We start from the raw sequence: 121,102 nt of genomic DNA, 5'->3' as shown, positions 1-121,102 counted from the left end.
TTATCAAGAAAATTGCATTGAAAAAACATGTCTGTGTAAAATATATAATACTTCATCCAGAGAATAGTAATATTTTTCTTAATTTGACTTTCTTTCAAAGACTTTTCATTTATTTATGTAGTTTTTACTAAATGTATAGCAGTTTCTACTAAATTGTAACTATGATTGTGTTCAGAATAGCATACTAATCCTATAACAGTATGTACAGTATGTATCCCAGAATGCATTGTGTTTGGCCTTCTATCTCCAGTGTAATGAATGAACCAATTGTGAATTTTAGCAATGCTTTCTTGCATAATTGCTTGTATTAAAAAAATTGGAAATGCAATATCAACCTGAGATGATAACTGGATGTTGAAATAAATATGCAACATAATGAAGCCACATGGCAACAGTGTAGAATAATGCAGCATGTAATGCATATTGGTAATGATACATACACTTTCACTGAATATTTTTAGGCCAATCTCCTATTGTTCTGTTAACCTTGAATATGATATCAGATATCAGCATATCCAGTGCACCTGTGATCTTGAAGTGCAGCAGATGTTTCTGTCGTGTCGGACTCTCTCTGGGTGGTTCACACAAATAAAGAAGCGGATTAGAAAGGAAGGGACTCAAGTGTCCTGGAATGAAGATGTGGATGTGAGATCACAGCCTGAAGCTGCAGGATCATCCGTCATGAGGTTTTGTTGGATTCCATGAATTAATTTATAGCGATTACTGAAGGTGTAGCTGCTCCAGTTTGCCAATGAGGATCATGTTATAGCTTCTGGGGTTTATTATTGAGAATGAAGTATCAAAACTACACAAATACAGACAAATACATGCATTGGGCTATGTGAGATGGTAAAGTATTCTGCTGACAGTTTGAAGAAACAGTGTCAAGTATTATTCCTGTAAATCTTTTTCTAGTCATTGGAAACTCTAGCATAACCTGGAGCTATAATAGGACAGAAATATATAAACAGATCTGATGAGATAACGTATTTTGATCTCTAAAAGAACAAAAATGCAGTAAAAATAAATATAATAACACAAAGTACATTGCTGAACCTAAAAACCATCCAAAAATCATCTTCTGACTTTTATTTAAAGGAGGTTTGGACAAATTATTGTTTTAGGTTAATAGGGATTTATTTTGTCATCTGACAGTAGTATCATTCATAAATAAAAATGATTACTCTGATAATAATAAGAATAAACATTATTAATACATATCTGATTGGAAGGAGTTCCTCTCATAATTATGGGTAAAAATGAGCATAAATATGATTAAATATTACCTGATCAAAGTATTAGATATAAATATGGATAATAGTGAGAATGCTCATTATTAATAAATAGGGTATTAATTCTGATATTTATGGATAATGAAGAGAAAAAATACTATTAAGCATTTATTTAGATAATTATATACAATACAACAAAAAGAATAAATATTAGTAATACATGTGTAATAATGAGAATAAATATTCTGATGTATTCTGATAATATTCTAATTCTGATGACTATTACTATGAATCATTATAATTATTTATTAATCATTCTTTTAGATCACTGTCTCACAGCTGTCCAATAACAATAATGATACCAATATCTGAATACATAACGGAAACAATTCATGGTTCGAAGTAATTCAGTATTTTTTTTCCAAGGCCTAATTCTGTCAGTAAACCCTGCAGAATAAAAGAGGTTATAATGTGGGTGAATCCTATAATGTTTCTCCATAGAGGAACAGACAGTCTTTCTATGGACACTGTGTTGTTTCCTGACACATGTGTTCCTGTAGGTCCTGTAATACAGGTTTCCTGGGAATGCTCGTCTTTCTATTTCGGTTTTTTTATTCATATTATTCTCCTACTGCTAGTTATTATCCATCAGGTTTCTATGCTGTGTTTGTTATTTAGCTCTTCTTCTGTTGTTTCTGGGAACACCTTAATCTTATGACTTATTTACTTAATTGTGTGATTTGTTTTGTGTCCCAAATGAATAGTTTGGGGGGAAAAGAAGAAGAAGAAGAAAAAAATTATTATTGTGCATGACATTCACTTCATCTTTACTTTACAAAACTGAAATCTAATGCTCTGGCATCATAATCAACAATAAACATACAATAAACAACTTTTGATTGTTAAAAATGTTCATGATCTTGCAGTGCATTAACTAATAAAACCTCATTGTAAAGTGATACCCTTTTATTATGCACCAAAAGGTCACTGTTTAGAAATAATAATAATAATAATAATAATAATAATAATAATAATAATAATAATAATAATAATAATAATAATAATAATAATAATAATAATAATAATAATAATAATAAAGATATAGTATTCTGGTGACCAAATTAATTTCAAATATTAGGAAAAATGCTAAAAGGCATTTTCTTTATTAAATATATATTAATTATAGATTAAAAGGTCAGTGTGGAGAACAAGCCCAAAAAACAGATAGTAATCAAATGATATTAAAAATATTAAGGAAAAGTGCAAAGCAGAATACTTTCTCTTATACCTATAGCAGAATACTAAGCATTTCAAAAGCTATAATATATATATGTATATTTGAAGATCATTTGGTCACCAGAAATGTTATATATATAATGATCTTAAAATATAATAAAAAAATGTGCAAAGCAGAAAATTCCTGATTTTATTATATAAATTATATATATATATTTATTATTGATTAAAATGTCAATGTTGAGATTATGACACAAAAATAAAGACTTCTAGTGGCCAAATTAATTTAAAATAAAAAGGGAAAACTGCAAGATAATGTTTTATAAATAATTTTATATATATTTATTATAGATTAAAATGTCAGTGCAACAAGAACAAGCCCAAACACAGAGGAAGGTTTGCAGATAACACCTTTAAAAAAAAATCAGGAAAGTTACACTAAATGATAAAGTATTGAATTATTATTAGTCATTTAAAAAAAGAAAAAGTGTTTTTTTTTCTAAAAAATATTTGCATAGATAAAACATCCCCTAATGTGACCAGTCACGCGGGTAAACTCGAGTGTTGTGCTGTCTGCAGGTGTCCAGCAGCGGGCGCTGTGTCCAGAGCCGCAGCCGGACATTGATGTGGTCACTGAAGCAACTGGTGCTTAAGACGCGTTCGCATCGACAACAGCAAACAACGAGTAATATCGCGCTGATGCGCTTTCATGAGGATTAATGCGAGGTTGAACGCGTCTTTCTGACGTGTCCAGTGGAACTGAGCAGTATATGAAGAACATCTTGAAGTTTCCGTGAGGAGGAAGGTCAGTGTTTACATCCCGCTCGTCTATTCTCTCATTAAAGTCTCTGTGGCGATAATGACACGCGTCCGAGAAGAGACTTTTACTGTAGTATGACACTTAAATGTTTTGTTTCAGGGACACACGATACATTGTATCGTCTTTGAGTACGTGTTTCATCGCGCTTTTGTATCTTTGTATCCTCGCGTTTGTGTCATTGTATCATTGTGGCTGTGTGTTACTGTATCGTTGTGTTTGTGCGTCGTAAACAATCAAACCAATGATATTTACCGCGTTTTCTCTGCAGATTTCTGAGGGACAGAGTGGTTTTGGTGTTTTCTGTGATGCATAGGTGAGATTCAGCATGCATGCTACATTCTCATGTTTAACATGTTTTGTTTTCTGTTAAAGGAAATGAATTGTTATTTGTTTTGGTAGCCTATATACCTTCATGACAGCCAGTCAAAAGTTTTGACACACTTGACTGACTGAATTAATTTTTTTCTCAAAAGCATTTAATATACAGGTTTATGCTTAAACATTTGAAATAGGTTTATAAACAAATACATTTTGCTGCAAATAAAAATAGTCTATGTTGTCATTTGCCTCACGTTTTTGATCACTATATCATTACCATGCTTACATTTGTGTTATTTTATAGAGTTTATTATTATTATAAAACGTTGAAATCAGTTATAACAGGGTGTGTTCAAACTTTTGACTGTCAGAGTTTTTATTGTTTATTTAGCGTTTAGTTTTGCTTGTTCAAACAAGGGCAGTATTGGTGCATTCTTCTTGTAAGTTGGTATTTAGCATTTGTGACTTGGGAAGTTGTGATGGCAACATCAGGAGCTGTCACTTTGGTCAGAGCGAGATGGAGATTTTTTTTCTTCAAAAACTTTTTTATGTCTTAAATTCATAAAAATACTTATGCATGTTTTAAAATATTTTTTTAAATCATTTTTTTAAACATTTATTTTAAATTAAAATGTTTCAGATTTTTAACATTTTATTTTTTAATTCAATATTCTATCGAAATCTGAAAAATATCTATAATTTTAATAATTGCATGAAATATACCGACAATAAATACGCTGCATCTATTTTCTGTGCAATATTTTCTTAAAGGGATAGTTCACCCAAAAATGAAAATTTGATGTTTATCTGGTTACGCCCAGGGCATCCAAGATGTAGGTGACTTTGTTTCTTCAGTAGAACACAAACAGAGGTTTTTAGCTCAAACCGTTGCAGTCTTTCAGTCTTATAATGTAAGTGGATGGGAATCACAGATAAAACATACAACAAAACAAAACAACAAAACAAAACAAAAAAACATACATGCCAGGCATGTGAGGCGCAGACTTATAAGTGCATTAGTGTCGCCTATCTCTCAAGTGGACCATTGACACTCCTAATTGAGATTGTAGATTGCTCATATTACCAGCAAACTTACACTCATTTACATCCTTCTCTTCGCTCTCTGAGGCAGAAGTCTCAAAACTCATCCTTTCTAATAGTCCTACTACTTGTCCGCTTGATCCTATTCCATCTCATTTCCTTCAAGCCATTTCTCCTGCAGTTGTACCTGCACTCACTCACATCATCAACACATCCCTCCACACTGGTGTTTTTCCCTCATCATTTAGACAGGCACGTATAACTCCACTACTTAAGAAACCCACCCTCAACCCATCTATTTTAGAGAACTACAGACCAGTTTCCCTTCTTCCTTTCATTGCAAAAACACTTGAACGAGCTGTGTTCAACCAAGTCTCTACATTTCTCACACACAACAACCTCCATGACAGCAACCAAGTGGACATTCACCTGAGACTGCCTTGCTCTCAGTTGTTGAAGCTCTAAGACTGGCAAGAGCAGAATCCAAATCTTCAGTACTTATTCTGCTTGATCTGTCCGCTGCTTTTGACACGGTTAACCACCAGATCCTCCTATCAACCCTACTGTCAAAAGGCATCTCAGGAACCACACTTCAATGGTTTGAGTCTTACCTATCAGAAAGGTCCTTCAAAGTATCTTGGAGAGGTGAGGTGTCCAAGTCACATCTAACTACTGGGGTGCCTCAGGGCTCAGTTCTTGGACCACTTCTCTTCTCTGTCTACATGGCATCATTAGGTTCTGTCTAGTGTTGTCAAAAGACCCAGTACTTCGGTACCAAGTCGGTACTAAAAAAATGTAAATGTGACGGTACCAGGTTTCTTTAAGTACCGGTAGTACCGAGACCCGGTTCAGCGCTATGATTTTCGCGAAGCAGAAAACGAGGACGGAATCTCAAAATCCAGTCATGAAAATGAATCTTACATTTTAATATGGATAGTCATAGAATTTGTCAAAGTTAGCATAAATTAATCAAATCAAATCTCCATATGGACCAGTATCTGTAAATGTTAAGCCGCAAATGTTGCTTGAAATATGAATCCGTGTTCTGCGCGTCTCTGTGTGAATTAATGAATGGCAGAGACGTGCGGGTTTGTTTACTACATAGACTGAAGCGCATGACGCTTGCATTAATTTCAGCATCTGAGCTTCAGAGTTCTCTCTCCATCAAGCGATCTTTTCAGTTTCTCACACATGCAAAAGAGAGAGAGAGCGAGAGTCTTACCACGCTGAATCGACACGCTATATGTAAACTATTCTTTATTGTCTTTTCCTGTAATGGAGTTCATTTAGAATTATTCATATTCATTTTTGAACAAGCAGAAGACATACCAGTTTCTCCGGTAGTGGGCGGAGCTAATGCGCAAATGGCAATATTATTGGCTGGCGCTGATTTTGTACCATCCCTGTTTTGATTTCAGCAAATAAGTTTGACCGAACGCAGACAACGTGATTAATATTCATGGACCCAGCAGCTTATCAATTCATAGTGCATTGTATATACATTAGTATGATAGTAGAATTAGTAGTAGTATTATCTTTTAATAATAATTAATATGAATACTAATTAATATGATCTATTACTATTTTTTTTTACAGAAACCATCAATGACCAAAAATGTCTTAAGCATCACCACCAGTCTTAAGTTCAGTTAAAATGACAAATATGCATTCATTAGGCCTAAAAGTATATTTTTACATAAAGGCATTCTGCTAGAAATATTACTATTATTTAGTAAAATGTATGTGATACTGCTACTACTGTTGAAAAAATGTATAAAACTTTATTTTTTAAAGAAATAAATCACAATATTTCTTCCATGTTTTAATTTTAATAGAAAATCCCCTTTATTTACCAGAAATAAAATGTGTTTAAATTTCATAAATTAAAAGACAAATTAAATTTGGGTGAAACTTGTTTTTACTGTTTTTCATAATTATATAACTTGTAGAAAAACTTTAAACACAATTGTAAATAAGTATAAAGAATGGCATTGGTTTTATTTTTAGTGCTAAAAAGTTTTTTTTTTTAATTAGCATATTTTTGCTTTGGTACCGAAATTGGTACCGAGAACCGTGGATTTTCACTGGTATCGGTACCGAATACTGAAATTTTGGTACCGTGACAACACTAGTTCTGTCATTCAGAAACATGGCTTTTCATACAACTGCTATTCTGATGACACTCAACTCTACCTCTCATTCCATCCTGATGATCCGACAGTTGCTATTTGCATCTCAGCTTGTCTCACAGACATTTCTTCCTGGATGATGGACCATCACCTTCAACTCAACCTTGCCAAGACAGAACTGCTTGTGATTCCTACCACTTTGCTAAAACTGTCCGATCCTGCAGATTTGCTTTATTCAACATCAAGAAGATCAAGCCTTTTCTTTCGGATCATGCTGCACAACTCCTTGTTCAAGCTCTTGTTCTGTCCAGGCTGGACTTTTGCAATGCCCTCTTGGCAGGTCTTCCAGCAAATTCTATCAAACCTTTACAATTAATTCAGAATGCGGCAGCAAGATTAATTTTTAATGAGCCAAAAAGAATACACATCACACCTCTGTCTATCAATTTGCACTGGCTTCCAATAGCTGCTCGCATAAAATTCAAGGCATTGATGTTTGCCTACAAAACCACCAATGGCTCTGCACCCATTTACCTAAATTTGTTACTTCAGACTTATGTGCCCTCTAGAAGCTTGCGTTCTGCAAGTGAACGTCGCTTGATTGTGCCATCCCAAAGAAGCACAAAGTCACTTTTATGGACTTTTAAATTAAATGTTCCCTCTTGGTGGCATGACCTCCCCAACTCAATCCGAGCAGCTGAGTCCTTAGCCATCTTTAAGAATCGGCTTAAAACACATCTCTTCCATCTTTATTTGACCCTCTAACTTTAACACTCACTATTCTAATTCTATTCTTTAAAAAAATCTAACTACCTTTCTAATCTTTTTGTATTCTATTTTCTTTTCATTTATTATGCAATTGTATGTTGTGTGTGTATGTGTAAAGATCTCTAACAGTAGCTTGCTCTATTCTTTTTTTTATTCTATCTGTTTTCTTTTTATGTATTATATTATTTAAAATCCCATGCTACGTGTTGCTACTTGTTATAGCACTTATATGTCATTGCTCTTTTTGTTGTTTTTGATTGCTTCCACTGTCCTCATCTGTAAGTCGCTTTGGATAAAAGCATCTGCTAAATGAATAAATGTAATGTTAATGTAAATGTAGATGGAGTGTCAACGGTCCATTTGAGAGTTAGGTGACACTAATGCACTTATAAGTCTGTGATCTGCCATAAAGTAAGAAGAAGAAGACACCTCGCGCACCTGCTGCTGAGAATTCGCACAAGAGGATAGACTGATCATTTTGTGTCTTTACAGATCAGTGTATCGTCATGAGCTGCAGGGTTTAATTTGGTTTTGTTTGTGAATGTTTTTTTTTGTTTGTTTTATTGTATGTTTGAGCCGTGATTCCCATCAACTTACATTATAAGACTGACAGACTGCAACAGTTTGAGTTAAAAATCTTGCTTTGTGTTCCACTGAAGAAAGAAAATCACCTACATCTTGGATGCCCTGGGGGTAAACAGATAAACATAAAATTTTTGGGTGAACTATCCCTATAGGACTGTAGAAAGACCGTCTATAAACAAATTATGAAATCCTGTTTCGGAAAAAGGCAATATATGGTCATTCTAGTTTATGTGTGATCTTTCTGACCTCTTGACTTGAATGCACTCTTGAGCTCTTTTTAAGTAGTAAAGTAGTGCATTACTTTTAAATTTACAATAAAATATTGTAAAGTTACTTCAAATAAGTAACGCCAATTAGGCTACTTTGTTGTCCCATTTATAGCCTGACAGCTCTCCTGTCCCCATGTTGAGAGAAATCAGGAGTAAGTGCAGAGGTGTAGTGTACGCTGTGCAAAAACATGATGTTACTGTAGTTCTAGAATAAACATGAACATGCATTTACTCATCTCACCTGCACAAACACAGATTCAGTATTCCTCAAAATCAATAAAAACTGTGAAAAGCAAACTCGGAGTATGATGTAATAATTAAATTTTAAATAACACAAATATCCTTTAAGTATCCAGTTTTATTAACCAATGACTTTGCTTCTAACCTTCGATGATCCAATTCAACCATATTAATCGATCTTATATAAACATTTGCTCAATTATTTTATTAGTGAAGAGCAGGGGCGGCGTTAGGGGTGGGCTAAGGGGGCTGGAGCCCGAATGTTTTCAGTAAAGCCCCGAATGTTTTTATTACCACCATGCCATCAATGTGTTTTCATGCCCAATAAAATAATTTATATTAGAATTTAAATAAATAAATAAATATCTCTCGACTCTCACGTCTACAGTGTCTGTAAATTTACGCGTTGTCATTCACACCCGACGAAAACCGCCCACTGAGTCTAGTGCTTCTGACTGACATGGAAACTGGCCAACCATCGATGAGCGTCTGTACGATCCAGCCAATGAAATTAGATCTTTTGGAGGCAGGCGGTTTGTTGGTGTGTAGTATTTTACTAGATCAAGTTATTTGAAAATTAAAATGGATATTTCAAAATTCTTCTTCAAAAAAAAAAAAAGGAAGTAAAACACCCCCAGCCAACACTTGAATGCCAAGACTTTTAATCATAGTATTATATTTCTTTTTTGGTTTTAAATTGTCTGATTTAACGTTAGATTTTGAACATCTAACAGTTAACGGTTGCACAGCACAGTCTTTAGGACACACACACACAGAGCGGTTATAATGTTTGCTTAGCACGATCTGTGGCAGACTTTTCGTGTCAGGGCAACAATTCAATAAACTAGATAATAAAAAAAGACATATTTCGCAAAGGAAATGGTTCTTGAGTAAATGATTCACTGACCAATTCATAAAAACAGTTGCTTACTTTTTTTCTGAATGAATCATCTGTCTTGAACGAATCCATTGATTAAATGACTGACCGACTCACTCATTAAGGCAGTGGCATACCGCCACCTAGTGGCAAAGTACCATTCAAAATTTTTTCATAATTTCATATTTCTGTATTCAAAATTTTATATTTTATAGGTTTTATGAGGTTATAGCCTCATAAGATTATTTATGCAATTTGTAAGTGCTGTGTAAGTGCTCCTTCAAAAATATAAGTGTATAGAGCCCTGCGTTTATAATTATACTTGGCTTTAAGTGTTTGTGTGTGTATTATGTATGTATAAAGTAAGAATAAGGTAGCATATAAAATGTAATATGTGCAGGAAGAATGGGTGAAGTTTTTTTTTTTTTTGTTATTATAGATTCTTTGTTCACCTTTTTTTATCTATTCTCACAAAAATCATGCCATTAAGTGAAGACTATTAAAACAATAATAGACCTGAGCTTGCTATTTTACCATGTCTTAGATGAGTCAGCAAGGAAAGAAGAGGCTTTAGAAGGTGAAAGTGAAAGTGAAGTGACATTCAGCCAAGTATGGTGACCCATACTCAGAATTTGTGCTCTGCATTTAACCCATCCGAAATGCACACACACAGAGCAGTGAACACACACACACACACTGTGAACACACACCCTGAGCAGTGGGCAGCCATTTATGCTGCGGCGCCCGGGGAGCAGTTGGGGGTTCGATGCCTTGCTCAAGGGCACCTAAGTCGTGGTATTGAAGGTGGAGAGAGAACTGTACATGCACTCCCCCCACCCACAATTCCTGCCAGCCCGGGACTCGAACTCACAACCTTTCGATTGGGAGTCCGACTCTCTAACCATTAGGCCACGACTTCCCTTAGGGATGATCTAGGAACACTGCAGTCAGGCCCAAAACACGTGAAGCTTCAGCAGTATCCCTTTACCCAATTTGGAACACAGCATGTCAGTGCACTGCTTAATATTTGCTTCTTATCCCTGTTCTACCAGGGCGAGTGTAGCCAGTCAGACTTGATTGGAAAAGAAAAGAAAACTGAGAAAAAAAAAAAAGTGAGATAGAGACACAACATCAGCATATGTGCCAGGATACAAGGGATACATTTTTTTTTATAAAATTTATAAAATCTTTTATAAAATCTTATAAAAGATTTTTGTTTTTATTGTTTTTGTATATTTTAAACAGGGTAAATCTTTCTGATTTATTAAAATAAAAAGTCACATACATGGATTTTTCTGGGCTAAGCCCCAGATCTCCACTCACCCTAGAACCGCCCCTGGTGAAGAGTATTGAGCTTGCTTCTACTGCGTTCTATATTTCACGCAATCCAGAATTACAGCAGAGCTGAAAAGTTAGTTTGAGCTGCTGCATGAACAGCTCTACTACAGACGTGAATTTACATTTCCTTCAGCCTGAAGTAGAAACTTAATTGTTTTTGACATTCGATGTGAAAAGGCTTTTACGTTTACAAAAAAGATAACTTTTCACATTAAAAACAAGCAAGCAAGCCCAGCCCAGTTAAGAAAAAGTAACACAAAATATCATAATACCTTACTTTACATAAAATGTAACAAAGTTTTAGGGAGTAGGGCAGTATTTGTGATGCATTACTTTTAAAAGTAACTTTCCCCAACACTGCAGAAAAGCTTTCTGAATCTTTCTGTCGCCATGCTGATAATCATCTTTCATCTCTGCTCTTTTCAGTTGGCATGTTGGATTGTGTGTGCATGCTGTCTGCTTTATAACGTCGTGATTTTCATCTCACCAGCATGCTACTTCTGTGTGTCCACCTTTAACTCCATCATGGACAAAAACTGTGATAACCCCCCGATTCTTTCCTCCAAGAAGCGCTGCAGCTGCAAGCGTGATTCTGGCTCCGATCCGTGGCGGGATGTGGAGCGTCTCCACGCGGTGTTAGAGGTGGAGCGCAGCCGCAACAAGCAGGCCCACCGGCGCTTCTCTCTGGAGCTGCGGAGGCAACGTGAGGAGGCTCGTGAGGAGCGGGAGCGAGCGCTGAGGGAGCTGACCTACCGACTCGAGCAGCAGAAGACCCTGGAGCTGCTGACGCAGCGGGAGGCTCTGGGCCGGGAGCGTGCGGCGGAGGTCCGGCGTCTGTTACACTGGCGGAGTCAGGAGTTAAAACATAGCGAGAACTTGACGCTCATGCAAACCCAAGAAGTGCATCGTCAGCTAGCGGATGAGATCACAGGTGGATCAACATTTCAAGGTCTCAAACCTGGATGTAAAGGCAACGGGGCAGCGTATCGCAAACTTGAGGAACTCTTAAAGACTCTGCTTGCTCAGTCAGATGGACGGCAGGTCGCGGTCCTTCAACGTCTCCAGCAGGAAGTGGAATTAGAGAAGAGCTACTTCCTGTGCCACCTATTGGAAGCCCATAGTGGGGCGTCCCGCTTCGTGAAACAATCCAGACCGAGGTCGAAGAGTTGTGTGCATCTGCTCGCGCAAGGCCTAAACCACCCGGAATCCTCTAAGGAAGGAAAACTCGCTCTATTCCGGTCTCGTTCGCTATCCCAGACGTCCCGAAGCAATTCTCCTCAACCTATGAAGAAGAAAAAGAAGCGGGATTGCGAAACATCTCCTCTCAGCTCATCTCCAACCGAGGATGGAGATCTTCTAGAGGATTTACCTGAGCCTTGTTCATCTGATAAGGCATTGGAGAAGTGCTCACCATCCAGATGCTCAGAGGACAATATGGATGATCTGGTAAGAACTTTGTGGATTTTTTTATGTTTTTTACTTCAGGATGCCTTGAATGTTCTAAGTTTTCAAGCTGGATTTCATGCATTGTATTCAGAAATGTGCCATAATTTGTTACGCAATGCCAAGATGGTTTGCATTTTCTGCATTGCGCTCAGTTTTATTTTTCACCTGCTGTCATAACAATAATTAATTCATTTAGGTCAGGGATTGAAAAGTCAGTATTTGCATACTTGTGTAGACTTTTCTGGGTTCACTTGCTTTGTTCCATGATAAACATGGGTTTTGTTCAATTAACCAAGCTTAAAATTTATCCAGCTAAAATTGATTGTTTTCTATTGTTTTGGTTTGGTTTTACACACAAACAAACATTCTCACTCTACCATTTAAAAGTTTGAGGTTGGTAATAGAGATTGATCGATATGGGTTTTTCTCTAGCCGATGCCGATGTTTAGAGGTCAAAGTCACCTTTATTTATATAGCGCTTTAAACAAAATACATTGTGTCAAAGCAACTGAACAACATTCATTAGGAAAACAGTGTCAATAATGCAAAATGATAGTTAAAGGCAGTTCATCATTGGATTCAGTTATGTCATCTCTGTTCAGTTAAATAATGTCTGTGCATTTATTTGCAATCAAGTCAACAAGGGCTGTAGCTATCGAATATTTTAGTAATCGAGTATTCTACCAAAAATTCCATCGATTAATCGAGTAATCGGATAAAATGCGTTTTTGCTTAATTAAAGTGCAATATTAATTATGCAAGAGAAAATAAGACTACTGGGTCTCTTAAAATGAACAACTTGGTTTCCTTTTTTAGAAAAATTATTATTATTTTTTTTTTAAATGCATACAATGCAATGCATACATCAAAAATAAACATTTAATTATTACCCATTGTTTCTCTGTCTGTACTTGTACTGTGAACAATGACAAGAAAGATGACAAATTAATTAAGTGCCATTCAGTTGGGGTTTTAAATAAAGCATTTTCTGAGATGCACATTAAACATTAAACACATAAAAAAATTATTTATCTTTTAATTATTGAAAATTAAGCAAACTTAACTTTTTGGTAAACAAAGGGGATTTACTATTAAAAATAAAACATGGAAGAAATGTTGTGAGATTAAACCTTAAAAAAAATTATGTTTGATTTTTTTTTTTGTAGTAGGATAATATATATTCTGCTGAACAATAGTAAAACATATCTGGCAAATACTTGTCTTTGAACCGGACTTTTATTTTGACGGGTTGACGTACCTTTACAGTTCTGTTGTGACGCTAGTTTTACTCAAATCAAACGGTCAAATGCTCATGAAGTGACTGTCAGAGCAGTTCTGAAGATGTTGTTCATGTGTTCACGTCCTTATTAGTGAGACAGCAGACGGAGCGTCACTCGCGCTTCAGTGTGTGTAAAGTCGCGCTTGTGCCCCATTCATTAACAGAGACACGCAGAACATGCAGGATTCATATTTAAATAGTCTGTTCCGGTTTAATATTTACAGATAATAGTCCATATCGTGATTTGGTGTAAGTGCAATGACCTATTTTTGATTAATTCATTCAAAATTTGGCAAAGTCCGTGCCATTCCGCGTTAAACTGTAAATTCCGTTTTTATGACTGGATCCCGCGATTCCCTCCGCGTTTTCTGCACCGCAGAAATCCTAGGGTCCTAGTTGTGGTATGCCAGCTCTCTTGCAATGGACATACGTTTGCCCGCGCCCTCAAATCAAAACACTGCTGACTCCTTGCAGTGTGCGATTTCAGACGCTGTGCTTGTGTCTCCTTCCGCTTTGTGGGTGACGAAAACGCCACATTAAAAAAAATAATTGCGAAAGAACCTGACGTGAGATTTAAAATAAATTAAAAGAGGCTTTGAAGCAGAGGAATTTGCCTCGATCATTTTTTGTAATCGAGTTACTCGAGCTACTCGAGGAATCGTTTCAGCCCTAAAGTCAATGATATCGCTGTAGATGAAGTGTCCCCAACTAAGCAAGCCAGAGGCGACAGCGGCAAGGAACCGAAACTCCATCGGTGACAGAATGGAGAAAAAAACCTTGGGAGAAACCAGGCTCAGTTGGGGGGCCAGTTCTCCTCTGACCAGACGAAACCAGTAGTTCAATTCCAGGCTGCAGCAAAGTCAGATTGTGCAGAAGAATCATCTGTTTCCTGTGGTCTTGTCCTGGTGCTCCGCTGAGACAAGGTCTTTACAGGGGATCTGTATCTGGGGCTCTAGTTGTCCTGGTCTCCGCTGTCTTTCAGGGATGTAGAGGTCCTTTCTAGGTGCTGATCCAGCATCTGGTCTGGATACGTACTGGATCCGGGTGACTGCAGTGACCCTCTGATCTGGACACAGACTGGATCTGGTGGCCACGGTGACCTCGGAACAAGAGAGAAACAGACAAATATTAGCGTAGATGCCATTCTTCTAATGATGTAGCAAGTACATAGGGTGTTATGGGAAGTGTTTCCGGTTCCAGTTTACCTAATTAATGCAGCCTAAAAATCCTTTAACGGATTTGGATAATAAAAGCATATTAGTATGTTATGTGTATGCCAGGTTAAAGAGATGGGTCTTTAATCTAGATTTAAACTGCAAGAGTGTGTCTGCCTCCCGAACAATGTTAGGTAGGTTATTCCAGAGTTTAGGTGCCAAATAGGAAAAGGATCTGCCACCCGCAGTTGATTTTGATATTCTAGGTATTATCAAATTGCCTGAGTTTTGAGAACGTAGCGGACGTAGAGGATTATAATGTAAAAGGAGCTCATTCAAATACTGAGGTGCTAAACCATTCAGGGCTTTATAAGTAATAAGCAATATTTTAAAATCTATATGATGCTTGATAGGGAGCCAATGCAGTGTTGACAGGACCGGGCTAATATGGTCATACTTCCTGGTTCTAGTAAGAACTCTTGCTGCTGCATTTTGGACTAGCTGTAGTTTGTTTACTAAGCGTGCAGAACAACCACCCAATAAAGCATTAGAATAATCTAACCTTGAGGTCATAAATGCATGGATTAACATTTCTGCATTTGACATTGAGAGCATAGGCCGTAATTTAGATATATTTTTGAGATGGAAAAATGCAGTTTTACAAATTCTAGAAATGTGGCTTTCTAAGGAAAGATTGCGATCAAATAGCACACCTAGGTTCCTAACTGATGACGACGAATTGACAGAGCAACCATGAAGTCTTAGACAGTGTTATTACAAGTGGAGTTTTTAGGTCCTATAATTAACACCTCTGTTTTTTCAGAATTTAGCAGTAAGAAATTACTCGTCATCCAGTTTTTTATATCGACTATGCAATCCATTAGTTTTTCAAATTGGTGTGTTTCACTGGGCTGCGAAGAAATATAGAGCTGAGTATCATCAGCATAACAGTGAAAGCTAACACCATGTTTCCTGATGATATCTCCCAAGGGTAACATATAAAGCGTGAAGAGTAGCGGCCCTAGTACTGAGCCTTGAGGTACTCCATACTGCACTTGTGATCGATAGGATACATCTTCATTCACTGCTACGAACTGATGGCGGTCATATAAGTACAATTTAAACCATGCTAATGCACTTCCACTGATGCCAACAAAGTGTTCAAGTCTATGCAAAAGAATGTTGTGGTCAATTGTGTCAAACGCAGCACTAAGATCCAATAAAACTAATAGAGAGATACACCCACGATCAGATGATAAGAGCAGATCATTTGTAACTCTAAGGAGAGCAGTCTCAGTACTATGATACGGTCTAAATCCTGACTGGAAATCCTCACATATACCATTTTTCTCTATGAAGGAATATAATTGTGAGGATACCACCTTTTCTAGTATCTTGGACAGAAAAGGGAGATTCGAGATTGGTCTATAATTAACTAGTTCTTTGGGGTCAAGTTGTGGTTTTTTGATGAGAGGCTTAATAACAGCCAGTTTGAAGGTTTTGGGGACATATCCTAATGACAATGAGGAATTAATAATAGTCAGAAGAGGATCTATGACTTTTGGAAGCACCTCTTTTAGGAGCTTAGATGGTATAGGGTCTAACATACATGTTGTTGGTTTAGATGATTTAACAAGTTTATACAATTCTTCCTCTCCTATAGTAGAGAATGAGTGGAACTGTTCCTCAGGGGGTCTATAGTGCACTGTCTGATGTGATACTGTAGCTGACGGCTGAATGGTTGCAATTTTATCTCTATTAGTATCGATTTTAGATGTAAAGTAGTTCATAAAGTCATTACTGCTGTGGTGTTGGGAAATGTCAACACTTGTTGAGGCTTTATTTTTCGTTAATTTAGCCACTGTATTGAATAAATACCTGGGGTTATGTTTGTTTTCTTCTAAAAGAGAAGAAAAGTAATCGGATCTAGCAGTTTTTAATGCTTTTCTGTAGGATATGTTACTTTCCCGCCAAGCAATACGAAATACCTCTAGTTGGAGGGTGTTTTGGTACCATTCTTTATTCATGGCTGTGTTTTTGGGCAGAATTGTGAGTGAGCCCACTCCCTTGGATGAGAAGCAACCCCACACATGAATGGTGTCAGGATGCTTTACTGTTGGCATGACACAGGACTGATGGTAGCGCTCACCTTTTCTTCTCCGGACAAGCCTTTTTCCAGATGCCCCAAACAATCGGAAAGGGGCTTCATCGGAGAATATGACTTTGCCCCAGTCCTCAGCAGTCCATTCACTATACTTTCTGCAGAAGATCAATCTGTCCCTGATGTTTTTTTTGGAGAGAAGTGGCTTTTCTTTGCTGCCCTTCTTGACACCAGGCCATCTTCCAAAAGTCTTGGCCTCACTGTGGGTGCAGATGCGCTCACACCTGCCGTCTGCCATTCCTGAGCAAGCTCTGCAGTGGTGGCACTCCGATCCCGCAGCTCAATCCTCTTTAGGAGACCATCCTGGTGCTTGCTGGACTTTCTTGGACGCCCTGAAGCCTTGTTTACAAGAATTGAACCTCTTTCCTTGAAGTTCTTGATGATCCTATAAATTGTTGATTTAGGTGCAATCTTAGTAGCCACAATATCCTTGCCTGTGAAGCCATTTTTATGCAACGCAATGATGGCTGCACGCGTTTCTTTGCAGGTCACCATGGTTAACAATGGAAGAACAATGATTTCAAGCATCACCCTTGTTTTAACATGTCAAGTCTGCCATTTTAACCCAATCAGCCTGACATAATGATCTCCAGCCTTGTGCTCGTCAACATTCTCACCTGAGTTAACAAGACGATTACTGAAATGATCTCAGCAGGTCCTTTAATGACAGCAATGAAATGCAGTGGAAAGGTTTTTTTGGGATTAAGTTAATTTTCATGGCAAAGAAGGACTATGCAAATTCATCTGATCACTCTTCATAACATTCTGGAGTATATGCTAATTGCTATTATAAAAACTTAAGCAGCAACCTTTCCAATTTCCAATTTTTATGTAATTCTCAAAACTTTTGGCCACGACTGTATATGTATATATATATATATATATATATATATATATATATATATATATTATAATTTTTTATTTTATTTTTTAAATGCATAGAATGCAATGCATGCATCAAAAATAAACAGTTAATTATTACCCATTGTTTCTCTGTCTGTACTTGTACTGTGAACAATGACAATAAAGTTGACAGATGAATTAAGTGCATTTAAGTGCCATTCAGGTGGGGTTTAAATAAAGCATTTTCTGAGATGCACATTAAACACATAAAACATTAATTTATCTTTTAATTATTGAAAATTAACTTAACTATTGGTAAACAAAGGGGATTTGACGCTAGTTTTGTGATGTGACGCTAGTTTTACTAAAATCAAACGGTCAGATGCTCATGAAGTGACTGTCAGAGCAGTTCTGGAGATGGTGTTCATGTGTTCACGTCCTTATTTAGAGAGACGACAGACTCTGAAATCACCGGAGCGTCACGCGCGCTTCCGTGTTTAAAGAATGAAGACGCGCTTCTGCTTCATTCATTAACAGTGACACGCAGAACATGCAGGATTCATATTTAAATAGACTGTAAATTCCGATTTTATGACTGGATTCCGTGATTCCCTTCACGTTTTCTGCATCGCAGAAATCATAGGACCCTAGTTGTGGTATGCAAGCTCTATCTTGCAATGGACACACGCCACAACGTTCTCTTTACGTTTGCCCGCGCCCTCAAACACTGCTGACTCTTTGCAGTATGATTTGCAGTATGATTTCAGACGCAGCGCTTGTGTCTCCTTCTGCTTTGTGGGTAACGTAAACGCTTTGTGTCACATTAAAAATCATTGCGAAAGAACCTGACGTGAGATTTAAAATAAATTAAAAGAGGCTTCGAGGCAGAGGAATTTGCCTCGATCATTTTTTGTAATCGAGTTACTCAAGGAATCGTTTCAGCCCTAATATGTATATATGTATATGTATATATATATATATATATATATATATATATATATATATATATATACTCCAAATGTTTGATGAGCTTGTATGGTTGTGTCGTTCTACAAAATTTTTACCAGCTTGCACATCTTGCAAAAAAAAAAAGCTTTAATTGATGCAGTTTGGATCTTGCTTGCAGAATCTGTAATTAGATCCAGCATATAAAGGCACCTGTTAAAAAGAATCACTTGACACATTTCGGCAGAGCTGCTGAATCTTTAACCTTCTTTAGATGTGATCGATTGTGACACTGAACATAAGTAATCAGTCAGGAAGTGTTCCCTAAACAGCCACGTCAACTTCACTGCATTCCAGCCGACATGCTACTTTTTAGTCACCAGATTATTTAACATTCCCCTTGGTCTTTAAAGAAGTAGTTCACCCAAATGATAATTAGCTGAAAATGTTCTCACCCTCAGGCCATACAAGATGTAGATGAGTTTGTTTCTTTATCAGATTTGGAGAAATGTATGCATTGCAATGCATGGCTTGCTCATCACTGGATGCTCTGTAGTGAATGGGTGTCGTCAGAATGAGAGTCCAAACAGCTGATAAAAACATCACAATAATCCACAGCACTCCAGTCCATCAGTTAATGTCTTGAGAATAGTCTTCAGAATATGTATATATAAAATAAAGTTTTATTGTCTAATGCAAACCATGAGGAGAGAGTGAGTGAATGTAGTCTGCTGGTGCTATGAATAATTCAGAAGTACTGAGAATAGCAGTCTGCTGCCACTGTGAATCCGCAGACTAAACTCAAACTGTGTTGTTCAGTCCTCAGAAGTGATGTTTATGTGCCCTGTGCTTGGAGAGAAACGGATAGTGGCTTAAAGTTGAACCTTTGGACATTGGCCTATAGTGTTTATGCACTGAACAGTTTTGTAAGGGCTCTTATGATGTTTAAGATCTGGATTATGGGAACTTGGTTCAATGAAAGCTACAATTCTTTCTGCATCTAATTCTCAGTTGGCTTGATAACCTCACTCACAGGCTATATAACTATGATTTAGCTCAATTTATTTGATTTCATCTTCTATAATGATGATTATGTGCACATTTCAGGCCTAGAGGTTTGATATCTTGTTACAGATGCACAGTCATATGAATCAGAAAGACATCTGTTTACCTGACAGTCCGTTTTTAATGAGACAATAGCTCTAATAAACCAAACTATAATTACTGTGTAAAAATATATAGTTTGAGTGCAATTTCAGTGTTTTAGTATAATTTGTATAGTATTGATTAATATTTTGAATTCATTTTTGTTTTTATTTTCAATTAAAGTTTTAGTAATTTAGTCAGTTTTATTAGTTTTATGTAATATTTCTAATTAGCTTTATTTCTGTTTGAGTATTAGTAATTTTATTACTTATTTAATGTCACTTAATTGACAAGGCATCATTTTTAATTTTCAGTTTAAATGTTTTTAAAGCTTTTTAGTTTTAATGTGTTTGCCTTAAATATTTGTTAAATATTAAGTTTTGGTAATGTAGAGAAATATTAAGGTGGGATCATAAAAAAAGAGCTGAGAACCCTGACTTATGGAAGTTTGTTTCCATAGGATAAAAGATAGTAATAAAAAAAAACGTAATTGTGACTTTCGCACAATTCAGACATTTGAGTTTATATCTCAAATTTCTGTCTGTTTTTCTGAATTGTAAGTCATAAACTCAGATTTGCAAGATATAAACTCAGAATTGTGAGATATAAAGCCAGATATGTGACAAATAAAGTCAGAATTGTGAGATATAACTTTGCAATACTTAAATTTTTTGTATTTTTATCCCATGTATTACGTGTATTGTATTTTTATCACGTGGTGGAAAAGTGCTTCCATACCTACTGCACTGCATCAGTTTATGAATTATTGTCTGTAAGAGTTTGGCCTGTTAAGCTTTCAGTGTTATATAAATATCTGATGTCCTCTGAAGGATGCTGGTTCCTGAGATTTGTAGGAAGAGCAAATCCATGTCAACCATGTTGTCCACTGACCTTTCTGACCTGGAAGCAGACTGCAGTGGCTCCAGTGAGGTGAAACAATAATGACTTACAGTAGGCTAGATATCTGCATGAAAACTGAGGTCAGAAAAGCTTTATTATTATCGTTCTGAGGTCTTTATAGCTTTAGTTTTTTTTAAGCTTTATGAGAAGGCTCTGCACAGATCAGACCACTAATTTCTGTTTTTAATATGTAGGTGACTTCATTTTAGTCCTTCAGTGTTTCTTGCAGTAAACATAATCAGCTACTAATGAATTCATTAAGATAATGTGTATATTCGTGGGAGTGAGCGATCGACTGAACGACTGTTTAAATGAGTTGGAAGTTTATAGTAGTTTAATTTGAAACCGTTAATGGTACGTCTGTCAGGGAATCTGAAAAGTGAAACACATTACAGGAGACTTGGTCTCAGTAATGTCTCTAATTATATACTGTCTACTGTTTAGAGAAATAGCATGTGAAGTAGCATGCAATAAGCATGATAAACCTTTGAAGCAGTAGTAGAGCTGAAACAACGAATCGATTTAATCGATAAAAATCGATTATTAAAATAGTTGTCAACTAATTTAGTCATCGATTCATTGCTAAATAACTTTTATTTGCCGTAAGCGGCTCATTTCGTGCATATTTCAAATCTGCGGTGACCAAAGTGTGGCAGTAATGAGCCACCGGAGGTTTTACTCAGCCAGTACAGCAGGAGAAGTAGCGAATAGCCAATAGCTGGCCTCGTTTTATGTCACGTGCTTCCGGAACGGCGTCTCTGCAGCATTTAGCGGGATGTGGGAGACTGGGAGTACTTTACTTTGAGCCTTCAAAAAAGAAGAGTAACCTGTAAACTCTGCACTACTGAACTGTTTAAGGGGACGTTCACATATCGCGTCTTTTGCGCGCTCAAGTTCGTTATTTCCAACACCGCACCGCATCGAGTTAAAAACATCTCAACTTTTCAGAATGCTGCAAGCGCATCGCGGGTCATGTGACAAGAACTAACCAATCAGCTTCATCCTTTCCCGTAACAACGTTAAAAGCTCAGTCAAGATGAAAGGAACAGCTGATCATAGTTGTATATGGATTTCCATTTTGAAATAAATTTAGTAGCAGAGCTACTGCAAGCGATTTTTTTGAGCTACAAATCCATTTATCCTTTGCTGAAATTTCCGCGTCTTCTAGGAGAGAGCACGTCATGGTTGCTTAGCAAAGGCAGACGCCTCAGGGGCGCTTCTGCCCGAGCGCTTTGGAAAGGAGGCGAAAGCGGCGCGCCTAGCGTTTTCCACTCGTTTTTAGGCACGATATGTGAACGGCCCCTAAGACTTTTATTTGTGCAGATTCTCCAGTACAATGTTGTTTGCAAATGTTTAGTCGTAAAAGCTGATAACATTGCTTTTTAACAGTTAACATTTAAAGCTTTACAAACATGTTCTGTGATCAGTTTGTCGTTTACCAGTTCAAAATTCAGTCGTGCAGCCTAATTATGACTGAATGAGAGAGGTAAATGTTTAAAGATATTTGAAATGCACTTTTTTTTCTAAGTATTCACTGCTCTTTTTCACACAGCAGGTTTTTTGTGTGTGACTGTCCAATTTTTTTTTTCTGGACAACCTTCTGATGGATTTTACTTTAAATTGTGAGTTCCATTCAGGTTTCATGCCACTGGCACTTTATTCGAAGGATTGTTTACAATTTCACAGCAAAAGCTATAAAGCTGTTTCCCAGTAAATAATAAAATACAATGCACTGCAATTTTATTCTGTTTTATCCTTATTCTTCGTGAAAATATGTTCTGAAAGATTCCTTAATAAGCTTTGTTCGGGATGTTAAACTACTTTAGGAGCTCTAAGGACTGCCATGGTGAAAACCTTATTTTAAATCTCCTTGTGAAATTTGCTAGAGTATGGGTCAGTGTTCTGATTGCAGAAGAGTTCGACAAAGGATTACTAACACAATAAAACAACTCCAGGTATATTTTTGATTAGGATATGACAGTGCAAAATGGTTAAAATCTCTTAAAAATCTATGCTGAAGGATAAAGACCATTTATTAATAATTTACTTGGGGAAAAAAATGGAAAAAACTAAAATATAAGTACATAAACCGATTAATCGATTAATCGTAAAAATAATCGACAGATTAATCGATTATCAAAATAATCGTTAGTTGCAGCCCTAAGCAGTAGCATGCTTCATGTTTGTCACTTGACCTCACAACATTGCATGATTAATCCAGAATTGTATCCATTTTTTATGGGAAAACAGCAAACAAATTATTGTCATAAGGTATAATTTCACATCTGGCTCATGAAAATGAAAGGTCGGGTTTAGTGAATGCAGTTGCTCATTTGAATATTTAATATTGTCGTAAAATATGCATGCATAGATTTAATTGTGCATGCTGTAATATTTTCAATATGCAATTGTGCATAAGTATGCGTACTGTATTCTGCTTCTATTAAAAGTAGTGGTGTGTTATTACACATAAGCTGTGTGTTTTGGTGTTATGAATCTCAGTGTGGATGACCAGATCAAAACAAACAACAATTCATGTGTGATTTGTGTCAGTTTAGCATTGTGTTCTTGCATTTAGCAGCTTGTGTATGTACACGTATTTGTTTTGAAACAGCAGCGTGAGTAATATCGTATGACACATTATGTTATAATCTGATATGTTTAAGAATGACTTTAAATAGCTTTGAACATAGTCTGGTATTATAGGTATGCAGTGCAGCTGGTGGGATGTAAGAAGCCACTGACATGTGGTATGTGTGTGTGTTTATTTTAAGAAATATACATTATTTTTCAAATATTTGGTAAGATTTGTAAAAAATATTTTGGAAATAAGTCTTTTCTGCACACTAAGGCTGCACAACTTTGATTAAAATACAGTGAAAACAGGAAAATTGTGAAAAATTATTACAGTTTCAAATGACTGTTTTCCATTTGAATATATTGTAATATATATATATATTGCTCAAGAAACATTTCTGATTATTATCAATGTTGAAATCAGTTGTGCTACTTCATATTTTTATGGAAACGATGATTCATTTTATTTTTCAAGATTCTTTGATGAATAGAAAGAGCAGCATTCATTTGAAATAGAAATCTTTTGTAACGTTACAAATGTCTTTACTGTCACTTTAAAAAAAATGAATGCATCCTTGCTGAATAAACATATTAATTTCTGTAGTTTGTATTAGATTCAGAAATATTTATCCTCTTCCTTGGTCCTTCACAGATCTCTTTGATACAAAATACATTTGATTAAATATTCACACATAGGTTACTGTTTAGTTAGGTTTGGAACCTATATATTTGTTATAAATATTTTTGGTCAGTATCACCCACCCCTACTTCCAACCACATACTATACATTTTGGTTGTCACTGAAATGTAATGACAAAGATTATTGTTTTGAGGTAGTGTGTTGCTTATGTTTTATTTTGAGCCAATAGAGTCGCTGGGGTCTGTTTTTGGCATAACTGGGTCACCCCCTCCTTTCCCTCCCAAAAACTGGTGCGAGGTTACACAGAGCAGCTCTGAATTATTGATATTAGCTTGAGATCAACCCAAAGAGCCGTGTGACAGCGACAGACACACGTTCATAACATGACATAGAGCATAGAGCATTCACGTGTCTCAAGCTTTTTCACGCTGGAGAAAATAAAAGCCACTGTGTGTCATGAAGACCTGCTTCTGAACTTCATGTCTCATGTGTGAGTCTTAGTTGTGTAGTTTTTGGTTTCATGAATTGGTTTCATGGAATCATCACTGGTTCATGAGATCTTACTCTGTTTTTGCCTCATTCTTTCTCATCTTTTTCTCCCCAGTGTAACATTGGGTCTTTTGAAGTAAAGTTTTAAGGATCCAAAAAAAAAAAAAGTGTATATACACAAACACGCACGCACGCATGCACGCACACACACAAACACACACACACTCATACGCACACACACACACACACACACACACACAGAGCTAAACATTAATAAAAACCTTATAGACATAAAAAAAATACAAAAGCCAATGCAAATGTCAAAAACACACAAAACAATTACTAAAACTTTTACTTAATGAAAACAGAAAATCTAAAAAAAAGCAAAAAAAAAAAAAACAGACCAAAATATTAATAAAAAAATATAGTAGTATCTCAATCATACTAAAGTAAGACATGTGTAATCTCATTTCTATTTATTTTCTTTTTCTTTTTTTCCTTCATTTTATTTAGTTTACAATTTTTATATACATGTACTATTTTATTTAACTCCTATTTATTATTTTGTTATATATATATATATGTCAATATCATATAAAAGTTGACTAAAATATATTTGTTAAATGTGTTTCAAAGCAGCTTTACAGAAGATCAATCAATGTCAATGTTTATGAAATCCCAATATCTTCATGCCTTCTTCACATTTTCTTCACATATTCTTCACAGCTGATTCTCAACATTTATCAGATTAGAGCTGGGGGATAATGTACATTATGTGATGACACAGGCAATCAAGCAGTTGAGATTAGTATATTGCCTTATGTGAGTGCAATGTAAGTATGTGGAATAAGTAGGATGTATTATATGTCCATATATTTTTATCTCTCTATAAGGTATACATGAGTCAGCTTATTCAGACTATTTGGCAAACATTCACTGCTGATCTCATTTTCCTCCCTGCTTAAGCCAAGACACTGATGATAAATTTCATTTATATATTGGAAAGAAAAGCAAAACGTCTGCTGCCTGTGCTTTTTCTCTTGGTATTGCATTGAAGATCTAAATTAGGATGAGTCCATCCTTCATGCTGTTCTGTTCTCTGAACTTCCAATTAGAAAAACTGTTTCAAAAACTTCAAAGAATAAATCTCATTCAGTTGGGACTTCTAAAGAATTCCCTCAATATTTTTTCATTGCATGAGTACGTCCCAAGCAGTTAAATCCATCTGAATAAAAACCCGTAGTAATTGATGAGGCAGCCGTGAGCACCGCAACCACCCCATGAAATTGTCTCTTTTTGTGAAGACCTCTGACGTCTAATGAGATGTTAATGGAGCGTGTTTTACCTCATACACACACACACGGGGGGTTTTCATCGGCCTGAGTTGGGTTCTCCTCCCTGCGAGGGTTACACTCTATCTCTGTGTGTGTTTGCTCAGTGGAGAGGCAATTAGCGCAGTGTTTTTCCATATGAGAGCGAGCCAGTTGAACTCCACAGAGGTGGATAGCATTGCAGGATAATTAAATTTAAAACCGCTGGGGTTTTCACTGCACTTTATCTGCTTCTGTATGTATTTGTCTGTCTGACATCAAATTGCATGACTTCCGTAATTATAATTATAGATTTTATTAATATTTTGAATCAGTTCAGTGTTTTCTGTGCTCATTTTAGTTTTAGTTAAATATAATTTAATTAAATATAAGTTTTACTATTTTGTTTGTGCTGATCTTCTTAGCTGGTAAAACATCTTTGTGTTGAATCACCCAATAATAAAATGTGACATTCTGTAGTTTTGTCTCATGTTCATCTTTTAATCATATTTACAGATTTCTTTACTCCACAGCAAACAGAACAGTTTTTTCTTTAATGTTCCAATACTTATGGAGGGCACTGTATATATATATATATATATTTACACACACATGGCTATATATAGCTTTTATTTCCATTTTAGTTATTTTAGTACTTAGTAAAAAAAAGTATACATAATGATGCTAATGCAACCTTTTTACACTGCAGTACTTCATTTTGTTCAGTCTGTGGTGTAAAGAGTTTGCACTAGCAATTAAAGAAAACTTAAGCAAAGCATGGTCAGGACAAAGTGTCTGAATAATGTTTGGTCTGTATTAAGAATTTGTGGGTATAATATGTCAGTTTTTTGGGGGTATTTTGCTATCCTCACTGACAAAAACGGTCACATTAGGTGATATGTTACCTTACATTAACTAACAATAAGCAGTACATTTGTTATAGTATTCATTAATCTTTGACAATAACATTTAACATTAACGTTTAATTTAAGATTTGGAAGACTTGCACTTGATAAATAGTTGACTGTAAGACCAGCAGCATGCATAGAGTAACCAGCGTCAGTGTTGATTTCAGTGACAGAATCACTAGTAATAATGCACTGTGGTTGTGTATTTCTCCTGTTTAATTCCACATTCCAGACACTGTACGTCATCACTACCATTGTCTCTCAATGCTAATATTGGAGAAAGCGCGTGTGGCCGTCCTTTGGTCCTTTCTGTTGAGCAGCGCTCCCTGTTTGATGATCAATAGGGCGACATCATTGCAGCGTCATCTCCATGGAAACCATCCTGCTCCGCCGCTGGGATTGGCTCCCTCCCAGAGCCTGCTTGAGTGTGATTGGAGAACCCCCCCCCCCCCCACTCTCTCTCTCCCTCGCTCACTCGCTTGCTCAACCACATGCTCTCCTCCTCTTCATCTTAATGTCGTTATCTTACCAAACACACATTTAGGCAGAGCACCGAGATCCAGCGTGACCGCTGAAGCATTACTGAAAACCAGGATCGCTTCTTCATGAACTGGCACATCCGAGCGGAGGAGATGATAAGGATGAGAGGACGGCGCAATGAGCCGAGTGCAAATCCAGTCGGTGGAGAGAGAGGAAATTAAGAGACCTGTTAGAAAATAAGACATCACCTTCTGCGTTGGCTTCAAACTGGTCTTTTTACAAACCGTTTGTCTCTGTTTCTCAGTCTATGAGTCTTTTGTATCAACAGCAGGAGGAGGTCGAGCAATATTTGGATGGGGACTAAACATAATCAGAGCTTCGTCTCTTGATCTAGGATTTCGTTTTGTACTGGAAATGCATTTTTTTTTACAAAACATTGACATTTCTGCGTTTTATATAATGGGGGTGTTATTTGGAGAGCGATGTACTTGAGCTTGTGGATGTCTCTTTTAAGAATTTAAACAGTTGTGCTGCATTTTCGCATTTTGAGTTGCATTAATGAATTGTTTTTGGTCATTGATAAGCGTCTTATTGCTGTGCATTTACAAGCTGGAGCAGAAGAGCTTTTCACTCTAGATGAAGCATTTCTTCAAAGATTGGAAGATTTAAAAAAGTGTTGTTTTTCCTCCATGTCTTTAGTTGCTAACATACCCTTCTCAAGACATCCTTGAAACCCATCTTTGCACTCATAAACAGAGTAATGTACGACTTGTGTACTAGGCCAGACCCCCCTGAACCAGCTCAGCACGGTTCACCCATGCCGGAGATGAGTAGTGGTGGACCCGAGTCTCCGGCTGGACCCGGGCATCCAAACAGAGCGAAGCCAGAGGAGAGAGCGCTAGCATCAGATGCACTGAGTGGGATGAACCTGGGATCCTCCAGCACAACTAATGGAAACGGGAGCGTGACGGTGCCATCCGCTGTTCTGTGCAAACGGCATCATTCTCTCTACGAAGGGCTTAACGGATGTGAGGCGGGAGGCTTCGGAAAGGTGTGTTTTGCTGGTAGAAAATATGCTTACTGTGTGCAGATTTTGAGGGTCTTTCTGTTATACAACCAGATGGATCCATTTGATATTACATCTATTCTTTTTTAGGCCATTCAGTCATTTTAACCCTTGATTAATGTCGTATTGCGTTACCTTGTTTCATATTTCACTCTGTTAATACTTTTATCCTTTTTTCAGCAATTAATCTTGGGTATTTAGTTTTAAGATTTCACATTGTGTGTCTGTAAACCCTGAGCTGGCATTCTTGACGTTGTGTATTTATAATGTTAATAAGTAATTGTGCAAGTATAATGTGCATTGATTATGCAGTATATTCGTTTATGTGGAAATGGCACAATTCAGATCTGAAATTGTGTCTGTGCGAGTCCTTTTAATGGTTTGCATGCATTTTTAACCAAAAGCTGAAACTCAATCCACTGTGTGAAAGTTTCTGCACTGAGCTCATGAATAATTAATGAGGAAAGTATCTATGCAGTTAATGATTGGTTGACTGTTCTGGAACTCTCTGTAGTGCGGCATTGTTTCACACTTTTTCCAAAGCAGTGTGAACCCACTTTTAACATTTAAAATGTGGCTTGACCCAGGGTTAAATCTATCCATTATTCAGGGTTAACACAGGTGTGAAAATCCCTGTAGTATTTCACCCGATTGTTCCTGTATTCATTTGCATTCATGTGTTAGAGTTCAAGGTCTAGTCGAATCAGAACACATCGTTTTGATGCATGCATCTTGTCTGCAATGTGTTTGACAGCAGCTAAAATCAGACGCAGTGACCTCAACCCATATTGCTGCTGCTGCAGACTCAATGTGGGACAGCGCAGGATTCACTTAATGCGGCATCATTGAAAATCAATAGCAGTGCTGTAGATTGTCTTGTTCCTGTTACTGACCTCAGTGATCATTCTGAAGGTGTGAACTTAAGCATGGCTTAAGTGACCTTGACCTGCACACGTGTGCTCTTTTTTCATGTAGGGCAACAACTTGTTAATCTAGTAGTGCTTAACTTGACTCTTTTAATAGAATAAAAGTAAGTATTGTGTTGTTTTTCCAGTAATAAGCAACAATTAGCAGTATAGCATGACAAAACATGACATCACTGATTTTTTGTCGCATTGGTATTTTGCACCGTATTGAGTGAGCTGAATAATTAAATGATTAATTTTATTGCATCGGTACATTAGGAAGATTCATGCACCAATTCAGTTAAAAAATGATTCACGCTTAGTATTAGAGCTGCAAATATTGTGAAAATATTTGAAAAGTGAAATACTTAAATTCTGGTATTTCAAGTTTATATGGTTACACTAAAAGCTTTTATAATGCATTATCTTATGAAAATGCATCATCATAAAGTGTGTTGTAATGCATTACATCTTTGCTTAAATAATTTTAACCAAATTAAAAATGCACAGTAATATTTGAAGGTGTTTTGATGCATCATATTTGCTAAAGGTCGAACAGTAAATAGATGAGTATTATAACTTGAATACAGTTATTCATGTGATCATAAAATGCATTGTAAGGTGCATTACAAGGCATAATTATTGAAACTGCTTCTATAATGCAATATATACAGTACAGACCAAAAGTTTGGAAACATTACTATTTTTAATGTTTTTGAAAGAGGTTTCTTCTGCTCATCAAGCCTGCATTTATTTGATCAAAAATACAGAAAAAAAATGTAATATTGTGATATATTATTACAACTTAAAATAATTGTTTTTAAATTAATTATACTTTAAATTATCATTTATTTCTGTGATGCAAAGCTGAATTTTTAGGATCATTATCACATGATCCTTTAGAAATCATTCTAATATGATGATTCATTATCAAAGTTGGAAACCGTGCTGCTGCTTAATATTTTTTCAGAACATGTGATACTTTTTTAGGATACTTTGATGAATAAAAAGTAAAAAAAAAAAAAAAAAGAAGCTATGTTTTTAAAATATAAATATTTTGTAATAACAATATACACTACTGGACAGTAATTTGGGGTCAGTAATTTGGGTAATTCTCTTTAAAAAAAAAAAAAAAAATCAATAAATAAAATCAATACTTTTATTCAGCAAGGATATGTTAAATTGATAAAAAGTGATAGTAAAGAAAATATATTTTTAGAATATATATTATTCAATTTTATTTTGAATAAATGCAGTTCTTTTTAACCTTTTATTGATCAAATATATTAGACAGCAGAACTGTTTCAACACTCATAATAAATCAGAATATTAAAATGATTTCTAAATGATCATGTGATAGACCGGATGTTACATGTGACACTGAAGGCTGGAGTAATGATGCTGAAAATTCAGCTTTGCATCACAGGAATAATTGTTTTTTTTAAAGTATATTCTAATAGAAAACTATTATTTTGAGTTGTAATAATATTTCACAATATTACAGTTTTTTCTGTATTTTTGATCAAATAAATGCAGGCTTGATGAGGAGAAGAAACTTCTTTCAAAAACATTAAAAATAGTAATGTTTCCAAACTTTTGGTCTGTACTGTATATATAAAGGCTGTATGTAATCTCATAAATGTATTTTCATATTTGCTCATATATTGTCCCATTGTAAAAATTACTTGATAGTTGTTTAACTACTTTTTTTTTTTTTTTTTTTTTTTTTTACAGTTTAAACATGGATGCACACACATTATGCAGGGTTATTGTTATTCAGCTGAAGTCATACCGATTGTTGTGAACATGTTTACAGTCTTTGCATTGGTGTCTTTTGTGTTTGCATGACAGTTGATCGAGTGTGCATTGAGTATTTAAATGTCTAAAAATGCGAAAATGTGCTCGCCCTCAGGTAATCCAAGATATAGATGAGTTTGTTTCTTGGCCGGATTTGGAGAAATGTAGCATCATATCATTTGCTCACCAATGGATGCTCTGCAGTGAATGATGGATTTGATTTGACTTTAAGATGGATTTGATTCTTACGAACATGCAGCTTTTGGCTTCACATGTTTTGGCTTCAGATGTTAATTGCTGGACTGGAGTGGTGTGGATTAATTGTGGATTATTATGACGTTTTTCTCAGATCCCGACCGAAATGGTTTTTTGGGGCTGATACCAAATCCGATATTAGGGAGTAAAAAAAAGGTTAATACCGATATATTGGCCGATATTCTTTGTGTATATTATAGTACATTACCTGTCAAAAGTTTGGACACTTTCCCATTTGTGTGTCCAAACCTTTGACTGTTACTATATATAGAATGCAGTATATACATAAATAGAATATTTATACATAAACACATTTCTTTTGATGATCAAAAACTTATAATGACGTGACAGAGATATGATAGGCAGGGTATTTAACAATTGAACAAAATTTAAAATGTACTATCCAAAATTAGTCTGACATCAGTGCACTGAACAGTAAATTTGAAGTTTATTCAACTTTAATTAAATTAAATTCTATTCAACTTTATTCCGTTGAAGTTTATTTCATTTAGGAACATTCATACACGGATTTGCACTACTGTCTTCACAGACGAAACTTACTAGAGAAGTGTGACATAATCTACACCTGTAAATAAATACAATTTAAATTCACCTTTAATGCCCTTTGAATGTAATGTGTTAGGGATGTTCATATTAACCGGTTAACCATTAACCGGCCGTTAAGAATTTTTACCAATTAATACAATCAGGTAAACGGTTTAAAAAGTCATTTATTTATGTATTTTCAGTAATTTATCAAAATATTTATAAAGGTTTGCTGCATGGTTAAAATATGCTATGCGTATAAATTATTATAATTTTTTTAGAGGGAGAGAAAAAAACAAGTCGCGTATAGGTCGCATTTAATTATTTGATCCCCCAAATTTGGTGCTGATCCATTGCACTTTATAGAGATATGGCCGTTCAAAGTTTTAGTGGTTTTCCATAGACTTAAGCTTTAAAGCGTTTCATCCAGGTCACCAGTAGCAAACAATGAAGCGAGACAAACTAAGTAATTACACCAATTCAAGCATTTTATCTGGATTATATGTTCTATATAAAAAAAAATCATATCGGCGGCATATTCACCGATACCGATATATCGGCGACAGGCTTGTATCGGCCAATAATATTGGCAAACCGATATATCGGTTGGGCTCTAGTTTTATTAGCTGTTTGGACTCTCATTCTGACTGCACCCTTTTACTGCAGAAAATCCATTGTAAGCAAGTGATGGAATGCTACATTTCTCCAAATCTGATGAAGAAACAATGTCATCTACATCTCAAATGGCCTGAGAGTGAGTATTTTTTCAGCAAATGTTCAACTATTGCTTCAAAACCAGTCACTAGTTATGTGAAAAATCAATGCAATAATACAACCAGACACTTTCTCTGTTCTTTGTTAGTGAATGCTTGTGCTGTGTTTTTGGTCAAGTTCTCAAAAGTCTGAAAGCTTAGTTTTTTTTCCTGTGCATTGAAAAAATTGTAAATGTTTCCAATCAAAGAAATAGTTCCCCAAATTTTTTCTCATTTACTTACCCTCATGTCTTTCCGAATAAAAACCATACAGTAAATAAAAATCATAAAAGCAGTCCAAGTCATATGCATTATTTTTATCATCCTTTTTGTGCCATTTGAAGCTTGACAGATGTGATTGATTTGCAGTGTCATTCTTCAAAAAACCTTTTGTTTTTTGTGTTCTGACAACATGACAGTGAGTAAATGAATTTTGGTTGAACTATTCCTTTAAAAGGCTACAAATTCTAAAGGCTGGAGCTCCAGGGCCAGAAATTGAGATGAGGGTTGAGAGGAAGATTGGGACCCTGAGAGGGAGGAGGGTGAGCTCTGTTAGAGGTGTTCCCATGGGAAGCTGGGATGGATGAATATAAAGATGGATTTTGGCTCATGCATGATTGAATTGCTGGCAGGGATGTGGTGTAGTGCCTTTATATCGTCCTGACCAATTCGTGATATGCACTCCAGCCCTGCGGGGGGCAAACACAGTTCAGACACTGTCTGGTATTTAAAAGGCCTTTCAGAGGACGTTCAAATTATCATCTTGTCTCAGTCTAGTTTGGATCTACACCAGCTATTTGATGCTGTGTTCTTTGTTATTCTATTGTGTACCTACTCATTTGGTGATGTTTTCTCTGTAGGGGTTTCCTTCAAATGTTAGTGTGCATGTTCTTCCTCGGTGGTATTGTAAAGTTTCTGACTGTATGCAAATAAGTTCAGAAATTTTTCATTTCACCTGGATTATTTGCATGTTCATGATTTAAGTCTTCATGTCGCATTTCTCTGCACATTGATAACAGACATCAGAACCAGTGTGTCTATTGTCCTTCTGTTGTGTTTTTGAATACATGTAAATACATATGTTTTATGCATGTTTTAAAGGCATCAGATTTCAACAACAAAAACATGTTTTCATCTAAAGCAATTTTCAGCAAAAGCATGCATTTGGCCCTGTTCTTTGCACAACAGTGTTGCATGACATTAGATGACCATGAGTATAGTAAACAGTTTTATGGTGGTTTTGCAGCTTTTTTTTTTTTTTTTGTCATTTTTGGAGCTCAACCATCTGGCTACTAACTGCTTTGTCATGCATTCTGCTTAACATATAGGCACAGAAATGTTAAATGTATAAACATATTGAAGAAAACATTGCGTTTTAGAACAGACTGCATTTAATCTACACTGAAATTCCAAGCAGATTCACTTTAACAAAAAATATATCCTACTTATGATTCAATCAAAGGTTGATTCATTGTTGTCATTGACTCGTTAAATATTATATTATGAGTTTATAGGAATGAAGATTCACTTCCTTGTCATGCTCAAATCACTTTTTGTTGAAAAAGCAGATCAACACTGATATTGTAAGAGTGCTTTCTGAATTCACATAGTTTTTCCAATATTTTCCAATATTCACATAGTTTTGCAAGTCGCTTTGCTAAATGCATGAATGTAAACCTTCTGAATTTTTTGCTGTAAAGTGTTAATGGGGAATCACAGAAAAAAAAAATCAATTGATGCAGGGAATGTAGTCTCTTGAATGTTTCTGACAGTATGAATAATCTCATCTTTTGTAGTGAAATGGAGTTTGCTGGTTATTTAAAAGCATTTTTAAGAGGGTTGCTATGATTTGATGTTATTATGAGGCTGTAAGAATATCTATTATTACGCCCCAGGACACGCATGAACAAAACACATATGTTTTCTCTCTCAACATGTTTTGTTTTGTCTTCAGACTATTAATCTTCCTTCTGCACAGATGGGGGGTCTCTGAGGAAATCCCCCTCTCCATGTTTGCTGTCTTCTCCTTTAAATCTCTCACTTTATTACATGCTGAGTCTGCTTTTCTCCTTTAGTCGCCCCATCCCTCACATCCTGTTTTATTCCTCTCACTTTTCTTCACTGGATCCATTTTGCTTTTGTTATTTTTGGTTGTGTCCCGTCTGTCATAGGCTGAATCAGTTTTTGGATGGGAGACAAAGCACTTATCAAATTGATTAGGTTGTAGTTAATTTAGCAGATCTAAAGTGAGTGCACTTATTTCAGATACAATACCACAAGAGTAATTTGAAGTTCAGTGAGTTATTCAAAGACGCATTGGTAGTTCAGGACTCTCTTCATATATAAATAAGAGACCATGTGATTTTTGTGGATTCCATTTCAGTTAGATTTTAGTAAGTGAAAGGCACATCTATTTAATTAAAATCATGAAACTTAATTTTTTTAGTGTATTAAAAGTTTAATATAAATTTAATTGTTAAGGCCCTATGAAATGGATACATTTTTTAAAATTTAATTACATTTTAATTATCAAAAAACATATCTAATCAATAAAATTCATAAATATCTAACAATTTAATAATTTATTCTACATTTTACAATAATTATTATTATAATTTTATAATAATTAATAAATAATAAATTTTTTATTTTTGAGGTTTTCTGGATTGATGATTTAAAACAAATGTCCTAAAAATCAGTGGTAATCAAATAAAGGCATAACAATTTAATTAAAAACATTAGCAATTTAATGAATCTTTTCAAATCTAATTATATGAAAATGTAACAATTCCTTTAATTAATTGGCAAAAAAGTGCTGCACAACAGATGCTTACTGTTAAAAACATTGAAGTAAAATTGTGATATTCCTTAAAAAATTTATTTTGAGAAGTGAATTCTTCTATACAATAGTAGTTCATTTAGTTAAACCGACTAGTTAATTAGCAACTTTATATAGTTAAACCGAACATTCATTTTGAAGGTTTGTAATGAAGAGCATAGTGAAATGTTTATGAAATGAATCTCAGTATTCATCATTCAAAATTTGACATTCCCTGACATCCACGTTATACAGAAAATTATTTTGTTTTAATGACTGGAATCTGCAAATTTTTTATTTATTTTTTCGCATCATGGAACTGAGTATCTGTCTGTAGAAGAGGGCTGTGTAGGGCATTTTCTCATGTTAAACGTATGCAAGATCAGACCAGGCATGAAACACACACTCTCACACATCTCACACACAGCACCTGTCAGACTGCCAAACACCCGCTGTCTTCACGGGGTGGCCAAGATGACACTTTAGCACAGTAATCTCTGACTGAGAGCAGATCTGACATCTACAGCCCCGTCTCACACTGCAGCCTCCACAGCGTCACACTTAAAACACATTTATCCTACACATTTGTAGAGTTTTTTGTTGTTGTTGTTTATGTGATTATTCAAGGTTTTTTGCATCAAACTCAGCCATACTTTAGTTCTTTATGATCTTTTTCCATCCTCATCCAAGCTGTTTTTGCTGCTGTACGTTCAAAGTGTGTGTGTGTGTGTGTGTGTAAACAATTCAGCCTGAATTTAGCACTGTAAGTCGCATTGGATAAAAGCTTCTGCTAAATATATATTTATACTTTGTTCTATTATTTATAAAACAAGATCTACTAGTAGCCAAGGAAATTTTTTTACATTTTTAGTATGTTAAAGTAGTAAAATAACTAAAACTAAATAAACTAGATTTATTAAGAATAAAAAAGACCAAAAGCGCACACACACAAAGAAAGCTAAAATATTAACTAAAATTATAATAATAAAAAAAAAAATCAGAATATTGACATAAACTTAACATAAAACATAAACATGCTATTTTTTTTCCATATTGCATGAATATGATGTCCTAAAAATAGGCTTTATTTTTTAAATATAAAATATTATTGTTTTGTTTAGTTTTAAAAGTAAAATATGACCTACGCATGTTCTTGACCGGTATTATTCAGTCACATAGTACACGCATATCTTTTATTTAATAAACACACAATCCTGTTTGCAATGATAAAAGCCTGTTATAACCTGTAACTCTGGCAAATCTCCGTTAGTGTCTTTTGCTGTCGTAAAAGATCAATAATATCAGAATGGAAAGAGCTCTTTGAGAACATAAGCATTAAGGTTATCTGATTAATAGCACTGAGCTTTAAGACACCTCTGGGAGACTGTGTGTGTGTGAGTGTGTGTGTGTATGTGTGTGAGTGAGTGAGTGAGTGAGTGAGGGGGTTTTGAAGGAGATTCGACCCCTTTATATATTGATCCTTTGTTTTCCTCCATACTGTGCTTTTCTGCTGGAGCTCTCGGAGAAGATTGATTTCAGTTTTTCCAAAACTAGTAGACGCTCCTTCAGTCTGACATGACAAGAAATAGTTTTTCTTTCGAAGAGCCCTTGAGTGATCTTGACAGCTGGGCGTTTTCAGCTCAGTTTAGAGCTTGAGAACAAACAATCACTGCAAATAGTCCTTTCCTTCTCCATTATCTTCATTTTTACCCTAGATGAGCTGTTTTCTCATGGATCAGGCTGAGTTTAGTTCAGGACAATGTCATCTGACATCTGAACAGGACGGTGGTTGGTAATGAGTCGTGTTTAAGGTCGTACTGAGTTTCTGCTCACATTATTATAGGCAGTTTCTTGCTATTTGGGTCTGTGCTGTGGGACGTTACATGACAGGAGATCCATTACACGGATATTTTAGGCTTGTGTCCTGGTTTTTAGCTAAAACTAATTGGCCTCAGTCTTTAAACCTGACTCTTTTAATGTGATGTAAAAAGTTGTGTAAAAAAAAAACATACTCTGTTACGACCGTAACCTCGGTTCCCTGAGATACGGAATGAGTACTGCGTATGGGGAAAAGCTCCTTTTTCCTCGATACTGAAGCCTTTAATCTGTAAACTTTTCTAAACCAATTACAGCGCTGCGTGAGCCTGTGGCAATGCTGCGCGCCAAAGCCCGCCAAAATCACATATGGCCGGCAGCCATATCACCCTGGCGCCCAAGACCGGTTTCCCACTGAAGCTAGTCAGGGCTGAGCCTGGTCAGTACCTGGATGGGAGACCTCCTGAGAAAACTAGGTTGCTGCTGGAAGAGGTGCTAGTGAGGCCAGCAGGGGGCGCTCACCCTGTGGTCTGTGTGGGTCCTAGCGCCCCAATATAGTGATGGGGACACTATACTGTCAACGAGCACCGTCCTTCGGATGAGACGTTAAACCGAGGTCCTGACTCTCTGTGTTCATTAAAAATCCCAGGATGTCTTTCGAAAAGAGTAGAGGTGTGACCTCGGCATCCTGGCTAAATTCGCCCATTGTCCTCTGACCATCATGGCCTCCTAACAAATCACCAACACGCTTGACCGATGCTAGAGCAAGTAGCAGAGCGGTTTTGAGCGTCAGGGGCCGAAGGTCAGCTGACCGCAGTGGCTCAAAGGGAGGTCCTTTGAGTGCTCCAAGGACCGTGAGAAGGTCCCAAGTGGGAATGGTGAGGGGACACGGGGGTTTCAATCGCCTAGAACCTCTCAGGAAACGCACAATGAGGCTGTTTCGACTCAAAAATTGGCCAGCGATAGGAGCATGAAACGCTGTGATGGCTGCTACCTACACCTTGAGCGTGGAAGGGGCGAGACCCTTGTCTAGACGCCCTGGAGAAATGACAGTATAAGAGATACGTCACACTTAACAGGGTCTTCTTCGTTTTCTGCTGAGCACCAGTCAACAAAGACTGACCATTTCTGGGCGTAGAGGCGTCTTGTAGACGGGGCTCTTGTCTGAGCAATGGTGTGTAGCACGTCCCTGGGGAGGCTTAGAGGCTCCCATCGAGGGACCATACGTGCAGAGCCCAGAGTTCTGGCTGTGGATGCCAGATTGTCCTGTTCGCCTGAGAGAGGAGGTCCCGCATCAGGGGGATCGGCCATGGGGCTTTCATGGATAGCCTGAATAGCTCCGAGGACCAAACTTGGCTCCTCCAGAGTGGGGCCACCAGGAGGACTCTGTGCCTGTCTTCCCTGACTGATGACCTGAGGGATCAGAGCGATAGGGAGAAAAGCGTAAAGAAGGAGGCTGGGCCAGTCGTGGGCCAGCGCATCTGTGTCCTTTGAAAAATAAGTTGGGCAATTAGAGTTGCTTTCTGAGGTGAAGAGGTCAACCTCTGCTTTCCCGAAAATCTCCCAGATTTTGAGAACCGTCTGGGGATGGAGCATCCACTCGTCCGAGGGGACATTGTTTCACGAAAGCATGTCTGCTTCCAGATTCGTCTTGCCAGGTATATGCGTCGCCTATAGCGATCGCAACCTGGGTAGTGACAATTCCAAGAGGCGCTTTGCCAGTGCGCAGAGGCGGCTGGATGAAAGGCCGCCTTGGTGTTTTATGTAGGACACCACTGTCATGCTGTCCGCCTGTAGGGGTACTCCACGACTGAACCAAACAGGGTAAGCTGGTTTATTGTTACATCTATGTCTGTGTGGTGTAGTGTTTTTTTTTTTTTTGTCATCAAGCTCTTCTGCTGCTTTTCTGCTGCAGTGAGGAAATGCATTGACCCAGTTCTCTAGCATGACAGTAGCGAGAAAAGTGGAGAGATGCTTCACACCTCCCTGCTTTCATCCAGGTATGTGTGTGTGTAATTTTCACTCTCTGGTTCTGCTGCGCTGTCAATCAGTGCTGTGTGCTGCTGCGAGTGTGTTCAGTCTGGCAGCAAGTCATGTCAATCAAACCTCAGTGGCTTCCACACACACACAAACCCAAAGGACTGCGGTTACCCCTGTTTCTGATCCCCCTCATAGAGGCTTTTGGGACTTTGGGAGCTGAACTGTCAAAGCAGATGTGAGTGTGACCCGAGCGATCACACCCGATGCTCTGATGTGCTTTGAAAGAACGCTTGTGAGCTGATTCTGACTGTAGACCAGTCCATCGCTGTCCCGTTTGGGAATGCACTGGATGACAAATAAAGGAAACATTTCCTTTGGATTGAAATGGAATTCAAATATCTCCTCCCAGAATGCTTTAAAAACACATTCAGAGCAAAACAAAGAGAATTCTGATGAACTAGACATGTCAAGAACCAGGGTTGATATAGTTAACTAAAACCGTAAAAACAGCTTGAATCAGAATAAACTTTAACGGAAATAAAATAAAATATGAAAAAAAGGCAATTTAACTACAATAATTACAACTGAAATAAAAATGTATAATAATAATAAAATAAAAACTATATTGAAATTTAAAAAGTAATGAAAGTTTGCTAAAACTTTAGCTCAAATTCAAATGAAATTCAAAATAAAATAAAACGATAATAAAAAAAAAACATTTAAATATTCAGAAATAATTAGTGATACTAAAAATATCATATATAATTTATTAATGTTTTGTTTAAAATATACAATTTTATATAATGGCTTATTTTATTCTATTATCTATTAGGGCTGCAACTAACGACTATTTTAATAGTCGACTAGTCACCGACTATTGAAACGATTAGTCGACTAATCGAATAATTATAAAAATTTTCTAAAATTTAGCATGAGATTGCTTTAATTCTGTGGAAAATGATAGTAAACACAAGAAAGAAGGGGGTACTTCAATGAAAAATGCATATTTTATTGAACTTTGCTGCTACATTCTACATTCTACATTTACATTTAGCTGACGCTTTTATCCAAAGCGACTTACAATTGCTATATATATATATATATATATATATATATAATATATATATATATATATATGTCAGAGGTCGCACGCCTCTGGAGCAACTAGGAGTTAAGTGTCTTGCTCAGGGACACATTGGTGTCTCACAGTGGATTCGAACCCGGGTCTCTCACACCAAAGGCATATGTCTTATCCACTGCGCCAACACCACCCCATGCTGCTGCTGATAGGCCGATTCATACTAAAAGTAAATAAAAATGCCCTGTCTAAAACCAATTAGGCACAGCGCTCGGCCAGTATAGACATAAATGCATAAATAAAGAAACTCTATCATTTTTATAAAGGACAGGCACATTTGTTTTATAAGAAAAAATAAATTAAAATCAAGTAAACATTTTCTTCCTGTAAACCAGGGGCAGGCACATTAGCAGCAATAAAACAGTAAACAAAAATATTAAGTGCATTTTGTGAGATACATTCAGTGGTCAATCTGTTGCAAAAGAACTTTACAACTCGTCTCAACATTATGAAATCTAACGATTTTAAAATAAGCTTTCAGAGTCGTCTGAATTTAAGTTGTAAACATGGACTGTGTGATACTACCTGGACACAAACCTGTCACATTTTTCTTTTATGTCAAAAATCATTAGGATAATGATATTAAGTAAAGATCATGTTCCATGAAGATATTTTGTAAATTTCCCATTTTAAATATATAAAACATTTATTTGTGTGAATGGATGCAGCACTATCTCGGCCAAATATTATCCTATCATAACAAACAATATATCAATGGAAAGATTATGTATTCAGCTTTCAGATGATGTATAAATCTCAATTTAAAAAAAATTACACATAAGACTGGTTTTGTGATCCAGGGTCACAAATGTACAATGTACATCCAAAACAAAACGTATTGGCTTCCATGTTATTTAAATCTTACCGAGGCGAGTCAAACTCCGTTTCATTCAACTGTCCGACGTGCTTTCTCTTTAAATGTTCATGCATCACCGAGGTGCTGCCGTGATACGCAAGGACTGCTTTGCAAACCATGCAGATAATCTTTTTATTCGCCGTATCCAGGCTAAAATGCTCCCAAACTTTAGATGTTTTGGTACGCGCAGCTGCTGCATTGGACGCCGCCATTTCTGTATGTTATCGCTCAGCAGAGAAGCTAATGCGCATGTGCGACTCTCGGCAGAGATTGTAATGAAGAGAGATGCCTCACTCGGTCGAAAAAAACATGTCTGGCGACAACTTCGACAATGAAATTCATTGTCGACTATTTCCATTATCGATTTTTGTCGACAACATCGACGAATCGTTGCAGCCCTATTATCTATTAATTAATCTATCTAACAGTTTAATTTCTTTATTTATTTGCATTATAGTAATTTTAATTTTAGGAGGAAAAGTCATGAATATCATTTCACAATGCAAAAAAATAATCATAACTATCCTAAAATAGCCCTCATTTTCTTTATGGAAAATATTGTGGTCACTCTGAGGCTCGCTTACATTTTTGGTTCAGTTCCAGTCATGATCCAATTATTACATTATGATGCATTGATGCATAAGTGTTGCTATGCGTATTGGATCATAACACAGGATAGTTACTGATATCCTAGTGTACACACACACACACACACACACACACACACACATACAGACACACACACACACACACACACTCATTATACAATATGAGCTCATCTCATTATTGTAAAATTCACATAGCTTAATACTTTTCACAAAAGATCAAAAGACTGGAAGCATTATTTATTTATTTGTGTGTCGCATCAGAATGCAGCTGTGTGAATATTAACGATGCCTCACTGTGCTGCCTCTCTTTCTCTCTTTTCTGTCATCCAGGCGGCTGAAATGTCTGACAAGATATTTTTGTTTGGTTGGCAACATCACATTTGATGGGTGGAAATGCTTTGAACAGCATGAGGGAATGAAATGACTCTGAGCTTATTAAGTGTGTGTGTGTGTGTGTGTGTGACAGCCATACTGTGAAAATTTCAGGTGATTCAGGTTTCTCTTAAAATTTGTGTAGTGTGTGTCATAGCAATGAAAACAATGAAAGCGTGTTATCCTCTATGGGATGAAAAAAGGTGAGATTTCTTTATCTCACAGCAACTTTTTCACTCGCAGTTCTTGTGAAATAATTCAGAATTAAAAGAAATCAAATCAGAATTGCAATTGTGAAGAAAAAAAAGTTGTATTACCTTTTTTATTTTTCATTTTGTGGCAAAAAAAAAGTTTTCATGGTGGTAAAAACAAAACAGAATTACAAGATGTAAACCGTTATACTCAGAATTCTGAGAAGTCTGAATTGTGAAATATCTAAGGTCAGAATTGCAAAATATAGGCCTAAAGTCAGAATTGCAAGGAAAAAGTCAGAATTACAATATAAAGTCAGAAAGAATTGTGAGATAAAAAGTTATAATTACCTTTTTTTTTTTTTTTTTTGCGTGATAAAGTCAGAATTGTATGAAAAAAAGGTGCAATTACCTTTTTCATCCCAAGGCCGAACAAAGCTTTTATTCCAAACAGATCCAAATAACTAGTTCTTTGTCACATTCTTTTTAAAGCATCCTTCAGAGCATCTTCACATATCCCAAAGATGCTGCTTCTTTTTCATTTTCTTTTGCATTAAATAACTGTTACCTAGTGGCAAGATTTAAAAAAGGCAGCATTACCTACAACATCTGCTTCAACAATGACTGAATAGCTGTTTGGCTGTTGTCTGACATTAATATGTTGTGCAGTCTAGATGATGTCAGCTTAAAGAAAATGAAGAAACTTGCACTAAAAATCATGATGACAGTGTGCACCTTTAGAATATCATGCACAAATATCATTCACAAAACATGTTCCTGGTTGTACTCTTCAGTTGCTCCACTGCACACCTCAGACCACTTCCTCATTACTGCTAACCTAGCACTTACTCCTGAAGTGCCTCACACTCCAACGCAGGTCACCTTTCGACGGAACCTACGCTCACTCTCTCCATCTCGCCTATCTTCTGTGGTTTCATCCTCACTTCCTGCACTCTCTCAGTTTTCAGCTCTGGACACGAACAGTGCTACGGAAACTCTTTGCTCCACTTTAACATCTTGCTTGGACAGCTTTTGCCCACTGTTGTCTAGACCAGCACGCACCGCCCCATCTGCCCCCTGGCTGTCCGAGGTTCTCCGTAAACATCGCTCTAAACTCAGAGCTGCAGAGAGGAAATGGGAGAAATCAAGAAACTCTACCGACCTCAGTGTCTATCAGTCTCTCCTCTCTTCCTTCTCTGCAAATGTCTTCACAGCTAAAACATCGTACTACCACAACAAAATTAACCGCTGTTGTGATGCTCGGACACTCTTCAAGACTTTCTCTTCTCTTCTTAATCCGCCGCCACCACCTCCTCCATCGACTCTTACAGCGGACGACTTTGCCGTTTTCTTCACAAATAAGACAAGAACCATCAGTGACCAATTCTCCACACCGCAGACTGAGGACAACTTCACAATGACCGATGCACACTGTTTCTCCTCCTTCTCCCCACTCTCAGAGATGGACGTTTCCAAACTTCTCCTGTCCAATCATCCTACTACTCGTCCACTTATTCCGATCCCCACTCACCTTCTTCAAGCGTTCTCTTCTTCAGTGATACCTTCGCTTACTCACATTATCAACTCCTCTCTTCACTCTGGAACATTTCCCTCAGCATTCAAGCAGGCTCAGGTAAGCCCACTGCTCAAGAAACCATCTCTAAATCCAGCGCTTCTTGAAAACTACAGACCGGTATCCCTTCTTCCATTCATTGCAAAGACACTTGAGCGAGCGGTGTTCAACCAGCTTTCTATGTTACTTGTACAGAACAACCTCCTTGACAGCAACCAATCTGGCTTCAAAAGTGGCCACTCAACTGAGACTGCTCTGCTCTCGGTTACTGAAGCCCTGCGACTGGCAAGAGCAGCTTCCAAATCCTCATTACTCATCTTACTGGACCTGTCTGCTGCTTTTGACACTGTTAATCACCAGATTCTCCTGTTCACCCTCAGAAAGATGGGCATCTCTGGAACCGCACTCCTGTGGGTTAAGTCCTACCTCTCTAACAGATCCTTCAGTGTGTCTTGGAGGGGTGATGTTTCAAAGCACACCACCTTGCTACTGGGGTTCCTCAAGTCTCAGTACTTGGACCACTTCTCTTCTCCATCTACATGACGTCATTAGGATCTGTCATTCAGAAGCATGACTTTTCTTATCACAGCTACGCTGATGACACCCAACTCTACTTCTTATTCCAGCCAGACGATCCGACGGTAGCTGCTCGCATTTCAGCCTGTCTGAGTGACATTTCTAGCTGGATGAATGACAATCACCTTCAGCTTAACCTTACGAAGACAGAACTCCTGGTGATTCCAGCTAACCCATTGCTTCATCACAACTTCTCTATACAGCCGGGGTTATCAACCATTACTCCTTCGAGGACAGCCAGAAACCTAGGAGTTGTGATGGAACATCAGTTAAGCCTCACAGACCACATTGCTACAACGACCCGGTCCTGCAGGTTTGCCTTATACAACATTAGGAAGATTAGACCCTTTCTGTCAGAGCAAGCCACCCAACTTCTTGTCCAAGCTCTTGTTCTCTACAGACAGTACTATTGTAATGCTCTCCTGGTGGGCCTTCCTGCATGTACTGTCAAGCCTCTGCAATTGATCCAGAATGCAGCAGCGAGGGTTGTCTTCAATGAGCCAAAAAAAGCTCACGTTACTCCTCTCCTCATCAGGTTACACTGGCTACCAGTAGCTGCTCGCATCAAATTCAAGGTACTGATGCTTGCCTACAAGACGACCACTGGCACGGCACCAACATACCTAAACTCACTGGTTAAATCTTATGTGCCCTCCAGAAGTTTGCGCTCTGCAAGTGAACAATGCCTTGTGGAGCCATCCCAAAGAGGTTCAAAATCACTCTCACGGACCTTTTCCTAGACTGTGGCCAGCTGGTGGAATGACCTCCCAATCTCAATTCGTACAGCTGAATCCTTACTCATTTTCAAGAAACATCTAAAGACTCATCTTTTTCGCCTGCACTTAACCAACTAATACTAGCACTTTTCCTTTTCTTGTCTTTTCATTTAAAAAAAAAAAACTTGGCTATGCGTTCTATACTAGACTAACTGAGACTTGTCATGGCGCTTGTATACTGTTGTTGTTCTCTTGTTGACCTGACTTCTTCTATTGTTCTCATTTGTAAGTCGCTTTGGATAAAAGCTTCTGCTAAATGATTAAATGTAAATGTAAATGTACTATACTAAACCCCCCCCCCCCCCCCCCCACACCCACACAAAATTGTAGTGGGCCTCGCACCCCCCTTGCGATGGCCTTGCCTGGACCATTCCTATAATTATATTCGTGGAAGGGGCGTGTCTTATGGTGTGGCTGTGAATGGGGCGTGTCGATGATGGATCAGCTGACCCTTTGTGTTTGTCACTCTCATTTACTTCATTCCTGAACTATGACCTTTACAGAAGCCTTCAGTATCCTTTCTAGACAGAAGACCTTGACCAGCACTCTTATTTTTATCTAACGATGAATAACATTAGGAAAACAGGCTCAGCGATAAATCAGCTCAGCTCAGGCTCAGCGTCCTTGGATAGTAATTCTGATATCTCGCTGACTTTCGTGTCAAGGTCTCGCAACAGCTGCCATGTCCTTGGGAGTGTTACAAATACTTCACAACCGTACTGTTATTTTTGTAATGTGTATTCGTGACATACTACATTTCCAAATATGAAATTACAGCCAATAAGGTTTGTGAGGCTTATATCAGTGTAATGTCTGATTGTTTGCTCATAAAGCAATTTTAGACCTTGTACATGGTCTACTTTTTTTTTTAAATAGCATTTTATACTTAAAGTACAGACAGTTTCCAAGCAGTTTATAGTAATAAACATGAAACTAAATGTTAATGTTTTAAAAAAAAAAATTATGAAACGGATTAAACTTCATCAATTAAGAATCTCTACAGAAGATACTAGTGTCATTATTCAGCTTGATTTAAATCAGTGTTGCATCAGCTCAGTTTAATAAGAGTGCCAGTGTTGCGAAGTTCATAAATTATGAAAAAACCTCAATTAAATTTAACGATAAAGTCATTTGACAGAAGACAATTATTCAGCTCATGTCAGTTTAGATTCAATTCAGTTTAATAACAGCACAATATACTATAATCATAAAATTCTTGACTCCTAATTAATATTCTAGTTAACAATTAGGCATTTTACAAAAAATAATAAAATGCGAAAACACAAATGACATATGAACCACAGTGCAATGTAGCACATGAAGTTAAATGCCTACTTTTTTTTTTATTCATAGGCTGTATGTAGTATATACCACACAAGTACATAAACAGGTGTGCTGGAGTCTTAAGGCTGATTTATACTTTTGCATTGGATTAATGCCTTAGCCTCTACGCCATAGGATGTTCGTCGGTTTTCATTTATACTTCTGCATCGTTGTCCGCTTCAACGTGCAGTATACATGCAAACCACTAGTCAGCAGTGTCCATGGGCATGTTGCTTGTGTAACCCGCAAACCACGGCAAAAGCTGAAGAAGAAGCATCTTGTCGGAGAAGCATCAGCCGTGATGGTGGCAAATATATATCAAAGAACAAATCAATTATTTAAAACTACAAAAAACAGATGACAACGGAACAACGGCATTCTTTCAATCCTTTCAATCTCCACAAGGACTTGCACCATGGTTTGTCGCAGACAACAAAGTGATGTAATGCTACAATTTATAATAAATGATAAGACGCTTGTTCTTTGCTTTTTTATTTTGTAACATTAAATTATATTAAAGTGCAAAACAAAGACATAACTCAAATACATATGGAGAGAGGGGTACTAGCAGACCAATCACAGCGCTTGCAGTCTGCGTAGATTTGACGTGCTGTGACATTTTTGGAGAGGTGCACGTCAGGCTACATCGCAGCCTGCATGTACTACTCACAACCTACGGCGTAGTTTTGATGCAGAAGTATAAATCAGCCTTTAATTTAACATCATAAGATGTCACTGGTCAGCTCCCTTGTGGCTAATTAAAGCTGATTGGTGGGTGATGGGGTGGAAGTTAATGAGGACTTGCATTGATCTGATCTGTTATAGCCGCAGTGAGATCAAGTGATGGGACTAGAGATCTTACCAGAGCAGACCAGAATCAGATCTGATGTATCGATTCATATATGTGACAATTAAAATCGGTTGAGATGCTAAACAAATTGCGATTCAGTTAGGGATAGTTTATATTGGGAACTTACTGTCTTTAAGAAAAGTTTAGATGGTATTTTATTATTTAATAATTTATAATTAATTTATTTAAGCATTTAACCATCTTTCTAAGACATATTATTGAGATATAGATGGATAACTGATTTTATATAAGTATCTGATACTGTTTTAAAAGATCTCATTGATTTACTTCACAGGCATAACCAGCTGCTACTTTGTTCTTTTTCTTATTTGTTATGGTTCATTGCTGACACTTTACAGCATCTTAGCAAATTTCCAGAGCTGTTTTTAAGAGAAAACCCCTCATGACTTTGTCTCATTCTGTCCCTCGCTCTCTGATGTGGCTCATTAGCGACTCGTTTAACCCCTCATCACTCCAGACTGTGCTGCTGGGACTCCCACAATGCATTAGTATTCTTTAAACATTGCATTGAGAGGGACACACATCTGTATTGACCGCGTTCACTGTGTTAACCCTCGTCCCGCTGGGATGTTTGGGTGACAGACACATGCAGGTAATCTCCAATAATCAACATCTCAGTGGGAATTTCACCAGTCAAAGACAGAGGAGGATGCAGATGGTCACTGATTAGGCTGGGATCATTTCTGATGACTCTGTTTAGTGCATTGGCGACAAAAATATCGGAGTACACCTTTGTCATGACTGTAATCCCTAGCAGAAATGTGTGTATGTTGTGAATATTAGTAAATGTTAGGGTTGCAAAGGGGTGGAATATTTTTTGGTAAAGTTCCTGAAACTTTCCCAAAATCCTGTAAAGTTTTCAGTTTTCACCTTTATTGCTACCCTATTATATGTATCTGTATATTGTACTTTTGTGTTTTTTTTGTTTTTTTTTGTAGTAAACATCACACACGTTGTTTGATGACAGAGTTTAATGTTCCATTTATAATTTAAGTATTTTTAATTTTAGTTTGATTTACTTTTGTGTTTTTTATTTTTATTTCTAATTACTAATTACCTGGAAAAACATAATTGTGTGTGTTTCACTGGTGTTAATATTGCCCTGCTGTAATGTTACTCTTGTTACACGCAACACTATTTATACACTTATACACTTATTTATCTAACACACATACTTAGTTTGCATTTCAAATTGGCACATAATACACCTGTACATAGAAAACTGTCTATTGTAATATTCCTGTTTATACAATTGTCAAGCTGGATATATTGTTATTCCCTATTTACTTGTTCTATTTATATTCTTTTATTATCTGTGCTTTTGTCTCGTCACTGTCATTCTGTTGCACTGTGGAAGCTTCTGTCATGAAAACGAGTTCCTCATATGTGTAAACACACCTGGCAATAAAGCACATTCTGACTCTGTTACAACAGTAGTACTGAATTAGAGGTTGAAAACACTGGTTAGAAACACAGTAATTCACTCCTGACATGATGAAAGAGCCATTGCGAGTTGCACCATGAAATGCATTTGAATTGAACCGATGAATTAATATACTGCTCTCTGATGTACATCAGCTGAAGAACACAACACATGCCTGTCTGCAGGGAAATAGAAATCACTTTCCCTTGTGTGTGTAATTAAAACTGGCAGTGGAATTTGAAGGCCTCTAGGCTTTTCTCTGTCTCTGTCTCTGTCTCTCTTTTCTGGTGAAGTCCTTTATACTGAGTCTATATTGTTCTTTTACCACTTGGAAAGCATCTACAACAATGCATTCTTATCTAGTTGTGCACATACAGCATCGATTTACTTAAAGTTGAAAATGACCAAAGACTCCAACTGTTTGCTAAATGGGAGAGAAATTTCCGACATATACCTTCTCCGGAATCTGTATCCATTTACTCGTCTGTTTGTATTGATATGCTTAAATGCAAGAGTTTTGTTAAATGATGATGGAGCGGACGGCGTGTTTTGACACTCTGTGGGTGTTTCAGACACGAGGTCAGCCAGATCCGCTGAGAGCTGATGACACCCCACTGTGTTAATGGAGCTGTTTCTGCATGTTTATTTTATTATGGTTCATTTGGGGTCTGCTGCATAAGCGTAATGCACTGAATGTGTGCCTGCACATATTGAGGATCCATGTGTATGTGGGAATCCTTGACTGGAAGGACTAGATCTTCTAGGGGAAGGCTGGCACTTTATGACTTTGATTAGAAACAAAAAAAGTATTTGGAAATCATACAAAGATACAAGACTTTGCTGAGGAAAAGAACTACAATCTCATAAAGCAGTACAGAAATATAAAATACAAACTAAATATAGAACTATTCATTTGAGATATTTACAAAATATCTAGGTACAGTATTTAAATTATAAATGGTTATATTTAATGTTTACAAGAAAGTCTTATTAAAAGAATTATGAGATAAAAAGATGCAATTAGATTTTAATGTCATCTCATGGCAGAAACCAGCTTCCGTAGTTTACTGATTGATTATAATGTGCAGTTTATATTAATGCACATTATATTTCTTAACATGATTGATTTCAGTTCTCTTTATAGTGAATTTCTGAGTGAATACAGTTAGGGCTGCCCCTTAACTATTTTTTTTATTTGTCTCATAGTTGTTTATTAATAAACGTGCAATTAGACGACCAATGCTTCAAATGAACCAGAAAACTCTTTGGTCGGGGCAGCCCTACATACAGTATGTGTGTGTCTCGATGCTTTAGGCCACTTCTATAAATATATCCCCCGTATCCTGCTGTGGAAGTGATATTATCCTCTCGATGTGAGGCGATGTCAGGCGTGGAGTTTGTAGTGCTGTATGAAACACATGATGAGATTAAGGGCTTATGTACGTTTGAAGCCGTCGGGGTCTGGGCTCTTTTGGGGGTGATGGGATTAGATGGAAAACACAACCCCCATTCTTAAACAAGAGTCCAGACACAATTACTGACCCGCTGTGAAATACATGCCATAATCTGAAGACTGCGTCATTTGCATGCTTGATATCTAACGCAGGAGCCACAGCTGCGCTCTGTAATTGTGTTGATGAAGCAGCAATTATTTGGAGTTAGTCGTTGGAGTTCTTGATTATGATGAAGTCTTGTGATTATGATTTTTGTCTGTGTGTGTTGAACATCTGTGAGAGTGTGTAGATGATGCGTATCCAAGAGGATAAATGACAGGGGTTTTGGTGTAGCAGAACTTATTTACGTCCCATCATTTCGATCTGAGAAGAGAGAGATTTCTATTTCAAATAAATGCCGTTATTCTGAATTTCACTGAAAAATGAAATGCATCACAGTTTCTGAAAAAATACGAAACAGCACAATTGCTTTCAACATTGATAATAATCAGAAATGTTTCTTGAGCAGTAAATCATCATATTTTCATGATTTCTGAAGATCATGTGACACTGAAGACTGGAGGAATGATGCTGAAAATACAGCGGAGCATCACAGAAATAAATAACGTTTTAAAATATTTTTATGTTTTACATTGTAATAATTTTAAATCAAATAAATGCAGCCGTTGTGTGCAAAATAAGACTTGTTATTAATATAAAAAAAGATAAATCTTACCAAACCCAAATGGTAGTGTATGGTGGTGAATGTATGAAAAAAAAATTTAAATATTTATTTTGTAGGTGAAGATGCGTTTTCCATGAGTCTACACCTTCTGCTCTTTTAAAATGTCAGGTCTAAATTGATTTGCCGTTCGGTTAATTTCTGCACTGAGCGCTTGGCTTGCTAAGGATTTATTACAGCAGCTGCAGATGCATAAATTCCCAGTTTGATGCTGCTAGTCAATAACTGAAACACTTTGTTAGCACCAAAGAGACATTTAGTCCCAAACGGCAGCTTATCATTGATGTGCTGTGGATGCCGAGATACAGAAACTAACTTCCCATGCAGAACAGAAGCTGCTGTTGGCTAATTCAATCCATAAATGTGAGCGAAGGAATGGTATTCGTCTTTCATTGGTTGTTTTGTTCATTCTAGCCACATGCAAACTACATATTTTTTTTATTGCATGAATGATTAGTCAACTAATCGCTCTTGTATATAAATCTACCAATGCATTTGTACGTGGACAGAATGCCTGCAAACTCTCATGTTCTTCTATAGATTCAAGTCAGAGATGAGTTTGACCTGCAGCGGAGGATTTCTGTGATGACTTATAAAAAATGTCCAGCTATACAGTGACAGCTGAGACCTTTTTTTAGTTTGTGTGTGTGTGTGTGTCAAAGCAGATAATGCACCTGAGGCCTTGTCCATTTTATCCTCTTCAATGCAAAGTGCCTGGAGCAGACAACAGTTAGAAGGCATGTGGGTTATGCCAGTGACAGATAGAAATGTTAGCGTGTGTGCTGTAAAAGATGGAGAAACCTGATGTGATTTTTAGTTTTGCTGATGTCTGCATACTTCCTCATGAAACCCCCAACACACACACACACACCCCAATCCATCACCGTCAGGTATCCGCGACAAATAACATGAGGGAAGCAAACGGCACTTAAGGGGCTCTCTTCATGACTTATATATGAGTTTGGGGGGTTGAGGCTCGTATTATCACCCTCACTGCTGCCATAACCTCTGCCTCAATATTGCACAGGTTTCATTTTGTTTTTATCTCTCTTTTCCAAAACATAGTGAACTATATATGCAGCATTTTAAGACAACATGTGCAAATAAATAGTTGTATTTCATCCAGTATCAAAAAACATTGATGGTAATGTACTATTTTACCCAATACTTGCATCCATGTGTGTTCTTTATTATGCATTTTACATTGCACTGTTAAATTCTTTATATATATATATATATATATATATATATATATATATATATATATATATATATATATATATATATACATATATATATAATTATTATTTTTTATTTTTATTTTTTATTATTAATTTTTTTTCCTGTGTAGTTTTATTTATTTCAGTTTGAGTTATTTTAGTGCATCCAGTTAAAATAAAAATGAGAAAAAATAGATTCCTGTGTGTGTGTGTGTGCGAGAGTGTGTGTCTGGCTTTGTTCAGATCCGCAGACAGACGTGAGCTAAATAAAGGTGCAGTTTCTACAAAGACTGTAGATTCACACTTGCAGTTTTTGTAAAGTAATCTTGAAGATGTGGATCATACACTAAAATCATCACATTGTTAATGAAGACAAAGTAAGAGTTTGTTCCTGTATGACTGACTGACCTCTGTAGGCCAAAACAGTTGTTTTCTTTCCAAAAGATGTTTTCCATACTGTAGAGTAACACGTAGAACTCAATGACTTTTATTCACTGCTCAAGTGTGGAAAATATGACGGCATGGCTCATTGTGTGGATGTAGGTCACAGGAAGCCAGTTATTATCCAGCTCCAAATACAGACTCACAGCTCTGACTCTGAGAGAACGAGCTCTGAATCAGGCAGCGAGGAAAAAACACCACTTAAACCTCTAAAACTTCAAGAACTTAAAGGACTGCGTTGAGGGGAGCTGAGCAGATACGCGTCTGTTTGAAGTCAGATGAAAGGCAGCACAGAATATTAATGCAGTCGTTTTTTACTCTAGGTTGCAAGCAGTGAATTTAGGATGATAGTAAGGAATACTTTTTAACTTAAAATTAGTTCTGGGTGTGTATTGGATTGCCAATAGTTGTTCATTTTATGTCACAGGCCTGAAAACATGGCGAAAGGCACTTGTTTATTTAAATTTTCAATATTTTATCTTCAATTGAAACAGCTGTTGTCAGCGACATATCAAAGATAAATATTTTATTTTATTTATTAATTTAGAATTGACAATTTGGTAATTTATGTTGACAATTTATGTCACAGACCAGCAAACATGGCAAACGTCACTTAGTTAGCCAACTTATTACATTTTCTGTTTAAAAAGAATATATATATTTTTTATTTATTTATTTATTTTTATTTATTTATTTTATTTTTATTTAAAAAAAAATGTTTAATTTATTATTATTATTTTTTTTTTTTATATATTTTTTGGATTGCCACTAATTGTTAATTTACATCACTGGCTGGCTAGCATGACAACACTAACCTGTTATAGGTTTGACCTTTAACATTGTGCTAAAGTTTTGAATGAAACCTTCACTGGAACAATCCCTGTCTGTGAGTTCCACAAATCAAACTATAAAATCACATAATAATGTGGCTTCCACTGGTGTTGTAAGCATTCGAGATAGCATGTAACTTTGCTGAACAGAATAGTTCTGAATTGCTAATTTATAAAAATCAGGTTACGCTTTGTGTTATGATTATTAAAGGAGAGAAAACACAAGAAGAGCAGGTTAAATGGAGAATTTAATTGATTTTATTTCTCATGACCCTGATTCTGTTGTGAGCTTTAGTTTCACTGTATCATCAGAGTGAATGACTAACAAGATGTGCTTATATTTCTATACAACACTGAAAGGTTTCCAACAGTTGTGGATGTTTCTGGAAGCTCTTTTTACACCAGGTGAAGGTTTCTCCTAAATTAAATTCTTCTCAGTCCAGACAGACACCATTTCTAAGACGATTATTGCGTAGTGCCAAAGGCTTTTCCCTGCTAGCGCTCCACTCAGGTCGGAAATCACATCTCGCACATCACATCCACTCCAGAGCCAGACGACGCAAGTCCAGATCCAATTTAGATGGTGAAATGAAATTTCCCTGCATTCCAAAGCATTCAGAGAGCGAGGATATGGAATTCTTAGTACAACAGGAATTCCCTTGAGGGAGAATTTTTGGAATAAAATTCCATGATGGTGGATCAAAACACGAGCAGCGTCTCATTGTTATGCAGATGTGGCGATTGTTCACAGAAGCAGGGATTTGCGCAGCAGATGCTAATATCCAATTCTAATTTATATTCTGACACTTTAGACAAATGCGTCCCGTTTTGTTTTTAACGGAAACAAATCACAGGATGTTTGATTGAATGAGGCGGGAGAAGGGATGAAAATAATGAGCTTTATTGTCTGGTTACTGGAGTATATTTTAGGACGCAGACACTCTTAATACAGCCGTACACAGCATCGTCTCTGAGCTATCAGTCATATATCAGTTTATTATTGAATGTTAGCTTAACTAAAGCTCTTTCTCGTGGAGTTAATGGCCCCCAGTGCTTATTTACTGAGCGACCTCTCGTACGCACACATGCGTTTAATGTCGCTCCAGCAGTCTTTAGCTAACGCACCTGACTGTGTTACTCATGGACCTGCAGAGATGTTGATGTTCAGTTATTTAACTCTGAGTATTTAATAATACACACTGAACTAAATCCAGCATGACCACATCTGATTGCATTTTATACTGTCGTCTCTTTGCATTGCTTCAAGAAAAAGGTCAGTAATTTTGTGTAGACGTTTCTGATTGTGAATGTCAAGCACCGTTTCGTCTGAAAGTTCTTGAAGTTTTCCCTGAAAATAAAAGCTTGATGGTTGAACGTTTGAAAAGATTGAATTTAAGAACAACAAAATAATTATTCTACTATTCTAATTTTACAATTGTACAGTAAAATTAAGTATTTTTTTATTTTTAGTATATTTTTCTACTTTTTTATTTTACAGGAAAATATTACAATTATAATTTCATATATATATATATACTACTACTACTACTAATTAATTAATATTATTGTAATATTTTTTATTATTATTATATTTTTCTTAAATAATTGATTTTCTATATTACAGTAAACTATTGCAATAGTAATATTTCATACTTTGTACTGAAAATAAATACAAGAGTTGTTGTTGTTTTATTTTTGTTATTATAAAATTATTACATTACAATATTACATTTGTATATCTTAAATTCTAATTTTTATTTTACAGTAAAATATTATTATAGTTCCGTTTTATAAATATAATTTATTATTATTAATAATAATAATAATAATAGTAAAATTATTAGTAGTTGTAGTAGTATCAATAATATTGTTTTGTATCATAAGTCGTATTGATATATATTAGCCAAACCTGGATTTGTTTTATCTGACTGCCAAAAGTCAAGTTGTTTTGACATAATTAGATAAAAAATAATAATAATATTTAATAAATTGAAAACTAAAACCTGGATGCCACTAATTGAGTTAATTCAGCATGCATAGTACTGTTTGAAACCTTCAACGCTGCATAGATTTTCACATACTAGTTTAAAAAATCAACGGGGTAACACTTTACTTAAAGTCTTTATAATGCATTATAAAAGTAGTTTTAATACATTAAGTATGCCTTGTTGTGCACCTTATAATGCATTGTACAATCTCATGAATAATTGTAACCACAGTTAATATAATATAACATTGTTACACTATGCAGCTGGACTCAAATGAAGGTCAACAATTCTGTGTTTTTCTGTCAATGTGGGGTGCTGTGTGTACATTTAATGAGGAAAAAAAATTAACTTAAATGATTTTAGCAAATGGCTGCAATATAACAAAGAGTGAAAAATTTAAGGGGGTCTGAATACTTTCCATACCCTCTGTAAAAGCAAAGGAAAGTGAGGAAAACTCAAACACACACACACTTTTATTATTGTGTTGTTCATAACAGCCAGTCTGCTCATGGTTTCTCGTCTCTGGGGGTTTGTTGATGGTAAAATGCTGATACCTGTGTTTTCGTTTGACCTGCGAGAGGCAGATTTGGTCATGTGCATCTTCACAGTAATTTAAGAAGGGAAGTGCACGCTTATTTTACAAGAACTATAGATACATTCATAAAAACAAAGCTTCTTTATAGGCCTCGATGGTTCTGTGAAGAACCTTTAAAGGTACAGGTTGTAGGACCTGCCACTAGAGGGCGCATTACCAAAACAGTAACAATTGCATGGTTTGATGACGCTAAGAAAGAGCGTGGAATGATGGGATTTGTTGTCTTCTACCCAACCCCTGACGGCCATCAATCAGACGATATGAAAACGATTACCACTTGTTCAACAAATATATACACTCGTGTACATTCAAACACGATAATTGGGCATACATAGCAAACGTGAGTTCAACGATTTGCGCGAGTAGATTACATACAAGGTCAATGTAAAGACGTGATCAGACTATGGATCAGACGCGTCCTCGCGCAGGTCTAAAGATGCGATGCCCCGCGTTTGGTGTGTATGCCCCATAATACTAATCTTGTTGATCGTTATAATAGCATACGTTTTCTTTAAGGATAACAGGACAACTCACCTGTCGAGTAAAACATAAGCGAGATCGCATCTCTTTCTAGTTGAAGTTTGTCGCAAAGCTCTCTCCATCGAGAAAATGCAACAGCGATAGTGATCTTCACTCTTTCTCTCCTCTTGTCCAAAACTCTTCTTGGGTCGTTTGGTTGGCCGGTACGCTTACGTTTTCGGGAGCTGTCCTGGTTGCCAGAACCAGCGGCAGATGGTAAACCATAAAATAAATAAGTAACACAATCCACCATAAAATGTGCAAGAAGAAATAAATAAGGAACTGCTTGAAGCAAGCTAGTGGTTTGCAGGACGCTAGACACTACTTCATTTGTCCAGGACACTGTTGTCATGTGGTTTCTACGTCAGTAAATGCGGTAACAAAGAGTAACTAACGTCATTGACAGGCGACTGCACTGCCCCGTGTCACTGTTTAGAATGGGGATTTTCTCATGATTTACAAGTAGTTGAAAACATTAGAGATATTGTTAGTAATCAGCTGGACAAAATATATAACGCTAGCCTAGTGGTTTTTGCATATTTTACTGCCAATATCTTACAAATTGTACCTTTAAAGGGGTAATCGGATGCAAAATTTTGCATTTAAAGGAACATGCAACAAAACGGATCGCTGTAAACAGAGCTGATTTTGACAAGGTAAAAACGGTGTTGTTTTACACTACCTTTGAGAAGTTTCAACCAAAGTATGTTATAGACTTTTCATGAAGACCTTAAATAATCATACCAACTTGTGGAAAATGGGCATCTTATGTACCCTTTGACATCCATAGAACCTTTTAGAACAAAGTGAGAAATGTTACTTTGGCAACTTACTGAATTAAAAAAAAAGGAAAAAAAAAAGTTAATTATTTTAATGAAAGTTTATTTTTCTGGTTTTATTTTTAGTTAACTATAATTAGCGCTTGCAAACAATTAGTCGCAATTAATTGCATCCAAAAGGAAAGTTTTTTTTGCATAATATATGTGTGTGTGTTCTGTGTATATTTATTATGTATATATAAATGCACACACATGCATGTATATATTTCAGAAACAAAGTTGTTAATATATTAAATATGTTTCTTTATAATATAAATTATATGAATATAAATAGATACATGTAAATATATACTTTCAAAATATATACTGTAAGTATGTGTATTTATATACATATTTATATACATATACATACTATATATACACAGAACACACACATATTATGCAAACAAAAACTTTTATTTTGTATGCAATAATCGTGATTAATCGTTTGACAGCACTAATCTGTAACCCTAGTCTCTGTTTTGTTACGTGACATTGTGAATTTTTCCTCATATTTTTGTTTTCTGGAGACAAAAATAGACTAGCTTATACTTCTGATAAGTTAGATGTCTAAAGATTCACAACAGATGTTTCTTTCATGTATTTTTTGTATCACTTTGATTTTCAATTTTTAAGAAGTTACAAATTAGCAGGTGCACCTGCCATCCTCGTTTGTATCTTTCTATTTATCTCTGCCTACCCATTTTTACTCCATTTCTTCAGCTTTCGAGTATGTGTTTGTGTGTGTCAGGATGTTTTTATGCTGCTCTGAAAATGATTAGACATGTCGTCTTGTCTGTCTGTCCATCTCTCACTCTAAAAATCCCACTCCAGTTCTAGACGTTGTGTCTATTCGAGTATTTCTGACATGTCACAGTTTGACTGTCGCATCAAAATCGATGCACTGACATATTCTGGACTTATCATTCGCTTCTCACTGCTGGAGTTTAACAGCACTGTAGAGTGACTTTTGAGTTTTTGAGTGATAATTCACCTGAAAATGAAAATCCTGCCATTATTTACTCACCCTCATGTATTCCCAACTTTATTTCAGTACTATGCAGTAAATTAAGAACAAACAATGCCTTTTTTTCAAACATATTGCTGCACAACAAATGTTTGACATTATAATTATTACTATTATTATTACTACTACCACTTTGAAAAGTTAAACCAAACTTTTTTTAAATAAATAGTTTTAAAGCTTCTCTGTGTAAGTGATACAGTGATAGATTTTCTCAAATGAAATCATGGGGCTCTAGCAAAGTTAAGTTGCAGTTTCATTTCTGTTTACATTAATGCATTTTAACTGCATTTTTATCTGAAGTTACTTGCAATAGAGGAGCGTAAGCAATTTGTCACAGAATTGACTCTTCATGCTCCAAAAAGGATGCAAAAGCAAAATGGAAGAAATGACATTAAGATAAAAAGTGAAAGTGAAGTGACATTCAGCCAAGTATGGTGACCCATACTCAGAATTTGTGCTCTGCATTTAACCCATCCGAAGTGCACACACACAGAGCAGTGAACACACACACACACACTGTGAGCACACACCCGGAGCAGTGGGCAGCCATTTATGCTGCGGCGCCCGGGGAGCAGTTGGGGGTTCGATGCCTTGCTCAAGGGCACCTCAGTCGTGGTATTGAAGGTGGGGAGAGAACTGTACATGCACTCCCCCCACCCACAATTCCTGCCGGCCCGGGACTCGAACCCACAACCTTTCGATTGGGAGTCGACTCTCTAACCATTAGGCCATGACTTCCCTAAAAATGAGTAAACGATGACAGAATTCAGGCAAACTATTCCTTTAACTCATTAAAAGTTTTAACAAACCAGTTTTGCGGACTTAAAGCATTTGTTCACTGCCTAATTTGTAGTATTTATGTACTGTTCTCCAGTTCAAAATTTATTCCACGCATTATAAATTAATTCCATTTATTCATCTTTTTTCTTTCAAGGTCAGTTAGTCACTGACAATATGGCACAATAACGAGCTCAGATTTACTCCGGCAGAGCTTTGTTAGATGGGCTTTTTTCTCTGTGCTGAATTCGGTCTGATTAATTGACTTCCCGTGGAGTTCTTGGCTGAAACAGCCCAATTTGTTAAAGGAGAGTCTTTGTGCTGGTAAAGCAGGGGCCGACACACTTTATAAAACAGCCCTGAAACATTTGTGTGCAGATGATTGTGTCGTCACTGATCTGAGAACAGCTCCACCTGTGTCTCTCCTCGCACGCAGGGGTCGCCACCTGCGTTTCATTCGTTATGTGTTTGTTAATGTTATTTCCCCGGAGTCACAAACTAGGTGGCCTTTAGCAGAAATGGCTGATGGAACGCTGGCTTAAAAGTGGCGTTGCCATGGAAACTGCCTCCAGACTTGTCACCGGGTCAGCATGTGTTTGAAAGCGGCACCCAGCCTTCAATTATTTCTGTTTGTATCTGCGTTGATTAGAGAGGAAGAGAGAGAGAGGCATGATGGGAACTCCAGCAGACAGTCTTTTCTCCGCCTGAATCTTCCCACACCTGCGGTCTGTTTGTCAAATGCGGTAAAAAAACAAACAAAAAAAACATGCAGTCCTCAGGAGCAGTTTAAAGGAATATTTCACACAAACAGAAGAATATGTTTCTAAACAACAACTGTTATATGTTTTAGAAACATTAAGTTTAAAATAAGTGAAGTTGAATTGAGTATTTCTGAAAAAAATTCTGAGAAAAACTTGGAATTGTGATTCCTAAACCCGCAGCTGCAAGTTACTAATTGCATCTGTAAGTCAGAATTGTGGGAAATGCACTTGCAATTTCAGATTTTTTTTTTATTATTGCAAGCTATACTACAATTGCAAGTTATTAATTGAGAGACGTCAACCTGCTAAGGAAAAAGGACAAAATTATGAAAAAAGTCTGAAATTGCGAGTTCACTTCTCTCTTTTTTCCTCAGAATTCTGACCTTGCAGAATCTGAATCTGAATCTCACAATTATTAACTTGCAATTGTTAGGTATATACAAATATACAAATTTTTATGAATCGAAATTGCCAGTTTACATCTAGGACTTCTTTAAATCAGAATTCTGAGTTTACATCTCACAATTAATAACGGAGACGCCATGTCGGTGACCAACGAAAATGGGATATCGTTTCGATAGACCAATCTACTTTGAGTGTAAACTAAACGAGCCAATGCACATTGGAATGCAATTATTGCATCCAGCTGCCGTTGATCATAGCGTGAGTATAAGAAGGCAGCAGGTGCAATGCATACCAGGTTTTTGCTTCGAAGCCGAGCCGGTGACCCGGCAGCTCAGCGGTGATACAGCAACCATGGCGAAGGGACGTGGCGTCTCCGTTCCCTCCATCAGGGAATGAGCAAATACACATATAGCACCCGTTTAGGTGTATATGGAAAAATTTGAGGTGATTAAAACCCTCTTGGGAAGGCAGAAGTCTGCCGGGGGAAACACAGGCTCTAAGGCTATACTGTGGACTATACACATACGAGTACCGCTTAGGTCTTAAAATGGAACCCAGCTTTCCATGGTTCTCACGGATTCATCATTCATCACGTCGGACATTCCGCCGCCATTCCACCGCAGGGTTATGGCATCCACAATCCAGTGGGCCATCCTCTACTTAGAGACCCATTCCCCTTCTGCCAGCCTCCGTAACAGACAAAGAGCTGGTCTGAGGTCCTGAGGCTTCGTGTCCGGTCTACGTAGCATCTCAATACTCGGACGGGACAGAGCTAAGCCAGGGCTGGGTCTGCCTCCTCCACGGGCAGCGCTTGCAGGTTCACCACTTGGTCTTTGAAGGGTGTAGTGGGAACCTTGAGCACGTAGCCGGGCCGGGGCTTCAGGATTACCTGGGAGTCAGCCAGCCCAAACTTTGACCAAAAATGCATGAAGGTCCCCTACCCTCTTGATGGAGGCCAGTGCAAGCAGGATCAGAGTTTTCAATGAGAGAAACTTTAGCTCAACTGAATGTAAAGGCTCAAATGGGCCCTGCTGTAGTGATTTAAGCACTAGAGTCAGGTCCCAAGAGGGTATAGAGGGGGGCCGGGAAGGATTTAACCTCCTGGCCCCTCAAAGGAACCTGACGATGAGGTCATGCCTATAGGGCTGGGTATTGTTCAAAATCTTTCGATCCGGTGCCAATTTCAGTACCTCAGTTTTGATACCGGTTCCTAACGATACTTTTTTCGATAGATTTTTCTATTTGGATAGGGGTGCGCCAGCAGACACCCAAAAAAGAGAAAACTTTTGCAACAACATGAACATATTATAAATAAATAAACAAATGATATTGTGTACAGGCTAATATTGAACGAACTAAAATGCAAAGGAATGTAAAAAAAACCTTTTTAGTGCAAAATCAAACTGTATTTGTGGGTAACTACTCAGCAGTTTTTCTTCAGAAAGATCAACATGTCTGCTTTTTCTGGAAACAGACCGGCTAATGGTTTCCCCAGCCGTAGAAAATGTACGCTCTGAGGGTGTCGATGAGACTTGGCCCAATCCCAATTCTACCCCTTAGCCCTTCCCCGTCTCGATTCTCTTTTGGTTGGAGGGGAAGGGGTAAGGGGAAGGGCCAGATAGCCCTTCAAACGAAGATTTTTCGAGACCACGCTTCAAACGAAGGGGTATGAATTATCTCTGCAACATGGCTGCCACAGCGAACAAAAAGACACATAAATGTAAGCTTTTTTGGCATAAATAAAGATTTTAATGAAAAGTAATCATTTGTTTTATGTTACATTCAATTGTGAGTTCATATTAATAATGGTCATGTTACTCAAAGTAATGTTTGCAAAAATTCGCTAATTTTAAATTTTGCTTACGTCATATCATTACAGACTGCATGATAGTGCCACAGCACATGTCTGATCAGGGCGATAACTGCCGTAGACATATCCCCCCAATAATTAGAAATCGCTAAACCATTTTTTTCAAATATTGCCTATTCGAGAGAGAGAGAGAGAGAAATGGAAGTTGCATGTATTCGCGGCTGTGCGTTTATCTTTATAGAGTGAGCTCACTCTTAACTAAAACTAGTTTACTTAAAAACAGTGATTGTATCCTCTCGTCGCTGGAAAATGTAGCGATTCAGTATTTAAACTGTATTTAATGAAAGTCGTGGGGCAGCGTTGACTAGTTTATTTTCTCCTGGATGTGTGAGCTGCGCGATTTCCGATATGTGTGTGTGTCAGTAAGCAGCTCATTAATAACAGAATTATAATTAAAGGCTCTAATGCACACCAGCACACCAGTATATATGTGTATTGTAAGAGCTAGACGACGAATGATGGTGTGTGACGTCATGGTAGTGGTGCCCCCACTTCACGCCGCCCACAGCGACGGCCCCCCTGAAGGTAGCGGAGCCTGGTTCGCAGCTCTGAGATGGTAATCTTCCCAAAATGAGAACATGACGCTTCCGCGAAAGCCACCTTAGTGTGCTTGACGCCCAGACACGTGAGGGAGCGATCATGACCATCACCCAGTGCCAGGTAGCGATCGCATGCAGAAACGCATAGGTGAAACGTCATCCTTAAAAGGTCGATCCGTCGTCTTTTATAAAGACACACCCGTGGAGCTCTTTTAGAGGAAATTTGCTCTTAGAAAATGCTCTTTTAGTGCTGAGGCGCACTGGGGAGATGCCCGCTTGCAACACGACAGGGAGTAGTGCAGCCTGAAGTGTGCAACCCACTCGACACTGGAACGACCGCCGCTGAAATGCCGTCTCACCAACACAGGAAGCTACCCAGAGCGTGCTGAACTCACAGTTCACCGTAGACACAGTTGAGGTAAGCAGAACGATAGTGTCACTCGACTTTGCAGCAAAACGCTGGTATGCATTGCACCTGCTGCCTTCTTATACTCACGCTGTGATCAGCGGCAGCTGGATGCAATAATTGCATGCCAATGTGCATTGGCTCGTCTAGTTTACTCTCGAAGTAGATTGGTCTATAGAAGCAACATCTCATTTTCCTCGGTCACCTATGTGGCGTCGAGAGTGACTGACTGAAAGGGAACTCGGAATTCTGAGAAAAAAGTGTAAACTGCACACTGAAAAATGTCTGAATTGTGAGATAAAAAGTTGTAATTTTATATATTTTTGTTATATAGGTTATTAGATTGTGATAGAAATGCCAATGCGGAATAAATAGAAGTATATACAGTACAGACCAAAAGTTTGGACACACCTTCTCATTCAAAGAGTTTTCTTTATTTTCATGACTATGAAAATTGTAGATTCACACTGAAGGCATCAAAACTATGAATTAACACATGTGGAATTATATATGGAATTATATACATAACAAAAACATGTGAAACAACTGAAAATATGTCATATTGTAGGTTCTTCAAAGTAGCCACCTTTTGCTCTGATTACTGCTTTGCACACTCTTGGCATTCTCTTGGTGAGCTTCAAGAGGTAGTCACCTGAAATGGTCTTCCAACAGTCTTGAAGGAGTTCCCAGAGAGATGCTTAGCACTTGTTGGCCCTTTTGCCTTCTGTCTGCGGTCCCCTGCACCCCTAAACCATCTGGATTGGGTTCAGGTCCGGTGACTGTGGAGGCCAGGTCATCTGGCGCAGCACCCCATCACTCTCCTTCTTGGTCAAATAGCCCTTGATGCCTTCAGTGTGACTCTACAATTTTCATAGTCATGAAAATAAAGAAAACTCTTTGAATGAGAAGGTGTGTCCAAACTTTTGGTCTGTACTGTATTAAAACTTGTGAAATTTAAATTATAAAAAACAATTAACGTATTTTGTGCACTATAAGGCACACTTAAAAGCCTTTAATTTTCTCAAAAAACGACCCTTATAATCCGGAGCGCCTTATATATGGATCAAGGCGCTCTGTCAAAATGTTGACATTCCCTTTAGCACAGCTCCATCTAGTGGATGCATAACACAAACCCAGTCAAACGTTTGACTGCAGTATCTTCTATTCTATGTGCCTTATAATCCGGTGCGCCCTATATATGAAAACAGTTCTAAAATAGGCCATTCATTGAAGGTGCGCTTTATAATCCGGTGCGCCTTATAGTGCGGAAAATATGGTATATAATAAAAATGATTAAAAAAATTATCATTATCTGATTTTAAAATAGTTATAAAATACATTTACATTTAGCTGACGCTTTTATCCAAAGTGATTTACAATTGCTGCGTATGTCAGAGGTCGCACGCCTCTGGAGCAACTAGGGGTTAAGTGTCTTGCTCAGGGACACATCAGTGTCTCACAGTGGATTTGAACCCTGGTCTCTCACACCAAAGGCATGCGTCTTATCCAATATATTATAATCCAAATAATGTTATCAATTTTAACAATCCGATTTTAATTTAATCCATTAAACATCACAGGGGATGTTAAGTAAACTATTTAATTTAAGAGAACGAATCCAACAGCATATGGTGTGTGTCATAGTTAACTGCTAATTAAGACATAAACAAAATATTCTCATTATTAATTGCTCCAACAGGTCGTCAAGAGATATTTACTGGGAAATATTAATGATAGAGTATAATAGTGAGAGTAAACTCCTGTGTGTCAAGAGTGTGTGTGTGTGTGTGTGTGTGTGTGTGAAAGAGAACGAGAGATGAATAAGGAATGATATATGAGATCCGAGTAAAATTAATGACACGCAGCTAATGAGTGTTTTCCTTCTCATTTGTGTCTCGTATAACCTGAAAATCTTGTCTAATGGAATGATATGCATTATAAATCATAAATCATTGTGTTTTAAGGGAATTCAGCATTAAATTAGCATTAAATTGACATTAAGAACTTATTCATTCTGATCCTAAAGTATACAAAAATATTGTTTTTTTTATTTTGCATAAAGGAAATAAAGCCTCTTTAATAACCATTAGCCTATTTTTTTGTTTTCATTTTACATTATTTTAGGACTACTAAGTGCATTTGCCTGATGCATAGACATTTTATTTATTCCCTTTTTTGTAACTCTCATTTCTCATTCTTTCTGAATGTGATTCTCATTAGATTAACATGACTTAAATATAGTGTTTTAGAATGAGTTGTCTTCAAAATAATGTCAAAATGCCGTTGGCTGATGCACATTATAAATCATAAACCACATTCAGTCTGATATTGTAGATGTGACAAAAATAAGAGATTATACTTTGCATAATGAAAATGAAGCCTCTTTTAATAACCATGAAAACTTTTTTGCCTTTTTGGAACTATTAAACACATTTCCCTAAAGTGTAGATGTTTTACTTATTTATTTTATCATTTGTAGTTTATTTATTTATTTGTTTTTTGTAATTCTCGCTCTTTCTTGATGTTATTCACATTAGATTGTCATTACTGTAATACAGTATCTTAGAATGAATTGTCATGGAAATAATGTCAAAATGCAAAAGCTTTCATTGTACTAAAATAAGCCTTATATTCATTCATCTCAAAAGTCATTTTTTTAGTTTTAGGGTGAAATATCTAGTCATTTTGTTGAGAATTCACTCAAGGAATGGACTTGCGTGAGTGTTTTCTCTGCTTGGAGCAGAAAGCCCATCTGTGCGCGGGGAACCCCTGTCGACTCCATTATGCTGCTAATGGAGGTTTGTGTTTTAATGGAGATGAGCTTTGCTCCAAGACCTTTCACATCTGAGATGCAGCTATTACTGTAGAGCAGTGCTACCCATCTATAATCAGGACAAAAGGATGGTCCTGCCGTAACGAGCAGGCATCAATCATCTCCCAACAGCCCCGGCGGGACACACGAGCGCTCGGATAAGAGTCACATGTAAGTGAACCGACCAATCACAGCGGATTCAGACAGAATCGCTTTCACACCTGATTGACAGCGCTCTTAAACATTACTTAAAGTGTGTTTAAGATAATGACAGACCTGTATGACTGCAGAACGACTCTCATGAATATTATAATTCAGCAGTGGTGGCTTTTATTGGGGTCTTGTATTGTTTCAAATTCATATTGTTATTTTTTTGTAATAAACCAAAAGAAGATGATTTTTATGGTGATTATTTATTTTGGGGTCACCTTTTATATGCCTTAAGAAGAAATTCAGTGCACTTTAAAGATTTTTTTTTGTTTTTGTTTTTTTTGCAGTGAAAATACATTAACTACAGCCATATGCAGACAAGTACAGTAGAAACAATTATATTGTGCAAAATTTCGATCATTTAAAATTATTTGGATATATTTAAACATTTAATTTATTCATGTGATGCAGTTTGTTCCTTTACAGTGTTTTGGAGCTGTAAGATAATAGGGCTGCACAATTGTTAAAAATAAAATTGATTTCATGAGAAAAATGTAATTAAAAAACATTAATTTAATTTAAATAAAATTTATTTATTTATTTATTTTTGATCTTAATAACAATAAACAGAGACAAATACCAGAACCACCTTGATCTAAGGAAAAATACAAAGAAAAAACAAATAAATAATTAAAGTAGTCAAAGTACAGTAAATTATTAGTGTTGTTGTTGTTGTTAAAAATAATAATTTTATTAATAATAATAATATATCTGATTTGTGCAGCCCTGCACAAATAATCAGAATAAAACCAAAATTGTGATTGATCAAATCACAAAGGCATTGACAAAAAAACAAACCAAAAAAAAAAAAAAAACCTGTAATTTTTTTTAACAAACAGAAACAAATACAAGAACTGCCTCGAGCTAGACTGAGGAGATAAAATACAAAATCAAATAATGAAATAAATATAAAAGATAATCATTTTTATTATCATTGTTGTTGTTAATAATAATAATAATAATTATAAAAATATCAATAAAAAAATAAAATTTAAAATATAATTGTAAAATACTGTTGTAACCTAACCCTAACCAATAACAACAACTATTATTATTATTATTATTAGCTATATTGCTTTATCATCATATAATCACAACATTTTGGCCAAATTGAGCAGTCCTTTTTACAAACCTGAATGTTAATTTGTAAATTGCACTTAATTGTAGTTTTTGTTAGAAAAAAAACCTAATATGTCCTGTTACTGTAACTAAAAGTAAGATTTAAGAGTAATTAATCCCCCCATCTGGTGTAGTAAACAGGTCATTCTTTCAAAGCAATTAAAATGATGATCCCAAACGCTGGATGCTGAGCACCTGTCCGCCTGGCATCTGGACGTCCTGGCAGCAGGCGAGTCTCGTTAGACGCAGAGTCTCTGACGTTTGGCAGGAGATTTGAGCAGGACCTGAGCTGTAGTCTGGTTTCGGTTCGGTCATTAGAGGAGAAAGAGAGTGCGGCAGATGCTCTTACTGAGTTCTCTCTCAGATGAACAGCATTTATTCCTGGATGGAGAACTGCATTGCTGTCTTATGCATGTTAATGTGTGTGAATTCACAGATCTGTGAGTGGACTGCTTCTAAATGACTTGCGTAGGCCTGCGTTGTGGATGAAGATGGCATCTTTTCTCAGTTTGTTTGTGGAGTCTGTCTCTTTGGCTCTAAATCTGATCATGCATATTGACTATAGAGTGATTGCATCCCAGTTGCACTCAGCAGACGTCTGGATTGGCATCTGTACAGTCAGAATGAGCAGCTTGTTTGTATTTCATCTGATGCAATAGTAACACCCAGTCGACACCAACAAAACAGTGTGTTGTGATTCAACTAAATCAGATCAACTGTGAAGCTGTGTGTATTGCCAAGGCATCAACATAGAGTGAAGTTGATTGGAGCATTGTAATTTTGATGCTCTGTGATGTGCCTTTTGCTTTCAGTGATGATAAAATAAGACTTATTTTATGAACTTATTTTAGTAATTATCCATTATCTCAGAAGTGGTTCTGCCTAGTGCGATTTTGTGTACGTGATATTTACACAATTTAAATTCAAAATATTGTGTATGTATTGTAATATTATTTTTATTTAAAGAAATCTCATCTGCTCACCAAGGTTGCATTTATTTGATCAAGAATATAGAAAAAAATATAAAATATTATTACAATTTTAAATAGCTGTTTTCTATTTTAATAAATTGTGAAATGCAATTTATTCCTGTGATGCTCCGCTGTATTTTCAGCATCATTCCTCCAGTCTTCAGTGTCCCATGATCTTCAGAAATCAGAATAATATGACGATTTACTGCTCAAAGACATTTCTGATTATTATCAATGTAAAAGAAGCAGTTATGCTGATGAATATTGTTGTGGAAACTGATACGTTTAAAAAAAAAAAAAAAAGGTCAAAAGAACAGCATTTATTTAAAATAGAAATCTTTTGTGACATTAGAAAACCATTATTTTAGATCACCTGAATGTGTCCTTGCTGAATCAAATTCTTTAACAGAAAGCATTGAATTGCATTGCATTGCTAAAATCATGGATGTTGTGTACAAGAAGAATCTCACATTGAGGCTGAACATGGCTGACTGTGTGGCTTTATATTCAGTGTAAACTCCCTCCACCCTGAAGGGACACTAGTTCCAGCTGGCGTGACATGCACTAAACACACACGCTCTGCTGAAATCAAAGCTGTCACCCTTCAGATTCGCCAGCGGCCGGATGGACACTCCTACAAGATACAGAAATAAAGAGCAAAGAGAGAGGAGCGCTGATGGAGCATCTCTGACGTTTGATGCTGAGCTTTTCAATTATTTATTGTTTGTTGGTGTTTTTTAATCATATTATGTAGTGGGTTATTCCTGCAATAACAGGGCTAGCCTTTGAACATAAACACTCCACTATTACTACAAGCCTGTTATCTTTACAGAAAACACACTCGGATTAAAAGTTAGTCATCCGATTGTACTGTGCATATAAAATGCACAGTATAAATGACACAGACGGGAGCGTGGCGTGATAAAAAATAACTCATGGTGCCATACAAACTTTTTATAAGCCCCACTTGTGATTATGAGCTCAACAATTTAGCAGCAATGCTGAAAACAGTAGTTGCATGTTAAAAAAAACATGCTAAAGTGCATTTTGCATAATAGATCCCCTTTGATACAAACAAACAACCTGTATGCAGGCCTTGAGTGGTTTATTAGTTTGTTTTTCTGTATTTTCTGCTTTTTGCAACACGGGAAGGATACCGTGTACACATTTCGGACATTTTGGTAAAATTTAGGATGATTTCACAAATCATATTTATTGGGTTCAAGCTGAAACCATTACCTAAAGACCATCATCGTGGCTGTCGTATTCTGATTTACCACAATTAAAGTAATTTTTCCACTTGGTTTGGTACCTAAAAACACCCCTTTAATACCTAAATCTACCGCCTTGGGTGGTTTATGATGTTATTTTGCTGTATTGTCTCCTCTTTTCTTCACAGGGTTTGTCTTCTGTATTTCTTTTCTCAGCTGTGACTGATGAATTAAGCTGGATGGGTTGAGTTGCTCTGACTCAGTCACGTGTGTCTGTCCTCCAGTTAGAAATCAGTTTAGAGATCTGAAACTGATCTTCTGCTGTGTTTTCTCTCCTCAGAATGGCAGGGACTATGGGTTCCTGGTGCGTCAGAACTCAGAGCTGCTGCGAGCGCTGGAGGAGATGGAGAAATCATGCAACGCTCTCAGAGAAGAGAACAAGATACTGGTGAGGCTTCATCAGCACACAGGACTGTTCAAACACCTCCACTCATCAGCCACATGTGTGGAATTTATTTGCAATTGTATTTTAAGTGATATTTTTTTGTCCAGTATATTCATTGAAAAATAGAATGTGTATTTTTAAACACATATAGTTTTTACTTTTGAACCGAAACTGTTTTTTTTTTTTTTTGAAACAAATGAAATATTTAAAACATTTAACATTTTGTTTAGTTCCACATAGGTACTACAATAACTAAAACGAAAATTAGACATTGATAAAAAAAAAACTATATACATTAAACAAAAAAATTACTAAAACAACTAAATTAATTACTTTAAAATACGTGAAAACAAAAAATTAATTTTGAATATAATTCAAAATTATAACAAAAGTTATAATAGTATATCAGTGATAAACTAACCTTATACGCCTAATAATGTAAATTTATGATTTCAATTTTCCTTAACATTTTCTATTCTTAAATATTTTCTCATTTACAAGCATTTATGGTCAAATCAATATTGCAAACAGAAAATCTATAAAAAAAAACATAATTTAAAATAATAGCTTAGACAATAATAGAATATCAGTGATACTTAAATAGCCCTTCCTTATAATGTTAAGCATAATTTAGTTTCGTAATTTCGTAAATCCGTTGTTTTACAATTTTTTTTTTTTTTTTTTGTGCAAATCAATGTTGCATGTGCTAGTATTTATTTATTTATTTGGAAAATAACATTGCAACACTTAATATTCATGTTTGGGTTTATTTTGTGGAAATGATTGGTTGGCTGCACATTTATACTTTATGTAGCAAATTTTATCTCAAAAGACCATGGAAAATTCTCTTAATATTAGCCCTTTACTTTTTTTTCTTATCATTTTTTATATTACATCACATTTTAGCTTGCTCGTGGCTCTCAAACTGTCCTGGTGTATATCCAGTTTTTAAATACACATTCTGCATTATTAGGCCTGAGTCTGTTGTTTATATTTCACTACTTTGAACATATTTAATGTTGCTTTCAGTCTCTCTTTATTCTCTAATACAAATTCTGTAATATTCATGTTCGGTCAGAGGAAGAGCAGTTCTCCAGAGACGGAGGAGAAAGTGAAGAGGTTGAGAAAGAGGAACACCGAACTCGCTGTCATCGCCAAACGTTTGGAGGAGAGAGCGCGGAAACTACAGGAAGCCAACCTAAAAGTGGTGCGTGCACAATTATAGACTTCATAAGTGACCCTGGAGCACAAACCCAGTCTTAAGTAGCACAGCTATATTTGTAGCAATAGCCAACAATACATTGCATGGATCAAACTTATCAATTTTTCTGTTATGCCAAAAATCATTCAGACAATAGGTAAATATCATGTTCCATGAAGATATTTAGTACATATTCTACCATAAACACGTATAAAGTTAATTTTAATTAGTAATATGCATTGCTAAGAACTTCATTTGGACAACTTTAAAAATTATTTTCTCAATATTTCGATTTTTTTGCACCATCAGATTCCAAATAGTTGTATCTCAGACAAATATTGTCCTCCTAACAAACCACACATCACTGGAGAGATGATTTATTCAGCTTTCAGATGATGTATAAATCTCAATTTAAAAAAATCAACCCTTATGACTGGTTCTGTGCTCTATGGCCACACATGATTTAGTGTCTAGAGTTGATGAGTTTTTGCATTTTAGGTAAAACACTTTACTTTTTTTCATGCATGGGTAAATTTTGAGGCTATGAGTACAGTCAATCGTTTAGGTTTTTCTTGTAAGTCTGATTATAAAGACATTAAATTGATTTTATACTTTTAATGCCATAAAAGATGGGTAAATAATAGCAAAATATGTTTTTAATGGAACTATTCATTACGTTCATTACTGGATTTTTGAATTTGGTATTATATGCCCTTTTGTCTTGCATCTTTTGAACTGAACAATACAATATAGAGCAGCTGACCTGACCGACCCGTCCAGTATTTACTAATGAAACACTCCTGGCTCATTCAGTGCTCTCTTTTGTTTGATTGAGCTTTTATTGACTTTTCTTGCTTTTGAATTTGTCCTGAATGACTGTGACTAGTTAAATACATTACAGATCTGTTCTTAAACAAGCTTCTGTTTTACAATGACTTTGAGCTTTGGTTGTATAGCAACAATACTGGTTACATAAGACAAGACAAAACTACACACAATACTGCAGTAGAGGGGTGAATGATGACGTGTGTGTGTGTGTGTGTGTGTGTGTGAGAGAGAGAGAGAGAGAGTTTGTGTTGTTTTAAATAATTCAGATATTAATATTATTAATATCAGATATTAATACACTTAGTGCAAGTCAGTTTTGTCTTTATTATATTATACTAAAGTTTCTCTTGTTTTATTGTTATTTATTTGCTGTTAAAAATACATTATTAATATTATCATAATTATTATCTTTATTAATTTGTTATTTCAGCTGAAGATATTGTGTTTATGTTTTTTAACTTTATATATAAAAAAAGGAAAAGTAATAAAATTACAATAAAATATAAAATAAATAAATGTGGAAACATTCCTCCCAAGTATTAAACTAAGAAACTAAAGATAAAGATAGCTATAACTAAAATTAATACTAAAATGATAACTCTTTTAGCATGCTCACCAAGTTTAAATGTTATAATGCTTTTATGATTTGAATTTTTGTTTTTGATTTTTTTTAATAATTGTATATATGTTTACCTGTGTTTCCAGTTCATTGTCCCCATTTTTACAATCAATGTTATGTTAAAGCTCTTTCTCTTTATATATTTTAATTTGCAATTCTATTTGAACCTTGTAGAAACCATAATAATAATAATAATAATTCTGACTTGCATAATTTTAGCTGTGTATTAATTATTATGAAATATTTATTTCAATAATATTATTAATTTCTAACTTATAATTTTAATTATTAACTTTAAGATTTAACAAAAACAACAACAAAAATTATTCTATATTATATAATAACAATGCAAAGAATAATAATATTATTTTAGGTTTAATAGTTTTAGCGGTCAAATTTTGTTTTTCTAAACTTTATATTCAATTAACGAAAGTTTGGAAATGTCCTATTGACTTAAAACCCATCAACAACAAAAATTATAAATACTTAAAACCTGTAACAATAGCAATAACTATATTATCATCCATAATAAAATGTTGTTATTGTTATAGTGGTGGTGGATTTCACTATTGTTGCCGAAGTACAGTGATTATTAAAACTTACCGTTTTTATCCTTAGTGTGAACGGGCCTTTAAATTGTTCGATCAGTGCTGACATCATTTGTGAAATTTAAATATTGAACAGTGATTGGTCATCATTCTTGCATTTATTGCAAGCACTGACGGTTTCCTGCAAATCCAAGAAAGGCATGTGATTGGCTGGTTTATCTGAAGGCGTGTCCACAGTGTCCTATCTGATTGGTGGAAAGCCGTGATTGACAGCTGGAGTAATTCATAACTCTGACAGTAGTTGTAGGTGATTTCTATATGAACTCCTGCTGTTTCCAGGTCAATACTCCGATGCCGGTGAGAGCGGGCGCTGTGGAGCAGTACAAGCGAGCGTTTGCCCGTCAGAGAGCCAGAGACCTGGCGCAGCACGCAGACACACTGCTGTGTAAAGACAAGCAGATCGCAGCGCTGCAGCAGGAGTGCAGACAGCTGGAGACACGGCTGGGACAGGGGACGGTACACACATACACACATCTCCTCACTGAAACCTTCAAGAATTGCAACAGAATCTGAATAGATGTGGGGCCGGTTGGATAAACTGTTTATAACAGTCTTAAAAAGTTCATTTATACAAATACAAATATGTAGATTTCAATCAGAATAGTGAGATGGATTATCTCTTGGCACCTGATAGTTTGTCAAACTAGTTCTTATGTATAGTATCTATGTTTAAGCAACTAGCTCCTGGTCTGTTGTTGTTCCTATTTTTTTTTTTATTCCAGTTCAGAATTTTTGTCCGCCATAGTCATATGTTTTATTTTATTTTTCATTTTGGCATTACATTTTTTTTATTGTGCATCAGAATCTCATATAGTTTATTTTATTAAGTTCGTAAAATATCTGACCAACTTGTTGACTGTAATATTTACTAAATGTATAACATGTTTTTTAATGCAGTTGCAGTTCCCTCATGCATTTTCCTTATTATGACTTCTGTGGCCATCTGCTGGGGATATCACATACTGCACATAATCGGCATTTACTGAACACATGCTTTTAATACATGGACATACATTTGAAGTCTAAACTTGGCACAGAAATTAATTTGTCACACTGCAGGACCGTTAATGTGAACTTCTCTTAAAGCTGTGAATGTGACTGAGATGATTGATCGTCTCTATCTCAGGGTCCTGTGGGAGTCGGTGAGTTCGAGCGTCTCCTGAAGGAGTCTCAGAAGGAGGTGCTGCGTCTGCAGAGACAGCTGTCGGTCACCTCCAGCAGAGACCAGAGCAGTGTGACCACAGAAAACCCTTCAGAGAGACAGGAGCGAGACAGCAGGGTGAGAGCCAAAACATGCACATGTTTCCCAACGCTGAGCAAAAGCATCAGCTCTCTGCTGCAACACAGGAATTGCTTATATTATACAACATATTATTTATTCCTTATTTAGCAAAAGAAGTGAATTATTCAAATGGACCAATGGCAGTGTTATTTTAGTATTATTGAGGTGTTTTTATTAATATTTAACAGTTTTGTTTTTATTTTAGTTTTTAGTTTTTAGTAATTTTGTTGTTTTTGAGTTGTTTTTTTTACAATGTCTATTTAGACTATTTTAGTTTTAGTTATTTTAGTACATCCAAGTTAAACTACATGAACATAAACAAAAACAAAAAACAATTTTGAAATAAAAATATAGCTATTTTTATTTACCGTATTTTCCGGACTATAAGTCGCACCCGAGTATAAGTCGCATCAGTCCAAAAATACGTCATGACGAGGAAATAAACATATATAAGTCGCACCGGAATATAAGTCGCATTTATTTAGAACCAAGAACCAAGAGAAAACATTACCGTGTCCAGCCGCTAGAGGGCGCTAAATGTTTTCATTGTAGACTACAGGAGCACTGAGCAGCATAGAGCGCCCTCTCGCAGCTGGAGACAGTAATGTTTTCTCTTAGTTCATTTCTCTTGGTTCATGTCAAATTAATTTTGATAAATAAGTCGCACCTGACTATAAGTCGCAGGACCAGCCAAACTATGAAAAAAAGTGCGACTTATATTCCGGAAAATACTGTATTTAAATACATATTTCCCCATTTATAGTTTTTTATTTCATCGTTTATTTTATTTCAAGATTTTTTTTAATGATTTTTATGGTTAATCCTTTTGGAAATATTTGTATAAACATTTGTAAATATTATTATTTTAAATTTGCATTTCTTGGTTTGCTTTTAAAGGAATTATTCTTTAATTTTGTGCATTTTATTTTAGAAAATGAGTTTCGTTTATTTTATTGCAATTAGTTTTAGTCAAAAGAGATATCATATAGTTTCCTTTTTTTATGGAGTGCAAAAAATTTCTGACTATTTGTACTTATTTGAAAATATAAAATATTTTCTGTACTGTTGCTCATGTTTCAGCTCTGTTACCTCTTCACACTTGATTTTTTTTCCCAACAAAGGTTTAATCAGCTGTATTTAATTTAATTTACATATTATTATTTTACACATGCTGTTTTTGATTTAAATTTAATGACACTTTTATGTAATTTTCTACAGTAGTTTGTCATTTTAGTGGTCTGTCATCTCGTGTCAAATCTGGGTCGTGATTTTTGTGAAGCAGAACCAGTAGAAAGCGCTGGTCTGCATCGCACTGACCAGTGTAGTGTAATCCTCTGTTGTAATGCTGTTATTGCTCGGCCGCTTCTCTGCGCTCTCAAGTGTCATTCATATAAAGGGATATCTAGAGGATTTTTCCTGAACCCAGACATATCCTCTGTGAAAGCGGACGGTCAGGAGTCGGATTATATTGTGTGTGTGTGTGTGTGTGTGTGTTATGATGTGTTCATGTGGGGTTTTTCAGGGCTTATTTTGTGTTTACACTCAAATGAATGTTGTTTTCTGCTCTTATGTAATGGACTACACCATAATCTGTAATACTAGCTAATGAACAACTCAGTGTACTGAAACCAGCTTGTGTGCGTGCGTGCGTGCGTGTGTGTGACTGAAAATGCTTTCCCATATACCAGTTTAATGCTCAACTCCTACTCAACCAGTGACTTGAGTTTGGGCTAGGACTGACATCTGTTTATGGGAGGAGCAGGTGCAGTAGACATGTTTCATTAGCAAAATCTATGACTGTTTATTCAGTTTTGGTTTTTCCAGTGTTGCAAAAATGATCACCTTTAAAGGAATAGTTCATCCAAAAATGGATGAAAATGTGCTCACCCTCAGGACATTCGAGATCAGATCAGATTTGGAGAAATGTAGCATTGCTTCAGTGTCTCATCAGTGCTCTGAAGTGAATGGGTGCCGTCAGAATGAGAGTCCAAACAGCTGATAAAAACATCACAATAATCCTCAGCACTCCAGTCCACCAGTTAATGTCTGGAGAAAACAAAAACTGAGTGTTTGGAAAAGACAAATCCATCATTATGATGTTTTTAACTTCAAAATGCTTCCATAATACATAAATAAATAATAATAGTAATAGTTTGTCTGGTCTGAATCAGGAGAGAAATCTGCATAGATCAAGCACTGTTTACAAGCCAAAACGGCTCTAAACAAACAATGGCAGGATGTGAGAGACAACAGCAGATATGGACTCATATTTTGGCCAGAAGCAATGATTTAAAGTGAATAAGTCTTTCTGATGGATTCGTTTCCTAAAAAAATACTTGTGGATTATTGTGATGTTTTTATCAGCTGTTTGGACTCTCATTCTGACGGCACCCATTCACTGCAGAGCATCCACTGATGAGACACTGATGCAATGCTACATTTCTCCAAATCTGATGAAGAAACAAACTCATCTACATCTTGCATGTCCTGACGGGGAGTAAATCTTCAGCAAAGTTTCGTTTTTGGGTGAACTATTCCTTTAAGTCTTAATCAGGTTGATTGCATCAGACTTTCTCATCAGTATGTACGTTGTGTGCATACTGTATGCGTGCGAAAGGCTTGAGGTTAGTTAATGAAATGGCCAAACTTTTGACAGCTAGTCTAGGTTGCACTCACTTTACTGACCATTTGAAGTTTAAATCTTAGCTGTCCTCGCTCTCTCTGTAAAGCCTGGATGAGAATGGCGGTACAGGGTAATCTGGTCATTCGTGACACACACACACACAGAAAGAAAGGGGCCATGTTGTGTGTGCTCTAATCCCCTTTGACAGCAGAATGGTACGGTCCTATAATCCTCTGGCTCTTGCCGTGGAAGCGTTGAGAGGGTTTTGGGTGGTAGGTACGACTTCAGCCTAAAGCGAACCAAAGATTCCCGCAGCCGTCCCAAACGCAGACACTTTGCTTTCCGTCAACTCACAGGACAGGGGTAGGTCACTTTTACCTGTCGTGACATGTTCAGACTTGGAGCTGTTGCAGAGAAGAATGCATCCTGTAGCGTGATCATTGCATGTAATGCCGTAATATGCATTTGTTATATGATTCTGAATAGTCTGCGTCTGTGTGTGTGTGTGTGTGTGTGTGCACGTGTGCCGTCAGCGCAGGAGTAATTATAACACTCACCTGTCCTCATCTGCAGACGAGCTCTGGCGTCTGATTACGGCTCTTCCAGCTTCTCAGAACTCACTTGCACAGTCGTGTCTTTGCATGCATGAAGTGTGTGCATAATTGTGCACGAAAGAATAGCTACAGAAGAAGCACTTTTTAGGCCTAGTTTGGATGATGCATAACTCAATTTGGTGTTTTACAACAATTCAGTTCAGCCAGACGTAACAATTTAAATATGCAAACAGATTGCAGTAGCAAAATGCATGAAGACAGTCAATGCATTTAATGCATGTGCTATAAAAGCAAACCAGTGCCAAGCAGGCCAATCCATTAAGGTGCTTTTTAAAGAAGTGATCTAGTTACCCGTTTCAGTAGTCCATGGGATTACAGCAATGTGCTTATAGTGAACAGAGGCCGACGTATTGGGTCGAACAGCCTTAACGCAAATAAAATAAAGCTTAAACCGTAGGTTCTGTTTCGGATCAGTTTATTTGACTGAGTTTTCAGTCTTAAAGGTGCGGATGAATAGGATGGTGAGCAAGTGTTAGCTTTAGCCGCCAGCAGGCCTGTGCATGAGGACTCAATATAAGGCAGTTTAACCCTTTATGTCTGTAATTTGAGGGTTAGTTTTCTATTTAATTTAGAATAAAGAAGAAAAGTTTGTCTGTGCAGATTGCATAAAATCAGAATGGGAGTTTTGTGCATGTTAGCTTTACAACTGTGTAAATGCATTATCACTGTTATATTTGATCACATTATCACAGTTCATGAGAATCGTTCAAACATCAGCTATTCAAGGAAAGATGCCACAAGCAGATCGTTGGTTAATTTTTATGCACTAGTCAAATGTAAAGCTATTTTGCTCCTGTAGCATGTCTTCTTTTAGACTAGTGAAAACAAAATGTCAAAAATATTCATTTAAGCGTTCATTTCATTACACTTGATCTTTTTGCATCTGTAGATTTCAGTTCCTTTATATCTTTTTAAAGGCCATGAGCTTTTCTCCACATCAGCAGCACTTACATATACCAGCTTTATTCCATCTATATATTATTCATATGTTGTTATACTGTATGTCATTCACCTGAAACATTTTCAACATTTTGTTTTTAAAAAGGAAATGGTATTGTTGAATCCCTAGTTTGGTTAAACACATTCTTCAAAATATCCTCTGCTGTTTTCATCCGAATCTATCAAGGTTTGGAACAACTTGAGGATGAGCAAATGATGACCTGTCCCTTAAACATGTGCTTTTGAACCTCCACCCAATATTCCCCAACTATTAAAACTGCAGTTGCATGTGTCTGACAGTTTAATTTAATTAGTGCACACACAAATCTGTCATTACACTTGACAAAACAAAAAAATAGCACTCACTGTACAAACATAGACTTTGCTTTCTTTATATTTTTTCATTGAACTAAATGGATCTGAATAGTGAAACTGTTGTTTTCCTAGAGCTGCCTTACAGCAGAAATCATATTTGATTCATAGTTGTTGTGTTTCACTGTGAAGCTGCTTTGAAATAATCTGTATTGTATAAAGCGCTATAGAAATAAAAGTGGCTTGACTATAAATAGTGATTATAAACGTTTCAGTCGACTTCATGACCTTCATCAGACATCAACATGATCTCATTAGGTTTATAAGGAATATTGGTAACACTTTACTTAAAGCCTTTATATACAATGCTTTAAAATTGTAATGCACCTTATGATGCATTGTATAATCTCATGAATAACTGTAACCACAGTTATAATACTTACCTATTCATTTTTACACTTTTAGAAATTGTAACACATTCTAACAGACCTTCAAATGCATTTTAATTTTGGTTACAGTTTGTATATATATATATATATAATGCATTACAACATGCTTCATGTAAAGCTTTAAATGTTACCAGAATAATAAAAATCCAATGTTCATTTCTTAAAAAAACATAAAGACAAGATTCCTGTCTGAATCTGAGCCATATAACAACTATTTGCTCAATTGTAAGTAAATTTTTTAGTCAGAAAAAAATACAAATATAATCCAGGTGCATCCACACAGTCACAGAAAATGACAGATTTTATGAAAAAGCAGAGTTAAAAAAATAATAAATTCACTCCTTTGCAGATTCTAAGTAAATAATACATTATTATGTTAAGTGCATTTAAGCTAAGATAACAAAAATAAAAAATTATAATAATTCCAAAAATATTCATTCTTATTTTGTGAAAAAAAAAAAAAAAAAATTTTATATTTCTGAACTCAGCACCTTCAATTTAGGTAATATGAGGCCATTTTTTTCAAAATCGACAGATTATTATTAATTGTTTAGTTTTTTTAAGCTCAATGGCTATAATAAGTAAAAGAACAATATTTAATTGCGAAAGAAACATGCATTTAAAACTTTAAGCCACTGGCTTGATTTAAATCGCTTGTACCATGGTAGGTTTTCTTTGAAAGGTTTGTGCTTTATTATTCAGCTTCTCTTTGGTGAGCACGAATGGGATTTGAACTTCCTGAAGCTGACTGCAGCTCTGAATCATTATAGTGTGATAAAATCACACTCACTAACAGAATAAACATTCCTCTCATTATGGATCTCTCTTGGTAGAGTATGACTTGTATAGCTGCTGAAGTTTGGTCTGTTGGCCAGATAGTGAGAGTGTGTGTGATGTTAATGAGTCTGTTACTGGGTCGTGGCTTTGGCTGCAGTGGAATAGTTCCACTTTGAGCATAAGTAGGTATGGTCACTAAAATTAGCCACTAAGGCATTTGACCCTTAACCTGCTGAGTAAAGACAAACTGTGACCAAATGTCAACTTCTCCCATGACTGGTACTTTCAACTAAACTATAGCTACATGGACTTTATGAATGCAATGACGGTAAAGTGTGGATCTTTTGATAACTGGTAATCGATAACAAGAAAAAAAAAGTTAAAGAAATGTAAAGTGTAAGTAATGTAAGTTAAAAGGATTGCATATCACATTTCATGTTGACTTTCAGACCATTAAGACTTATTTTCGTGGAGAATTTGACAACACATCCCTGAATTATTACAGAAATATGTACTGTAATGTGAAAAAATCTCATTGGTAGAAACCATTTTTTGAATTTCACTGAAATACAGATTTTTTGAATTTCAGAAAATACTGGTCAATTTCACACACAATAATAAAGAATTGGCAAATAGCGCACTGAATGTCTCTATTATGAGAATTGGAATTTTTTTTATTTAAAGAAATGCACTTAAATATTTTAATGCAAATTTGATTTTGTCTTTTTGAATGAAATATTTTTACATAGTAGTTTGTTGTCATTATCATATGGTAAAGCATTCGTAACCCTTTGGTTACAGTTTATAAGTGTTTGTTTTTTTCAGGTTGTGTTTGAAGCCCCGCCCACAGCAGTAGATGAGGCCCCTGTTAAGGGGGAGGAGACTCCTGCAGAGGGGGAGGAGTCAGAGACGCAAGTGAAGCCTGAACAGGGCACAGGCTCCACCCACCAGGAAGAGCAGACCACAGAAGAGCGTCTTCAGTTGCTGGTAAGAGTCACATGATCACAGATATATGTGTGTGTGTGTGTGTGTGTGTGTGTGTGTGTGTGTGTGTGTACATTCACACTGACACCAAATGCTCTTAAATATGCACATATTTTGCACTTTAAATAACAAACCACACTGAATTCATGGGAGCCTGGGACAAATTAATATGCACTGTGAAAAAAACATGTCATGAAAAACCTGGAAATATCAGGAAATTCAAAAAGTTTTGGGAGTCTTTAAAAATCTTTAAAAACCTATATAGTTGTAGAATTTTTCTAGTTTTGTTCAGCTGTAAAATATTCAGTTTTATATTGTAGAAATTGATATTTTCAGATTTTTTTTATTTGTCTTTCAAACTTGCAGTCTTTACTATTTAAATCATTATTATTTTTATTAATATTTGTTGTTTATTACATTACTATATTTATTATTTGTTACAAATGTATTTATTAAATATGTTCATTCTTGTTTGTTTTTTTGGCACTGTGACACATTGCTTATGGGGTGACAGTTAAGATGTTTTAAATGAATGTTTAAAATGGAAAATCCCTTAGTAGATATAGAATTTCTAGTGTTGTTCAGCTGTAAAAAATAAATAATATATAACCTCATGACTGCAAAAGTCATGAGGTTCTCTTTTCATTTGATTAATATATATCCATGTTTCTGATGTTTCTTCAGGAAAGTGAGTTGGGCAAGAAGAGGAAAGAATGTGAAGTTCTTGAGCATGAGGTGCGGAAGAGACAGAAACGATGTCTTGATTTGGTGAGTGTTTGCTCATATTTTAATGCTTACAGTGCATGTCTCCTGCATGTCAGGCTGAAAAACTGTGTGTGTGTGTGTGTGTGTGTTCACAGGAGAACCAGCTAGTGGACGAGCGCAGCAGAAATGAGCACTTAGTGGAGGAGGCAGAACTCCTCAGGAGAAAGGCTCAGCTGCTCGACCAGGTGAAACATTGTCAAATAAAAATAGATTAAATATTATTTAAAAGTGAAAATTTGCTGAAAATGTGCTCACCCTCAGGTCATCCAAGATCAGGATGAGTTTGCTTCTTTATCAGATTTGGAGAAATGTAGCATTGCATCACTTGCTCACCACAATGGATGCTCTGCAGTGAATGGGTGCCGTCAGAATGAGTCCAAACAGGCGATAAAAACATCACAATAATCCACAGCACTCCAGTCCATCAATGTCTTGTGAAACCAAAAGAAACAAATCCATCACGGAGATGTTTTTAACTTCAAGTCCTCTGTCCATAATATTGCTTTCTCCAGTGAAAAAGTAACCTGGTCTGAATCAGGAGAGAAATCTGCTGAGATCAAACACTGTTTACAGGCCAAAACAGCTCTAAACAAATATGTGGCTGGATTTTGATGTGAGAGACAACAGAAGATGCTCTTTTTCACCGTTTGAGGCACCATATTATGGATTACGGAGTGTGTTTAAGGTTAAAACATCTTAATGATGGGTTTGTTTCTTACAAACACTCAGTTTTGTCCTCTCAAGATGGAAACTGATGGACTGGAGTGCTGTGGATTATGGATGTTTTTATCAGCAGTTTGGTCCCTCATTCTGACGGCACCCATTCACTGCAGAGCATCCATTGATGAGACACTGATGGTGTTTTTCTGCTCCCTCTGGGGTTTAAAGGTCAGTGTAAACTCTGTGTTTCTGTAGTCGCAGGCTGAAAATGAGGAGCTGAAGCAACAGCTCTGTGTTTTGAACGCTCAGCATAGTTCAGTTCTGGAGGAGAACCAGCGACTCCGTGCAAAGCTGGAGAACCTAGAGCAGGTCCTAAAGGTGAAACACTCACGTTCAGTCCGTTTCTCAACATGTTCACATTGCATCCGGTGTGTAATTGGGTTGTGTGTGTGTGTGATGGCAGCACATGCGAGAGGTCGCCGAGCGCAGGCAGCAGCTGGAACTGGAGCATGAGCAGGCACTGGCTATCCTCAAGTTCAAACAGGATGAGATCAAGCGACTCCAGCGGGTCAGTTGCACACTGTTATTGTCATCGTAATTCTAATGGGAGTTTATATCGGAAGAAGTCTAATGTTGATGCTTCGTATTCCAGAATGCAAACTCTGATGATATGAAGACATAGGGTGTAATCAAGGGTTATGTGATGAATCAGAGTTAACAATGTCAACACGTCATGCCTAGCTAGAAGAGAATGTTATGGATTTGTATGAAAGTGTGGCATTGACATTATTAATAATCCTGGTATTGTAATATCAATATGTACTTTATGTTGTAGTTATTCAGTCTTTACATGCCTCTCACGGTCACAGCATCATAAACTGTGACAATTTTGTGTTACATTTTTATTACTTGCTAAAATTGTATTATCAAGTTTCAAATAATTATCGAATTATTATTTATATTGTTGGCTCTGTGACAAATTGCTTATGTTTGTCATTTGGCACTTTAGATAAAAACATCTGCTAAATGAATACATGTAAATGTATCATTTAATTTATTTTTTATTTTTTATTTTTTTATTATTATCAAACAATTTTACTAATTTATTGATGACTCTGTGACAAATTGCTTATTTCCCTCATTAATTCATTTAGATATTATTACATGTTAAAGGTATAATTTAAATTATTATTTGTCATTTATTAATTTATTTACTAACCTATTTTTTTTTTTTAATGAAATGTTTTAATTATTTTTTATAGTTGGCTCTGTGATGAATTGTTTACGTTTCTCATTTGTAGCTTTAAATATAAGCTCCTGATGAATTAATACATGTAAAAAAGGATAATTTAAATGAATATTATTGATCTTTTATTTTTATTAACTTTATTAAAATAAAATAAAATATTTCTTGTTTATTAAGCTTTTATTTCATTTTTGAAATATTATTATTCATTGTTGGCTAAATGAATAAATGTAAATTTATAATTAAAATTATTATTTCTTTTTTATTAAATTCTTATTACTTAATTTACTGAAATTCTGTTTATTAAATATTTTATTCATTATTTATTGTTGGCTTAAATTAATTGATTCTCTTCCTCTGAACATGTGAATTGCCATTATAAGAAATGTATTAATTATATTTGTCAGCACTTTTGTGACAACATGCATGTCTTGCACAGCTGAACTGATGAATCAGATATTTATATGTGAGATCTTGTGCTTCCACAGGCTCAGTTATTTGCTAAAAGGGAACATGAAGGTGTCGTGCAGATGCTGGAGGTGAGTTTTACATCTCATTGTTTTTGATATGATAGTTTCTTGTTAAATTAACCATTTAAATGGCATTAACTAAAGAGCTGTGACGAGTGGATGATAGAAAATGTCAGTGTTCATGATGCTTGGGGTTTTAATCCCTGTATATTTGTGTGTTGTTTAACTGAGTCGTGTCTTTCTCAGGATCTGGTGCAGCTCGTATTGCACAGAGAGCTGGTAGAGTACAGCGTGTGCACTTCCTGTTTGATGTGTCGCATTTCCTGTTTCTCTCTCTATCACCGATGATTGTATGTGCAACCTGCAGAGGGCTCTGTTTACCTACTAGTCCAATTGTGATTTCTTTTTAAGTACTTTGAATTGTTTTACATACAATATTGGCAAAACATCCATTTAAATTTTAATAAAATGAAAGAATTGTAAAATAAATAAACAATATGCAACCGATTAAAATGCAATAAAATTAAATATTAATTCAACAAGTTGGGAATGAACATTTAGAGTGCTTAGAGAGCTCTTGAATGTGGTGTTCAAAGCAGTAATTTGCTTTATTTTATCCAAAGTAACTCATATTGCATTTGACCTTTACATGATATCAGTATCAATGGGAAGCAAACCCTTGATCTTGAGCGTGTGAAGCCCAGATTTCTTGCTTGACTGTCCTTGCAATTATCTAGAAAATAAAATACAGTATGAAGCATTTCACTTTTGTACCTCCGAACTGAAAAATAACTTGATACTCTCAGTTTTGGTGCAGTTTGAGTCTTGGTGTTTTAGATGCATTCTACAGTGATGCGGTTCAACAGGTCCTGGACTGCAGCGTTTAATCATCTAATCTAATATCTACTCGGACTGTTTTTGAAATGCATGATGTTTCCTCTCTCTCTTTCTGTCCTATACTTTGTGTTTTGTGGCCACTAACCAGAATACACTGGACTGCATGCAGGTATCAGACCCGCTCAAAACACATGCATGTGACCAAACCACCCCTCCCACACACACTTTTTTCTTTCTTTCTTTTTTTGCTTTAGTTTCTAGAGCTTGTGTGTGTGTGTGTGTGTGTGTGTGTGTGTGTGTGTGGTTTGTGCAAGCTGTTTTAGGTTTTCTCAACTAGACAAGGTTTTAGCACTCAAGTGCAACACTCCTAAAAGTGTAGTTTTATTAGTTGGTGCTGATCAGCTTTTTGTGTTGCAATATGCAAATTAATTGTGCTGACTATTTTCTTGTCTTAAAGTTAAGTGCGACACTTAAAGTTTGAATGTGACAAATAGACTTTTGAGGTACGACTTTTACAGGAAACTCTTTATTTTTAGAGTTTGAGCATTGACTGAACAAGTGACAGTTAACGTGTGTGTGTGTGTATGTGTGTGTGTGTGGGTGTGTGTGTGTGTGTGTGTGTGTGAGAGAGAGAGAGAGAGAGAGAGAGCCTTGTGCTCTGTGTGCCAGGAAACTGAACCACAGAGCCGGAAGTGAAACTAGCTCACCGTACTCTCACAAGCACTTGAATGTTTAATGCTTTTACTACATGTTTGTGTTTTACACTCAGCAAAATGACTTTAGCCCCTTTCCTTTTTTCCTGTTTACCTCCTCATTGCTTTATTTATGAAGCTTTATTGTGTTGCAAGATGCTATTTTATAAAAGACTGTGCGTATATCATGTGGTGATTATAGCAGACTCAGTGTGTTGATGTAGTTATCTAGAAAAACTACACACCAGGTTTTTATGATTTTTTTTCAGTAACTCAAATCTTTACATGTAAGAACTATTAAAATAGCCTGTGTATATAATTAGCACTTATTGTTTGTGATTTGAACAAACTCTAAACAATAAGGAATAAACTTCAGTGAGTAATTTAATTTAATTTATATTAACCCTCAAAATTACGATTTTCATCTGTTGATGATAAATTATATATGCACACATACATACATGCATACATATATATATATATATATATATATATATATATATACTTGTGTGTATATGTATATATCTTGCAAAATGCTTTTTTACAAAGACTTTGCATGTTTCATGTAATTACAGCTGACATAATGTATTAATATTGTTATCTAAACCCTAGGTTTTTATGATTTTCTAGGTTTTAAGTTTTATTAACACAAATATTAACATATGTAAGAACCATTCAAATTACTGAAAATTATTCCAAACAGCCATATATTTTAAGGAGGGATGTGCTGTTTCTGATCAGACTTAAGATTTTAATAATACATTTAAATAAAAAGTTTATAAACTTTTGCCATCTTGCAATGATGCTTTTCATAAAAAATATATATATATATACAACATGAACAGTCTTATATATAAAGATCATTAATTTTATATATGTAGTATTAATATGGTTATCTAGAAAACTTACACACCAGGTTTTTATGATTTTAACTTTCAATAACACAGACAATCAAATGTTCCAGAATAATTAGTGCTTATGGTTAATTATTTGAACGGACAAAAAAACTTAAGCCATAAACTTGTGACTTGTGATTTTCATCTGTTGGATAAGTAATATTTATCAGTAAATGTATAAATATGCTATTTAGTTGCTTTGTTAAAATGTAATGATTGTTTAAGTTTTTAAGAGCACTTTCCACTGAGATTAATATAACTTGATAAAAGTTCACAAAAATGAGTTGAAAACCAAAATAATTGATAGCTCAGATTGACTTTTCGTTTCGATTATTAAGCTATAATTTGACACAAGAGCCTTGTGTTGATGATGTCATCTTGGTCGCATCATCACATGCTCTGATTGGCTGATCCCACATGTGCAGTGCATCATTCATTGCTTTGGCTGACTAACAGTATCTGCATTTCTTCGTCAGACAAGCTGATACGTATTAATGCACCTCATGAAGATTAAGTAATATCTGGATATTAATGTCGACCCTGTGTGTAGGCAAAAGTTCGTGAGCTGGAGGAGAAATGCCGCAGTCAGAGCGAGCAGTTCGGGATGCTGTCACAGGAACTGGACAAATTCAGAGTTCAGGCCTCAAAGATCGACCTGTCGGGCCCCGGCCTGACCCAGCTGACCAATGGGGTCGGCCTGTCCGGTGAGACTGATCACTGCACGACACATAACAGATGCTTTTGTGTTCTTTCAGATTTAAATGAAGGTTTTTGCATCAAATCAAAGTTTGCAATGTTGATTTGTTTCGCAGCTGATTTGTTTGGGTCGAGGCTTTTTATTGCAGAATTGTGTCTTTCCTTGTCATTCTCTAGCATTGTTGGCGTTTTATTTCTTTGAGCACATGAAACTGCTCTGCAGAAACAAAAGCGGCGGTTTTCCTTTAAGTACCGTACCTCGAGATGAAATGCTGCAAAACCAGCTGCTGTTTTACATCCTCAATCCACAGCACAGAGTAGTCTGATGTGTTTGTTTTTCAGAGTTTGGTTATGTGCATTGGTCCACTGATACAAGATAAAACAGTAGCCTAAAGCCCAGTGAGCTCGCTGTGCACAGGCATCAGTCTCAGCATCCTAAATGAAATGCAGCTAGTTATGTGAATGATTTGAAACACTCTGCAACACTAGTGGAGTTGGACTTCATCATAAGTTTCTAAGCTAATAATGCTCATGCTCATTACACAAGAAAAAAAATCAAGATTAAATCCTTATTTAATTATTTATTTATTTATATTCAAGTCTTAATATAGGGTACAAGTTTTGGGTCAGTATATCTTATTTATTTTTTTTTATTTTTTTTTTAGCAATTTTTATTCAGCAAGGATGCATTAAATTGATCAAAAGGCACAACTGTTTTCAACATTGATAATAATCAGAAATGTTTCTCAAGCAGAAAATTATATTGATTTCTGAAGATCGTTTGACTGAAGACTGGAGTAATGATGCTGTTAAAGACAGCAATCAATTACATTATTACAATTGAAAACAGTTATTTTAAACTGTATTTTTTCTCAATATTATAGCTTTTGCAATATTTTTTATCAAATAAATGCAGCCTTGGTGAGCAGAAGAGAGATCATTTTAAAAGCATTACAAAATCTTACCAACCCCAAACTGTTGAATGGTTGTGCATCCTTAATGATTATATTTTCTCGATTTTTTTTCTGTCTTAATGCATTCTGGGTTTCTGTAGAGTTAGGCCAAAACAAGCTGTGTTTGAAGGTAACATACGGTAGTATTGCTGCTTTTGTGTCGGGTCGGGTCACACCTCTGATGCTTCATCATGCTGTCTAGGTTGGCAGCTCACTAGGTTTTGGAGCACAGCCTAAGAACGAGTGTCTGAGATTCATAAGTGGATTGCGACTGCATTATCCCCTCTTTTTCCAGGCACAAGTGCCTCATGGGAAGACATCGCGTTCTGGAGTTTGGAGGGTAATGAAGCCCTCTGTGACACCTCTGAGTCTGGTACTATTGAGATCAGTTTGGTTCTAGGTGTCCGCCTGCATGAAGAACACATGGAGTGTGACCGTGTAGTGAGCAGTGGTCACATCCATGAAGATATGTGCATAATATGTGCAGTCCTGAGCTAGAGCTGGGCGATATGACGATATATATAGCGTGAGAAACCAGTCGATCATAACGCCCACCGCTAGCCTGAACCATAAAGCGCTTTATTTAGTTGATGTTCTTTGTGTTGATTGTCAACATTGTTAACATAGGTTTGGTTTGGTTTCTGTCATATGATCACTTATGCAATTGGTAGCATAAGACATTGCATGTCTCTCAGCTTTGTGAGGATATGATTGGCTGCTTTATTCTGATGGTCCAATCAGAATTCACCATGGGGATATGTGCTTAATCACAGCTGCTGCTTGACTATGTTCACAATGGCATATTACTTAATACATTACTTATTATTTTTGCAGTAATGGTTATTTATACATACAGTACACTACTGGCCAACAGTTTGTAATAATAATGAATTTTTTTATGTTTATGAAAGAAGTCTGTTATGCTCACAAAGGCTGCATTGATTTGATCAAATACACAGAAAAACAGCAAAACATTATTACAATTTAATATAACTAGTTTATATGTGAATATATTGTAAAATGTAATTTATTCCTTTGGTCAAAGCTGAATTATAAATATTATAAATGTTTTATATCACTTTAATGCACACATATTAAGCAGCAAAAACTGTTTTTAGCATTGATAATAATAAGAACCATTAATAATAATAACTGAGCAGTAACTAATGGTTGCAAAAAATTCAGCTTTCTTGTCGCATGAATACATTTTATTGATGATTTTTTTTGCTGCATTAAATTGGATTAGAATGTAAAGTAACTGTGGATTTTTTAAAAAGATGATAATTACTAATTACTGCAGAACTGAATGCAGTTTGTACTGTGCTGTTTGCTGTTAGTACTCCATTCTGAACATAGTCCTGATCTTTTGTTGCAGGTCTGAATGCATTATTTTGTTTAGCACACAAATAACAGCATGTTAACATGCACTTTTTAGTTTCTGCTATGCATTTTTTGTGTTTCTATTTGCTTTTTCTAATTAATCCTCTGCAATATAATGAATTCTTAAAGCTGCAGATGAAAATGCTCAATGCAAATGACATTTTATATCAGGCAAACAATGTATAATTGTGAGCAGAGGGAGGAGATGAAGGTCAAATAATGATTTCTATTGGAGTCTCAGTGATGGGGGTCGTGACCTTTATGCAAGCAGATGGTTTTCACTTAATCAGCCTGATTCTGACCTGTAGATCACAGGGGTCGACTAGACACATGAACACATCCTTGTAAACCGCAGCTCAAAGCATTATCCCACATCTGTGCATACACACATATGCATGTTTATCTCATTGAGGACATACTAGGGATGCACCGATACTAAATGTCCTAGCTGATACCAATAACCGATTATTCATATAATAATAATAGTTTAGTTTTCTTAAAGGAAAAAATCTCTCCCAATTAATGCTGTAAAATGAGCCTTCTCATTTGGTACTGGTGCATAATACTATAGGTTAAAATGAACAATAAAACTATTATTTTCAGTTCTATATATTTTAATATATGTGAATCTGGACCACAAAACCAGTCTTAAGTGTACATTTTTCAAAATTGAGATTTATAAATCATCTTAAATTCTGAATAAATAAGCTTTCCATTGATATATAGTTTGTTAGGAGGACAATATTTGTCTGAGATACAACTATTTGAAGTTAATTGAAAATCTGGAATCTGAGGGTGCAAAAAAAAAAAAAATCAAATTATTGAGAAAATCGACTTTAAAGTTGTTCAAATGAAGTTCTTAACAATGCATATTACTAATCAAAAATGAAGTTTTTATATATTTACGGTAGGAAATTTGCAAAATATCTTCCTGGAACATGGTCTTTACTTAATATTCTAATGATTTTTGCCATAAAAGGAACTTCAATAATTTTGACCCATACAATGTATTTTTAGCTATTGCTACAAATATACCACAGAGACTTCTTCATGTTCACATATAATAATCACAATCAAATAACAATGGCTGATAGTTCTGATGATTGCTTTTAGCAGCCGATACTGATTATTGGCCGATATATCAGTGCATCCAGAACCCAGACATCTCAATATCTTCTCAAATTTATGATCAGCATTATTTTAAGTTGTACTTCTCTGCAATCGTTGCACGTTAGATGTGGCTGCGGTTTTGCGGACAGGCTCCACTCCACACGCAGCTGAACTGTCACGTCCAGAACGCTCACCGACCGTCAAACACCGAGAGCTGCCTGCCATCAGCCTGAAGTCCGGCTCAACGTCCAGCCCTACGCTACCCAGATCTGAGACAACTCACCTCTCACCCAAATCTGCTGGATCTCACCCAGCCAGCCCCAGAAAGGCCAGTCCTACACATGAGGTGAGAGGAGATACCAGTGTTTAAAGGGATGCACAGACGCAAAAAGAGCCAATATTTGTTATATACAGTTTCAGGTTTGTTAGACAGCTGGATTAGTGTTTTTATCATTGTCCTTAAACTATTTATACACACACACACATATATATATATATATATACATTGCTTATAAGTACATGTGTCTAGTACAGGGGTCTGTAACCTTTTTTGACATGAACTAGGACTTCATAACTAAATAAAAGAAGTTACAAATGTAGACACATACAGAGCTGATTGTTTTGCTGCACTGCTTTTATGTCGAATCATCTAGAATGCCGGTCATTTGTTGGTTTTGTCTGGGTTAGATTTCATCTATGAGTTTACATTAAAGCTTTTGAGCTTTAGCTGGGAAGTTTAAAAACTGTTCCTCTCGCTCTCGGCGCGTGTGCCGCTGTCTAAAGCTGATATTCAGTGAGATAATCCTGAGCAGTGCTGCTGGATTATGAAGGCTGTAGTAGTTGTAAGTGATTATCCATAAAAGGGTTTTACCCTTGAGCTATAAATACTGCCTGCATGCCTCCATTACTTCTTACTCACAGCAGCACTATATTTAGATGATTTCAGCAGCTGACTCTGCAGGTTTATTAAACCACAGACCTGAAAAATTGACATTCTGCATGTGCTGCATAATGTTAGGTAAATGAGCACAATGCATGCATAGTTCTTATTGTTTTTTGTGGTTTTGAGTTTTGCTCATGGTTTTTGAAGATCAGGGGTCATGTAATCTGTCCATGCAGACATCTTAGTGATTAGAATCATCGGAAATACAACAACAAAACATCTGGAAAGTGTTTCTCCTTTCCAATTTAAAGTTTTTTAGCCTATTGATTTTACTATCCTATGTGTTCAATATGCTGTGTGTGTGTTGATGTGTGTGTTTCAGGTGGACACTGCTAGTGAAGTTGAGGAGCTGGATATTGATGTTTCTCAGGCGTCGTATTCAGTCAGTAAAGGAGCAGCGAAACTCCAGGTCTTCATCGCACGGTACAGGTAAACAGTATTTATCTTCATTTATTGATTTCTGCTTACGAGCTTACAGCATGTGCTAAACTGCCATGGCCATCAACATTGTCGTGGAGAAAATCAACCTGTGAATGGTTTAGTTGAATGATACAGTTCAAGTGAGAGAGTATCTTAACATCGATCAAATAACACAGTTTAAATGGAGGCTTGTTTTATTTTCTAATTGCAGTTACAATCCCTTTGATGGTCCTAATGATAACCCAGAGGTCGAGTTGCCCCTCACAGCGGGGGAGTACATTTACGTCTATGGAGACATGGATGATGATGGCTTTTATGAGGGTGAGTTTATTACAATTTGTTTAATTCTTTTTTACCATTTTAATACTTTATTATTCTTTAATAAAAATAAAAAAAAGATAAAAAATAAATGTTGCACTCATATGAGACCAGTATATAAAAAAAAATGAATGTTAAAATTTCCAGATTTTAACTTGTAGCTTTCTTTTGTAGTACTCATTCAGTATGCAGGCAGTATCTGCCTGAGATTAAAAAAAAAAAAAAAGTTTTTAAGTCATTGATTTTTAATGAGTAATAGTTTTTTGTTTTTTTTATAAATGATAATATATATTTAAAATATTTTTACAAATGTTAACAAATATATATTTTTAATTAATAATAAGATTTGCTTTCATAAATGCAAAAAATAAGTATTTGTAATATAATTTTTATTAATGCTTTTACTTTTTACATCTTTTTTTTGTAATGAATAATACAATTGTTTTACATAAATGCTGAAAATATTTAATATTTATAACATATTTTATTAATATCTGTTACAGTTTTTGAAATCATTGATTTTTGAATAGTAATGAATAGTAAAAAAATTAATTATAAATTTCTAATGTTTATATAGGTTTTATATATATATATATATATATATATATATATATATATATATATATATATATAGATATAGATATAGATATATAGATAGATAGATATAAACATATATCGATATAAACATATATGCTGTATATAATTTAAATTGTGTATGTGTGTGTGTGTATACTTCTCATCACACTTTTGCCCAGAAAATGTAAAAATCTAATTCAGTTCTCATTTCTAAACTTCTAAAAATCTAGTTTAAATTTCCTTCAACATTACTCCCTATACCTAACAGTATTGTGTTACACCATCTTTCTGTATCCCCCTGTAGGCGAGCTGATGGATGGCAGAAGAGGCCTCGTTCCCTCCAACTTTGTGGAGCGCATGTCAGACGATGACTTCATGAGCTCACACCCTCACCAGGCTGGCGATATGTCCCATAATTCCTTCCAGGAGAGCAGCTTCCACAGTGGCAGTGAGCGGCTGCACCAACACCACTTACGCTTCGCCCACAGCGCCTCCGAGAGGACAGAGACCTCCATGACAGCATCGGCTCCCGGTGAAAATGCCAAAGCTAACCCTGCCCTGTCCGCCCCGCTCAGTAATGGCTTAGACTTGGATCTAGAGGAGGTTGGGGTGAACACTGTGCCTTACCCCCGCAAGCTAGCGCTAATCAAGCAGTTAGCCAAGAGTGTCATCATCGGCTGGGAATCTCCACTGGTCCCGGCTGGCTGGGGTTCTGTGTTTAGCTATAATGTCTACGTGGACCACGAGTTGCGACTCAATGTGCCATTTGGTACCCAAACGAAGGCTGTTCTGGAGAGGCTAGATTTGGCGCAGAAGGCATATCGGATTGTAGTGCAGTGCCTGACAGAGCGAGGCAACTCGGATCAGCTGCGTTGCAGTATGCTAGTCGGACGGGACGTGAGCGTAGCGCCGACTCAACTGCGTGTTGAACGCATATCGGCTACCTCGGCCAGCCTAACCTGGCTGCCTAGCAACAGTAACTATGTGCACATTGTGTCTTTAAACGATGAGGAGTGTGAGCTGGTAAAGGCGGGATGCTATTCACTGTGCCTCAGCAACCTTACACCCAACATGCATTACAACGTTAAAGTGGAGGCCAGGCCACACCGCACAGCCTGGGAACTACCGCCGGAGTGCAGAGAACGCAAAATCGCAGTGACCTCTTTCAAAACCCTGTCTGCAGGTGAGATGCAAATAGGGTTGAGCAATGTCTATAAATTGGCATCAGGCAATGTCTACAGATAGACGATGACATCGGCGGGTGGGGGATTGGGTAGGGCTGTGCAATTTAGCTAAAAATGTATCAACGATATAATTTTTCGTATCGTTCGGTATCGATAATTATTGACGTTTTTTATAATCCTTTTTAAAAGAAAGAGCAATAGATTTTTTTTTAACCACTGTATGTTTGATTTACCCAATTTATTAAGACAACAAATAGTTTTTTGTTTGTTTGTTTTGTAGTCATACACAAAATAAAATGTAAACAAATATCTCCTTTCTTATGTTTTTTGTGCAGATCAAGGAAACTTTTGTCTTGTCTACCGAGGCCACCGGAGGGCTCAATGAGCTAAATAATGAAGCGCATTAAATTGTTTATTTAATGCAATGAAACAACAACTATCTATAAAAAAGTGCATAACGTCTAAATTAACATATATAAATCAAATATAAAAACTTTCTTCTTCTGCGTCATAGTTTGAGCTGCACCCTCTACTGTACAGACATGAATTTACACTTCCTTCAGCCTTCAAGAACTTATTTTATATTAAAGCGCAAATGTAACGAAACACATTTTTCCATACAAAATAACTAAGTAATGTAATTAGTTACTTTTTTAGGGAGTAACGCAATATTGTAATGCATTACTTTTAAATGTGTTACTTTTGCGTTACTTTTTAAATATGAGCAGGGCTTGATTGTTTTTAACATAAGAAGTTCTATTTATAGCAAATGTAATAGACCTTTCACACTAAAAAGTGTAATGAATAAACCTCAGGTTTCACGTCTGTACAGTAGAAGTAGAAGAACACAGGAGAAGAAGGTTCAACAGTCTTCAGCAATAAAAAAAAACAATGAAGCACAATTGTTAGTTAATCTAAAGTCATCTTTGCTTATTAGTATGGTTGAACTGGATTACAAAGGCCTGTAGCAAAGACATTGGTTAATATAATGGGATTAGATAAATTTGTGTTAACATATTTAATTATTGCAGGTTTGCATCTTATTCTGAGTTTGCATTTTAGTTTATTTTGATGAATACTAAATCTTTTTTTTCCGAGTGGGATGAATTGATGCACATTCACATTTAGTCTATAACTACATCATGTTAACACAGCAAACACAATGCCTCTGTACTTCTGATTTCTCCCAATATGGGGACAGGACTCTTGGCAGTCAATAAATGGGAAAACAAAGTAACTGAAGTTACTTTTTTGAAAAAGCAACTCAGATATTTTCTTGTAAATCTAAAAGTAATGCATTACTTAAAAAGTAATCTGATTACGTAACTCGCGTTACTTGTAATGCGTTACCCACAACACTGCCCAACACTGAGTAAGATTCCTTTTTGATCTAATTTTAACTTTAACTTCCTTTGATTTGACCTTTACCCTTGTCCTCCAGGTCCTCCTGATGCTCCTCTGGATGTGCAGTTGGAGCAGGGCCCATCTCCAGGAATAGCTCAGATCAGTTGGCTGCCTGTTACTATAGATGCTGCTGGGACATCCAATGGTGTACGGGTCACTGGCTACACCATTTATGCTGACAAGAAGAAGGTGAACCAAAGAATTCTTCTGAAAAGTCCACTTTATATTATAATTTCTACTAGAGCTCCACAATTAATCTACATTAAATAGCAGTCACAATTAGGCAAAAGCTGCTCAATTTTTTTTATTATGTGCAGCTTGTCAGTTGAGCAGGGTGATCAATAGTAAATACTGCTATATCCGAAGGCCAGATGGTGCTCTTGCATTGAAACACCAAATATGTCCTACAGACGAAAGGTGAAGCACCTCGTTCCAGGAAATCCCTAAAGTTGTAGCTGAATAAAACAGAAGATTGAACTGCATTCATTAATTCAACATGACTATTAAAAACACAACTACGACAATATGTGGTTTATCTGAGATCTTCGTATTATAATTTTCATTTTAATAAAGTATATATATATAATGCCATGCTACCTGATATAGCCTTTATCACTGCATAGAATACTATGAAATACTATGCCTTATTCTGTGTAAGAAGTCACATCATCTCTTTTATGCTGTTTTATGCATGTCTTGAATGATGTTTTATGCATGTTGATTTTTTAAATGCATGTTATAAGCGACTCACACTAGCTGTGTTTTCAGATGGAGCAGTATTTACTTCTAAACCAGATGATTTATTTCGACCCCGATTTTGATTAATTAATCATGCAGCTTTTATTTCTACAGTAAATGTGCATGTTTAACTCTCTCACCTTTGTCTGCAGGTATTAGAGGTGTCGTCACCCACAGCAGGCAGCGCTCTGATTGGTCCATCTCAGATCCAAACATTACAGGCGGCCCATGAGCTCACCGTGCGGACCATGTCAGCTTTTGGCGAGTCGGTGGACTCATTGCCGGTAAATGTGCCCGCCAAATTACCTGCCATCATGTCCGGTGCCTCATTGCCTCAATGCCAGTCTGTGCCAGCCACCACCAGTGTCCTCATGGCCAGTGCCAACCCAGATCCTGCTGTCTGTGCCACATCTCTCTCATCTGTCAAATTGCCCATTCTGCCAAACACTGCTACAATGGATGAACACACCACTGGTCCTGTTCGGGGAGTCTATGTCAGTGCACCCAATGCAACCACCCGTGAGGCATCTCCGTCTCCTGCTTCCTATGTAGAAGCCTGGGCAAATCCAACACCAGCTGCACCCATGCCAGCACAGGAGGCATTGTCGATATATACCTCATGTACTAACTCAACGGTGAGTTTAAACTAAAAATCTACTTGTCTGTGACTAATCTACTTTAGTCACTACTGAATGTGCAAATAATAAGTAATTAGCTTATACCATATCCTTAAAGAGCCAAAAATTAAAATGTTGTCATTGTTTACCCATGTGCAAAAGGAGATGCTTAGCATCCGTGGAATGTCCGTGCAAAATGACCTTCTGCTTGGAACCCTGGGGCATCTCTTTGTGCCATATTTAATAAAACTCAGACATGAAGGAGATTTTATAACTGAAGTGGATGTTAAATTTTGGTCTGTTCATGGTCTTCATAAAACATGTAATATAACCTTCCCATTTGAGGTTATTGTTAAGAAAACACCCAGGACTTTTCACTAAATTTTGGCCTAAGACCAATAACCTTCTGCTATAAATTTTATTTACTGCTTTACCCTATCCGAATTCTTAAAATATAATTATTTTTTCTTAAGTTGGCTGAGATTAATTGTCCATGTGTAGAGATCTGGGATCTATGGGTTCTGTTTAATATTGGAAATTGGTTGGGAATAAGTATTGTATCATTTTGAGTAGTAATTTTGTAAGCTAATAAAGCATCTCCATCAACAGGTGAGTGTATCTACACCCATGGTTACACATGCACCCATGGTCGTGCCTGTGCCTCTTGCTACACCAACATTCATGGCCATACCAGCTCCCTTGACCTCACCAGGACCTATGCCCACACCATTGTCCATGACAGTGGCAGGTCCTGTAGTTGTGCCAGCACCTGCTACCATGCCTGTGCCCATGTCTGCGGCCAAACCTGCACCTATACCTGCACCTATTGTTGTACCTGCATCAGTGCCAGAGCAGTCTAGTGTGGCTCCTGCTGTGCAAAACACAAGCAGAGAGACAGACAGCCCAGGAGGCCTGCATCCTGTTGCCTCCCTCTCCAACTTCTTGGAGGATCCACGTGCCAAACTTCACACACCACCACCAACCAGTTCCACCTGCCCCAAAGTCAACATCCCAGGAAAGGACCCTCTCGATATTCCAGATACGCACCCACTGAGACCTCTGAATCCGTCACCCTTTGAATCAGAGCCAGAGGAGGACAGGGAGAACACCAGGCTCGTATCCATGGAGGAGTTCCTGCGGCCTGTACCTCAACCTCGAATAAAGGCCAGTTTCCAAACTAAATCTGGAGACCATGTGTGTCCCTGTGCAGTTGTTATCTTTTTGGACTGCACTCATTTAATTATCTTACTATTTTTCTCAGAGCTAATCTTCCTTCCTTAAAATACTAATTTAATCCAGCAGAGAAACACCTTAATTATTTGAAACATTGTGTTGTCCTAGTGCAGGGGTGCCCAGACCTGTTCCTGGAGGGCCACTGTTTTACAAAGTGTAGCTCCAGCCCAAGTTAAATACATTTGAACGAGCTAATCAATGTGTTTGGAATTACTAGAAACTTCCAGACAAGTGTATTGGGGCAATTGCAACTTAATTCTTCAGGAGCAGGATTGGACCCTGTCGTAGTGTCTCAGAAAACTGTGTTGAAGTTATTGTTTTTGTGGTACATTATTAGGTCTATGCTGGTGGTCTTATGGACCCTCCCCCAGACTACCAAGGGGAGAGCAGTCAGTCTGATCTGTCTGACATACTGGAAGAAGAGGAGGAAGATCTGTACTCTGAACCAATTACTGACATCTCCAGAGGTTACAGTACAGCTCCTACGGGCAGGGTATGTACATGCACATGGATGTTGTACTGAATGTTCCTCAGTGAACCTTTTGACAAAAAGTTAAGTCCTACTGCAGTGTGACTTTTGGTATTGCACCAGATAATCACGATCACAGTGAAATGCCACAGGTTCAATATCCTGCTCAATATAATGATATATTAACCATTAAGCAGGCTCTGATTGTCTGTAATTACTAGTGAAAACTTTTAGCTATAACTCAGTTTTAGCCATACTTGTCATTTACGTTCTTCTATTCTCATATTTCCTATGTTGCATTCTAATTTTCTTGTTTCTTTGCTTTTTGTTCAATTTTCCACTTTTGACACCAATCAAACCTTTGCCGCCTCTGTATGTTCTCGATCTTTCACCTTGCTCGTTTTCTACTCTGGTATATCCCAATGCTCCTCCAAAACAACCCTAGTCTGAAATGTGGGAACCTGACAGCGATGAAGAAATTTTGGAGAGGATTATAAAGCTCCCCCCTCAAGCCTACCACAACAAGCAGCTCTTTAGCATCCCAGAAGTCACAGAAGAAGAAGACAACACTGAATCTGAACCCTACACTAGGCCTTCCCCAGGCCGAACAACTTCTGGCAAGGGCCGCCAAAGTGGACATGATGGTGGTGGACATTCCCCCAATCATCATAATCAGGGACATAAAATGGAATCTGATTCACCCGTAGTAAGGTACAAAGGGAATGTGCCAGTCAGGACTAGACCCAGAGTGCACTACGCTGACACGGTGGACACCATCAACTATCTGGATGAGGAGGAGGTGGAGTTGAACTCTGACAGTAGTCTGTACGCTGGGCCTAGTTCTGTTAATGTGGCTGCACGTTGTACACCACACAAAGGTCATGGCGACCGACTCAGGAGAGAGGCCTTGCTCCGTAGCCAGATGACTTCAGGAAAAGGGCAGGGACCGCATTTACTTAGCAAGACCATTCACCGTGTGAAGTCACCCACTGGACCCTCAACAGAGATTGACGTAGAGTATGGAACCGATAACGACGAGGAGCCTCAGCTGTTTGATCCTGGAGCAGTGGTGTTAGAACAAATGAGCTCGGAGTGGTGGGTTGAAGGCGTTAACAATGAGTACCACCACTTGCCCCTGACATGCAGACCCCAGCCAGAGCTGCCCCAAACCAGCCACTCATGGGTGGGTTGTCATCTGTCCATCTGTCTCCTGTTCTACCACAGCCATCTATCCCTTGAGAAGCTCTCTTTGAGAACCTGTCCATCCCTTTAGGAGATGGCTGAAACCTTTTGTGTCCTAAAAGCAAAAATGACCAAGTTTGCACCCAAATCAACTGCTATACTTATCGGTTCACTGTAGCTTAATTTGTCCTACTTGTTTTATCATATTTGAAAGGTCTAGAACTAGGGGGTCTCAACTCTGGCCCTAAATATCCACTTTCCTTTAGAGTTTAGCTCCAACACTGTTCAAACTCACTTGCCTGTAACCTTAAAGACCTCACCTAATAAGTGATTCAAGTGTGTTTAATTAATGTTGGAACTAAAATCTACAGAAAAGAGGACCTCAAGGGTCAGAGTTGAGAACCCCTGGCTTAATTGTATTGTTGGAATTGATGATGATTGTCTTAAGGAACTGAGCAATTCAGGTTAAAGTTCTACTTAACATTTTAATTTACAATCCTTTTGGAAAAGACCATATTGTAGCATTTCTGTATGTATTTTTCATGTTTCATCAAGTCATATGGAATTCCACCAAGTGCTCAATGACTCTCCAACTCAAATTTTACTGTGGAAACAAAAGGTTTAAGCCTGTACATCTCGCTTCTTGTGTACCCTACACCCTTTCTCTCAGTCTCTAGTCAAGGCATATTCGTATTTGTAGTAGCACAGCTGGCAGCACTGCTCTATGCATTTGTCCTACATCTTATTCTTCCCAGTGTTGAACATTGATGTTCTAAGACTGTGGCTGTACATTATCACTCAATAGGTTTTATTGCTCTGTTGCATCTCCTTTCCTTGACACAAATGGGATGCTTCTTGACCCACGTATTGTCAAGGTTGTCCAGAGACTGCTTGAGCAGTTAAAGTAGACACTGGACCACACCGAAGTGCTGTATGAAACTGTATGTTGTGCTTGCACAGGGATCTCCTCTTTTCCTATAATTGCACTGTTGCAAGAAGAACAACCCCAAGTGCTGCTTATGTTGATCTGGAATCAAACGTCGCTTGAGCAGGGGCTTTTTTGATTGTGTGTGTATTTCAGGGCTCCAGGCTAATTGCTAATTCAGTACAAAAGAGCTTGCAACAGTGATTTCAAATCTATTTGCAATTAGCCTAAGATGCCAGAACTTCATGTCCATATACCCTAGGAAGGTGCACAAACACAGATATTAATGTCTGGCCAATGCAATCGCAGGTCATTGTACATAGAAGCTCTTGAATATAGTTATTAGGTTGCAAGCTAAGCAAAGTAAACTGCACACAGTAACATTGTGTACAGGAAATTTTCCAAATGCTAGCTTGGCAATTTATTTAAAGGGTTAGTTCACCCAAAAAGTAAAATTTGTCCATGTTCTACTCACCCTCGAAGCATCCTAGGTGTATGTGACTTTCTTATTTCAAAATAATCCAATCTGAGTTATATTAAAAATTGCTCTTCCAAGACTTTCGATGGGGGTAATCGGGTGTTTGTTGTCAACAGTTCAGATGACATTAAATAAAGTGCACACATCTGTAATAAAATGTCCCTCACACGGCTCCTGGGGGTGAATAAAGGCCCCCTGTAGCTAATCCATACATTTTTGTAAGATAAATATCCCGATTTCAAATGTAAAAAAACACTTTTTTTCTAACATCTCCTGACTGTGGGACACGGAGATATTATTTTATTTTTTTTACAGCGATTAGATTATTCTGAAAGAAGAAAGTCACATACACCTAGGATGCTTCAAGGGTGAGTAGAAAATGGACACCCTTTAATATAGACTGTTCTGATTCTGTAATTTGTCAAAATTACAAAATGTTTTAACAGAAGCAAGTGGCTCCTAAGCGATTGGTCTAGTCTGGAGCCCCTAGTGTCCATTAGTGGTATTACATGCAGATTTTGTGATGTTACAGTTGTACATTAACATTTTAGATTAGGGAACACTATTCACTATTAATTTGTTGCTTATTAGCCTGCATTTTACTTACATATTCGCTGTTTATTACTATTTATAAAGGACATATTAATGCCTTATTTTGCATGACAATATTCTAGTTCCATTAATCCTAAACATACCTACTAGAAACAACCACCTTGCTTACTATCCGTAAGCAGCAAATTAGACGTTTACTGAGGGAAAACTCTTTAGTTAATAGTGAATACATGTTCACTAATCTGAAGTGCTTGCCATGATGTCCGGGGCTGTATCCCACGTGACATTATCTGACTGTTTGTTTTTCTCAAACCAGGAGGCAGGTGGAAGAGAAGCATCGTTGGCAGATCCAGGTGCAATGTGGTGCGACGTCACTCCAAAATCGCCACGGTCTGAAATTAGACTACATAGAGGTGAGAATCTCTCACTTCCTTCTCTCTCTCTCTCTCTCTCTCTCAATGTGAACAGTGTTTAGCTCTTATTTAGATCACATCCTTTTCTCTCTTTCTCAATTATCTGTCCACTCACTGAACTTTTAATTGCCCTTAACTGTTCTTCTGCAAACTTAGTTTCAGCCAAAGCAACACATGTATCTAGCCTAGTCTAACTGCTTATTCTAAGAGTTAGTTATATGATAAAACCTGTAACACAATGTATTAAAGTGTGGCATGTAATACATTCAGACCTAGCTTGTTGAGGAGTGCTGTTACTTTTCTAAGTGATCAGACATACAATTTATTTAACTGAAAGCCCACAGATTTGCATTTGTGAACAGTCAAGTAATATAAAGTATTATGAAGTCACCACAGAAATTTGGAAGTGGACAACATCCCAGATACCTACACTTTGTAGCCTAGCACTTTTACAATTAAAATCGTTTTTGTCTTTGAGGGCAAGATGGTTTTCCGAAAGGTAGCCCCTTTTTTTGTATATTTGCACTCAAATATGACCCACAGAGGTAGTTGAATGTCCTCTTTTCTTTGCTCTGCCCTTGATTGTTGCTACAGATGGTCTTGATCCTCACTAATGAGATTAGCACATCTCACTGCTGGAGCTTAACACAAAAATGACAGACACCTGTTAGCACCACTGATTATACATCTCTGTTTTACACTATAGTCCTCATCCAATCCATCTAGAAACAGGAAATTGATCCTGATGACTTCAGAGTACTGACCTTTGACCTGATGATCCTGACAGATGTTTGAGTGTTGCTTTCAGACTGCAGTGTACAGCAGTGTTATCTTTCATGCACGTCCAATAAATAGCACAGGAAAATTATGGATGGTGTTTTGGAGCATTTGTGTTTGCTTTCCATTTATTTACACATGTAACTTCATCTGTGCAGTTGCATAGACTTATTTAGTAGACACTTTGCACAGTGATGCATTTTTATCAGTTCATATAGTAATTGATTGTTCAGCACAGTTGCTTAATTGTGAGACATAGTGATTTTTAACACATTATGGGAAATATTAGCATGGCCAATCAACACTGAGAACCAGAAGTGGGTTGGTTTTATTAAATATAATACCGATTTGTCTATATTGTTTGGTTTTAATCGCTTCCATGACAACATTATTGAAATTCACAAAAGTTTTTTGTTGTTGTTGTTATCTAAAAAGACATTTGTGTGTGTGTGTGTCTTCCTGTCATTCTCGCTCTGTACAGATGAATCGTGAGCACACGTTTCTGTAGCCACTCATGGCGGCTTAGGATCAGGAGGTTTTAGTTTGATTACCTCACTTAAGGACACGCCTGGGCCGCACCATTATGCTTTTCAGGCGGGGGAGACCTCAAACATTAGTTAACTGATTGTAACATTTCACATTCGTCATGGAACGTTGCATTAAATGTAACATTACTTTGGACAATTCCAACTTCAGTTTTTCAAAATGTGATACAGACATGACATGTCCAGATTACCCACCAATGTGTTAGTCTCATAATATATCCTATGAAATATTTTCTTGACAAGTTTGCGTTTGCTCTTTGGTGTTGCAGAGCCCAGAGCATCTGGAGAAAATGAGGTGAGAGTGTTTGTTGCCCTCTTCCCATATGATCCTGCAGTCATGTCCCCCAATCCTGATGCTGCTGAAGAAGAGCTTCCCTTTAAAGAAGGCCAGATTATCAAGGTATGACTCTTAACCCTATAAATAGCGACATATATAATATTAGTAGACATGGAACAGTTTATATTAAGTTTGCATATACTGTATGTTTTATGTTTTGAGACATATTAGATACATTCTGCTTTTATGGCTCATATAGTCTGATAGTCTGAGGACAAACAGCTCCGATTAATTCCCAAACTAAGCAGAAATATTCAGTTTGGTGCAGATGCTGATCTTTGTATGGCTAAAAAGTGTGATATTCTGATGCATCTGTTGTAACTCAATGAGATCTTTATACTGTAACAGTATAGTAGATACTTGCATAAAATGATATAAATATCAGTCATCACTCTGGTATATTAAGATGAGATTTAAATGATCTAAACACAGAATACAATGATGCTTGGGAGATGTTCTACAAAAGCCTGAGGATCAGATTTGATACATTTTAACGTGGATTAAAAAAATAAAAATAATCAAATAAATCTAAGATGCAACAGTCCAGTAGGTCTTCATCTTGAAATATTACTAATAATATAAAAGTTATAGATTTATGCCCACAAAACCTTATTGCTCTCATTATAGATATCAAATAATACCAAAGAAATATCACTTTGCTCTGTCACAGTTCCTGTAGAAAGTTGATTGCAGTGTTTCTTCTCTGCAGGTTTATGGGGACAAAGATGCGGATGGTTTCTTCCGGGGCGAGGCGGGTGGCCGTCGTGGCTATGTGCCGTGTAACATGGTTTCAGAGATCCAGGTTGATGATGAGGAGACCAGAGACCAGCTCCTGATGCAGGGCTTCCTCTCCACAGAGACCTCATTGGAAAAGATAGGTGTGTTCATCAGCGCATGCGTCAGACTCGCACATCTACACCTCAATGTCAGCTTTCACACCAACAGATGTCATGTTTGACATATTTGTATGTGGAGATCTCATTTGATTCCAGCTGTAATCATTAAAACTCATTAGCATAATGTCACTGCTTGGCTTCAAATCAGGATCTTAATGTGCTGTCTGACTAGGTTTTGCAGTAGTCAGACTTATCATTTATTTAAGGTCATATTTTCAGCATGTTTCTAAAGGAAAAATAAATCTCTTAACTCCCTGTAATTGTTCAAAGAAAAAGCCACAGAAATCTAGCCGCAGCTGACATTTTAGCATAGCTGGAATCACACTTGCAGACGCGAGATTTAAAATAGGCTTCAAGCTAACAACTGTGAGGAAACTTAAAGTGATCTTGAAGTGATGGTGGTGATATGTGGTGCTTTATTCTGTAATCTATTAAGATACATGTAGTAGTCTTTATCTCATTTAAGGCGAGACGCTAAAGGTAATACCATTGCTTTTTGAGATTTTGGTTCCATAACATGATTTCTTTCAGACTTGTGGAGAGAAAAAATCCTAAATACACTTTCAAGTGTTTATTACACCTCATCTATTTAGGTATGTAGATGTGTTTTTTTCTCCACTTCAGCAGCACATGCATACACCAAACTTCACAGTTTTATTCTTATCTATCTAAGGTATTTACAGGGGATTTGTTTATACATTATTCACCTGATTTATATAAAATGAGATCTTTTTCTCAAAACATGGTGACAATCACAGAGTGATAAAAAGAGATATCAAGAATCTCCTCTGTTAAGAACTTAGAAATGACAGCAAAATGTGGCAAGAATTTGGAATTCAGATTCCTGTTGTGTTCTTTTTCCGTGTTATGTGTCACAATTTTAAATTTTTCTCTTAAAATTCTCAGATTTTTTAGCGAATTGCTAATTTATCTCACCATTCTGTTTATATTTTGCATTTGCATTTTGCATCTTTTATTTTCTTGCCACTGCGAGATAATATCTTATGATTCATTATTGTTTTTTTCAGCATTATGAAAGAAAAGTCTAAATTGTGAGAGAAAAAGTCACAATTACTTTTTTTTTAACCCATGGCAGAAACAAGCTTTGACTGGTTTATGTTTCACAGTCTATGTTTAATTTCAGATCACAAAGCTTTGCCGGTTTTATATAAGTGTCAAAGTGCTGTTGTTGTGCTGTGTGTTTTTGTGGTCACTGTAAGCAGTTCAAAGAGCGACAGAGGATCTTGTTTCCCAGAATGCTTTGCTGCAGTGGTGGATCAGTTCTTTCTTTCTCACTGCTGTTCCTCATTGCTGATGCTAATGCTTATTCTTATTCTTGTTTTCAGCTTGATGCTTGTTTTGTGAGGTTTTGCTTTTTTTTTTGGCTTCTCATTCATTCTTGTCTGCTACTTGTCTTTTTTTCCCCCTCGTATCCTGTTTAAATTTCATAAAGACGCCCGCTTACATGCACAGCTTCCACGCCGCCCCGCTGCACCGCCGAAACCTAGACGCTCCAAGAAAGGTGTGTGTCAGCGCTCGCTGTCTCCTCCTGCTCTCTGAGATTTGGTTTGCTGAATTCACTCCCATCAGCTTTCTGCTTCTGCATCAGGAACTCTGACCAAAGGGGGAGACGAACATTAGATGTTCTTAGTCTCACTGGTTTAGTTTTGAACCACATTCAGCATCAAATTTAAATTAACCTTTTTTTTACCAAATAAATGTTCCTGGATTATTGTGCATGATTCGTTGATTTATTCATTAAAGAATCCTGAAAAAAAATGATCACAGGTTCCAAAAAATTTTAAGCAGCACTTTCCAGTTTCCAGCACTGATAATAAATCATCATATCAGAATGATTTCTGAAGATCATGTGACACTGAAGACTGGAGGAATGATGCTAAAATAATTCAGCTTTGCATCACAGGAATAAATTACAGTTGAATGTCTTTTAAAATATAAAAACGTTATTTTACATGATAATAATATTTCACAATATACATTTTTTTCCTGATAAGTAAATGCAGCCTTGATGAGCAGAAGAAACATAAAAAATCATTCTGATCCCCATTTTGACCGGTAGTGTGTATAAACATGTTTTTGTATTGTATTAAGTGAGAGTGCCACAGATGCTGTCAATCTTGAACCTGGAATGATTTCTTTAAATAAGTGTTTTCTAATGTTTGGGCTCACAGCCCCCTTTGGTCAACTCACCACCTCTCTGAAGCTGACTACCTGAAGAGTGTGTGTGTGTGTGTGTGTGTGTGTGTGTGTGTGTGTGTGTGTGTGTGTGTGTGTGTGCGACTGTGGCTCATAACCACTTCACTCCTATTCTCAAAGTGCTGTGGCTCATTTTGTTTGTTTGAGTTTTCTTTTTCCCCGTGAGCCCGAGTGTCAATCAGGGTCAGGCAGCCAATCAGATTGTGTCTAACCCTTCCCTCCCCGCCCACTTCTGTCCTTTCCAGTGGAGTCGGCTGCGGTGTTGGACGACCCGTCCGCTATGGACTCCTCCAGTCAAGGTTTGAGCTCCTCCTGTCCCGTCCTGCGGTTCTCTTTCATGTTTTCTAGCCTCATGTGACTGACAGTTTAACTGCATGCTGATGTACTGATGCAGTGCTGCATGCTGTTAACATGGAGATCTGCATCCACTCACCCTCATCTCTGAACTAACCACTAAAGATCTTTCAGTCTCTCATTGGACAGCTGAGCTCATGTCTTCTGTGATTTGCTTCACTCTGCATGTGATTTCTGTGTGTTTCTCTTGAGGAGTGTTTTTAACTTCTGTTCAGTGTTTATCATGCATGAAGATTTTTTTAAACACAAATGCAGAAAGAGTTGTATATAATTAACATGCATTCTTGATAGAGATAGACTGAGTTTCATTCTCTGACACTACTTCTGTTACTGTACACACATCAACCTTTTAATTAACTGTTTAATTAACTTCCTCGGCTAAACTGTTTTCAAACTATTCCTCTGCCATGACACTTGTTGACCTGAAACTGATACCCTTTATGAATAATGGTCTAACATTATACAATAATGCAGAAATTAAGCTTACATAGCTTGAAGTTTAGTGTTCATAAACGTGCATAGGGTGTATCTGTCTTACAGTTATAATGTTGAATATTAGTTCAGTTGTTTTCTATTTTCTTTATATTGTGTAATTAATCACCGTGATGCAAGTTTGTGACATTATCAAATTCAACTTTTTTTTTAAATGGGCATTTTTGCAGATTGTTTTTCTAACCGTATAGTTCACAGCAAACAAATATTTCAAACAAATCAATTAATTGAAACACTCAAGTTCATAAAATCTGCAAATATTAACATGGTTGTAAATAATGCATAAAATGCTAGAATACATCTGAAGTAGTTTTTACTGTCAACCATCACAGTAGATTATGATATAATTGTAATTTCATGTTTTGAGGTCGTTTCCTTCATATTCAAGCTCAAATCATCACCCGATAAACCCATAATAGAGATTTCACAAATATATCAAATGTTCCATTTCAGAAACATATGTATTTTCTGGCATTTCTGTCCCTTTCTGTGTCATTTTCACCCACGGCATCTTTAAAGACGCTCATTGTTTTTGACTTGCAGACTTCAGTCGCTCGGCTGGTTCGATGGGAAGCTCCAGACCTCGCAGGATGGTGGCCATCTTTGACTACGACCCGAGAGAGAGTTCTCCCAATGCGGACATAGAGGTGACCTTATTACTATGACAAAAAACTCCTTATGCTAGTAAACGGTCTAAAGCATGAGATATTAATGTACTGTTTGTCCAGGCTGAACTGACCTTCAGCGCAGGCGACGTTATCTATGTGTTCGGTGACATGGACGATGACGGCTTCTACTATGTGAGTTTCTTTCATACCTGTTTCTCTCTCTGTCTGTTAGTATATTCATAATAAATAGTTTTGTGCAATGACACATTTGTGGCCATGCTACCTTTGAACTTATTTCCTAAGTGAATAATAAAAGTCGTTAATTACTTAATAACAGTATTTCGATGCTGTAGAGATCTGAGCAGATCTGTCAGAGCCAGTGTTGGGGGTAATGCATTACAAGTAACGTAATCAGATTACATTTTCTAAAAAGTAACATATTACAGGGTTCCTATGCCTTTGGTAAAATATGGAATTTGATTTAAGTAATTTCCAGGTCTGGAGGAGTATGGAAAAATGAGCTTCTCTAGACTTTTGCCCCCAATTAGAAATAAAAAATATATTTTTTATAATAGAAAATTAAGAATTTAACGAAAATAAGTTTATTAGAAGTGTTTTCAAAAGAAGTGTTTTCATGTTAGCTGTTTAGTGATTGTCAAACACGACTGAATTAATTCAAGTTGCACTTTTAATTATGCAAAATGGTTTGGGCTTCTTCTAATGATATTTCTAGCACCGTATAACATAGTCTTGAGGACCTTTGCAAAAATTACAAATATACAGACATTTATGTGTGCACAAGAAACCAAGAAACTTAGCATATAGGACAATGCACACTGAGCCACCTATTGTGACATCAGAGGATGTGCTAATTCAGACATATTAGAGTTACAACTATAAGGAAGGCCACATTTGAGCAAGTAGATCTCTAGTAATTCGTGTGCACCCATGCTCTCACTTTATTTATAGTAAGATGGTAGTGATGCACAAAGAAAATAGGTTAAATAACACTAGAAATTGTAATGCGTAAGTATGCGAAAAAATTCCCATGCACATGTGAATAGTTTTCGAAGGCACAAAAAAGTTTATTGTGTGGATGCAAAAGTCACTTAGAGAAAATAACTGTAAAAAACCCTGAAAAAATTAACATATTGACAGATGAACTTGTATACACCGTCCAACGATTAATCGCGATTGATTGCATCTAAAAATAAAAGTTTTTGTTTACATATGTGTGTGCTGTTTATATTCATTATTTATATATAAAGACACATATTTTGAAAATAATTACATGTATTTATGTGTATATATTCCTATAAATTCTATCATATATGAATGTATTCAATATATAAACATGACATATTTTTCTTAAATACATACATGCATGTTTTTGTATTTATATGTACATAATAAATATACACAGTACACACACATATATTATGTAAACAAAAACTTTTACTTTAGATTAATCGCGATTAGTCGTTTGCTAGCACTGATATATACCAAATATAAAACTGAAAATAGTGATATGGACCATTTATGTTAAATATAGTCAGAAAATCTACTGAAGGGTTTGGAAATTTGAGTCTGGAAAAGTATGGAATTTTTTTTAAATGGAAAATGTGTAGGAACCCTAATATTACTTTTAGATTTAAAATGAAATTACTTACATATTTAAATGTTGTCATTCCAAACCCATTATTATTTTATTATATTTTTCATCACATTTTTCTTGTTTACTTTTGAAAAAGACTGAAAAAAGACGAATTTTAAAGCTGTTGTTATGATTGCTGTTGCTGTTGTTAAAAATATATTCCAGAACCTCTCAGTTTTTGTACCTCTGTATTTCTAAACCCTTTGTACCGTCATGAATGACTGAGCAAAGCAGCAGTGCATGATGGGTCTGTGTTGTTTTCAGGGGGATCTCAATGGACACAAAGGCCTCGTACCATCCAACTTCCTGCAAGCTTTTCCAGAGACAGAAGAAGATGCAGCACGGACGGAGAACACAGTGATGGAGAGCCGCAGGGATTCACAGGTGTGTGTGTGTGTGTGTGTTTATTGCATGCATTAATGTTGATCATTGCATGTGCTTTCCATTCTGTTCTGTCCATCACAGATGAACAGCATTAGTTTGTCCAGCTGTCTTTTGTTCTGCATGTCGTCTTATATGTGTTTGTTTTTATTTTTGCATGCTTTTCAGAAGCACAGGAGAGGTGTTCACTTTAAACAGTGACCGTAAGTGTTTCATAGACCTGCAGCAAACCTTCTCTGGCATCTCTAGATAAAATGACTCTGAGCATTGCACTGAGAGTCTGGAGATGAATTATAGAAAAACTATAGAAGTACTGTAAAAGTTTTAGAGATTCAATCATTTTGAATCCAACATGTTTGCACCCCAAAAAATTTTCACATAATAATTTTACATTTAAAGAGATAGTTCACCCTTGAAAAATGTAGTTTTGTTTTTGTCAGGGTTAGGAACCAGTGTTATTTTTGTATTATTTATATAGTTTCTATTAATATTTTGAATTACCTTTTAGTTTCATATTTTTCAGGTTTCATTTTATTTTATAGTTTTAGTTAGTCTTATTTTTTTTTTCCTAGGATTCATTTATTATTTCAGTTGTAGCTTTTGTTTTCATTTTTATTTATTTCCAGTCTGTCCTTTAAGCACTTTAACAGGATTTGTATTTTAAGGTGAACTGTCCCTTTAAACTCATGGTGAAAGCCATGCCTCGTAAGTTTGTTTTGCAATGTAAGATTAAGCATTTTATGATCATAAAGTCAGATGTCTGTCAGATGCTCAGACTTGGGACTGCTGCTCTATTTTTTCTTCTGCTACTTTGTATTCCCATTTCGTACATACAGTATTAAATCTCCTTCATCTTACATCATTTTAGTCTTTTTATTTTATACAACTATTATACAAGTGGTTGAGCGTTAACTCTCTCTTAGCTCTCTTAAGGACTGGACTTTTTAAAATAAGAACTTACCAGAAACAGCTTTAGAATTGTTACCTGTCTACCTTCATCTTTCCTCTGTTTTTCTCCCAGCGGAGCCAGACAGAATCGTCTGAGCATCTTGTTCCTCTGAGCTCCTCTCAGCCAGGACTAAACCCTGAGCCGGACTCAGATCAGAAACTGACCCTGAGCTCGTCTTCACCCGTGACCCCTCCGGTCCCCGACACCTCCCTGCCTCAGAAGAAGAAGAACGGGTTCTTCTCCAAGGGCAGGAAGCTTTTCAGAAAGCTGGGCTCCAGCAAGAAAGAATAACTGTGAGCCTGAAGATCTGCAGATTGCACTTTTTCTTGTGTGTCGTGTCAGTTCGAGTTTGTGTCCATCCAATAGGAGAATCTTTCTCATTCTGTGATTTTTGCCATAATGATGCAGATTTACCAGCGCTTTCGTCTATCCGACCTTTTCTTCTTTTCAAAAAAAGCAAATAATCACAATACTTGTGCAAATAGGGAAAGGGTTTGAACCCATTAAAGCTGTGACTAGAGGCTCAAGTCTGTTTGAAAGCGATAAAATACTCATTTAAAGAGTAAAAAGATTTTCTAAATAAATGCTCAGCTTTAATATAACAGCATCTAGACAAGAATTTTTATTATCTATATCACAATATTTCCTGGACTTTCAGATTATTTGATTAGTAATGTTGTTGTATTGTACTGAGAATAGGGTTTTGTTATATTCTACACACTCCTGCCCGTTTCTGCCACTGAATTAAAAAAAAAAGGTTGTTGTGACATTTTATCTCACGATTCTGACTTTTACAGTTCTGACTTTTTTACCTAAGAATTTTTTCCAAGATATAAACTTGCAATTTTTAGGTATTAAGTTAAAATTGCAGTATGTCAATTAAGAATTGCAAGAAATAAAGTCAGTCAGTCAGTTTTTTTTTTTAGCAATTCGGACTTTTTCCCTTGTAATTGTATGTTTATCTCGCAGTTCTCAATTGCGAGTTCTGAGAGGGGAAAAGCCTTTTCTTAAAAGCCTTTTCTTTCAATTCATATAATTGAAGATTATGCTTGCATTTGCTCAAAAAAAACTGCAACAATACATATTTACTGTCATTTCCAACTTTTTGATTTAAGTCGTTTGCATGCTAAAACATCATATTGAACCGGAAAATGTTGATCGTTCATGATGCACTGAAGCTGATGATGCACTGAAGCTTTTATTGTTCGTAATGAACTTTGTATTTAATTCTGCTTCACCTTTTCTTAAACTCGTAGACCTGGAACTCACTTTACAATAGTGACATTAATAATTCACGAAACAGAGAAACATTGGCTTCTTTCTGCATGAGCTCTGTCTTCACTCTTCTTGCTTAGTTCCTGATTTCTTTTCCTCCGTTTTAGGAGCGTTGTAATACAGACACAGCATGTGAGCGTAACACCACAAACCTGTCAACTTTACATTGCAGTATAATGCGGTTTTTTTTTCTAGCGCCATCTGCCGGTTCTTGCTAACATGAAATCATTTCTCAGGTCGAAGCGCTCATCAGTTTCGCGTCTTAAGTCAGCTCTTGCTCTTCTCAGGCAAGACTGTCCAAACCACACAATCTTGCCAAACCTTGAGGTGCTCTGCACGTCACCACAGCGACCAATCACAGAACGCCAGGCGTTTACAGGGGCGGAGCTAGAACCCAAAAGCCCTCACAGACAGGAAGTAGGTGAAAGTTTTGACCGTTTCTCAAACTGACAGAACAGAATATACAAAGAAAACTGTGCTTTAGCATTATTGCAGATTGTGTGTGTCATCAAACAAACACCTTTGATCATTTTTTGGGTAGTGATGCGCTGTACAGCCCCTTAATATCAACTAGTCAGGTGTTTTTCCCCTCGCTGCACTATATAATCCAGACGCATGCTGTGATTCCTGGCTCGGTGAAGCTGAGGAACACACAGGCCACAGATCTTACCATCATAACTTCATATCCTAGGCCATAATAAAAACTAGCCTTATAAGACCTCGTTTAATCTTAACTTCAAGTTTACTACAGCTGTGTTTGTAATGACTGCATGCATGATGGGTTTCCATCTATACTCGGCCTTATTTATTCTATTTATGTGTCGTAATAGTTGCACGTAGCTTTGTTTGGCCGTGCGCGGCATTGAGCTCGCTGTATTTTTGTGATTTGAGGTATGATGTTTTCATACAGCCAGAACGAGACCTTATTCATGTGTCTGTCCTGAACGATGTTTTTTGTAAATTTTTGTAATGCATTTTTTGGAAACTCATCTGTAAATACGGCTTCTTTTGGTAAAGTATTTTTCGGGTTTCTTTTGTGCATGCCGAAACCATGTTTTTGGATAGTCACACAGGCTTCTTGCTTTGTGGGGAAAGTTATAGTGATTTACTTGAAGTGAATGACAAGACTTGTTGCAATATGTACTTTTTACAGAAATAAAGTATATTTTCACATAAAATGAGTTTCTGTTGTGATGGAGTATCATTCAGATTTTAGCATATTGTTATATATTTTAGTATATTATTATAAATATTATATGAATTAATTTTTGACTCCTTTTTTATATTTAATTTTTCATTTCAGTTAAAATGTTTCGTTTTTTGTAGTTTGGGGGAATTTTTATGTATGGATTTTTAGAATTTCATTTGTTTATTTATCAGTTGTAGTTTTAGTTGTGAATGAAACATAAAAACAAAAATAATTAGTAAACAAGTAACAAAAATGTTTGTTTAATAAAACTATATATATATATAAATATATATTTTTTTTTCAGCTAGCATTTATTTTGTTTCAAGAAACAAACATTCCTTGTGTTAAATTTAAACTTTAAAAAAGGTAACAACATTTTTTTTCATTTTAGTTTAAGTTTTCATTACCAATAATGAGCCTGATGCAAAGACAAATCTGTTTTATTTGTTTCTGTTTTATTGAAGTTGACATGCATCACACAAGACATTTTCAATGATTTTACAGCAACAGCAATTAGAGAAACCTGGCTTTAGTTTCTGCTAGCATGCGGCCGTCTCACGTGGACGAGCATTGACACTATGAGACGTGCACGGCTTTACGAAACCAAGCCAGTTCCTCTTTTCTTTCTTTCCTGTCGTTCTGTGTCGAGCGGCGTGAAGTCTCCCAGCAGCAAACAGTACACTCATCCATAAAGTAGGAAACACTACACTGTGGCGAGGGGTTTAGTAGTGCTTTCTACTTTATGGATGACTGCACTGTACATCCCAATGTCCAGGTGTCTCGGTGTCCTCTGGAGAAACGCTGGCGATCTCAAACTCCTCCTTCACATAAACACACACACATTTCCACTTCTGCACAGCTCGTGAACCGCACCCAAACTCTACACAGACTTCAAACTCTTAATGTTTGAGGAAATCGAGTTTGACTGATTGCTATTTGAACATACGACATGCAAAACAGAAATTAATAATTCATTGAATTAAATTATTAGGTGCATTGTGCATGACAAATATACTGCAACATGCATTTTGTTGAATTATGTTTAAGTTTATACAGCAATTTTAGAAAACAAGTTGATTAAAATACAAATTTTGTGAAAGAATAATGCGTCATTCGCAAATGCTAGCGGTGGCGACACAAACGTCTTCCTCACATCAGACGGTAGCCATTTTGCTCAACATGAGTAAGCTTTTTCTTTCAAAAGAAGTTGAGCATTTTATTACAGATAATTATTTTTAAAATGCTCACATTCTTTGTTTTTGCTGTTGTTTTGTGTTGGAAATAAAGAAACTACAATAATTGAAAAATTGGATTTCTTAAGCACTTTTAGCAACTTTTGTTGACCAGGAACTGATGCGTATACATTACTTATAAAAACTGTTCTTCATATTGTCAGTAAAAAAATAATGGTGAAATACAACTGACGATCTATTGAATTCCAAAAATTGATCAGAATTTTTTATTTTAATTTTTTTGTGTGCGTGCACATGCATCAATGGAGAGTCTGACATAATCCTTTGCTCACAAATGTTAGAGTGAAAAACGTACAAATATTTATGCAGAACATTAATACATAAAGTCGTATATCGTTATGTGCATTGATGACGAAACAAGAAAAGTAAAAATATACAAAATAAATCGCTTCCTGTTTCCTGCGCATCCCAGTATAACGATAACCATACGTTACCCATCAGAACTTGTATTATATGGCTCGATTACATCCATACCTCTTTAGATCAAGACCAGTAGTGCCATATTTGCCTCTTTCGTCTTCTCCAGTGGTGTTAGCAGAGTTCTTCAGGTGTCTCCCTCTCTAGCCCAAGCAGAAATGGGCCTAAGACAGGAGAAGTGCTCGTATTTAACCCCGCTGCCAACCACGTGGTGCTCAACCACACAGGAAGAGGCATAACAGCCAGTGCCTCACGCCTCTCTTTCATTCGCTGCTCTTTTTGACCCCCGACTCATTTAAACACATGCTAATGTCCACACATACAGTATTCGTGTATTCGCATTTCCTTTGCCGTGACGTGTTTTGAATTCTGCATTTATTTTACAGGTGCCGTTGTTTCAATTGAGCCTGACGTCTCGATAAATAGATATTAAAAACTCACATAAATGGATAGTTCATCCAAAAAATATATATAATTTACCAAACCTGTATGAGTTTCTGTGGATTCATAAAAAGATATTTTGAAGAATGTTGGTAACTAAAAAGTTGTTGGTCCCTAAATACAGTGGAAGTCAATAGGTACCGTCAAGTGTTTGGTTGACCAGCATTCTTCAAAATATCTTATTTTATGTTCAGCAGAAGAAAGAAATGTATACAGGTTTGGAGCAACTTGATGGTGAGTAAATGTAAAAAACATATTTTTGGGTGAAGTATCCCTTTAAGAGTCTCAGTTCTGGTTAATGCAAGTTTGTATGATTAAAGAGTGGGAACAGTAAAAAGCATGGTTTTTCTTGTCAATCACTGAAGCCAGTTCACGAATATATTTGTGCATTTAGCAGACACTTTTATCCAAAGAAAAGAGGAAATTCAGTGATTCACCATAAAATCTAAGTGATTAATCTTAAAATATAAGGGATTCATCTTGAAATACAAGTGATTCAACCTAAAATACTGTGGACTCATCTTAAAATACAAGTAATTCATCTTAAAATACAAGTGATTCATAATAAAATACAAGCAATGTATTTTAAAATACAAGCAATGTATTTTAAAATACAAGCGATGTATCTTAAAATGCAAGTGATGCGTCTTGAAATACAAACAATGCATCTTAAAAGACAAGCGATCCATTTAAAAATACAAGTTATTCATGTTTAAATACATGTGAGTCATCTCTAAATACAAATGATTCATTTTGAATACAAATGGTTCATCATTAAATACAAGCGATTCATCTTAAAGTACAAGTGATTCATTTTAAATACAAACGATTCATCTTAAGGATGTAACCAAATATTTAAAATTGGGGCACCAAACGTTCATGGAAAATGGTCGAAATGAACATTTAAATGAAAAGACATGTGCTTGATGACTATTTCGCCGGTCAGCGTTCCTTCTTATCTTGCCTTCTGTTCTCCTGAGCTCTTTCAGTTTGATCTCCCATTGCTTAACAGTTGCAACACAAGGGGACACACCGAAGTCTCTTAAATCCCCATCAGAGGGAAGTGAATTATCAGGCGGTACAAGATTGTGTGTTAGGAAAGTGTGCGGGAGTTTGTGTCTGACACACCGGGATCGCATTCAAAGCAGAATCCAGATCAGTAGGCTCAGTTTATTAGTGAACCAGCCGGGTTATTAGTTCTGAAAGGGTGCTAAAATGAAGTGAAGTTGACTAAAAGAGGAGAAATGCAGATCTGATGTGATCAGGCACAGGAAGGAGACATAAAGCGACTCAAGCGTGTTATTTCCTGTGTGCAGCACCTGCAAAGAACTCGGCATGCATGCATGAGTCTGTTGAGCAGTTGCATGCAGTCTCTAACTTATTTTACAAAGCTTTTAATAACGGCCTATTGCTGTCAGATGTATTTTGATGATTGCATGCTTGCATACGAGTCTTACAGCTGTGGCTGAAGAGATGTCGATTCATGAGAATACAATGAGAGATGAATAATGTCTGAATGTGATTTTTAACCCAGAACACTGGAACATTGTGGTTTTAAGAAGGTCTGCTCTCTCGCTTTAGCGGTTTATTGACATGCACATGATGCTGCAGGTTTAAATCAGCATAAACCACATCGCTCTTCTTTGTATCTGAACAAGGGCATCAGATATAGCTCGGGTATGAAGGCTCTAAGCGTTTAATTTCATACAGGGAACACCGGCCAGGTTTCAATTCCCCAGCACACATTATCAGACCAGCCTTTCAAAGTCTGTTTGCAGCCATGGCAACCTGACACGGCGAGAGCCAAGCCGGGGATTTTTATTTAAAGTGTGTGTGTTTGAGGTCAGAGCCGCATGGTTTTTCAACAATTATAAAAAGCAGAGTGGAAAAAGGTGTGGTGAGAGAGATGTGATCTGAAGTTGACTCTCGTTTCGTTTGGTTTCGCTATGATACATTTACCCGCCTGTTTTAATGCCTTTGTCTTTTAAAAGAGGAAAAAGTGTTGAGAATGTAATGTTTAAAAAAAAAACATTGTGTATTGATACTGTTTTAAGATTAGATATTTGGATTAAAAGTATTTAGGTATTTTTATGTTAAAAGTATACATTTAAACCTCTGAAATGTACAAAACTTTACTGTTCATAGGCCTAAGTTTAAGTATATTTAAATTTAAGTTTCTTTTATTCTGAATATTCAATGTCTATATAGTTTAAAAATAAATTTTTTATAAAATATGTATTTTATTTCATTTATTTTAGCTGAGATAGCTAAAGTAAAATTATTTTGTTTATTTTACTTCAGTTTATATGGTCATTTTTAATACAATATTTTATTTATGTATTAATTTTTAGCTAAAATAGATTAAATTATTAAAAAAAATTGTTTTATTTTAATGCATATACCGTGCATTTATTTTAATATTTTATTTATTAGTTTTAGCTAATATTTCATTTTAGTTTAATAATGTTTTAAAATTTTATGACAAATTATTTTTAATTAATGTTATAATTAAATACATTTTTAATTAAAATTATTTTTTTTAAAAATTATGGTTTTAGGTTTAGGTAACTGTAATAACCCTGTAGCAAATAGCATTAGTTAAGACTTAATGGAAGTTTACTTAGTCATGTTTAATAGAATTTTACTAACCAGAAATTGGCTAATGGGAAACATGAAAAGGTTTGTATGCAATTTAAACTGGGTCACGATTGAATCTAGCAGGAAATGCACTTTCATACTTAGACATCACACAGCATGCAGGTCAGTAAGACAGTCATGATGCTAAATCGACTGATGAAAGATGCTCCGAAAAGCAGCTATTTTGTCCACACATAAGTAGAAATATCGAGAAAGAGGAAAACACAAGTCAAGTGAGTGTGAGGAGAGTGAGAGTTTGTTTCTCGTGACTGTGTCACAGGCGTTGGGTTTTGTGCTCTTTTACTCTTCCTGGAGTGAGTCCATCAAGCACAATATCACCTACAGCAATTAACAAAAGCTCAACTTTATTCAGTGTCAATATAAAATTAAATCCCTATTTTTAGTGCATTAGTGCAAATTATTATGAAGAATATATGTTTTTCTCCACTTGCAAAACCATTTTGGTTAGTGTTACCAATACTCAGCTAATTATTCACTGTTTTATGTGGCTGTTTTCTGTCAAATGCTTTACTAGTTAACTATTCATGATCCATTTAATTCCAGATGGATCAAATATTAGTTTTTTTTCCTTGCTGAACATTGCATTTCTCTTGAAAATACATCCCATTATGGGAGTAAAATGAATTGCATGTTGATTTGAATGCATACAGCTGCCTATTTGGATGCATTTGTTTAATTTCCACTTTCTGCTATATATATATATATATTTATATATATATATATATATATATATATATATATATATATATATATATATATATATATATATATATATATATCGAGTATAGAAAGCACAACACACTTGAGTTTGAAATGTTAAATCTATAGATTTATTGCATACGGTGTCGTGTTTGTGGTCATGTCGATAGGTAATCTGATTCTCACACCTGTGGTTGCTCATGTAACTGGTTAACGTATAGATCAGTCTGAACAGGAAGTGACCTGTGCTGGTGCTGGAAGCTGATTGGCTGTTCTGTCCAGACTGATAGACCTTATCTGGTTTGGCACCAGCTTCCCCTCCCCTGCTGTCCTCCCGTGTGTCTTTGTTCCCTTCATTCGTCTGAACTGTCCTCAAGACTGACCGCTGACCAGTGTTGTGCAAATGATGGCGTCACTGATTGTTACTTCCTCTGGTTTTAAAATACGACTCTGAGCTGCTGTGTGTGTGAGAAAGAGAAACATCTATTCCTTCTAATATGCATTAGTGGTCTAGAGATCAGTCAAGTAGTTATAAATGCATGACAGTCTTTTTCTGTTTCACAGCAGAAAAAATGAATAGTCTGAATATTACAAAATCATTTGCAAGTCTTGTTTTTTTAGCCTGAATATATCTAAAAAAAATTATATTACAAAATAATTTGCAAGTGTCTTGATTTTTTTGCCAGAATATTTCAAAATCATTTAATATTACAAAATATTTTGCAAGAGTCTTGTGTTGGCCAGAATATTACAAAATAATTGAATATTAAAAAATAAATCGCAAGTGTCTTGTTTTTTAGCCATAATATTACAAAATCATTTAATATTGCAAAATAATTTGCAAGTGTGTTGTTTTTTACCCTGTATATATATATATATATATATATATATATATATATATATATATATTACAAAATAACTTGCAAGTGTCTTGTTTTTTTTTCCTGAATAATTTTTACAAAATAATGTAATATTACAAAATATTTGGCAAGTATCTTGATTTTTTTAGCCAGATTATTACAAAATCTTTTAACATTACCAAATATTTTTTAAAGCCTGAATATTATGAAACAAGTGTCTTACAAGTGAGCTGTTACTTTGCTAAGTGATCAGATGCACTATTTTCTCCTGCTGGGAACACAAAACAAGTAAGACGCACATTAAAGATCACTTTTTTCATGCAAAACCCGCTCAGACAACCCACACTGAGATGAGTTTTGTTCCTCTCAGATTCATTAAATCATTCATCTGCACTCACTAGTGTGCACGTCTCCAAATATGGTCATAGAAGGAACCGGCCAATAGCAGCTGCTCTGGCAGACGTGTCATGATGAGGTCACACACAACAGCCGTCATTCTGACTTTAAACTGAAGATATTGTGACTGAAACTCTCAGAGATCCTGCTGTTGACCAACTGTGTGTGTGTGTGTGTGTGTGTGTTTCCTCTCACCGGAGGATATGATGTAACATAATGTGATTAATAATTTGGTCTGATTTGCTTGATAAGTCATTCAGACTGACATTTTATCTATTGATGGATTCTGTTCATTATAAAACACAATCCTAATTGACAAGCTCGGATCACTGCACTAAAAAAAATTACACTATAAAAAAATTACTTTTTGAAGTATAACGATGATTATAAGAACATTTTG

At 36.3% G+C, this 121,102-nt stretch overlaps 1 protein-coding gene across 1 annotated transcript; it reads left to right on the top strand.

The window, feature by feature from the left end:
- Positions 1–3,066: 3,066 nt before the first annotated feature.
- Positions 3,067–112,111, top strand: LOC132140585 (peripheral-type benzodiazepine receptor-associated protein 1-like). The gene is made up of 34 exons (XM_059549398.1): positions 3,067–3,273; positions 3,557–3,601; positions 11,280–12,299; positions 69,807–69,914; positions 70,990–71,118; positions 73,447–73,623; positions 74,294–74,446; positions 80,989–81,150; positions 81,832–81,915; positions 82,008–82,097; positions 82,828–82,950; positions 83,036–83,140; positions 84,307–84,357; positions 84,535–84,567; positions 87,264–87,417; positions 88,658–88,735; positions 90,978–91,198; positions 92,118–92,224; positions 92,427–92,536; positions 93,414–94,292; positions 95,735–95,886; positions 96,588–97,081; positions 97,688–98,216; positions 98,623–98,778; positions 99,200–99,937; positions 102,208–102,304; positions 103,896–104,026; positions 104,673–104,841; positions 106,313–106,381; positions 107,322–107,375; positions 108,466–108,569; positions 108,651–108,722; positions 110,449–110,568; positions 111,587–112,111. Exons 3-34 carry the CDS (start codon positions 11,379–11,381, stop codon positions 111,803–111,805), a joined length of 6,789 nt encoding a protein of 2,262 aa, XP_059405381.1. The 5' UTR covers positions 3,067–3,273; positions 3,557–3,601; positions 11,280–11,378; the 3' UTR covers positions 111,806–112,111.
- Positions 112,112–121,102: the final 8,991 nt, after the last annotated feature.

Source organism: Carassius carassius, chromosome 5 (genome assembly GCF_963082965.1).
Source record: "Carassius carassius chromosome 5, fCarCar2.1, whole genome shotgun sequence".
Classification (NCBI taxonomy): Eukaryota; Metazoa; Chordata; class Actinopteri; order Cypriniformes; family Cyprinidae; genus Carassius; species Carassius carassius.
Note: the sequence above shows the minus strand (reverse complement) of the source record. Positions and strands in the feature narration are given on the sequence as shown.

What these genes read in the sequence shown, in the direction of transcription:
- LOC132140585 (XM_059549398.1), top strand. Translation starts at nt 11,379, where the DNA reads ATGGACAAAAACTGTGATAACCCCCCGATTCTTTCCTCCAAGAAGCGC. An exon ending in CAATGGGGTCGGCCTGTCCG is followed by an intron (nt 87,418 to 88,657) that starts GTGAGACTGATC and finishes CTCTTTTTCCAG; the next exon opens with GCACAAGTGCCTCATGGGAA. An exon ending in AGAGCCGCAGGGATTCACAG is followed by an intron (nt 110,569 to 111,586) that starts GTGTGTGTGTGT and finishes TTTTTCTCCCAG; the next exon opens with CGGAGCCAGACAGAATCGTC.